General features: G+C 40.6%; 3 long non-coding RNA genes across 3 annotated transcripts; 2 read left to right on the top strand and 1 right to left on the bottom strand.

The window, feature by feature from the left end:
- Window positions 1-28973: 28973 nt before the first annotated feature.
- Window positions 28974-30856, top strand: LOC141548431 (uncharacterized). Its single transcript, XR_012483942.1, has 4 exons — window positions 28974-29213; window positions 29779-29872; window positions 30139-30508; window positions 30767-30856. It is a non-coding gene; the product is annotated as an uncharacterized LOC141548431 (long non-coding RNA).
- Window positions 30857-33950: 3094 nt separating this feature from the next.
- On the bottom strand, window positions 33951-119585 carry LOC141548429 (uncharacterized). The gene is made up of 6 exons (XR_012483940.1): window positions 119407-119585; window positions 90290-90421; window positions 75137-75298; window positions 39536-39734; window positions 37876-37993; window positions 33951-34052 (listed from the first exon to the last, which is right to left on the bottom strand). It is a non-coding gene; the product is annotated as an uncharacterized LOC141548429 (long non-coding RNA).
- LOC141548430 (uncharacterized) lies at window positions 35109-43288 on the top strand. Its single transcript, XR_012483941.1, has 3 exons — window positions 35109-37847; window positions 38082-38139; window positions 41206-43288. It is a non-coding gene; the product is annotated as an uncharacterized LOC141548430 (long non-coding RNA).
- Window positions 119586-144179: the final 24594 nt, after the last annotated feature.

The raw sequence follows: 144179 nt of genomic DNA, 5'->3' as shown, positions 1-144179 counted from the left end.
GCCAGTTTCAAGTCTGGAGTCTAGGACAGGTACCGCCGTTCTTCCTTGGGAAGTCTTGGCTGCTGGCAAGTGACCTGAGGCTCCGCAGCAGCACAGCTAGGGGTACGGACATCACTAGCCACCATCGCTCTGAAGGCAGGATTTCCGGTTCCATTGTTGGATTTAGGCTTTTCCTTCTCCGTTTCCCTTTTTCCTGTTCCATGATCTCCAGGCAGTAGACTGTGTGAAGGTAAGGAACTCTGCCGTGTTCTCTCTCTCGGTATATCTTTATATCTCACAATTGGGTGTGTAGGATCCTGCTGTTCTCCCCTGCATTGGGAGGGAGTGGGATCCCCAGACCTGAGTCCACCTGAAATCCCTGCATGCCTCCAAAATATTCAGGTTCCAGCCAGTGGTTAGTCTCCTGTGACTTAGACCTGTCTGAGTTGGACCTTGAAATGGAAGTGGAGCTTTCCCTTCCAATGAGGTATGTTGCCTTTCTGAGGAGCATTAGAACATGGTTTTTAGATTGTGAAAATGGGCTCGGCGGAAGGCACAGTGCAGCCTCTGAGGACACATAGAAATGGAATATCAGGTTTTGGAGGGCAGGTGCTAAAACATGGGATTTCCGTAACTTAGTGAAGGAACCTTGGTGCTTGATATGCATGGGGGTCATTTTTCAGGAGGACCTTGATGTTGCTTGGTGTTCTCTAGCTAAGAAACCTCTAGACTAGGATGCTCCCGTCACTGATCGGGTACCATGTGAACCAACCTTTCGGGTCCCGTCACTAAACTTGGCTTTCCTTGTCTTCTCCTTTTCTTGCAACTCCAGGTACCCGGTTGTTGAGAGGCAGGAAACGTGCTATATTTCCTCTGGGTAAGTTTCTTGCCTCTTACAATTGAGCACCTGTACCCTGCTCAGGAGAAAGTGAGGACCTTAAGGGTAAGCCTAGCCAAAGTGCACTATCCACCCTCGGCCATACCCACGCGTGTGCATGGACACATGTCAGGAAGTCCTTTAAAATGTCTTAGAATCTTAGTTATGATCGGGCCCTCAAATCCTAGAATGTCATTATCCCAGGCAACAGAACAGCAGGTGAGAGAATGATGAGGGTCCGGAGGTAGAGCTAAGTACATTTCTAAAGGCCCCACAGGCCTTGTTCAGTACAGGCCCTGAATGTCAAGAAATAGCCTGGTTGGTGTGTTAGCTCAATTCTGGAACGGCCACTGCCAGGGAAAAAACGCGATTGCTGGCCACCTCATTAGATTGCACTTTACCCTTTTTTCCTTTCTCTTCTTGTCTTCCAGTTGCCCAACTGTGTGGTGGTAGGGGAGTAGGCCATGTTTTTTCTCCAGGTCAATCCTTGCCTGTCACAGTTGAGCATCTAGGACTCTGCTACTGTCCCCTGTGACAGGGAGTAAGGTCCTCCTATTCCCTATGGGAGATGAGAAGGTTGTTTCTAGTTCAGGGTCCCACGGTGACTGTGTGTCTGTATGAGGCGGGCCTCAAAGCCATGCTTTCCCATTTCTGGAGGTGAGTGGTCTTTCTGAGGATTTAGTGTCTGAGAGGAGCTGCCTCAGACCTTCAAAGAATGTTCCCCCCAAAAGAATGTCATCGTCTGAGAAAACAGAATTATGGAATAGCAGAGCCTGGAGATGAGGGGTCATAGAACGTGGAACCTGCACTGAGCGGTAAGTGCGAATGTCTGAAGGAACTGTGGCGCTATATCTGAGCGATATATCCCCAAGAAGGCCACAGCTGCCTTTGGAAATCCTTGACAAGAGTTAGCGGCCTTAGGCCACAGCCCAGCAGTATTGCAGTCACCCCTGTCACTGGTCACTGGAAGCAGGATTTTGGGGCCCATCGGTGGACTTTGATTTCCTCTTTTTCTTTCTTCCTGTTCTTTGACCTCCAGGTGTCCGACTGTGTAGAGGCATGAAAGGTGCTGTTATCTCTCAGTAAATTTCTTGTCTCTCTCGGTTGAGCATCTAGGACTCTGCTGCCGGCCCCTGCATCAAGAGGGACTAGGGACTGTAGGTGTACACACACACACACACACACACACACACACACACACACACACACCCATATGTGCACATGTGCCCATCCGATCATGCTGCTTGTGACTTTTCTGTTTGAAATTTTGAGGATTGACTGGGCCTTTTGACTAGTTAATTAAGTAGCGATTCTCTATCTGCCCGAGTCAGCACTTGGAGCCAGCATTGCCTGTCCACCGAGGTGGATTGTTTTTCTAAGAAGCAGACTTGGAGAATACCTTAGGATCTAGAAAGATCTGGAATATCAGAATCTGGAAGGAGGAAGGGAGTCTGGGACATAGAACTGGGATTCACAGAAAGTGCATGTCTAATGGTACCCTCAGAGCTAGGTCTGAATGGCGCCTCCCTTGGGAGGTTTTTGCTGCAGGATGTGGCCTCGGGCTGTCAGGGGTCAGCCACGACACTGGCCACTTGCATTCCGGTCTGACTGTTCCCCTTCGTTTCTTCCTGTTCCCACCTTTTGTTTCTCCTGTTCTTTGACTTCCAGGTGTCCGACTGTGTAGAAGCAGGAAAATATGCCGTATTTTTTCTTGGTAAATCCTTGCTTCTCACAGTTGAGCATTTAGGACTCGGCAACAGTCCTGTGTCAGGAGGAAGTGGGATCCCCAGACCTGGAACCCATCCATGCCCTGCAGGGGTACCAAGAAGTAACATTTCTAGTGCAACATTACCCAGTTATTACCCAGCGTCCATCTGGCACAAGGATGTGGAGCCAGAGTTCCCTGTCCACTGAAGCAAGAGCATTAGAACATGGCATGTTAGTCTTGTAGAAGCCAGTGTGTCTGCAAATGGAGGGAACTTAGGGTACACAATAGTAGAGAACAGTAGAGCAGGAAGTTTTTAGAATACCAGTATCTTGAAATGACAAAGTAGTATATTGAATTTGTCCAGAGGGGGACAGGTTTACAGTGTGGGGTTTGGTTTTATAGCCAGTGCGTGACAGAACCATGGAGCTAGATTTGAGGGGGGGAGTGTAATTGAATCAAGCTCGAGGCTCTTCCTTGAATGCCCCTGCTGCTCATTGCTGGGGAGTGCCCCGGTTGTGCAGAACCAGAAGTCGGGTCATCGGGCACCCCGTGTCTGGAGAATTGAGTTTTCCCTGTTCTTCCGTCCACCTCCTCGGGCGCTCTGTCCTCCAGGTGCCTGGCAGTGTAGAGAGGGGTGAGGTTGCTGTGATATATCAGGTAATTCACCCTTCTCTCACTAACCGGCACCTTGGGCTCTTCTTCGACCCCAGCCTGAGGAGGAGCAGGATGCCCTCATCCCCCGGCCACAAGCTTGGGCCTGCGAGACTGTGAGAGCCTGGCAGGCCTCTGATGGGGAAGGGGTTTCCTGCCTCATCCTGGGACTCTGGCTTCCCCAAGATGTCTCTCCCTTTTCCTTCTTAGATTTTCTCCTCTGGGTGTTCAGCAGTGTCACAGTGTTGAGGGAGGATCAGGTACTCACCTCATTAGTGGGTAACATTTCAAATCTCACTTTTGAACATCTAGGCCTCCACTACTAAACAATAAACCCTGAGGAGAGACCCTGAACTTCAGCACGTCTTGACCCCTCACAGTGCCCCCGATGAGCCCTGGCTGGACATTATCTTCTGAGAGTCGCCCGGACCACTGGCACATGTAAATATCATGTCCGTTTTCCCGCCTGCCCCTTTCCTGGTCTGGGGTTCTCTCCCTTCTCCCCTCCTTTCCCCTGTCCTTTAGTTTGTCCTTTCTCTCCCAGGTCCCTAGCAGTGTTGAGAAGGGGAGGTGTCCCCCCTCACTATTTCATCTCTTCCTGTTGAGCATCCAGGGCTCTGCTGCTGGAGCCGCCCAAAGAGGAGGATGGTCCCTGGGCCTGGATCCGTGTGGATGGTGTGCTGTGCCGCCAACTCCGGCTCTCAGGTACGTTCTCCGAGGCGTCTGGTCCCCTCGAGACCTTAAACGACTTCACACGGTCAGGCCTGCAAACAAAGTCCTTCTGGGACCGTGAGGCCGAGTCCACAGCTGTGATGCTGCATTCTGACCCGGAAGGAACGTCAGAACACGGGCTAGTCGGGGGCCGGGAATGTCAGAGCCCCAAGGGCCTGAGGGAGGAGGAGGGGAGAGTTGAGAGGGTCTTAGAGCACAGGATGGCAGGCCTGGAGTCCCTTAGTTCTCTCTCTGGGATGCAGGTGGGAGTTTAGAAAACAGAATGGAAGCTTCCTTCCTGCACGTCCGAGGCTGAAAGGACAAGAGCCAGAGGCCAGCGTCAGACTTCCGTCGGATGCCAGACAGCAGAATCGGGGCACGTTGCGCGTGAGTGTCCGAAGGGACCTGACGCTTGAGCCGAGGGTGAAGTTCAGGTTGGGGGTAGGGGAGCAGGGATCTTCTCGGGGAGATGCTGATCCTCAGCAGCAGCACTAGGTCATCCCCCTCTGGCAACCCTCTGTCCTGCCTTAGGTTCCTCCCCCATTCTCCTACTTCCTTCCCCTCCACATGCTGGACACCTCGTTCTTGGTAGTGGGGGAAGGAGATGGGGTGAATGTTGGAATGGAGGAGCCTGGGGCAGGGGAGGGTGACATGAGATGGTTCCCCATCAGCTAACTGTCCTTTCTCTCCCAGGCAGCTTGGACTTTGTGATTAGAGCCAACAGGAAGAGGGATCGGGGTGCCGGAGCTTCAGCATGCCTGGACACTGGATATCACCCTTGCCATTCTGGGTAAGTTACAGTCTGAGAGAGTTGCCTTTGCCACTGAAAGAATTTACTTTCTCAGAGTCACTCCAGTTCTATGCATCAGTAGTTGAAGGCCACATCTTCGTTCATTATTCTGGGTCACCATGTATAATGAATGTTCAGATATAGATTGGAAGGGCCCTTTGAAACAGAAGAAAGAGTCTTGAAGGCCTCGTGAAAAACTCAGACCTACAAAGGGGCTTAGAACCTAGAATGACTGGTCCTCATCTCTCTAAGTTCTAGACCCAATCTGGGTAACTTGCCTGGCACCTGTTAGCCCTCATCTCTCTTGTAGGGGACCAGGCTGCTTCAGCCGGGTGGCTTGCCTGCTCTGTGTCTGGCAATTGGTGAGGAAGTTGTTCCCCCGAAGACACCGCTGAAGGCTAAGCCTGGGGCAGGAATGGTGCCAAGTTAGCAGCGATGGGTGAGTAGCTGTTACTGGTAACAAGTAAGAAAAGTGGGTCCATGATGAGTTCTTCTTTCAATAATGGCTCTGAGGGCTGGGTTGGAAGCATCTGGTGGTTTGAGAGGTTCTGCTGTACTGGGGAATCTTGGGCCCATGATTTTAGGCTGTCAGCATCAGAACTGAAGGGAATCGGGCAAGGCAGTCAAGGGGCATTTGGTGGTTTGATTTGCCTGCAAATGTGTCACCTCTTATCTTTCCTTTAGTGTGCCTTGTTCCTATTTTGAGACAAGATTTCCCATCCCGCCACCAGACTTCACTTCTCAGCCCACACTCCCTTGGTCCCTGTGGCGAGGTCTCCTCCAGGCGCCCCACTGTGTAGAGGGGAGCGAGGATACTGTGCAATATCGGGTAACCTTTCCTACTCTCACAGCGGAGCATCTCGGACTCTCCTCCCGGACCCAGCCTGAGGAGGGACCCTGGGCCCGGGCACACTCAGCCACCGCAGCACCCTTGTCAAGCTGTGGTAAGTTCTGGCCTTTGACACTTGTTTGGGACTGGCATCTCACGTCGGTGGGACCCCGAGGCCCAGTCTCCGTCTCCCATGCCGTACGGTACCTCAGACGAGGAACTCTAAAATGGAGGCTGTCCAGGGTGGGAAGGGCCTTGGACCACCAAATGTCGGGGCCAGCAGGAGCCCGAACATGTTGAATGTCAGATCTGGGAGGGCCTTGTAGTGAAGAAGGGAGAGTGTGAGAGCCTGTGAGAATACAGAATAGAGAGAAAAGCAGGTTGGTGCTAGAAGGGAGGTGCCTTAGACTGGGAAACAGGAAGAACTGGAAGGAATGGTGGGACATAGAACTTCACAGCTAGGAGTCAGGGATATAGAACCCAGAGGGCTCAAGAGGGAAGGAATCTTTAGAACCAGGGAACTTAGAGGATTTACTGTAAGAAGGACCTTAGAATCTAGAATGCTGAAGGGGGGAAGGACCTTTGAACCAGGGAACCCAGAGTAACGAAGACGTGAGGGACCTTTGAACATTTATTGGAGTGCCTCTTGAGTGTCTGAGCTGGGAGTGAAAGGCATTAGAGAAAAGAGCGCAGTGGGCTTTAGGCCAGAAGACACAGGAAGTGAGTCTGAACTGCGAAGCAAGGGCTTGTCTGGAAGGTGTGGGGGGTTAAGACTAAGTAGGCAGTTGTGGGTCAAGGTCGGAGGATCTTCTGATCTTCTGGAGAGGTTCCTAATTGTTTCTGGTAACCTCGGGCTTGCCCCTAGTCCTGAGGGGCTTATGCCCCTTCTCCCCCCATCCCCTGCATCAGCCATATTCAGTCTGTCCCATCACTGGAGTTGCATTTTCTTCTGTCACCTTTTTCTACCTTCTTGTCTTTGGCTTTCAGGTGCCGTTGAGTGTGAAGGCTGAAAAATTGTTGGAGGGCCCCCTACCCTCAGGTGATGTATCCACTTCTCACGGCTGAATACAAGACCTGCTACTTTCTCACCTCAGGATGGAGTGGGGTCCTCAGGCCTGAGGCAGCTTGCACACGCGTGTGCACGCACATACACCCCCCACACACACACCCTGAGACTTGTTACAAGTTTGAGAGTTGACTGGACCCAAAGCCAGGTCTTCCTGACAACTGTTTGCCAGGCTTTGAAGGATTGTTAGAAAATAGAGTATCTGAGGCAGAAGGGAACTGAGAACACAGAATGTCAGCGCTAGAAGGAACATAGTTCCAGTGACCACAGTTCGTCGGAGTCTAACAGTAACGGTACTGAAACGGGGAACTTGGTGAAGTCGCAAGTAGACAGTGGATCTGAGTGATGTAGCCAAGACAAGGGATGGAGAATTTCAGTGGGAGGCTGTGGCACTAGCCATCGATCCCTGGCCATCCCTCTGTCTGGAGAGAGCCCTCAGTGCGCTCTTACTCCTCGGTTTCCCTGCTCTTCCATTTCCTTCCTCGGGCACTTTGCTTTCCAGATGCCTGGCAGTGCAGAGGGTGGTGAGTATGCTGTGGCCTCTCAAGTATCTCACCTTTCTCTGACTGTCCAGCATCTGGGACTCTGCTTCAACCCAGCCCCAGGAGGCCTTAGCTCGCCCATAGCCACACACCTCCCTCGTCCCCTGGGACTTGGAAGCCACTGACCTGGAAGGACTTTGGACATAGGATACTAGGACACAGAGTCGCAGCTGGAAAAAGATGCACTTGGGACATAGAAGACAAACGACCGGACCTAAAGGAGAGTCACTGGAGTGGAGAATTCCCAGTTTGGGAGCAGGGAGAAGAACAAGTTAGATTGCGCGAAAGCCCTTTTGGGGAAGTCCTCATTTTTAGGACTCTCCTGAATAGGAGAAATGAATGTCCCAGCTGAGGATGTAACAGTGTCAACTACAGGGGGAAGGAAGCTGGGATCCAAAACTCATGGTCTGGCTCTGGAGGGAGACACCCTCCAACACAGAACCGGGGTGGGTTCTGAAAGGCCACCGGAGCAGCTCGCTGCCTACAAGACTCTGGTGCTCTGGAGCAGCAGCATCGGGTCCTCCCACCACGGAGAACCCTCCAAATCAGACAAAATTCCCCATCCTGTCACCAGACTGCACTTCTCATGCCACCTTGTCTTGGTCCCTGCAGTGTCTCCTCCAGGCGCCCCACTGTGGAGAGGGGAGTGAGGGTACCGTGCACTATTGGGTAACCCTTCCTACTCTCACATTGGAGCATCTCGGATTCTTCCCAGACCCCGCCTGAGGGGGAATCCTGGACCTGAGCCCAGGTGGGTGCCCTTGTGCCCTCACCACCTTAAGGTAATTTCCAGTTGGTGAGAACTGTTTGGACCACTGAAAGGCTAAGTGACTTCCTGTGGGCCTACATTGTATATCAAAGGCAGAATGGTAAGCCGTGCCAGCGGGATGGGACCTCATTAAGTTACATTAGAACAGAGGACATCACAACGAGAAGGGTCCTTGGAATATAGCTACTAAGCAAGGAAAGAACCTAAGATTACCCCATGTCTGATCTGAGGTCTTGGAATAGGGAAGGGGAGAATTGGGAATGGATGAGAATATGAACCAGACAGCCAGAGCCGGTCCAGAAACTGGGGCTTGTCAGGGCTGGGGGGACAGGTGCTTTCTACCACAAAGCAAAGAAACTTGGAGCTGAAAAGCACGGGAGGACATCGGCATCACAGCTTCAAGGAAAGAATCTTCAAACTGGGGAACCCAGAGCAATGGAGGTGAGAGGGATTTGAGAACACAACACCACCGCGACTGAGTTGGGAGAGAGGGCCTTAGGACCTAAAACAGTCGGAGAAAGGAGTCCTAGAACATCGAGCGTGGGCTTAGAGCAATTGCATGTGTAAAGGGGCTCCCAGGATGGGCTAGGCAGAAACATTTCTAGGAAGGCTCCCTCTCCTGTGTCTGGATCCTGGGTTCCCACTCCCCTAACTGCAATGGGGTTTCACCCACAGCCTCTCTACTATCTTCCCAGCACGGTCTCGGCCATCGTCCCTGTTCTCTGGGCCCCTGGCACCTAGCGGCGTAGAGGCCGAGAGGATGCCGTATGGATCTCTCGCAGACGATTTCTTGTCTGGCACAGTCGAGTATCTGGGATTGTACGACGGTCCCTAGACCTTAATATGGAGTGCTGTCCTCAGAGTAGTCGAGCCCACCCGCCCCTGCTTCTGAAGAGACCACCGAACTCAATCCATCTGAACCCTGATTGTGGACCCCAGAACCCAGTCTACCTGACCCTTGGCTGTTACAATCGCTGAATTTCCTAGGCTACCGAAAGGTTAAGTGATTCACCTAGAGTCACGCTCTGACTTACCGTGTGTCTGAGAAGCATTGTAAGACAGATTACCTATCTGCTGAAAAAATAATAGCTTTTGGAAAGAGCAATGCAAGATGGAAGCTCGGGCTCCTGGAACTCAGTGTCTGGGACAGGAGCAACCTTACAACATAGTTTTCGAACTGAAAGTACCCTTGACTCAGGGAATGTCAGCTGCTGAAAGAACATTAACAGTATTAGACACAAAGGAGTGGTCTAGAGAGGAACAGATTGGAGAATGTGTAGTTAGGTTCTGTAGAAAGTACTTATTTGAAGGAATGCCGGAGCTAGATCCGAGTGTCCTTTCTGGGTGGAGGTGGCCTCCAGGTATGCAGTCAGGTACAAATGACCCCCTGGCCACCCTCTGTCTGGAGAGAACCCTCAGTGCACTCCTGCTCCTCAGTTTCCCTACTCTTCCGTTTCCTTCCTTGGGCACTTCGTTTTCCAGATGCCTGGCAGTGCAGAGGGTGGTGAGCATGCTGTGGCATCCCAAGTATCTCACCTTTCTCTGACTGTCCAGCGTCTAGGACTCTGCTTCAACCCAGCCCGAGGAGGCGAAGGGAACCTGAGGCCTTTGCTCGCCCATAGCCGCACATCTCCCTCATCCCCTGGCTACAAGCAGCAGTTATGGAGAGTGGCCCGGGTCACTCAGAGGTTTAGTGACTGGCAGTGGTAGGACTTAAGGGAACCCCAAATCTGGGTCTACGTGTACTGGGCAGTGCTGACTCGAGAACATAATTTGGTGAAACAAAAGACGCCTGAAAGAAATGGAACAGAAAAGTCCGAGCTGGAGGGGCATCTGGAACAAGGAGTCGTTGAGTTGGAAGGGTGTTGGACATGGAAGGACACAGAATCACAAGTCAGGAATAAAGGACTTTAGAACATAGTAGGCAAGTGGAAGAGGTGGGAGAAGAGACCTCAGAAGAAAGAAGGAAAAGTGGCAAAAGTGAGTGGTTAAGAACAAAAGAGTGAGAGTCCCGCTGAGGGCCAGAGGAGAAAGCATCTTGGAATTTGCAACCTGGAAGGTCCAAGCTAGGAGGGAGGGAGCTGGGACTGACAGTGAGAAATGAGATCATACGGTAGCCAGTGCCAAAGTCCCAATCTTGGAAGTGTCTGAGGAGGAAGGCGGCGGGGAAGCTTTGAGCGCGGACCACAGCTTGGCGGAGCTAGAACTGCAGAGGCGAATGCCTGCACAACCGTAGGACAGAGGCTGTTGACTGTAGAAGCCAGTATCAGACTCGGAAGTGAGCAATCTTAGAATGTGGAAATTAGGAAAATAAGATAATTATGGAAATATGCCTAGAAATGCACATTTAACATATATTGGATTGCTTGTTGTTTAGGGGAGGGAGTAAGGAGAAGGGAGGGAGAAAAACTAGAACACAAGGCCTTGTAAGGGTGAATGCTGAAAATTATCCATGAGAGGCCCTGATCCTCTCTGGGGCCAGAAGCAGTGTAGCAGCAGCACCGGTCACCTTGTCATATAACTGTTTCGAAGCAGGGGGATGCTTTTCACCAACCAACTTGGGTTTTCCACTTGAATGTTACATTTCTTCATCCTTGACCTTCCTCTTCCAGATGCCCCACTGTTGAAAAGGGTGAGGGTACCGTGCACTATTGGGTAACCCTCCCTTCTTTCACAGTGGAGCACCTAGGACTCTTCTCCCAGACGTAGCCTGAGGAGGGACCCCAGGCCTGAGCTCACTTGAACGCTGCAGTGCCCCCACATTGTCGTGGTAAGTTTCAATCTTTGAGAGCTGCCTGGGCCACCGAGAGGCCTGAGGGACTTTTTGTGGTCACGTAGTATGTGTCAAAGACAAAATCACTATCCGTTGTGTTCTATATGCTCCCTTGTTTGAGGAACTTTTGAAAAGAGAATGGCAGAGGCGGGAGGGCCTTGGCAATCTAGAGCAGTGGTCCTCAAACTTTTAAAATAGGGGGCCAGTTCACTGTCCCTCAGACTGTGGGAGGGCTGGACTAGAGTAAAAACAAAACCTCACACTCTGCCTCGGCCCCTCAGCCCATTTGCCATAACCCAGCAGGCTGCATAAACGTCCTCAGTGGGCCACATCTGGCCCGCGGGCCGTAGTTTGAGAACCCCTGCTCTAGAGGATCAAAGCCAGAAGGTACAGATGAACCCTTAGTGTCTGAGCTGGGAGGGCCTTTGAGCGGAGAGGATCAAAGGCTAATGTGATGTAAGAACAAGACTCCCAAACACCCCAGCCTTAAAACAGAACATGAATCTCTTCCTTAGACTCTGCAACAGAACACTTGACCCCAAAGGGGTGGGAGGCCACAGAATGTCACCGCAGGGAGTGAAAGATCTGAGAATTGGAGAACACGGGGTGGGAGAACCCTTACAACATATCCCAAGGGAGATCACAACCAGAAAATACAACATGGAGGATAACAGTCAGATAGACTGACTTTAGGACATCAACCTCAGAAGGTCAGAGTACAACAGTGAAAGGGATCTTCGGCCACAGAAAGTGGGCAAGGAGCCAGATGTGACTGGGAATACCTGTGAGGGGTTCAGGGGCTTCCTGATCCTCCCCGGTGAACTTGGGCCACGTAGCCGCAGTACTGGGTCATTCACCACTGGCTGGCATGTTTTCCACCTGCTCCTTGATTCTGTTTTCCTTTACTTTTTGTTCTAGATCTTTCAGCATCGTAGAAGGGGATGTTGCTACTTTGAACCGCCCTTACTCTCGCTTCTCTCATAAAGCATCTAGAGCTCTTGGATCCTGGACCTGAGCATACTGGACTGCCCCGCTGCCTTATTTGTGTCCATTTGTATTTTCTGAGAGTTTCCCAGGTCATTGTCGGGTTACATGACCATCTGGTATCAAAGGCAAGTACCATACCATGTCAGTGGGCCTTTAAGGCCAAGGAAGTACAGCATACAGGCCGGCAGAGCTAGTGAGAGACTTGGGAGAGAGAAGCCAAGAGTTTTAGAGGATGCAGGAAGACAGACTATAGAGACTGGGATTAAAGGGATTAGAATGGCCCTTGGAACAGAAAACTGGGGAGGTCAGTGATAAGAGCAGCCCCACCCAGATTAAAATGCAATCGGGAAATATTTAACAAAATCAAAAGACAAGAGGATGTAGAGAATGTTAATAAGTGCTGAGGGGGTCTGTGTATATGGTTTAGTTGCCCCCATTTCTCTTGGAATGGGACACAACTGTCCTAGATTCTGAAGTTGAGCATAAAGCCCAAAGGAATGAGAAAGATAAGAGTGTCACAGCCATGAGCAAGGGACCTTGGAGGACACTGAAGGTGGGGAAGTTTGAGAACATTCAACACAGAGGGCCTGAGCTAAGAAGCCTTCACAAGTTCACACCCAGAGCCAAAAAGACCTTAGGATATGAAGCTCAGGATGCCTGGGTGCAAAAGGAGGAGAGATTAGGTCCTGGAGATTGGGATGGTTGTAACTCCTTGGGGGTCTGAAGGGACCTGGGTTGCCAGGGGGAGGACGGAAAAGGTGTCCTCGGAAAGGATCTCGGCCTGAGCGACAGTGACACTCCTGGATCTGGCCTCTAGGTGCCCAGCAGTGTTGAGGTTGGGAATATGCCATGCTCTCTCTCAGGTAAATTCTCAGCCTCTCACAGTTGAGCACCAAAGATTCTTCTACTGTACCTTGCCACGCAAGGGACCCTATCTGAACTGCATGAGGAACACCAACTGGACTCACTGAAAATTCCAAGATTCGGGAATTGAATGCCCACTGAGAAGAGTCGGCAACCCTCACTCAAACACGATAACTGTCTGAAGCGTATTCAGTTGGGTTTCCAACCACTTGGCTATCCTGGCAGCTCTCTGAAGAATCATGTGAATATAAAACGCTAGGCCCTTTGAAGATCAAGGGTCTGAGATGGGAGGAGTGAAGTGAACGTGAAGCCCTTATGGCTGACATGGTCATTTCATCCTAGAATGTCATTCACCAACGGGCCAAAGTATCATCGTCCAGAAGTATCATCATCTGCTCTCTTTTGTTTCCTCCACTTTGACCTCCAGGCGCCCAATAGTGTAGAGATAGATAAGATGCTGTGTTCTTTCTCAGGTAATTTATCTACCTCTCACAACTGAGTGCCTAGGACTCCTAACAGTGGAGGGGATGAGAAGCACCTGCATCCTGAACACCCATAGCTGAAAGAAGGTTAAAAAGTTAACTGGCCCATCAAGATGTTAAGTGATTGGCCCGTGACCAAGTAAGGAAGAGCCACATGATCAGCTGCCAAGGGGGAAGGGAAGAAGCCATTCTGGAAAATCTATTTTGGGCTCAAAAGATCTCCATAGACAGCGACGGCAGTCATGAAATTAAAGACGGTCGCTCTATGGGAAGGAAAGCTCTGGCAAAACTGGATGGCACGCTAGAAAGCAGAGGTGCCACTTTGCCAACAAAGGTCTGTGTGCCCAAAGCTGGCGGTTTTCCGATGGCGACATCCGGCTATGAGAGTTGGGCTGTGGGGAAAGCGGAGTGCCATGGAATCAACGCTCTCTAATTGTGGTTCTGGGGGAGACTTTTGAGAGTCCCCTGGACTGTAAGGAGATCAGATCAGTTGATACTTAAAGAAAGACAGATACTGGAGCTGGAGCTTAAATACTTTGGCCACATAGTGAGAAGATGGAGTTCACTGGAAAAGCCCCTGATCTTTGGAAAGATGAAAGGCAAAAGAAGATGGAGGATATGGATAGAGAGGGTCACAGAAACAATGACCACGGGCTTGGACAGATTGAGAGACGGTGGAGGATCTGGTCTGTAGGGTCACAACAAGTTGGATGCAACTGAACACCACTGCTGCCACCGCCGCCACATGTGCCAGGTACTATTTTAAGCACTTTACAAAGCTTATCTCATTTGGTCATTTCGACTAAGCATATTATCTTTGAGTCAGGAGGGAACTCTGAAGATAAAATGACAGAGTGGAAGGGTCCTTTATCGGGACACTGAGAGGGGTTAAAAAGATAGAGGAACGTGAGGGGAGGGATGCTGGAATAAGGACATTATTCTAAGGATGTTAGGCTTGTGGTGGTTGCATCTCCAAAGGTTCCCTGAAACTAGATGTGAAGGGGGCATCTGATTCAGAGCCAGATTTTTCCCAGGGAGGTCTGTAGGGCTCCATAGGGCTCTCTGGCTATACAGAAGCAACACTAAAGTTGTTCCATCTCTGGGACTATGGCTGGAGAGTTAAGTTTCCCTGTCTTGGGCATTTGGCTCTCCAGATGCCTGGCAGTGTAGAGGGTGGTGAGCCTGCTGTGGCCTCTTGAGTATCTCATCTTCCTCTGACTGTCCAGTATCTAGGACTGCTTCAACCCAGTCCGAGGAGGCAACGGGTGTGTAGAACACCTTGTCCCCTGGCTATAAGTGACAGCTGTAGAGTTGCCCACATTACTCTTTGCTTAAAAGTGACTTTCCCAGGCACACAGTTACTGAGTGTCAGTGGTAGAACTTGGAGGATGAGAGGACCCGGAGTGAAAGCTCAAAAGAATGGACTTTGGGACATAGACAAGTGACAAAAACTTGGAGGAGGAGGAAGTAGATTTGGAACATGTCAGAGTCCAAATTTCTCAGACTGGCATGAGCCCAGATATCAATCACAGAGGCCAGAGGGTCAGAGCAAGGAGGGGGCGGGATCTTAGAACAAGATACCCCGGAGATCGCGGAACATAGGACATATCACATCAGAGCCTGAGGGAGGGGCCTAGAAGGACAGAGTCTGAGCTGAGAGCCATAAGAATTTAGAGCACATGGCACATGCTGTCAGAGCTGGCAAGAGAGAAGTGAGGGTTACAGCTCAGAACATGTGGAACAAAGAGCGCCAGAGGTGGCGGTGGGCCAGGACTTAGCTCTCAGAATGTCAGAGCCGCGAGGTGATGCTTGGCTACATGGGATGTGGAATGGCAGAGCCAGGAGGAGTGCTAAAAGATGGAGTGGAGGAAGTGGTGGGGAAGTACTTTGGAATGTACAGGTGCACACAAGTCATTGGAACCTAGGGGAAAGCCCAAGCTTGGGCTTTGTGGGGAGTCTGGGTCAGAGGCCAGGGTACTTCCTTTTTGGGACCCTCAAGCTGTGCAGCAGGTCCTCCAACCACTGAGAACCCTGTCTCAGACAAGATTTCCCATCCCGCCACCAGACGTCCCTGTGGCGAGGTCTCCTCCAGGCGCCCCACTGTGTAGAGGGGAGTGAGGGTACCGTGTACTATGGGGGTAACCCTTCCTACTCTCACAGTGGAGCATCTCGGACTCTCCTCCAGGACCCAGCCTGAGGAGGGACCCTGGGCCCGGGCACACCCGGCCACCGCAGCACCCTCGCCAAGCTGTGGTAAGTTCTGGCCTTTGACAATTATATGGGACTGGCATCCCACATCGGTGGGACCCCGAGGCCCAGTCTCCGTCTCCCATGCCGTACGGTACCTCGGACGAGGAACTCTAAAATGGAGGCTGTCCAGGGTGGGAAGGGCCTCGGACCACCAAACGTCGGGGCCAGCAGGAGCCCGAACACGTTGAATGTCAGATCTGGGAGGGCCTTGTAGTGAAGAAGGGAGAGTGTGAGAGCCTGTGAGAATACAGAATAGAGAGAAAAGCAGGTTGGTGCTAGGAGAGAGGTCTTAGACTGGGAAACAGGAAGAACTGGAAGGAATGGTGGGACATAGAACTTCACAGCTGGGAGTCAGGGACCTAGAACCCAGGGTTGGTCCTGGTAGTATTGAAACATTACTGCCAAAATGCAGTCATGAGTGAATTTGTCAGTCTCCTGGTTGAGCATCTAGGAGCCCACTGCCATACCATGCCTCGGTAGAGAATATAGGTGTGCTGTTGCTTTCCAATCGGACAAAGTGCCACTTATGAGGTCAGAGAGTCAAGTGAAGCCTGAGAGTAGCGGTTCCAGCTCGTCATCACAGAATGAGCGTGTGTGTGGCTTCAGACGGGCCTTCCTCTTCCCTGCAGCTGCTGCCTTTCTGAAGGAACACTAGGACACGAGATGCTTGACGCACAGCATCTCTGAGATAGGCGGGAACTCTGAACACAACTTTGCAGCCAATAAGCTTCTTTAGTCATCGTCTGAAGGGACAGGACATAGGCCAGGGAATGTGAAGATCCAGAGGGAGGGATGCTCACACGTGCTAGCAGGCACATGTCTAAGGAACCATGGGACTAGATCTCAGTGGATTGTCTAAGTCGGGGCCAAGGATCTTCCTCAGGAGGCCCTTGATGCTCAGAATCCGAAGTCGGGTTGTGCGGCTCCCGGGTACCCCGCATCTGGAGAACCAGGTTTCCCCTGTCGTTCTGTTCTCCTCCTCGGGCGCTCTGTCCTCCAGGTGCCTGGCAGTGTAGAGAGGGGTGAGGTTGCTGTGATATATCAGGTAATTCACCCTTCTCTCACTAACCGGCACCTCGGGCTCTTCTTCGACCCCAGCCTGAGGAGGAGCAGGACACCTAAGGGTTCCGCACGCCTCCCTCATCCCCCGGCCATAAGTGGTGCTTTTTGAGAATAGCCCGGGCCACTCACTCAGAGGTTTACTGGCTGTCAGTGGTAGGACTTAAAGGAAGGTATAGTCGCCTCCAAGTTTGGGTCTTTGTGTACTAGGCAGCATTAGCTTAAGAAGAGAACATTGGTGGAACAAAAGGTGTCTGAGTGAAACAAGGGCTTAGAACAGAGAAGGTCAGAGCCAGAGGGGAGCCTAGAATGAGGAGTCAGTGAGTTGGAAGGGCTTTGGATGTAACAAGATGGTATAGAATTTGAGAAGAGCCTTAGGACACATAAGTACCAGAGGTTGGAGAGGGAGTGAGTAGAACAAGAAATGAAGGCAGAACATAACGGAGAGTTAACAGAGAACCCAGAAAATCAGGGCAGAAAAGTCATTTGGAATGTAAAGCCTTGGGATTTAGAGGATTAGAAAACATAGATTAAATGATTGAATCCAGCTGGAATTTTTCTGTTAGAGAGCATGGAATGTCAGTGCTGGGAGGGAAGGAAGGCAGAACCGATCATATACTAGAAGGAAAGGTAGAACGAGACTATCACAGCTAACTGGGAGTGGAGAATTTGAGAATCCTAGAACCCAGAATGTTCATTCTCAGAGAGTGGGTGGGCCTTGAAACCATCTGATAGAGTACCCGAGCCAGGACCGAGACTCGTTAGAGATCGTAACCCAGAGGGCTTTGAGCCCTTTGCCACAGAATGCCGGAATCAGAAGGCAAGAAGGGCAGTGAACCTAGATTGTGAATCTTGGGCTAGTCACGTCAATGGCTCAGCGAGCATCTTCCCTGGGAGGCCCTCATGTCTTGGGTATCCTTGGGCTGAGCAGCAGCAGCTGTACTAGGTCACCCCAGCCTTGGTGACCAATTTGGTGACAGGATGCTGCAGCCTATGATGATGCTCAACTTTTCTCTCTCAATTCTCAGGTCCCTGAAACCTGTAATTCTCTCCTCCAGATGCCCCACTGTGTGGAGGGGGGTGAGGGTACCGTGCAATGTCGGGTAACCTTCCCTTCTCTCACAGTGGAGCATTTTGGACCCTTCTTCCAGACCCAGCCTGAAGAGGAACCCTGGGCTGGCCTCACTCGGACTCCTCGCCACGCTACTGCCGTAAGTTATCATCTTTGGGCGCCACCTGAGCCACTGAGAAGTTTAGTGATTGCCCCATGTTAGAAATGTGTCAAAATCCGTATCAAAGTCGGGACTTCAAACGGTGTCCTTCCAAGGTCAAGTCTCTCCTATGCCATTTACTAGCTTAGACCCAAGTCAGAAATGGAAGGGTCCTTGGAACACTGAGTATCAGGAATAGAAGGAGCCCTAAAATACTACATGGCAGAGCTGAGAGAGCCTTGGAATAGAAAATGTGAGAGTCTAAGGACATTTAATAACATGGAATAGAGTACCAGAGTGAGAAGTAACATTAACCCATAGCATGGGGAATGGTAGTGCTTGGAGCAGGTGCCTTAGTAACCAGCAGAGTGTAAGGAGTACAAAGGAATGGTGGAACTTAGAATGGCACAGGGGGCCCACGAGGGCAAGAGCAACACACAGTGTCCGAGCCAGGAATGAGAGGCTTCAGAAAGCATGATGTGTGGATGATCCCAGTCAGAAGGCCTTTGGGAGGGCAAATAGAAGGTCAGAGCTCAGACAAAAAGAGAGGAATTGGAGACTCAGAAAGGAGGCGAGTAGCACGTGCATCTATTGGGAGACCACATTAGGTCCCTCCTACCACTGGCCAGCCTCACTTAGGAAGCAGGATTTCTTAGAAGCTTATTACTAAACAGAGGTTTTCTAATGTTCTCTATTTCTTGTTATAGTTCTGTGACTTCCTGGTATCCAACAGTGTAAAGAAAGGGGGGGATGTGGTTTCTTTAGGGTCATTTTTGCTTTATGGGGTAGAGTACTTAAGCCACTGGTACTCACTCCCACTGAGTATGGACTATGGACCCAAAACTTCGATCTTGCACACCAGACTAGCCCTTGGCAGGAGAGAGTTGGGAGAGTCGATAGCCCCATCCGATCTTGAAGTGACTAATAGATGATCATAGAGTAAGCGTGTTCAAGTGAGCTCATATTGCACAGCAGCAAAGGCAGGTCACCCCACCCTGGGCAGTTCTGTGGGGAGGCTGAATTCCCTGGACCATCAGCACATTTGGATTTTCTACCCAACCTTTGCAAACGCTCTATCCCCCACCCTTCTCCAGATGCCCTGCTGTGTAGAGGGGTGAGGGTACCGTGCATTACCTGGTAACCCTCCCTTCTTTCACAGTGGAGTGTCTAGGAAGCTTCTACCGGATCCAGGCCGAGGAAGAACGCTGGACGTGCTGTGGAGCCTCCTCTACATTGCTGTAAGTTATAGTTTTCCAGAGTTGCCTAGTTCACACTAACCTGAGTCAGAGAGACTTCAAAACATGTCTCTATCACTGGGCAAGGAACCACAGGGGTGAACAGTCTGTGCCAATGGCCAATGGAACAGAGTGTCGCTGCCAGAAATAATCTAAACACACCTCATGTCCGACCTGGGAGGGCCCTGGACCGAACAAAAGGAGAGATGGAGGGATGTGAGGATGCAGAATAGAGAGTGTCGGAGCCAGAAGGGATCTGAGATCGTGGAACAGAGTGAGGCAGTGCCAGGAGGGAGGCACTTTTAGACCAGAGTTGGCATCTGCAAAACTCCCAAATTTAAATATGACTGAGAAATGTTTAAGATAGAAAACCACAAATGACCATCATGGACCTTCTAAGTCATTATGCTGGCTGGAGGAATTGCTGTTTGACTTTTATGCAGCTGCCTTAGATTATGAAGCACAGAGTATTAGAACCTAGAGAAAAGAGTGCTAGAACTTAGACTCTCACAGCTGGGGATGAGAGACTGGAGAACCCAGAGTGACTCAGACTACCTGATCAGGGAATGAGAAGCTTTAGAGAAAGTAGCACAGAGGACCTTAGGACATAAAACTCAGTGTCAGTCTGGAAGGGAGGCCTGGAGGACATGCAACTGGGAATTCTAGCAGGTATATCTTAAGAATCCATGGAGCTAGATCTCGGGGTGGGGGGATGTATTTGAATCGAGTCCAAGGATTTTCCTCAGAGGCCCCTGCTGCTCATTACTGGGGAGGGGCGCTCCAGTTGTGCAGAATCCAAAGTCGGGTCGTGGGGTTCCCGGGCATCCCCCCATGTCTAGAGGATCGGGTTTTCCCTGTTCTTCCGTCCGCCTCCTCGGGCGCTCTGTCCTCCAGGTGCCTGGCAGTGTAGAGAGGGATGAGGTTGCTGTGATATATCAGGTAATTCACCCTTCTCTCACTAACCGGCACCTTGGGCTCTTCTTCGACCCCAGCCTGAGGAGGAGCAGGACGCCTAAGGGTTCCGCACGCCTCCCTCGTCCCCTGGCCATAAGTGGTGCTTTTTGAGAATGGCCCGGGCCACTCACTCAAGTGTTGATGACAGGACTTAAAGCAAAGCCTGGCTGAGCCTGTGTTTGGGTCTCTGTGTACCACATTACTAGGCTGGCTAAAGAAGAGACTTTGGTGGAAACAAAAGTGTCTGAGTGAGATAAGGCCTTAAAACAGAGAAGGCCAGAGCCAGAGGGGAGTCTAGAACGAGGAGTCAGTGAGGTGGAAGGGCTTTGAACACAGAAAAAATGGTAGGTCAGAGGTAGAAACGGGACTTCTGGATGGGCAATCTCCGAATGTGAAGTACATGTTGGCTACGCTTTAAAGGAGGAACATTGTTTCTGAGCGGGGACGGTAAGAAGAGTGGGCAAAATCGATTTCATAGCCAGAATAGGGGAAATGAGTGTCACAGTTAAGAATGCAGCCCTTTAGCGCACAACCCAGAGCTTCTCGGCTTTCCTGTGGCGGGGCCAGAGAACAGAGTACACTGCCTGTCAGAACCACGGGCCTAAGTTTCTGAGGAGGGGGAGTGGAGGCAGGAATCCCCGAATGTCAAAATAATTGATTTCTTAGCAATGGGTTTCAACACAGAGAACACAATGACAGAGCAAAAAAGGAACTTCATCTGCCCATCCAATTAAGCTGGGAGAGTCTCTCTTCCCTTCATCATACCTCCATTTCCTTTCCTCTCGCTCTCTCTTTCTCTGACTTCCTTCTACCCCCTCCCCCAGATGGCAGGCAGTCTCATACATGTTAAACATGTTAAAGTATATGTTAAATACAATATATGTATACACATCCGTACAGTTCTTTTGTTGAACAAAAAACATCAAATTTAGAAAAGTAAAAATAAATTGGAAAGAAAAACAAAAATGCAAGCAGTTCACATTCATTTCCCAGTGTTCTTTTGCTGGGTGTAGCAGGTTCTGTCCATCACTGATCAGCTGGAATTGGATTGGTTCTTCTCTATGCTGAAGATCTCCACTTCCATCAGCATACATCCTCATACAGTATCATTGTTGAAGTGTATAATGATCTCCTGGTTCTGCTCCTTTCACTCAGCATCAGTTCATGTAAGTCTGTCCAAGCCTTTTTCTATTCATCCTGCTGGTCATTTCTTAGAACAATAATTTTTTTCTTTTTTTAAAAAAATTTGTTTACGTAAAACTTGGACACCAAGTACAGAAAGGGGAAAAAACAGGGAAAAAATTTCCATGTACTCAGCAGAACATGAGATGATTCAAAATATGAGATGTGTCTATTTCAAGAAGGCCTATATAATATTTATTACACCTTCTGTTCAGAGCTGGGCATCTTTTCTTTGCTTCCTTGCATATTTTCTTTTGTTCTCTGCTGTTATGCTGGTGACTCTTAGATCTGCTTAACCAGGCCCATTAGCGAATGGCTGCCCGACTCAGAAGCCCCACGAAACAGGCAGCCTAGAAGCTTCGACAGAGTTGCCGATGGGCATCCGAAGAGAGCGCTTCCTTTGCCGCCATTCACAGTGCCCGTGAAATCGCTAGTCTGGACCCAAAGGATAAATGACGGCTTTTGGTTTTTCCTTCTAAAGCAGTTTTACTTTTCTTTATGCTAGAAGGTTCTCTCCTAACCTCCAGCTGTGCAAATCCAGCTGCCTTTTGGACATCTCAAACTGGATGTCCCAAGCTGAACTCATTCTCTTTCTGCCCTGCCCTCTTGTGACCTTATCCATCCTTCCAATCATCCAGACTCACATCCTGTGTGGCATCCTCACCTCCCCCCCCCCCACTCCTCATATTGTCATTTGTCAAGTTCTACCAATTCAAACTTCATATTCACCCAGGTATTGATGCAATTACCATGAAACATTTGTTAGTTATTATTTCACAAAGGAGGAAGTACTGGTCATAATGAAGTAGAGTAGTATCAAAAGAAAATTACTTCTATTATGACCTTATATGCCTTTAGACTCAATTCCTCAGGTTTCCATTAGAATTTGAGGTGTTTCCCCCCTAAACATAGCTATTCATGGCGCTGTGTGTGCTTGCCTGTGTGCTAGAAATCTGCAAAATGTAGAAATTGACATCCATCGAGGTACGTTTTTAGCAACACAGAACTGGGATGATTGACAGAACAAAGCATATGGAAACGAAGAAGAATCTAACCCACATTTAGATCTAAGAAAAAAATATTTGCCCGAAGGGAAAATATTAATTAGTTTGTCTACATGCAAGATAAAAAGTCTGGAAGACATATCCATCAAAAGGCAGCGGAATAAACAGCAAAATGGAAATTATTTGTAAATTGACAGTAAACTTGGCCAACATTGAGGGGGTAAACAAGTTATTTGGCATGCAAAGCACTCCAAAATCACAGCCTCTGTCAGGAGGCATCTGTGCATAGATTCACTTATTTGACAGAAATTAACATTTTGCAGAAATCTTTGTTGCATGCTAAAGATTTCTTCACCCTCCTTAATTATTTTAATTGCTGCTTCAGAATATTCCATGTAAACATGCAAGAGATACTAAAATCTACACAGTCCAGTTCAATATCGTCAATAAAACACCATAATTGCAGATGGGAGTTTCCCGAAATACCTGCCGAGAGGTAAACGATTTCAGTAAATGGGTTGCGTTTGTTTTTCTTGGTGGAAAATGAAGAGCTGCGTGTACTCTCTGGAGAACCTTCTAGCATAAAGAAAAGTAAAACTCCTTTAGAAGGAAAAACCAAAAGCCGTCATTTATCCTTTGGGGCCAGACTAGCGATTTCACGGGCACCGTGAATGGCGGCCGAGGAAGCGCTCTCTTCGGATGCCCATCGGCAACTCTGTCGAAGCTTCTAGGCTGCCTGTTTCGTGGGGCTTCTGAGTCGGGCAGCCATTCGCTAAGCAGGTATGGAGCATTTACTATGTACTGATCATTGGGCTAAGCACTTGGGCTAAAAGGGAAGGAAGGAAGTGCAGAAACATGGGAGTGAAGAAGGAAAGAAGGAAGGAAGGATGGAAGAAGAAAGACAGGCGGGCAGAAAGACTTCCCATTTACTCTCAAGGAGCTCACAGTGGAATGGACACGAACCTGTTCAAGTTACTTGCTGTGAAGAAGATGAAGACGGTAGGTCATGTCAGACAGAATTCACTAGCATTTCCATTTGTGAACGGTGCAGTTTTAGCTATCTGGAAAGAGGTGAAGAGGGAACCCAGCCAGGAAACGGGGATGAAAGGGGAGTGTAGTAATCCAGGCCTGGGCGGTTTACAAGGGTCACGTTCAATGCGGCAAGAAGGCTAGTGTGTTGCATTTTAGGGCAAAGGAAAGGAGGATTGAGTAAGAAGAGGCTTTTTTTTTTAGATGAAACTAAGTAAGTGACATTATTGAACTGTCATTAAATGGATATAGATGGGTAGGAGCCTGATTTTCCCCAAAATGAGACCCTGAAGTCTCCTTAGAACTTTTGAAGGGGGGTAAAGCAATTCAGAAGCCAGGGCTTGGCCTTTGCCTATTCATATGTGGTCATTTTCTCTTTGGGCAGTAAATCCAAATTACCAGCCCTATACAGATCCCTACGTACTCCTCACTTTTTGTACTTCCATCCCATTCATTTGCTGCACAAAGGGGCCAGGGCCTACAGAAGGAGGGGATCGGGGGCACCCAGAGGCATCTCCCAACAATGGCTTTGAGACGGTGGTTTAACTCTTCAGCTGATTAATATTCCACATAGACAGAAGCCAGCCTGACTCAGGGCCTTGGCTTAAAGAGCAGATGGACTGTGGCCACCGCTCCTCCATTGATTCATTATTTAGGCCATTAATTTTCTTCTCACCAAAAACATCTGGCGTCCGATGCTCAGGGATAAACCGATATGAGCCGCGAGCAAGTTTAATAACAGGTTCATCTTCTGTAATTGCAGGTTAAAGTCACAGACAAAAGTTCGAAAAGTATTTTAAGGGAAGAGATGTGGAGGATGCTGCCTGTTTTAGAAACATTTTGAGAGAAGCCAGGAAGCTGGGATGAAAGGGGAGTGTAGTAATCCAGGCCTGGGGGGTTTACAAGGGTCATGTTCAATGTGGCAAGAAGGCTAGTGTGTTGCATTTTAGGGCAAAGGGAAGGAGGATTGAGTAAGAAGAGGCTTTTTTTTTTTTAGATGAAACTAAGTAAGTGACATTATTGAACTGTCATTAAAATGGATATAGATGGGTAGGAGCCTGATTTTCCCCAAAATGAGACCCTTACTTTTATAGGAGAGGAAACTTAGACCTCCTGTGGAGGCAAGGTGAGTTCCCTAGCAACACATACTGGCAGAATGGGGTTCTAAGTCAAGTTCCCTGCTTCTAGCTATCTCTTGATTTTCCCGGAAGGCATGTGCTCCTGTCCACAGCACCTACTGAGCAAATGACTTGCTGAATATGCCCGGGCCTTGTGAATAAGCCAGCAGTCTCTTCTCAATGCTTGTTCTCCTCGAGGTCTCTGAGGCCTTTGACACTGCTGATGCCTCTTGACCCTCTCTTCTCTCTGGGTCTTCTCTCAGTCCTTGTCCAGATCATGCCCCCTTATTGCAGATGACCCATGGCTTCTCTCCTGGCCTTTCTTCTCTTCTCCTTCTACATCACTTTTCTTGGTGTCGTCCTCAGCTCCTGTGGTTCTGATTCTCTTTTGACATGTTTCTCTCTTGCCCTTGGCTCACTGCCAGCTTTCGATTTCATCCAGGATGTCTGATAGGCATTTTAAAATTCAACACATCCAAAACCAAGCCTATCATCACTCTCCATGCACCATGCCCTGTCTCGCCTTCCCTTTTTGCTGTACAGGGCAACACCATCCTCCCTGTCCTGGGCTCTAACGTAGGACTCCTTACTCTCTCACCACTCCCCTTATCCAATCTGTTATAATCTGACAGTTTTATCTCTGTAACATCTCTTGAATATGTTCACCCATGTTCTGCCACTCCCATTACCCCGTGTAGGCCCTCATCACCTCATGCCTTGATTATCTCAATAGCTGCTGACTGGTCACCTGCCCCAAGTCTCTCCCCCCTCCAATCTATCTTCCATTCAGCTACTAAAATGATTTTCTTAAAGCACAGGTCTGATGATGACATGGTACTGCTCAGTAACCTCCAGTGGTCCCCTATTGCCTTCAGGGTCCAACAGAAAATCCTGTTTAGCATTCAGAGCTCTTCATAACCAACCTCCCAGACTCACAAACCCAACTGTTCCAAAGCTCTGCTGTTGCAAAAATAGTGCTATAAAGATTTTGGTAGATATAGGGATTTTCTTCCTTTCAATGGCATCCTTGGAGTCTAAGCCTAGTAATAGAACCTCTGGGTCAAGGGGTATAGTTGATTTGAGTTACTCTATTTGCATAATTCCACCTTGCTTTCTAAAGTGATTGTGCCAGTTGGCAACTCTATCAAGAGTATGCTAGTCTTCCTGTCTTCCTATAACCCCTCCGCTATTCATTATCTCCATCTTTGGCCACATTTTTCTAGTGGGGAGCTAAAATCTCAAGGTTATTTTGATGGCATTATTAGTGATGTATACTGATATGGTTGTGAATAGCTTCTTCTTGTAATTCTTATTTGGAGAATGGTTTGTTCATATCCTTTGAGTATGTATGAATCAGAAAACTAATGACTTCTGGTCGTACACACATATACACGCATGTATATATGCGCATATATGTATGCTCTATGTTGCAAAGCAAATTCATATACTATGATGCTTAATATTAAGGTCATGGATCTATTTAGATGTATTATGGGATATACTGTGAAATGCTGCTCCAAGTGTAATTACTACCAGAGTACTTTAGAGTTTTCTCAGTTGTTTTTAATCATATAGGGAATTTTTGGTTATAGAGTTCCGTTGTTCCTAATTCCCCATTGTCTAGTCTGTTTCATTAATCTGTCCCTTACTAATATTGATCTACAGTTCTTCTGTGCTTTGTCTTTCTGTCTTGTAAAAGAAATCTGCTAAGATGTCTTTTTTCTCAATTTTTGAAGTATTGATAGTAATTGTTTTTTAAATATTTTCCAGAATTCTCTTATGAATCAAACAAGACCAATATTTTTCCCCCTTTGGAACTTCCTTTGGGTTTTTTTTTTAAATTGGGTTATTATTATCTTTATCTGGTGTTCTGTCAGTTTGGATATTTTATATTTTGGATTGTATTCCTCTATTTTTGGCATATTCTCAGTTTTGTTGGCATGTAAATGTAAGATAATTATAATAATTTTAATTTTTTGGCTTTATGATTTCCTATTTTGTATTTGATTTGATTTTCTTCCTTTTTAACCAGATTAGATACAATTTAATCAACTTTTCATCTTTTCAATCAGTAGCTTTTCATTTTGTCAATTCTTTAAGTTTTTGTTGCCAATTTATTTCTCCTCTGATTTCTAAATATCTCCTCTTATAGACATTTTAGGTTTGTTGACTTGTCGGATTTCTAATTTTATTAAAATGAACGTTCAGTGTATTAGTCCTCTGTTTTTGTTTTGTTAGTGTACACTCCTAGGGAAATGATTTTTCTCCTAAGGATTACTTTTTCTGCATCTCTGAAACTACAATATGAGGTTTCCTGTTACATAATTATTGTTTCTATAATTTGTTCTTTAACGATGAAATCCTAAGAGTGGGATAATTTTTCATTTGGACCAGTGCCTTGTGTTTGTGTTTCCAAGATTGACTAACATTTTTATTGTATTATGCTCTATAAAGGGAGTTGATTTTTTTTAAAAAAAGCTATTTCTGCCTTTTTACCTTTGTTTGCAACACCTTTGTGTCCGATTATAGTCAATTTTTGCAATAGCTTCATGTTGGGAAAAGCATATGTTCTTTACTATTCCCCTTCAGATGACTCTATGATTCTTTTGTTTTTCCAATTTTGTTTTGGGGCAGCTAGGTGATATAGTAGATAGAAGGCCAGCCGTAGAGTCAGGAGTATCTGGATTCAAACCTAACCTCAGACACTTGATACTTATTAGCTGTGTGACCCTGGCCAAGTCCTTTAAAACTTAATGCCTTGCCAAATAAATACATTTTGTTTTAGTCAGCTAAGATCTACTTTTAAACCCTTCCTCCCCAATCCACGTCCCTTTGAGAACATAGAAACCAAACCCATTCAAACTTTTATATTAGCCATCTCCTAAAAAGTTGACCCATTCTGAGTCTCCCCCGCCCCTTTATCATGGATAACGTGTCATCTTAAGTCCTCTGGAATCCCAGTTGGTCATAAGACTGAGAAACTTAGCACATTTGTGTTCTATTATAGCTACCACAACTCGTTTCTCCATTCCTCATTTCTGGACACTTCCATAGGTTATCATCCTTTCTCACCTCAAAGTTCTAAATATTTTCATATTTTGTAAGAGTTCTTTTTTTTTTTTAAGAACTAATCTACCCTTCTTTTACTTCTTCCTCCCCCTTCTCCTTGTATTTCTATACTCTGTGTGTGTATATTCTTTCCCCCACCTTTGACTATTTCAAATGCAAGCAAAATTCAATTGTCAGCTACAAGCCCCCCTCCTCTATTACCCTCTACCATATTTGCATAGATAGCTCCCTGAGTGCTGTAAATGTGAGATTATTTTCCTTGACCTTGCTTCCCCCCCCTTTTTTTTTACACAGCTTATTTAACTACTTCCTAACTAATAGGTATCTGCTTTGTTTCTAGGGCTTTGCACTACAAAAAATGCTGATATAACCATTTTTGTCTATGTAAAACATTTGCCCCTATGATTGAACTTTCTGGGACATATGCTCTTTCATTGGTTAGTGAACATCTAAGAAAAGAAGTGATTGCTTTATCAAAAACAGGTCCTGCCAGAATTATTTTATTTCCTTTTTTTTTTTTTTTTGCATGCGTTAATATTATCACGTGGTTTGTTTTGTTTGTTTCTAGGCTTGACTGTGCTCATTGTTTTCCTAATGAACCACCCTGGTACAAATACAGTTCAGAGAATGATTTTTCACAATAATTGCCATAATACTCTGCTTAGATTTTATTTAGGATTTTTGCAACAACATTCATTAGTGAAATGACCAGTCTATAGTTTTTTTCTTTTTTTTATTTTCCCCTAGTTTGGGTTGTCAAAACAATGTTTGTCACAGGAAAAAGAAAAGCTTAGTAGAATGCCATCTTTATCCATGATTAAGAAGAAACCTGTACTGTGACTACTGTTTCTTTAAATATTTCCTTGAATTCATTTAAAAATATTTGTCCGGTGTTTCTCCGCTTTGGTAAATGACTTCTAGTTTGCTGAATCCCTAAGATTCTTTTTTTTATATTTAGCATTTTTTAAAATTTTATTTATTTATAATTTTTGACAGTATATATATATGAGTAATTTTTTTATAACATTATCCCTTGTATTCATTTTTCCAAATTATCCCCCCCTCCCTCCCCCCGATTGGCAGGCAATCCCATACATTTTACATGTGTTACAATAAAACCTAGATACAATATATGTGTGTAAATACCATTTTCTTGTTGCACATTAATTAGCTTCCGAAGGTATAAGTCACCTGGGTAGATAGACAGTAGTGCTAACAGTTTACATTCGCTTCCCAGTGTTCCTTCTCTGGGTGTAGTTGTTTCTGTCCATCATTGATCAGCTGGAAGTGAGTTAGATCTTCTTTATGTTGAAGATTTCCATTTCCATCAGAATATATCTTCATACAGTATTGTTGTTGAAGTGTATAGTGATCTTCTGGTTCTGCTCATTTCACTCAGCATCAGTTGATTTAAGTCTCTCCAAGCCTCTCTATATTCCTCCTGCTGGTCATTTCTTACAGAGCAATAATATTCCATAACCTTCATATACCACAATTTACCCAACCATTCTCCAACGGATGGACATCCATTCATCTTCCAGTTTCTAGCTACAACAAAAAGAGCTGCCACAAACATTTTGGCACATACAGGTCCCTTTCCGCTCCTCAGTATTTCTTTGGGATATAAGCCCAATAGCAGCAATGCTGGGTCAGAGGGTATGCACAGTTTGACAACTTTTTGGGCATAGTTCCAGATTGCTCTCCAGAATGGCTGGTGAATCCCTAAGATTCTTTAACATCTCCATTGCTTATTTTGTCCATTTGGGTATTTTATATTAGTAGTTAATTATCCATATTCCTTCAGCTTATCACTCAGTTGACTTCTGGGTCTATGTTGGTTGGCTGCATTCTCATTTTATTGTATAAATTGCTTTAGAATATGTTTAATATTCCTACCTTTTTATGTCTAAGCACACAACTGGGTTTTGGTGTATGACCCTGAGGGAGAGCCTGTTTACCTCACTTTCCTCATCTGTAATATGAGCTAGAGAAGGACATGGCAAGCCACTCCAGACTCGTTGCCAACAAAACCCCCGGAATTAATCCACTGAAAAACAGCTGAATAACAACAAAGGTACTGTGTGAAATGTTCAAAATGTGTTATTTTCCAATTTTAATACAGAGTCTTGTACTTACTCCCCTCTAGTGCTCATTTGATTGAAGTCTTGTGCCACGTTGCCTTTTACTTTTCTTCTACATTTCTGCCCTATCTCAAATTCTGTGAATTCTCACTAATATTCAACATCTCTATATAATACTTTCTATCTTCTCTCTACCACTATCCTTTTTCCCTCTAACACTCTGTATCTTCTCTTGAACACTCTCCATCTCTCTAACAATCTCTATCTTCTAACACTCCATCTCTTTCTCTCTAATCCTCTTGATCTTCTCTGTAATAGTATGCCTCACACTCTCCATCTCTCTTTCTCTAATACTCTCCATCTCTCTAATAGTCGCTATCTTCTCTGTAACACTCCCTATCTCTTTCTAACGGTCCCTATCTTCTCTCTAACTCACTCCCTCTTCTCTCTCTAACTCTCCATGTCCATCTCTCTAATATCTCTCTCTCTACAACATTCTCCATCTCTCGCTACTTGCTGGAAGATTCAATCCGGCTTTCCTTTCTATTACCTCTGTAGGAGCTGAGGAGAGAAAAACCCTTTCCCTGGCCCGTGAGAGTTTTGCAAACCGAGGCAGCAGTTGCACATCTTCCGGGAGATCCCACTTTGAAAGGTAAGTACACAGTATTGGTCTCTCTCTAACACTCTCCATCTCTCTCTAACACTTTCCAACTCTCTCTCTAATATTCAACATCTCTTTATATATAATATCCTCTATCTGCTCTCTAACACTCTCCATCTTTCTCTCTACCACTCTCTCTCTACAACATTCTCCTTTTCTCGGTCTCTCTAACAGTCTCTATCTTCTCTCTAACTCTCTCCATCTTTTGCTACTTGCTGGAAGACTCAATACGGCTTTCCTTTCTATTACCTCTGTAGGAGCTGACGAGAGAAAAACCCTTTCACTGGCCCATGAGAGTTTTGCAAACTGAGGCAGCAATTGCGTATCTTCTGGGAGATCCCACTTTGAAAGGTAAGTACATAGTATTGGTCTCTATCTTCTCTCAAACACTATCTTCTTTCGAAAACTCTTCATTTCTCTTTCTTTCTAACACTATTTCTCTCTAACTCTCCATGTCTCTCTCTCTAACACTCTCCATCTCTCGCTACTTGCTGGAAGATTCAATACGGCTTTCCTTTCTATTACCTCTGTAGGAGCTGACGAGAGAAAAACCCTTTCCCTGGCCCGTGAGAGTTTTGTAAACCGAGGCAGCAGTTGCGTATCTTCTGGGAGATCCCACTTTGAAAGGTAAGTACATCTCTCTATCTTCTCTCAAACACTATCTTCTTTCTAAAACTCTTCATTTCTCTTTCTTTCTAACACTATTTCTAACACTCTCCAACTGTCTCTAACTCTTTCCATCTCTGTCTCTCTAATACTCTCTATCTTCTGTCTAATAATCAATGTCTCTCTCTCTAACTCTCCATGTCTCTCTCTCTAACATTCTCCATCTCTCGCTACTTGCTGGAAGATTCAATACGGCTTTCCTTTCCATTATATCTGTAGGAGCTGACGAGAGAAAAACCCTTTCACTGGCCCATGAGAGTTTTGCAAACCGAGGCAGCAGTTGCGTATCTTCTGGGAGAATCCACTTTGAAAGGTAAGTACATCTCTCTATCTTCTCTCAAACACTATCTTCTTTCTAAAACTCTTCATTTCTCTTTCTTTCTAACACTATTTCTCTCTAACACTCTCCAACTGTCTCTAATTCTTTCCATCTCTGTCTCTCTAATACTCTCTATCTTCTGTCTAATAATCAATGTCTCTCTCTCTAACAGTCTCTATCTTCTCTCTAACTCTCTCCATCTTTCGCTACTTGCTGGAAGACTCAATACGGCTTTCCTTTCTATTACCTCTGTAGGAGCTGACGAGAGAAAAACCCTTTCACTGGCCCATGAGAGTTTTGCAAACCGAGGCAGCAATTGCGTATCTTCTGGGAGATCCCACTTTGAAAGGTAAGTACATAGTATTGGTCTCTATCTTCTCTCAAACACTATCTTCTTTTGAAAACTCTTCATTTCTCTTTCTTTCTAACACTATTTCTCTCTAACTCTCCATGTCTCTCTCTCTAACACTCTCCATCTCTCGCTACTTGCTGGAAGATTCAATACGGCTTTCCTTTCTATTACCTCTGTAGGAGCTGACGAGAGAAAAACCCTTTCCCTGGCCCGTGAGAGTTTTGTAAACCGAGGCAGCAGTTGCGTATCTTCTGGGAGATCCCACTTTGAAAGGTAAGTACATAGTATTGGTCTGTCTCCATCTCTCTCTCTCTCCCTCACAATCTGTCTTTTCTCTAACACTCTAACTTCTTCTCTCTAATACCCAACATCTCTTTCTCTCTAACCCTCTCCCTCTCTCTCTCTCTCTCTCTCTCTCTCTCTAATACTGAACATCTCTCTATATATAATACTTTCTATCTTATCTCTAACACTATCTCTACACTCTAACACTCTCCATCTCTCTCTAAAACCCTCTGCCCTCTGTCTAACATTCTCCATATCTCTCCCTCTAACACTCCCTATCTTCTCTGTAGCTCTATCCTTCTCCCTATCACTCTAACAGTCTCCATCTCTTTTTCTCTAACACTCTCCATCTCTCTCTCTCTGACACTCTCTATCTTCTAACACTTTCCATCTAACGCTCTCCATCTCTCTTTTTATCTAACATTCTCTATCTTCTCTGTAATACTCTCCATCTCTTTTTCTCTATCACTCTCCATCTCTCTCTCTCTGACACTCTATCTTCTCTCTAACACTTTCCATCTAACACTCTCCATCTCTCTTTATATCTAACATTCTCTATCTTCTCTGTAATACTCTCCATCTCTTTTTCTCTATAACTCTCCATCTCTCTCTTCTCTCTAACACTCTATCTCTCCCTATCCGTCTTTATCTTCTCTCTAAAAGTCTCTATCTTCTAACAGTCTCCATCTCTTTTTTATCTAACACACACACTCTCTCTCTAATAGTATCTTCTCTCTAACATTATCCATCTCTCTAAAACTTTCTAACTTGTAACACTCTCCATCTCTCCGTCTAATACTCTCCTATCTCTCTTTCTCTCTAACACTTTCATTCTCTCGCTTTCTCTAACACGCTCCATCTCTCTAAAACTCTATCCTCTGTCTAAAACTCTCCATATCTCCCTCTGACACTCTCTAACATTATCCCTCTCTATCTCTAATACCCCCTCTCTCTCTCATTCTCTCTTATTTCTAACATTATTTCAGTCTCTAACACTCTATCTTCTCTCTAAAACTCTCCATCTGTCTCTCTCTAACACTCTCCATCTCCCTCTGTCTAAGACACTTCCACTCTAATACTTGACATTTCTCTCTCTATAATACACTTTATCTTATCTCTAACACGATCCCTGTCTCTAACACTCTCTATCTCCTCTCTCTCTAACCCTCTCCATGTCTCTTTGTCTAACACATTCCAACTCTCTCTATGTGATGCTCAATATCTCTCTATATAATACTCTCTTATCTCTAAAACTATCCCTTTCTCTCTAACACTATCCATCTCTCTCTCTCTCAAATTCTCTCTAACACTCTCTATCTTCTCCCTAACACTCTCTAAGCTCTCTCTAACACACACTCTCTCTCACTAATACTCAACATCTCCCTCTCTATAATACTCTCTCTCTTATCTCTAACACGATCCCTGTCTCTAACACTCCTCATCTCCCTTTCTGTCTAACACTGTCCATCACCCTTTCTCTATAACACTGCCCGCCTCTCTCTTTTCCTCTCTCCCTCCCTCTCACATTCTCTTTCTTCTAACACTATCGCTCTCTCTCTCCCCCAATACTGTCTTCTCTCTAATGCTGTGCAGCTCTCTCTCTCTAATACTCTCTTTCTTCTACTAACACTCTCTATCTCTCCCTCTCTAACACTTTCCATCTCTCTTTCTCTCTAAAACTCTCTATCCTCTAACATTCTCCCTATCTCCCACTAATACTCTCTCCCTCTCTCTAATACTCAACATCTCTCTCTCTATAATACTCTCTATCTTATCTCTAACACTCTCCATCTCCCTCTCTCTAACTCTTATCTCTCCCTCCTTGTAACATTCTCCATCTCTCCCTCTCTCTAATACCCTCCTTCTCTCTCTTTCTAACACTCTCTATCTCTCTCTAACACTCTCCAACTCTCTCTATTACTCTCAATCTTCTAACACTCTCCATCTCCCGCTCTCTAACACTCCCCAACTCTCTCTCTCTAATACTCAAGTCTTCTCTCTCTATAATACACTTTATCTTATCTCTAACACGATCCCTGTCTCTAACACTCTCTATCTCCTCTCTCTCTAACCCTCTCCATGTCTCTTTGTCTAACACATTCCAACTCTCTCTATGTGATGCTCAATATCTTTCTATATAATACTCTCTTATCTCTAAAACTATCCCTTTCTCTCTAACACTATCCATCTCTCTCTCTCTCTCTCTCTCTCTCTCTCTCTCTCCTCTCTCTCTCTCTCTCTCTCTGTAATACTCTCCATCTCTCTCTGGCTAACACTCTTCATCTCCCTTTCTCTCTAACACTCTCCAACTCTCTATCTTCTCTCTTAACAGTTTCTCTCCCTCCCTCCCCCCCGGCCTCTCTCTGGCAATATCAACTTCAAGAGAGAAGCAATATTGCAAAGAAGCACAACTTGAATACTTTATTTTATACAAAAACAAAATCATACCTGAGTTTGTATCTGAATAGACTTTTCTGCTTCCAGAGGATACGGAGATGTCCAGACACTGTAAGTCTGACCAAGCCATAGGACCAGCACGAAGATGCTTTCTGGAAATCAATTACCTACCATTTAGTACATGTCTATTAGACTGCCACTATACTAAATCCTGAGAGACAAAGAAAAGCCCCAAATAGTCCCTGCTCCCAAGAAATTCACAATTAACCAGGGGATGTTGGAGGGAGCCAGGAAAGTGTTATTATACAGCTTGAGACTTCACCTGCAACTTAAAGGAAAGGAAGGGTATCATTGAACATATCTGTTCAAAAAAGAAAATCTAGGAACTTCAAAGTATTTTGAAGCACATCTTTTATTACTTTGGTTACCCATCCGTTTTGAGTCTACTGCCGTCTGGTGTAAGTGCTAACCTCATTGCTTCTAGTGTTCCCAAAATTCTTCCCCAGGTAGCTTGGGGCTTATTAAACATTGACTTCGGGTTGTCTAGATTCTTTCGTGTCTAATGTGTTCCCCTGCTCTCAGTTTTCTATTTTTTAACATCAGTCAGACTGGAAAGTAAGTTTCCCAAAAATATCTTCTATTTTTCTAGCTCTGTAAAGCAGTGCTTAGCTAGCTTCATTAGCATTACCCTACCATAAATATCTCTCCGGTTTTTGACATCAGGACCTTTTTTAAAGACATTTTTTATCTTACGAAGCAAGGTATGTGAGTCTTCGAGGTACTGATGTCAGACTCTTGACCTCTGTTGAGTGCGAGCTAATGTGGGAGTGATCTTAGAGGAAAAGCTTCTTCCTGAAGATGAGACTGCCTCTAGGACTTGAGGGAAGCCGGGAGATAGAGAAGAAAGTGTTCTAGGCATGAGGGACCGCTGCCAACGTGTGGAGTCAGGAAGAGGAACAAGGAGGCCAGTGGCACTTGACTGCAGAGTCTGTGAAGAGGAAGAAAATGTAAAGATTCTAGAAAGGGAGGAAGGGGCCATGTGCATTCAATGAAAGGCTTTGACAGCCAGAGCAGTGAACCATGGATTGGAGTGGGGAGAGACTAAGATGGGAGGGTATGCATCTAGGTGACTAAGAAAATAGTGGAATCTTCTCTAGTAACAAGGAAAAGCAGAAGAAAGTAGGGTTTTGAAGGGAAAGAAAAAAAAGTCCGTCGTTGGGACATGTTGAACTGAAGATGTCTAAGAGGCAGAGAGAGTAGGAGGGGCAAGCAAAACTGGCCCAGAGATGATAATTGAAAGCGAGGGAACAGATGAGATCTTGTGGAGAGGAAAAAAAGAAGGAAGTCCCAGACAGAGCCTTGGGGGCCTCCCACAGCGCATGGGCCTGACCTGGATGAAAAGACACTGAGGAAGCAGAAAAGCAGGACCAGAACTTAGGACAGTGTGACATCACAGAAATCTAGGGGAAAATGGCTGGCAAGGGAGATCTAGGAGGATGAGGGTCAAGGAAAAGGATGGGGATCTGTCAAGTAAGAGAGTATCTCTAACTTTAGACTTTGGCAATTGCCCTTCCTTCTAATCACACACTTCAACAAATGCTTTCCTTTTACAAAGCACTTGATTTACATTTCTCTATTATGTCAAAGAGAAAACTGAGGCCAGGAGACTAGACACTGCCTCCAGAAACACACTCTTAGGTGTAGACTCCTAACTCCTACTGGTTACATTAATCAATTTCACTGGAAAACATCCTCAGGGAGGAACAAAATAATGTTTCAGAGAACAAAGCAGCTCAAGATGCAACGGGCTGTGCCGTACTTTGGAAGCTAATCATTAATGGAAAAATGGGGGACACATTGGAAGAATTCTTCTGAAGAGGACACCCAAAATGCCAGAGCCCAAAGAAACCAGCGGGAGATTGCTTTTTAAATGGACACAGAGAAGCGTGAAAACACATGGCAAATCTAAGAGAGGGGGGAGAAACAGGCCTCAAAATCATGGACTAACTTCCACAAAACCCTGTCTAGGAGTGAATTGCCACATTGGTGTGACTAAATGGAAGTGAAGCAGGCTGTGGTCCCTTTAAGAATTTTCGATAGATCGGCCACTAGAGAAGTCAGGCTCTGGTTAAACTGATTTCTATCCACCAATAAACTTTCATTTTGCAACTAATATTTCGGGAATGAGTGAATTCTTTCACTCCTAAGACCTGTGGCCAATTTAAAGAGGATTCTTAACAACTCTCTCATAGCCACTGACCTCTAGAGCACCAGGAATTGAGACCATTCAAACCTCATCAGGAGGATCTGAGGGTACAGGGGGATGGGGGATGTGCCCAAATCAATAACTCAGGAAGAAGAGAACCTCTAGGAGAGGAGAGTTGATGGCACAGTGGAAGAAACAGGGAGCTCTTGTTTCAGTACTAGAAGGGTACCAAGAGTGCTCCCCTGGGAGAAGACAGACACTCTAAAAGGGGATGAGGATCTTACAGTGCTGGGATTTGGTGCTTAGAAACCACACCTCCCACCTCTGCAGAGCTCTTGGGGGCAAGTTACCTTCTGAAGCCGGGAGGGGGGGGATGCCACAGACCCAGGGAAATTCCTACTGTACACCAATAACATAGAAACCTTGGTGCAAGGAACCTAAACTAGGCGCCTTAGAAGTTTTAATGCCCCAAGAGACTAAAAGTCTAAAAAGACAGAAAAGACCAATATTTAATGGGAGAAAGAAAAAGGAACTGATAAATTTAGTTAGGTTTCCTTTTTTTTTTTTTAATTTTATTCTGTAAACAGAACTTGTAACTTTTCATTGTATGGGACGGTTCAATTTAAAGGTGGCAAAGTGAATACGAAAACACTGTCGCCCCCCCCCCCCACTGTTGCCTACAAGAAATACACAGAGTAATAAACCAAGACCTATATAGAATAATGATTATTTCAACAGATGCAGAAAAAACCTTTGATAAAATACAACATCATTTATAGTATAAGAAAAAAAGGTAGGAGAAAGGGATCTTTTTGAATATCACAGAAGCCATCTAACTAAAACCAAAAGCAAGTGTCCTATGAAATGGAGATTATATAAGAACTTTTCCCCCATGATTATTTGATACAGTATAACTAATAAGAAGGAAAAGAAAGGTATAAAGATCTACGGAAAGCGATGAAGGACCTAACCCTATATTCCGAGAAGATAGGTGATTTGATAGGATTTTCTTAGCAAACTAAGATGCTAAACAAGATGATTAATGGCTTCAACAAAATTCCAGGCTACAGAATAAACTCTGAAAAACCAACAAAATACCAGAGTTAATTTACACTTTGAATACTATGCCAATCAAATTGTCAAAGGCACACTTTACCAAACTTGATTAAATAATAAAATTCATGTGGAAAAACAAAAGATGAAGACTATCCAGAGGAATGATGAAGACAGATAGCAATGAAAGGGGAAGAACAGTTATAGACCTCAAACTGTATTATAATTGAGTCACTGAGTACATCTGGTACTGGTTAAAAATTAGAACAGACAAGACAAGGGAGAATCAGAAATAATGGAACTTAATAACCCAATGTTCAATGAACTAGAAAACATGAATTATTTAGGAAAGAACTCCTTATTGAATTGAAAAAAAAAAACCCATCTAGGACAACACTAAAGCAACCTAATCATGATTAGACTAACAACTTACACCATGTTCCCCAAAGACAGCTAATTGAATAGATCTATGACCTTAAAATTAGAGACCATACTATTAAAAAAAATTAAGCAGATCTCATTTCTCACAGATATGTGTAGGTTATATGGGGGGGAATGTTTGTGATCCAAATTTTCTGTTAATTGTTTATATGATTTGTATTTTAGACATTCCCCAATTCATGAGTGCCAAAGGACATGAACAAAGTCTTCTCGAAAGAACGCTCCTATTACTACTAATAATAGAAATGTAAGTCAAGATAATTCAGACATTTTACCTCACATCTGAAAAATTGGCCAATATCATCAAAGATGACAAGTCACTGCTGGTGGGCGTTGTGAGAAGACGCGCACATCGGCGTCTTGCTGGTGAAGCTGGGAGTCTGCACAGTCACTCTGTAAAGCAATTTGGAATTAGAGAAGTAGAATGAATAAAATGCCTATCATCCTCTTTGACCCAAATATTCTTTTACTTGCCTTATAGGTTCAAAGAAGCCCCAGACCAGAAGAGAGTCCCCATCTTCTCTAAAATCTTTTGAACAGTAAGTACTTCTGGTGATAGGTTATTTGCTACTGACTAGGGAATGGCTAAACAAAGTGACTTAACGTAATGGAAGAGAAGCGAGGGAAGATCTACGTGAATTGATATAAAATGAAATAGGCAATGCTAAGAAAACAATGTACATAATGACTACAAGGGATGCAAAACCACAAAAGAAAAGGCAGGAGGTTAACAAGTATTTTCAGACCTTTTTTCCCTCTTATTTTTGTCATTTTCTGTTTTTCAAAATTCTATTTGTTAAAGTAGAATGACATAGAAACCCCCATTCGAATCAATACCATTCCATTTTAAAAGTGGTGAGAGAGATAGCAGGATATAGTTTTTGGAGAATAGATTTCAGAGATAAGTCATGTAAAGTGTTAAAAATAAGCTCTACAATATCAAGCTCTACCTTTGGAGGGCCTGTTAAGGAAGGATTACGGGAACCCTGTGGTCAGAGTTTGGGGAAGAGGAGAGGAGCATTGGGGAGGGCATGTTTCTTAACATTGAACATGTTCTCTCTCTTGCTCTGGAGAAGCCGCGCACTAAGTTAGTGTGATATCAAACAGCTCCTGATTTGAACCTATTTTTCTTGCTATTTAGATGGTAAACTCACTTGTTTCTGTGCTACTGGAACTCGGATACTAAAAATGTAACAATTACATTCCACAACCTGAAAATTTCCATATTCTAGGGCAAACGTCAGGACGCCCCAGAGCCCAGTTATAACTCTGAGGTCCAAAACTGAGGTTTTCTGATTCTGAGAAACAGTTAATCCAGTACGCAAATTTTACTCCTTGGAAGTCTTTTAGACCCCAGTAGAGAAAACCGCATTCTAGTGATGGCTAGCATTACAAGGCTAACCAATCCAGCAATCCTTCCTATCTGCCCTGAATTGGGAACAGCCATTTGTTTTTCTGTCTAATTGCATAATTAATTTTTATGCTGTTATTTGTTTTCTTGATTACAGTCCTTTGGGCTAGAATCAGCTCTGTTTGGCAGAGGATACAGAAAAAAAATGACTGAGGAAATGCAGCTGGCAACAAAACAAGAACCTTTCTATTGTGAAAGGGCAGCTTTGCAGCCAGCAGCCTTCATGCTGAAACCTGTGTCCCCTCCCTCTGCCCCCCACCCCAAGTCAATTTCACTTGCTTCTTCTTGTCCATTGTACAGAGTGATCCATTTGCTCAAACTTTTTCATTTAATTGCCATGGAAATTTGATAATTTCATCTGAAAGGAGAGTTGAAGCAAACTCAGGAAGAGCTCCGATTACTGAAAACTGGAAAAAATTAATCTTGATTAAAGCACTTCCCCCATGAAAATGGGGACCTCCTGAACTCTGTGAGGGTTGATTACGAGGAGGCCATTCTTTGGGGAATGCAATAACTGTACTTACTCAAGGATTTTCCAGGAATATTGGAGCATTGAGTGGAGACATCAAAAAAGCCCTTTAAAGGTGTAATTTTGTGGAATGTTGGCAAAAACTTAGTCCGGATCCTCTTGAAAACGAAGTGCCAAAATATGTGGACCGCTTTCCAAGTCCATGATGTTGGAAGGAATGTCTGTCAGCTGTCATCACCAATAAAGCTTTCAGTCTGGGGAAAAAAAAAAAAAGGATTCTGAGTATCGGAGGAGATTGATTGTTAGTTTTTAGAAATGCATCTCCACCAATTCTTCGTTTTGGAATCCGGTTCAGTTTCTTGCTTGAGTGAGTTATTTCAAAGTGAAGGACTGGAAGGAATTTGCAAAGATTAGATTACTTGGGATTTTTGAGTGTTTTCATGACCATTAACCCGCTGTCACTTTGGACAAGGAACATAAAATCTAAAAGCAAATCTACACATTAGAAGCTGATTAGAAGTCTATATATGATATACACTTAAATGAAGCATTGCTATAAATATCTAGGCTATTATGTAACTGATTTTCTGTGCAGGACAACTGTTATAAAATGAATTCTTAACTTCTCCGCTGCGGTTGCTGTGGAATGAGGGTCAGCAGAAAGGCAGGTACCTCACAACCTGGTCCTCATTCTAACACCATGTAATTTGCTTCTTTGCTAAGCACAAAGCTAAGGCCCCTCTGTTTGTCTTTCATGAAGCCACCAAGGCAGGAGAGGAGGCCAACCACAAGCATAACCTTTAAATGGCAGTTTGTTCTTGATTCAATTCATGACTTAAAGAAAACTCATGTAAGTATACAAGGAAGAAAAATTTAGGAACCTACATATATATATATATATATATATATATATATATATATATATATATATATATATATATATATATATATATTCATTCACACACACAAGAACAAAAGAAGAGATGAGAAGAGAACAGAGGTTTCTGGTTTTGTATCAGTGTGCTTTTTAATACCTTTCTTCCAACTACTTCAACCCACAATACCAGAAGTTGTTCTTTATAGGATGTTTATTAATTATAACTAAAAACATAGTGGAAAAAAGACAAATGTCTATAAGTTAAAATTCTGATGAATGAACACTGGAGAAATATATTCTTTAGAGCACTCAAAGAACATGGTTAAAGAAGCTCAAGCTGTAGCCAAAATGACATCCCTTGCAAATGAGACAAACTACAAACACAAGAGTGATAAACAAGTATACCTATCACAAAAAGAGTAGGTAATAAAACCCATTACCTCATGCTCAGAAGTTACTTTTTAAAAAGATTGATGTGAAATTAAAAACATAACAAAGCGATAGTCAATGAATAAGGTAGGGCAATGGAGAATAAAGATGGAAGCATCACTTCAAGAAACAGGAGGCCTGACAGGGTAGAAGCAGAACTGATATGGCACAGACTTCAAGGGTTGCGGGATAGAATTTCTGAGGATACACAAAATGACTGGGACAGATGAGGTGAGGGAAGGAGCAATAGGTGGTGTGTTCACACCAAGTCCATGGATAAACACTGAAGAATGGAAGGGAGCTACTAGAGAATGGAAGAGGCAATAATAGGCAGAGATTGGATAGAGGGGGAGTGGAGGAGGAGCAATGGCAGCTTTGTAACGAGACTCACTAATTGTTTGTCCTTTATTCTTGAAAAGGAACAACGACAGCAGGAGAGCGACGACTTGACTTGCACGTGAATTGTATTTCAGTGAAGCAAGGCTGTGCAAAGCCATCGGCCCCATTCTGTCCTCCAGAATCACCGGAGTCCAGTGACAAGCCATATAAGTCAAGATGCCCGGCGACAGCCCAGGCAGATGATGTTATAGAACTGATAAATCTAAAAGCTGGCTCTTTATGTTAAAAAAAAAAAAAAGTCAATTAAAGCGTTAGCCAACCTGATTGAAAAGAGGGAGAAAATGGAATTGACAAAGAAAAACCCAGAACCACGATCTCTTATTTACACCAATTGATACCAGCAATTTATTTGTAGAAAATATAGTAACAGCTACTTCTCTAAGTCCTACTCACAACAATGAAGCAGTTTCCCAGAGGGTGGGTATCTAGTTCTCAAGGTAACAGTAAGGGCTATACTTCCCATTAAACAAGTCAGCAAGAAACTTCAATTAGCTGCTAGAAAAGAGCATTGACTAAGATGTATAAAGCAATTGATACAAATTTAAGAAAAGAGTAAGTTTCAGTCTAGGATGTGATGGTAGTGAGGCACACTGCAAAGAACACATGACCAAAGTGTCCACTCACGACTCCCTTCTTGAGTCTATAACTGGCATTATTATCTGTTGCAAAGGGTCACATTGCTTGAAGCTCTATGAATCTACGACTCCTTCTAAGGCTGCTGTCTTCTATTGGTCTGACCTGTCCAGTAACATGGTCAGTGCGGGAGGGGGCCGAAGCAAGTCCTCTTTTGAAATCTTGCAAAGGGATGGTTAGCCAGTCTTGTTCACATAGCTCAACGGCTGGCTAATTCTGTAACGCTAAAAGTTATTTTCACCTGATTAAGGTGTCAGTTGTAGAATTATCTTAGCTGGAGTGCAGGGGTGCATGGAAATCCCCCTATCACAATATAAAATAATTAAATCAAAAGAACAGTTTATTAGAGATCATACCATAAGAAAGTTAGTACATCAAATGCCCTTTGCAGCAAGATGATGAATGACTAAAACAAACAAGGATGAGAAGCAATAACTAAAGACAAAATAGGAAATTCTGATTATATGAATTCAAAATACTTTGTGTAAACAAAATTAACTATAATAACTAGGATAAAAAGCAAAGTAGTTGACTGGGGAAAACTCTTTATCAAATAATTCTGGTAAGGGTCTCGTATCTAAGATTTATAGGAACTAACAAGAACTTAAGACTAAAAATCATTCCCAGTGGCTTAGTGATCCAAAGTTACAAATAGAGAGTTCTCAAAAGAAGAATTACAAACTCTCTAACAACCATATGAAGCACAGGATCATACTGGCACAGATAGAGAACTGAAAGGTACTCGAGTAGTCATTCATGTAACCTCCTCACTTCACACGTGAGGGAAATGAGGTCTAAACAATTCTTCCTGAGTTCACCTTGACTCTTAAAAATGTTGAGTTCCTCAGAGGCAGCAACTGTTTTGTCTCTCTTTGTATCGTCAGCACATCACTTCACAGGTGGTCACTGATTCATAGTTACTGATCTGACTCCAAGTCCAATGTTATTTGCTCAAAATCACAAACAATAAAAGAAATGTACATCAAAACAGTTCTGGTCACTTCATACCTGGACAAATGGCACCGACGCAAAACACGGGAACAGTCAATATTGGAGAAGTTGTGGAGATATTATTGGTGGAGCTGAACATTAGCCTATCCATCCTGCAAGTGATTTGAGGTTATGGGGAATAAAATAACAAGAATGTTCCTACCCTTTGACATAGATATTGTACCTTGAGGGGGACAGTGATGAAAAAAAATCTCCACATACACCAAAACACGGGAAGAGATATGCAATGGTGCCAAGTGGAGCAAGCTGAACTTAGAAAAAGGGAAATAACATACCAGTTACCTCCTCAAAGGAACATCAAAGTCATAATTCCAAACATACAGGCCAAAGGAAAAATTCTGCAAACAGCCAAAAAGAAAGAGTTCAAGTACCAAGGAGCTACAATCAGGATCACACAAGACTTGGAAGTTGACATTATAGAACAGAAAAGTACTTGCAACACAATACTTTCAAAAGCACAATATTATAATGAAGAACACTGTCCAGGGAGGGAAAATGAAATAGAGAATTTCTAAGCATCATAGTTTTAAAGTCCAGATCCAAGTAGACATTTTGAAATGGAAATGTAGGAAACGAGAGAAACATAGGAAAGCATACGCATTTAATCAACTGGAAGGGATTATGTGAGGATGGATATGGAGAAAAGCATAACTTTCCTAAATGCAGCCTCTAATTACTATCATAAAATAAAATTATATTCAATAAAGGCCCCGTGAAGGACAATTAAAAAACCAATTAGATACAATCAAACATGAACCAATAAACCTTTATTAAATGCCTACTATATGATAGATACTGGACTAAATAACTTATTCCTAAATTGCTGGCAGAAACAAAGAGAAAATGTAATAAGGTTTACAGCATCAAACTACTTATCAAAACTTTTAGGACACAGCTCAAGTAGTCCTTAAGGAAAAATCTGGATCTCTACATGTATCCATCAACAAAAGAGAAAAAGAATAATGCCATAAATTGCACATGTAACTAAAAAAACTAAAAAGCCATCATCCCCCACTAACAAAGCATCGATTCTACAAATTAAAAACATGGTTAACAAAATTAAAATTGCTCATATTACAAATGAAAATGGAGAATAGAAGAAGAAAAATATATTAATAAAATGATAATTTTGACAAAATAGATGAATACTTAACAAAAAGTAATTAAGCCAGAAATGAATCTTCAAAGAGAATAAGGCCAGAACCAGACTGTTATGAATTAACTCTATTATAGAACAATTAATTATGCTAATGTGATATAATATATTGGCAAAAATGGAGGGGGGGGGAAGAAATACTTTCATTTTTTTCTATGATACAACTAAAGTCTTGATACTAAATCCTGGGGCATGGAGAGAAGGAAAACTATAGATCCAACTTTCTAATGAATATAGTGGTAATTAGGCTGCAAACAAATTAAAAAGATAATATGTGATGATTAAGGTTGTACCAAGAATGCAAAGCTGGTTGAAATAAGAATCTCCAAATATGTCAAGAGCCCCATCTTGATTTCCTCTCTGAGCTCTTCTCCCAATCTTCTGGGCATGTTCTCACCCTGGAAGTTCGCTCTGCTCCACAGGGTTCCTTTCTTCAATTGATTGGTTCCTGTGAGAGTCTCCATTTGAAGAAAAATGCCTAGGCTACACATGCCTTCATGTCCCTCAGGGCTCAACTCCTGGACTGGCCTTCTCCACTAAGACATAACAGCCTTCTCACCCCGATAGCTCACACTATCCCTGCAGCTCTCTGAACAGCACTACAACAGAGGTGGGGAATATGTGGATGAAGCAGATTAAAATATCATGGGGAAATATTTGGCAAAATAAAATAAACAAAATAAATAAAAATAGGAGAACTTAGATCGTGTTACTGTGTTCTTTCCTCAGTATGCAACCCTTGGAGATTCATTTCTATATGAGTTGGACACTACTGGTTTAGACGTTCACTCTACCCCTAGCTTTTTCACAAGATAAATACTTCACAAATGCTTGGTGACTGACATAACAGACCATATTAATTTTAAAAATAATAAAAGCACATAATTATATCAATAGATGCTCAAAAGTCTTTTGACAAAATGAAGTAAATATTTCTAACAGTAATGTTAGAAGTCACAGGAATAAATGGACTTTGCCTATATCTAAAACCAAATTAATTATATATGTAAGAGCAGGAGTAAAGTAAGGATGCTAATTATTCCCACTACTGCTAAATATGGTACTAGAAAAGTTAACTATAGCAATAAGAGGGAAACACGCAAATGGGCATAGATACAAGATGATATGATGGTCTAGCAAGAAAAACCCAGTCACCTAAATTAACTGAAACGCATTCAACACAGGTGCGGGTTATGAAATAACTACATAAATCTTGACAAATTCCAATGGATAGAGATAAAAATTTCATTCAAAATGGCTTTAGAATGTATAAAATACTTGGGATTCTATCTACCAAGATGCACTCAGAAACCATATGAAAACACATACAAAATGCTCTTCACAAAAATAAAGATAGACCCAAATAACTGGAGAAATATTAATTGGGCGTGAGTAGGATGTGGTGATATAAAAATTACAATACTATCCATATTAATTTATTTCAACACTTGAAAAAAAATGAGGAAATTTATCTGAAGAAAGAAAAGGTCAAGAATCTCAAAGGAAATAATTTCTTCAAAGAGAAGGAAGGGACCTAGCAGTACCAGACCTCAAACCAAACAAAGCAATAAATACTGGTAATCGTTTTTAAAAAGTTTGATCATTATAAGAGATCAGGTACACAACATACAAAAGCAAGCAAACCTAGTATTTGATAAAACCAAAGATCTCGCCTTTTGTTTTCAGTCGTGTCCAGTTCCTAGGGACCAACGTTGGGGTTTTCTTGACAAAAATACTGCAGCGGTTTGCCATGATTTCCTTCTTCAGCTCATTTTACAGATGAGAAACCTGAGGCAAAGTTAAATACTTGCTCACTGTTACACAGGTAGTGTCTTAGGCCAGATCTGAACTTAAGAAGATGTGTCCCCTTGCTTCCAGGCCAAGGGTTCTATCCTTGTTTGTGCCAACTAGCTGCCTCCCCAAAACTGTTTTTAGTGGGAAAGACTACTGAGATAACTGGAAAGCAACCTCATAGAAATTACATACTGGCCAACATTTCATACCATATACCAAGAGAAGTTCTGAATATACACATTAGACTTAAAGGGTGACCTCATAAGCATGTTTGAGGGATCAAAGAAGAAATGACCATTCAAATCTAAATCTAAATCACGACCAAACGATATAAAAAGGATCCCAGAGGGAAAATGTAAAAGATTTTGTACACTGATTTGTACAAAAAAATTAGAAGGTGAAGAGATTAAATGAGAACGGAGTTGTATGTTAAGTTTTTTCTGATCAAGATACCATTTCTAAACCATATAAGACATTAAAATTCAAATGAATAAAACAAAGAGACATGAATGGATACATGCTCAAAGGATATATATGAATAGATAGTCTAGATTTCTTTCTTTGAAAACTATCAACAACCAAGGGAAAAAATGTTCCAAATCACCAATAATTGAAGAAATTCCAATTGAAGCATCTATGAGGCTCCATACCTCACACCCATTAGACTGGCAAAAATAACAAGAAGACAAGATAAATTTTGGAGGAGTTGTGGAAAGACAAGCATGTGTGGTAACTGTTAGTAGAGCTATGAATTGGTGGAGCCCTTCTGGAAAGCAATTTGGAATTACGCGGTCAGAGTCATTAAACCTTGCATCCTTTGGACCCAACAGTACCACTATTAGGCTTATACCCCAAGGAGATAGAAGAAAGACCACGATTTGGACATAATATTTATATCAGTCTTGGGATAGCTTAAAGTTATACTGCTTAAACGACACTAAGATTCTAGGGACACTTTGCATTCAAACATATAAATATGTATATGTATATATGTACACAAATGAAATTTAGTGCAATTTTAAGTTTTAAGAAACATGACTTAACATGGCACTAAGACTTTCAGTATGCTTTGTATTACAATGACCTAGAAATTAATGGGATGCCCATCTGCTGAAGAGTGGCTAAACAGAGTATGACATATGAATAGAATATTCATGTACCTATAAAAATTATGAAAGGGACCACCACCAAATTGCATTCAACCAGCCCTGCCAACAAGTTATCCAGTCAAACCAAAGCAGCAAGTATCCGAAGGAAAGACAGGAGGTAGCATGAAAGCATCACCACAACCATCATCCCATCCCAGGCTCTGGAGGACGCAGGTACCCAGGCCATACCTGCATCCAGGAAGGCCCAGAGAAGAAAGCTTTTGCTGTAAAAGTCCGTGGCACCATCCAATGGCTTAACATCAGACATGAATATCAATCGAAATGACACTCAAGAAGATATTTATAAGCCAGACAGCTGAAATCCATGGAAATATCTAAGTAGTATGGCCAATGGAAAAACCGTAGAGTGGTTGAAGGAGAAATGACAACAATTACATAGTATTTCTTCTGTGCTTGGGCCTGTGCCAAGTGCTTGCCATTCTCTCATCTGATCCTCACAACATCTCTGGAAAATAGGTACTATTTATTATCCCCATTTTACAGATGAAGAGACTGAGGCAAATAGGTCAAGGGACAGTCAAGGTCACACAGCTAATAAATGTCTGAGGCCACAGGTGAATTCAGGTCTTCTTCACTCCAGGCCCAGGACTCTATCCACTGTACCACCTAGAAAGCCAATATGACTGGTCTACATAGATTTCTTTTTTATTATTATTATTATTATAGCTTTATATTTACAAGATATATGCATGGGTAATTTTACAGCACTGACAATTGCCAAGCCTTTTGTTCCAATTTTTCCCCTCGTTCCCCCCACCCCCTCCCCCAGATGGCAGGTTGTCCAATACATGCTAAATTTGTTAAAGTATAAGTTAAATACAATATATGTATACCTGTCCATACAGATATTTTGCTGCACAAGAAAAATCGGACTTTGAAATAGTGTACAATTAGCCTCTACATAGATTTCTAGTGGAAGGTAGCCACTAACATGCAGACTGTTCCATCAGCAAGATGACTATTACAACTGGCATTATGGGCACTCTGCTAGTAGTGACAGGAAGAAACACAACACAAATCAACAGTACATAAGAACCGCAACTGTCATTCACGATACTGAAAGAGGCCTCCTCGAGCACATTCTGGCCCAGCTACTGGAAAAGTAGGAGACAGGAGAGCCAGATGGAACCAATGGTGCACGCCCACCAGCTCCTTACTGTGGTTGCCCGTACCCAAACAAGTCGCTGACCTTGTCCTCCTTAATGCTCCTTCACAAGGTAACGGAGAGGCTAAAAGGGTCAACTGAAAATCTTGTGACAACTACCAAAGTAGTGCTGAGGGATGAGTAGCTTTCCGCATTACAGGTATACTAAAATAAACCAATGAAACGCAGAAAATTTTACTAATTCCAAAGACACTTCCAAGCAATAAGATGGAAAAATAAGCTAATAAAGGTTTTTGGAGTCAGACCATTTTTATTCTTAAATTAAAAACAAGAAGAAAAGATGAAAGGGAAGCTCACTTTGGAACTTTTAAGAAGAGTGTGAGACAGGAGCTTAGCTATTGATGAAACATCATTTAGGACTTAGAGAGATAGAACTGATGTAAAAGTGTCAGATTCTCATCATCCAGTTTGTTCATCTGAAAGGGCTATCCTGCAGTGTAATGAAAGCTAAGTCTCAGATCACTGGACTTGAGTTTGAATCCTACCTTTAGGAGTGTGAACAAGCGATTTCCCCTCTGTGTTATGTAGTACATAGTGGAGTTAGCATAGATGAATTTCAAGGTCCCTTACAGCTCTAAACTGTGTAATAAAAAAGGCTAATTTCCTTGGGTATAACTTGCAATTAGCTACTTCTTTATTGCAGTAGACATTTATTTGAAATGACACCTAATGTCCTTTTTGGTGGAGCTGTATCCGGATCCAACCATTCTGGAGAGCACTTGGGAACTATGCCCAAACGGCTATCAAAGTGTGCATCCCCTTTGATCCAGCAGTTCTTCTGGGGTTATATCCCAAAGAAATCTTAAAGAAGGAAAGGGACCCAAGTGTGCAAAAATGTTTGTGCCCAAATCTTGGTGTAAAATACTACTAAAAATAAAAATAGAGATGATTTTAAAAATTCAAAAGCTAAAGGTAATGCTCAAATTATAAATAGTAAAAAAAACACACAATAAAATCCTTGTGAGAAATGCAATGGATTCAAAGAGCTGTAAGAGAATCTTCCTTATTAATGTGTAGTACAGATCTGGGTGAATGAGTAGTTGACAGTTGAAAGACATCTTAGAGAGTAGCTAATTCAACTTCCTCATTTGAAAGAGGAGGAAAGTGAGGCACCCAGAGAAGTCAGTTACCTAAGATCACACAGCTAGACAATAAGAGAACCAGGATTGGAACCAGATCCTCAGGCTCTAAAATTTTCCATGAGACCAATTTATTATGGCCTGCTTAGATTTAAGCTATTAGCCTTAAGTAAGAATAGTACTTTAGGGGTCTGGTAAAACTAAAAGATTCCCTTCCAAAATAATGGCTTCCAGTGAATACATTAAAACGTACAGGATTACAAAGAACACCAATTATACCAAAATGAAAGATGTAATTGTCTTCCAGTCACAATTCACAGACTCACTGAAATTTATTCATGGCGCTGCAGACACAATATTGCCTACAAGATCTCAGCTGTCACTTCCAGCTACAATGCTCTTTGACTCTATTGCCTGAGGATCAAGGTAAACTGACTTTCATGTTGTAAATTCATGAGCCCAGAATTATTAATAGCAGGAGAATCAAATTTAGGAAATTAACATTTGCAATGAATGCTGTCCCAACTCGCTGTTGCAAAAACCCTAGAAAGAGGTTTGCCTACAGCAACGAAAGCACAGGTCCTAGAAAACAAAGGAACAAATAACTAAAATTCTAATGATGCTATGAATCATGGAATACCATGACCTCCGGTGACCCAAAAAGCCAAGGAGATAGAAGATGCATGGCAAGCTTAAGAAGGTTACCAGGTGGGGTACACACAGGCCATGTTTAAAGACCTCTAGACCACGCAACACAACAAGAGTAAGACTTCACCAATGGACAGCTCAGCTGCCACACTGGTAAATACAAAGTAGCAAAAGAACCAGAGGGCAGTTTCTAGCAATGTTGGATGGATTCTTTGTGAAGGATTGAAACAGAATCACGGACAAGAATCTAGCAGGATGAGGAAGCTTAGATAAGAATTTTTGAAAAAGCCAACTCCCGCTTGGCACTTAAAAGCCCTTCCCAAGGGTGACCATCATCCATCCCCTTCAAGTGCTGTACCATGCGGTTTGCCATGCTTCATATAGGACATTCTGTCTCCCACCTGTTCCCCACCTCTTACACCCTTTAGTATCCTTCAAAGTCAAGCATATAGTACTTAAATTGGATATAGAGTCAAGAAGACCCAGTCAAATCATGCTTGACGCTAGCCATGTCACCTAACATTTCTGGGCTCAGTTTCCTCAAACAAGCCTGCCAGCTCTAAATCTCTATCCTTTCCTGATTGCCACACACCCCCTGGTTCAGGATGCTTCCACCTGAAAATACCCTGTATACTTATTTATTGACTTATCTGTTTGTTTCTCCCACAGATTTTAAGTTCCTCGAGGGTAGGGAATATCACTTAATACTTGCTGATTGTTGTGATCCTCACTGTGAGAAGGAATATCTATATTTATAAGATTATAGGTTGATTGACATATCGAAAAACAAAATCCTCACTCCCCTATGGAAAATAAAGGTCCTCTTAGGGACAGCGCTGAGATCTCTGCAAACGTCCTTATGTTCCCAAGATGTGATCTTAATTGCTGTAGCACACTGAGGACCACAGGACTTTGCCATCAGACCTGTAACTGAAACCTTCTATAGGTGTTGTCTCCCCCAGTGTGAGTGTGAGGTCTGTCTGCCTGTCTCTCTTCTTCCTACCTCTTTTCCCCTCTCTCCCATAATACTTGAGGAGCTATTATTATTTTGTAGGAACAAAAAAGAAAGGCGCTCCTGTGACTCTGATTTGGTCCCATGGAGGGAAAGCCCGTTTACCTACAAGCCCCCTCCAGAGCTTGAATAAGTGGCAACAAAGATGATGGTGGATATGAGGAAAGTTCCTGGGCCAAATCTCTACCAAATAGAAGGAGAAACCCAGGCCATGCCCTTTATTAGTACTGAGGAGTTTTGAGGGTTGTACAAATCCTAGAGCAAAGAAAAAAACCTCTCTAGGGACCCCCAGTGTTTTTTTTTTCTTTATCAGAGGGCTTCAGGCCAAGGTTGCTTGATCATGTAGGGCTCTCAAGTGAGGGAAGAGATGGTTTTACTCTTTATGGGTTTCAGGATGAATTCTTTGCAATTTCTGGCAGTTGAGATAAGACTTGGCCTATAGCCAATGTTTTGTTAGCCTCCATGCTTTCATGGGAGCTCAGGGCCATTTTACCTTCTTTGTTGAGGTCTAGACATGAGCCTAATTGTGATGTTTTTAGAGGAGATTCAAAGTGGAAGAGTATAAAAAAGAAAGAATTGTTTCACATACCCTCAAGATGGAACCTGGTCCACATAGAAATCCAAAGCTTCATTTCTAAGGCCCCGGTTTACCGTTATTATCCTGTGTTTGTCATTGTGAGCTCTGTTTCACAATGAAAGGAAGTAATCTGAAATTATTCTCATTTCACAAGGAGGTAGGCAGAAACACAAGATGTCAAATCATGGGTACCAAGTTCCAAATACATTTGAGTACTTCCTGTCACCTGTTCTGGTCAATGCTGTTTTCAGACACGGACTTGGCAGCTCTTTGCTTGATCTAAAAAATCAGTGAGTTTCTAACACCACTTGGAGACCTTCCTGAGCTGGGAATGAATGACCCTTTTTCTGACTTGGTTTTCCTGTAAATCTGAAATGTTTCTGATTGGATTTATCATAGCACAGAAATATGGGGCCTTCTTGAGTTTAAAGTGTTTACAAGGAGAGCCTCTACCACTGGATTTGATTATCTCATTGACAGGAGTCGATATCTCCCTACATAGGGATGGATTTATTTATAGGCACATACGTAATTCATTTCTAAAATTGAATTATCTGACTAGGGAGATTGTGTGTTTTGATTGTGTAACAGTCCTTCTGAAACTGACTTAAAATTGATAAAAGCCAGATGGAAAGCGGAAACAGTCCATTTCATGACTCTTTAAACGTTTAAGTTTGTTAACCCTTGTACTTCACATTTTTTGAAGTTCAGTGGTAGTGTGGAAACAATTTGTTGGTGACTTTTCAGTATGCAACTTAGCTGGTGAGTTCTTCCACCCTTCTGTAGCTCTCTGTAGCCTCTAGCTACAGACAAACTCTTTCTCGGCAGGAAAGGAACCACTGGCAAATGAACTGCTTTACCTTGGGAGTTTATTTAAGAAGAATCTTGAAGGGACCTCTGCTATGGCATCATCTCTTGCCGGCCATTGGCCTCATATTAGCCGAGTTTATAAAATGCTTGCCACTTTACAAAGCACTTAAACAACCTAATCTCACTCCTCACAACAAGGCCCTGTGGGATAGGGAGAACAAGTGTTATTAGTGCCATGTTAAGGATGAAGAAGCTGAGGCTCCAAGATAGAGATCTAAGCGCAAGGGCTGGGACTCGATCCTGGGTTCTTTGATTCCCAGTCCAGTGGCTTCCCTCATCGTTCCCTCTCCAGAGCCAGGTCTAAGCCTTGACTCTTAGGATCTTAGAATGTCAGAGCTAAAGAAGAAACAAAGTCTTGAGCCCACCCAGCCCTCCCACCTCCACAAAGTGAACTGATTGCCCGAAGTCTCCTGATGCCTAAAGGCACATTTTGTCTAAAAGTACATTTTGAATATGTTTTTCTTGAGAAATAAAAGAAGCTGGCTTAAGATATTCACCAGAGTTCTGGAGGATCTACCAAAAGAAGAGGACATCCTATTGTGGGCAAAGTCCTCTGGATGATATTATGATGATTACATTAAGCCCAGGAACACCTCAGGGCCTCCTTAATGGTCATTCCAAATATACTGGCTTAGCCATTCACAACGAAAAAACCAAATCAATAAGAAGACTGCATAGTGGACAGATTCCCCAAATCTCCTTCACCTTCTAGCTTCCTGAGCCTCCTTCAAGTCCATAACCTACTCCTCCACCCACAGTCCCTTGTCACTCATTAATATTCACAACTATTCCACTTGCCCACTTAGAAACTCTACTCTCACATTTCTAACTGACTGTACCCTCTCTCTCTGTACCACTCCTCCTCTCCCAGGGCTTTAACCCTCCTAAAAACCCGTTTAGTGCCATCCTCAAGACCTCCAAGCCCTCTACCCTATAGTTTTGTTTTGTTTTTTTTTTCTCAGACCATTACTTCTCTGACTACATTTTCTTCCCTCTCCAATCTCAACTCCAATTTCAATATATTCTACTATTCTGCTGGTGGCATTTCCAGACAAACACAAAAGAAAAAAAAAAAAGACCTTTGTGAGGCCATTCACAGTAAACAGGGATCAGCATAAGGGATATCTATGACATATTTCTTTTTTTATTATGAAAGTCAATATGAGATAATAAAAGAGAAAACAAAAGAATCATTAAATTAAGAGGTGAAATTGAGAACTTTTTTTAAAAAACAAAAACTAGCAGGATGGATAAACCATTATTAGCTAATTTGAAAAGGAAAATCAAGGAAGCCAAGTTACCAATATCAAAAATTAAAAAGGAAAATTCACAACAAAGAAAAAATAAAGGAAGTTATTGGAAGTTATATTGCCTAACAATAGGCCAAAAAAACCAACAACCTGAAGAAAACTGATAGGGATTTATGAAATACAGACTGTCCAGTTTAAAAGAACAAGAAATGCAGAGTTTGAATAGTCCAATATATACTAATCAATCCTTAAATGAATTCCCAAAGGAAACACTCCCACCCTCCACCTCCCCCCCCCGACTACATGGATGTGTAGGTGAATTCTTTTAAACATTCACAGAGCAATTAATTCTACTACTGCATAGGCTATTTGCAAACATGAGAAGAAATGGATCTTATAAAATTCTTTAAATGATACAAATATGGTTAGCATCTAAATTAGGAAAAGTCAAAACAGAGAAATAAAACTACAAACCAATTTGTCTAATGAATATCTACCCAAAAATTTTAGACAAAATATTAGCAAAGAAGTTATAGCAACATATCAAAAATATCACACATAGTGACCAGGTCAAACTGATATCAAAAACGTACGGTGGGTTAATATTAGGAAATTTATCAACGTAATAGCCAAATAAAAAAGAACATACAATGTATGATTATATCAAAGACCCCAAAGAAAGCGTTCATTTGCACAAGAGATGGAGGAGACAGAAAATTTCTACAAGAGACTACAGAGTAAAAATCTCCAGAAAGGAAGCTTGCTGTAGAGAATTGTCATCCATATCAACAGTGACACCGTAGAGAAGACAGCCGTTTGGGATCCTTATGTATGCTCCTCTTCTAGTTGAGTTGGACACCACTGCTGTAGAAAACAGACCTATTTCAAGAAAATACTGCGAGAGACAGACAGACAGACAGACTTGAATGTGCAGAAGGCGCACTTATGTCCAAGAGGTCCCATAAGTAACAAGGGCTGTTGTGTGGCTTAAAGGGAGGACAAATATACAACCGTAGTCTCTTCTTCAAGGGAGACTTCCATTCCTGCCAGGCCGGAAGCAGGAGGCTGGAGAACATGGCTACCAGTTACAACTATATATACTTGCTCCCTTAAATATTATTAGTCTAAGGGACTTGATTGGGTTCAAAGTAACTTCCTATCTCTGTATCTTATTATTAGTGGGGGAGAAGGAAGACCCCAATCCTGATCCCTTTCCTCCCTAGTACTAATTCTACAATGAAAAATAACAATGGAAATTCATTTATCCAAGTGAGTAGCAAAACAAAAGTCAGATCTATATATGTAGGAAGAAGTATACGAGATAATACAGAACGAAGGAACTTTCTCATTCGTAATAGGAAAACTTCACTTAACTAATAAAGTCCTGGATCTCACCCAAAGGGAACTTTCCCTAAGTCTCTGGTGTAACAAGCAGGATGGAGATTGTCATCCCCTCTCCTGTCTTCCCAGAGCCTTTGTCTTCAGCAAGGGTTAAAGTGAGATCATCCTCGTCCACCAGCTTCTTCGAAGCCAGAAGCACCAAAAGAAAGAGGACCAGCAAAGGCCGGAGCTCCCCCACTTTCTCTTGCTGATTCTAGCCCACTCCTCACAAAGGAAAGGGCCTTCATCTCAACCCTTAAGGAGAGTGTCTCATGCCAATTAGCTTTGAGATGGAAGTTATCAAGATGAGCAAACTGGTATATGTTCATATGGCCTAATTCCAACTAGCTCATCCTTGCCACTGTTGTTTGGTCATGCAACTGTGCCCAACTCTCTGTGTCCCTATTTGGGGTTTCCTCAGCAAAGACACTGGAGTGATTTGCTATTTCCTTCTTTAGCCCATTTTATAAAAGAAGAAACTGAGGCAAACAGGGTGATGTGACAGTATCTTAGGCCGGATTTGAACTCAAGAAGATGGGTCATCTTGATCCTAGACCCAGTGTTCTCTCCACTGCGCTACTGCTTTGTGTCATCCCTGTTGTTCTAAGAGCCAAATCTGGAATAAGAATTTCTCGGATTTCTGCTTCATGGATCAGCTCTGTGCCCGACTGATTCTTATACTCTGCGATCACTCACCATACATGCTGTTCTCTAGTTTACCATAATTTAGGATTATAGGTAAAGAGCTAGCAGGGATGACAGAGATCATCTACTAAACCCTCTTATTTTAGAGCAGCACACTCAAGTCCCAAAAGCGACTTACCTAAAGCCATGCAGGCAGTCACTGGAAATCTTTCTTTCAGCTCAAATGCTTTGGGGATGAATTATGTTAAAGGAAAGAATGTTGGATTTGAAGCCTAACACTCAAGTTCCTTTGCCTACCCTACCACTCACTAAGCTCTCTGGGCCTCAGTTCCCTCATCCATAAGAAGAGGCTGGGCCAAATGATCCTTAAATAATTCCATCTCTAACATTTTCAAACATCAGGGTGGGTTGACAGTAGTTTTCAAGTCCAACTCTATACTTTACATTTGAGAAATACAAGGCTAAGGGGTTATTTGACCCGAGTCACACACAGCTAAGAGGTGTATAAGATAGGATTTGAACTAAATTCTTCCTGACTCCAAGCCCTATGAACTACTTACTGGCCTAGCCCACATGATCAAGCCTGTGAACCATCGATGCAGATGCCTTTGATTTCTCTTCCAAAACTCCCAACTTTTTCTACTCGGAATTCAATCTCTAGTCTTCACAATTTCAAAACCATCTATATCTCCTTCACAATTCCTTCTTCAGTTCCTATTCAGGGCTATAGTGGACACTGGCTTACTTGGTTACTTATTAAGAACCCCAACTTTATTTGGTAAGCAAAACATGCTCCCTGTTTTCTAATGTATTTATTTTTAATGCACACTGCTTTATGAATCATGCTTGGGGAGAAAAAAAATCAGAGCAAAAGGGAAAAACCATGATCAAAGAGATTTAAAAAATACAGAAAAAAATGAACATAGTATGTATATGTTGATTTACATTAGTCTCCATAGTTCTTTTTCTGGATGCGGATGGCATTTTCTGCCTAAAGTCTTTTGGGATTGCTTTGGATCACTAAACCACTGAGAAGAACCAAGCTTTTCACAATTGATCATAGCATATTCTCGCTGTAATTATGTACAATGTATTCCTGGTTCAGCTTGTTTCATTCCACATTAATTCGTGTAAATCTTTCCAGGCCTTTCTAAAATCAGCTTGTTCATGGTTCTTTCTAGAGCAATAATATTCCATTATCTTCATTTACCACAACTTGTTCTGCCATTCTCCAACTGATGGGCATCTACGCGATTTCCTATTCTTTGCCACCCCGTAAAGAACTGCTATAAACATATTTGCACATGTGGGTTCCTTTCCCTACTTGATGATTTACTTGGAATACAGCCCCAGTAATGGTACTGCTGGATCAAAGGGTATATACAGTCTTATAGACCTTTGGGCATAGTTCCAAATTGCTCTCCAGAATGGTTGGATCAGTTCACAACTCCTCCCACAATGCACTAGTGGCCCCCTGCTTTCTAGAAAAGAAATCTAGCAGCACAAAGAACTGGTTTACCTGCTTAATATCAATCTTGTTAACCACATAAAACAGACAATAGCTTCCTAAAATGTGATTTACAGAACCAAACACAATATTGCAGGTCACAATCCTGAGTTCTCTAGTCGTCTTTTTACAGTTCAAAATCACTCGAATTTTGTTGGCAGCCAAACCCTACTAAAGTTATAGTCCATGAAAATAATTACACAGTCCATGGGAACTTCCCCCCCACGTCCTTTTCAAGTAAAATATCTAGCCACAATGCCTGAATTTGATTGATTACATTTATATCTGTAAGGGTACATTGCAAACCACTCAATCCCATGTTAGCTTTGACATCTTAACTACGTGAATAAATTGATTCTCAACTGATAATATGGGAGGAAAATATCACAGTGGGGGCTCAAGCCAATGGCATTAGAGAATTACCTCTGACTTTTTCTAATGAGTCTTAAAACCCTGAGGAGTGGTACATAAATCTGGGAAATCACTTCACATGTGGGAGTGGGAATTGGTATAAGAAGGTCCTGGGGGCTGTACAGACTACACTTTTTCTTGAGAGACAATTGGCATCCAAGCCCCGCCTCTAACCCACATTAGCCATGTGACCGTGGGCAAATCATTTACCTTCTCAGTGTTCCAAGTGACTCTCAGACTATAAAATGCAGAATACTTATTAATTTGTGTGGACACACATCCAAACAAAAAATAAAAATAAAATTCATTTTACTCAGTTCAGTTTAACATTCTATCTTTGGAGCCTGCCTCTTGTGTTAGCGTTTCCCACTTCAACTTCCAACTCTGTGGGTTTGGGAGGTCATTTTTGATAATTGTGACAATCTAATGCCATCATCCAACCAAAGTCACTGATAAAAAGTCAAACTGATAAAAAGCATCCCTGGGATGCTCTACCGGAGACCTCTTTTCAAACTGACATCAAATCATTAACAACAACTTGAGTGCAGCAAATTCCCTCTCAATTTACTGTCTAGCCTACGTCTCTCCATCTCGCCCCAAAGAATACTATAAAAGACTAACAAATATCTTCCTAAAAATGAATTGCCTTGATTTATCAGTCTTTGCTACTTAGATGGAGCTATGATGTCATTACAATGTGTTTTATCGCTAGTAGAGACTGAAAACTTTTAATCTTGTATAAATAACAAGATGGTTCAGTAGAAAAATTACTAGGTTTAGAGTGAAAACCTCTGAATTCAAATTCCAGTTCTGCCACTTACTACCTGTATGACCTGGGGCAAGCCACTTCATTTTTTTTCTGGGACTCAGTTTCCACACCTGTAACATGTTAGAGTTGGATTAGGTAGCCTTTTCCAAGCTTTGGACATGGCTCCATTTCTCCCCATGGTGGGTGGAAATGGGGATGAGAAGAAGGTAAATATTTTAAAAAATAAAAACATTGTCTTAAAAAAAATCAGAAACCTTAATAGAGGAGGTAGTTTTCCTTAGCCTCTGAAGAAGCACACTACTCTAAATGATAGCCATAAGGAAATCCACAAGTTATTTGTGATGATAGAAAGCTGGTTTTGGAGACAGTAAGACTTGGATTCAAGTCTTGCTTCCAAGACATACTGGCTATATTATCTCAGTCATACAAAAATTATTTAACCTTTCAGTAATCTAGACAACGAGGACAGAAAGTTGCAGGGAATATGCTGTCCTGCATTGGAAGATGGAAGTTCCTTATCCAGGAATTCCTTATATTAATAAAATCACAAATCCAGTCCATATTTTCTAATAACAGCCATGAGTCATCAAGAAAAGATTATATTATGTTCAGCATCTCCTAAAATAAAGTAGTGAATATAATTCTTTCAGAAAAATGAACCGTCAAAAAAAAAAAAAAAGAACAAAAAGAAAGGATAAGTATCTAAAAGGGCATCCGTTTTCTACAATACTAATTCAGAACATCTCTTTCCCTGATGGTGCCAGTAAAATCAACACTCTAGACCCTTTCTTTTGCATTATATGTAAAATGAAGATCTCCTAGTTCCTTCTAGCTCAATGTATGTATGAGTCGCTGAGTTATCAGATTACACAGAACCACAGAATCTTTACATTTATACCTAGTCTCAGGCTGCCATCTACATAACACCAAAAACAAACCACTGGAAAATGAAAAACTCAAACCAAATTCAAGATCTGTTTAAAATGGACTTATTCATGAATCCAGCAATTTAGTTGTGTGTTTTTACAATTCTTTTCTTGGCATGCCAGGGTAGAGAACTAGTCTTGGGTCAGAAAGACCCGAGTTCAAGTCCTCACCTCTGACACATACTTGCTATGTGACTCTGAGAAATTCACATAACCTCTCAGTGACTCAAGCAATTTGCTATGACTATCTCTGCCTCTGAAAGAGTGAGTTTCCATACAGGGAATTCCTTACACCAATGTAACCACAGTTTGAGATACTTGTGTATATGTGTGTATTAACACACACGTAAGGATGTATATGCGTATGAAAACATATCAAACACACACGTTAATGAATGTGCATATAGATACACATTGTTTTTCAGTTGTTCAGTCATGTCTGTTCTTCATGGACCATATCAAGCCAAAAGCGTTCACAGGATTTTCTTGACAACTAGAGTGGTTTGCCATTTCCTTCTCCAGTGGATTCAAGCTTTCTCAGGGTACTAAGTGATTCCAGAATCTCAGGGACACTTACGGCTAGGTACCTGCAAGTTTGCAGTGATCCTGAAGGGTTGTATTCCCAAACAAGCAGCGTACCAACTTCCTGCTCTGAGCTCTGCAAATCTGTGACCCAGATTTGAGTCTAAACAACATGGAATAACCAAAGCAGGAATCTTAGACTAAAAGAGAGCCTAAAGTTCTGTAACTCTGAAAGAGCAGAGCTTCCCCAGCTGGCTGATGGAATATACTGGAATTCCCATTCCTCAGACTGGGCTGGAGGCTAGAAGAGAGTTTTGGCTCTTCTCCTGGATCACAATCATGCTGATGATTTCTTTTGAAATGTATTCTTTGCTTTTTTGTATACCTTGAGGCCCAGTACTGCTCCTTTCTGTCATCTCTAGGCACAGGTTCCTCCCTTGGTGTACCTTGAATCTCTAACCTAGGACAGGTTCATGAGCAACACAGCTGCCAGTTTGCACTTGTTCCCATACTCTACACTAATTGAGGGAACCCCCTGGGACCTCTTACTGCCCTAGTGCTTCCTGACCAAATGCACAGTCTCAATACTGTTTCAATCTCTAGGTGCTAAAATGCCCCATGTGTGTTTCTGGTCAGACTCTGTCCCTAGTATCTAGAAGTCTATCTTCCTATGAGATCTAGGTTAGAATCAGGACTTGGTCTGGTGAATTTTCTTGATCTTTGTGGAAGAGATGTGTCGGGGTAGCCGAACTATGCTTCTTTCCTGCTACCTTCACCACCCTTACAAACACATGTGTGTGCAGATAGACACACACACACATCGTCTTTGTTACTGTTTCTCCTCTCTCTTTCCTTTGCGTGTCTGTCTCTCTCTCTCTCTCTCTCTCTCTCTCTCTCTCTCTCTCTCTCTCTCTCTCTCTCTCTCTCTCTCTCTCTCTCTCCCCCCCCCATCCCTGTGTCTGTCTCTCTCTCTGCCCCTCCTTCCCTCCCCATCTCAAGAAATACAAATTAAACAACTCTGAGGATCAATCCCACATTCCTCATATTGTCAAAGATGAACAAAAAAGAAAATAGTAATTATTGGAGGGGCGTAGAAATTCAGGCTTTAAAGAAAGCAATGCACCATTGACAGAACTGTAAATTGGTCCAGACATTCTGTAAAGCCATATGAACTATGACCGACGATTTACTAAACCACCTACATCCTTCAACAGTGATACCACTAAGTCTATACCTCAAGAGATCAAAGGAAAAATAAAAGGACTTATGTGTGAGAGAGATTTATAGCAGCTCTTTTCTTAGTGGCAAAGCACTAGAAACTAAGGTGGGGTAGGATGTCTATCAATTGGGGAATGGATGAACATTCATGGTTTATGAATGCAACAAAGTATAATCACTCCATTAAAAACCATGAAAAGGAGAATTTCAAAGAAACCTGGAAGATTTATGTAAACTTACACAGAATGAATTTAGCAGAACCAGAAAAACAATTTATATAGTAGCATTATCGAGATAAACATTGAAAGAGTTTAGTATTCAATCAACGTAATGACCATCTTCAATTCCAGAAGACCAGTGTTGGAAGATGCTGTCCACTTTCTGACAGAAATCTGATACAGAATGTGGCATAAGATATTTACATGACAAATATGGAAATTTCTTTTGTTTCACCACTAATGGTTCTTACTAGGATTTGTTTGGCACTTGTTTCCAATGGGGAAGTCCAGTTTCCAAGCAAAAGGTGGGAGCCATGGAGTAGCCTAAGTTGCCTGCTCTACAGTGCCTTTCCCTGCCTCTCTGGGAGTCTGTGTCCTTTGCTTTAAGGTTCCTTTCAGCACTACCATTCTACGAGTCTTTTGTATATGCCACTAAATAAAGGATCATTTTCAGGTTTGATGTGTGCATATTCAATCATCAGTCTTCTCGGATCCACTTATTTATAAAGTTTACATCTTTTCATTTTCTCCAAAAAATACAAGACAAACTTTTAACGACTTTTGCTAAAATTAAAGTAAACTAACACATCCACAGCATTTCTGTGACATTCCAGTTTAGTGGCCCACAGGCAATCAATAAAGTTTGCCTCCCTTTCCCAGAGTCCTACACAATGTCCCTGTGCCCAGACTCCTTGTGTCCCCCTGTGATTCTGGATTCCCCTCCAGAAAAGAGCCCCACTTTGGGGTTGCTAGACAGAAAGTACACTGACATGTGGTGCATACTTAGACAATTCCACAGAGACATCCTTAGGAAACACACTTTGAGGTAGCTGGAAAAGCAATCTCTTCCCCTTGGATGGGCATTGAGTGACTCAAAATAACAGCAGCATGAAAAATCTCCTTCATTTTTTTCCCCCTTGCTTTCCCTCCCACCTTTGGAGCATGGGGGCAAAGTGAAAGAAGCATCGTCAGAACCCTTCTTGTATTTCTGCCCAAGAATAAGAAGCACACTGCTCAGGAAATTCTTCTCTTCACAGTAGACCAGATCTCCACCTCAACCTTGGATTGCTTAAGAGATAAGCCCATGGGTTAATACAGTACAAGAAATTTTCCTTTTCTGGCTAGAAGGCCAGATCCATGAATCATACTACCTAGAAAATTCTTCCTTTTTCTAGGAAGTGGAGAGAGGGGAAGCAAAAAAAACCCATTATCAATAAAGTCCCTTCTTTAAGCCTCTTCTATGAATCTCTCCAAAGTCACTATTAATAAAATCTAACAGGGAAATGGAGATGTGATTACAAAGAGAACGGTCAATAGAGGACATCAGCCAAATGCACAGAACGGACTCTGTGTACTTACTCAGGCTCCAGTCTGTTGAGAGCCAGAGAAGCATCTGGAACTCAGGTTCAGATTGTATCAGGCTTCCTCTCGGCCTAGGCAGTCTAAGATACTTGGCAGCAAAGTATTTTGCCATTTTTAGCTTCTGCTTCTTTTCTAGTCTGCTTAGAAACAAGCTCATGAAGAAAGGATCAAGCCAAGTGCTGGGATGGGACAGGATCCTGCCTCTACAGAGATCGGTGAGCAAGGGAGTGAGCTCAGCACCACTGCTCTATCACCTCTAAGCCAGCACAGGCCCTGAAGCTCTCAAGTCCCTAACATTCTGTCCCCAGATATTAAAGAAGGCCTTGAAGTTTCAGTGCTCTGATGGGGGCAGGAAATAGGGAACAGGTCAGAGAAAAAGCCCAAGGGCCCCAGGATAAGGACAAGTAAGACATAACACCATACTCAAGAACACAGCAGACTGTAGAACCTGGTCCAGGCAAGCAAGTCTTAACCTAGGAACTAGAGAGACAAATAAATCAAGAAAACGCCAACCAGTATCAAAAATTATTTCACATCTATATCCAAAACAACTGCAATCAGAGTCTGAAAGGAAAAGTGGATTTTCTACAAGGACCAAAAAAAAAAAAAAAGGGGGGGGGTGTAAAACATGAAATAAAAGCTATGGGGGAAATTGAAAGAATAGATTTCTTAGAAGAGAAAATGGTAAACCTTATTTAAGAAATGGTCACCCATCCAAGGCAATCCCAATAGACTTTTGATAGAAAATACCATCTACATCCAGAAAAAGAACTATGGAGATTGAATATAAATGAACGCATGTTATTTTCATTTCTCTCCCCCCTCTCATGATTTTTCCCTTTCATTCTGATTTTTCTCTACCAACATAATTCATAAAGCAAGGTGTATCAAAAACAAACAAATAAATAAATAAAAAAGAAATGGTTTTCCTGAAACAGAAAGAGAACAAAAAGAAATCAATGACTTCATAAGAGAAGAAATATTAGAACAAAATCAAAAAATGAAAAAAGAAAATGTCAAGATAGCTTGAATAAAAAACAAATGACCTGCTAAACAGGACAAGGAGAGATCATTTATGAATTATTAGATTTTAGGAAAATTGTGATTTTTTAAAAAAAACTACCTGGAAATGTATAGGTACACATATGTATGTATGTGTATGCACACATACATACATGTACACATACATCAGATGGAATCAGATGAACTTTACTCATAACTAAAACAGACAAACACACAAAGGAAAGAGTTAATTGCTTGATATACACAGTTCGGTATGGAAAGATCAAATTCAACAGTGTAGTAAGTAGGAGTTGGGGTGGGGGGGAATGAGGCTGGTTAAAAGGAAGGATAATCCTGGGGAAAGAACAGTCACAAATAAAAGAAACTTCTGGTTATCAAATTAGGATACTGGTTCTAAGCGATCTCCTTTCTGGCTTTGACACTCTAGTCTATCTTCTAAGATCCCTTCGAACATGGACATGTGATGTTGTACGGTGCCCTCAGGCTCTTATACCCTATCCTTTCTTCTAAGAAGCCTGCAACCTCCGACTCTTCTATTGCTCTAAAGTTTCCCCCAGATCTTTAAGGTCTGGGGGTTGTTATGTGATTGTTTCTCAAAGTCCTTTCATAATTCTCTATAACCTATGGAATCAAATGAAAATTCCTTAGCCTTTCAGTCAGACTTCAAGTTCCTCCACTCAACTTCTGAAGCTCTGTCTCATGCTGATCCCTATTATGATCATAGCAAACTGAACTATGGGAAGTAGCACTATAGCCTATGGCCCCTCAAATGAGACGCCCCCCTCACAGTGAGTAGCGTTCTGGAATGGTTCAAAGGAACTGGGCTCAATCATGGTTCCACCACCAACTGCTTGGGCAAGTCACTCACTTTAATGGCTGTTTCTTTGCTCATAAGATGGGGACCGGAGGAAGTGGTCCAGATGATCTTCGTAGGTCTCTGCTAGCTCTTCTGGGACTACTCTACACTTCCGGAGTTTACTTGCCCTCTCCTTTCTCCACACCATTGCCCTGGGCTGGAAAACCTTCCTGCTAAATGCCTACACATTCTTGAAAGTCCAACTCAAATGCTACTTCCTAGACGAAGCCTTCCACGGTTTCTTTCCCCAATCTGTAATGACTAAAATGTAGTCACATCTTAAAAATAGTAAATTTGAAATCAGAGGGCCTCGGGCTTCACTCTTCTTGGACAAATCCTTTAGCTTCTAAGCAGCTGAATTTCCTCAACTAAAAAATGAGGCTGGGGGAGTCTTACATCACCTCTTTACCTCTACTTCAATCATCTCTGTAGAAACAATGATCATTTCTCTTTCAGAATGCATAAGCTATTTTATGGTCTCCCTACATAGATTACAGGCTCCTTGAAATCAGGAATTGCTCAGAAAATGGAAGGTCAGCATCCAGGATTTCTTTCCATGGTAATAACTGGGGCTCAGAGCAATGATATTAAGGCCTTACAAGATCCCTAAGTGCTTTGTATCAAGCATAAAGAAAATTAAACTTGGGATCATTTATAGTATGACTAACCTTATATTCTAACACTTTGATTGGGAGGAAATCACATACAGTAAAAAGAGGGTAATTACTTCCCAGTTAGCCAGAAGTCCCCAATTTGTACTGGAGCACATTCATTCCCAATAATACTATGTTCAAGTTGAATGTAGGCCTCCGTGGTGTGTTTCTGTCTCCATGGCTTGGGTCTGAGTCTGAAACAATTAATTTCCTTTTTCCTATTTAACTTAATTCTGTTTTGAGATAGCTTAGGGGAAGGGAGAGGAAAATTCAGGGCACGACTCCCTATAACATAACACCCCCTGCTCTTTGTCTCCTGTGGCAATTTCCTAGCTGATCATAGCTGGTGTTTCCTTGAGGTGTAATGCCAGATGCAATATTTGATATTGCTGTCCTCTCCGCCTGTGTTTGGGTTAAAAGCACCATTTGGGTTGATATTTCCTGTACAAACAATACACCAGGTCTCAGCTTGGTCAAGCCTCTAGGGTTCTGTCAAAGGGAATGCTGAGCCAAGCAGTGTTTTCTCTTCAAACAATTCCCTGGTGATGTCTTCAAAGGTCTAAATTGGCTAAGCTTTCCATATCACCACCTTTTCTTTTAAAGCCCTACCCTATCTGGCCGAATGCCAGCCTATCTTTCCAAACTGATTACCCTGGACTCAGTCCCTCTTATGCGCATTAGCTCCATCCCAAATAGACAATCTGTTGTTCCTCAATACACATCAGTCCATCTCTGGCTTCCTTGCCTTTGATGTACAGTCAACAAGCTGTGCCCCATGCCAAGAATGTTCTAGTGTCATCTTCACCTGGGCTCCCTTCAAAACTTAGCTCAAGGGCCACCTCTCTAAAGAAGCCTTTCGGGATGCAATCCTTCAATTGCTCAACATTTACTAAGCACCTACTAAGCACTGTTGGGGATAGATATAAAAAGAGGAAGTATAGTCCCTGCCCTCCAGGAGCTTACAATGGAAGGGGGAGAGACCACATGTCAACAGATATGCACCAGATCATTGGGAAAGAATCAACAGAGGGAAGGCATTGGAATTAGAGGGGAAAGAGAGGACTTCAAGGCCAAGGAGTTCGGTAGTCAGAATAGAGGAAGGAGAGCATTCCAAGCACAGGGGACAAGCCAGAGAGAATGCTGGGAGCTGAGATGTTGTTCAAGGAACAGCCAGTGTCAGGGGATCAAAAGTACATGCTGGGGACTAAGGTGTAAGAAGACCAGAAAGGTAAAAGGAGACTAGATTATGAAGGGATTTTTCACTTTAGAGATGTGGACTCAAGAGTCAGAAAAATCTCAGTGTATGACCTAGAAAGTTATTTTCCATCTCTGGGCCTCAGAGAACCAAGAACTTTTATTTATAAAATAGGGGAATTTAAGTTGTCAACATACCTTAATGTCCCTGTCTAATTTTCACTTGTTCCCCAAATCCAGGTAGGCCTAAAACTAGACTGGCCCATGAGATGGCATTTGTCCCAGGTCTTCCTTAATGACTTTTTCACAATTGGACAAATGCTTGTGATTCAGAATGTTTGCTCGTCTCTAGTCATCTTAGTCACGTCTGACGCTTTGGGATCCCATGTGGGGTTTTCTTAACAAAAATGACAGAGTGGTTTACCCCTTCCTTCTCCAGCCCATTTTACAGGTGAGGCAACTGAGGGAAACAGATCGAAGTGACTTGCTTAGGATCACAAAGCTAGGAAGTGTCTGAGGCCAAGTTTGAACCCAGGGAGATGAGTCTTCCTGCCTCCAGAGCTGGGGCTCTCTGCACTTTGCCATTAGCTGCCATTAATCAGATAATTCAAAATTCTCCCATAGAAGCAGAAAACCCTGCCTTAGGCTGCAACTGTGCTCCAAGATTGGGCCTAGCCTTCCTGGCACCCATACCTACTTCTTTAGACTCTAGAGAACGAGGATTGGGAATCATCACTCATGACCTGACAACAGAAACACCTTGCCTTTCAATTCAACCAGGAAGAGCTGGGACCAGGAGGGTTGATTCCCCAATACTGTGCTCTTCAGAGCCCATCCTCACGCCCCCCAAACATAAGTAGTCAGGGGAGAGACATTTAACACTGCCTTCTACTCCAGCAGTCTCCTTGAGGACAGGGACTATATTTGGTTTATGTCTGGGCACAGCATAGTGCTTTGCACACAGTAGGTGATTTATTAATGTTTCCTCTTGACTTACAGAGATAGAGTGGAGCAACCTAGACATGTGGGACATTCCTGCCACCTGGTGGCTGCTGCCTCTAACTGCATCTGGGGTAACTTGCTACCCTCTCTGTTGGGGGACTATGGCCTCTCTATGTAGAAGGGACGGCGCTGCCAGAGGTCTTTTCTTTTCTCTAGAGACAGAGTGACACAGAAAGAGGGAGCCTAAGCTCTTGATGAAGTGGCTCTGTCATTTTCCCTCTCTAGATCTTTGTCTCCTCTTGTCTGAGAGGAGGGGAACAGACCGGCTACCTCCAGCAATGCTGTCCCAGTGGACGTCTCAACTCTTGCTGAACCACATGGTGAGTCGGCAGCCTTGCTCTGTCTTCCAGAGTCATCCAAGGCCAACGGAGAGACAAAAGTCAGCAAGACTGGCTTGGGCGAGTCCCCAGGGGGCCCAAGATAAGGGCTCTTGCCTTCCAGACTCCTCCTTTCTAAAGCTACTGAGCCTCTCCTTTCAACTGGTTCTCCCCAAGCATCGGAAACATTTGAGCACATTCAGACCTCCTAACGTACCGGAGATGACGCTGGTGCACTGTGGCCCACATTCCCAGTGCCTAGACACCTGGGCAATCCCAGCAAGCCACCTTACAGTGACATTTAGTCAGGCTATTTCTTTGCAGTACAGCTTCTTATGATCCATCAACTGGCTAAAGGACCCTTCCACTCAACCAACTGTGTGTTCTGTGGCTGGAGTCCTAGACACCAATTCAGACCCCACGAGTGCAGGAGCCCTTGAAAACGGGCAGACAGGGCACCGTAGAGGCTCCTCTAGCAATGTCAATGCCCCAGCTGCCTTTTTAAGAGGATCACAGCCCGGCCCCAGCAGAGTCAAGTGTATGCTCTGAGAACCAGGTCAATGGCAAAGTCTCTAAAGTACATCAAGGGTAATCCAGCTGCAGTAATAAAGATGGCTGGGCTCTAGGCTCTCTGTGGCACTCGTTTGGTGCTAAAGTATTAAATGAGTGAGGGGGAGGGAGGGAGATGAAGAGAGAGACACAAAGGGAGAGACAGAGACACAGAGAGACAGACAGAGACAGACAGAGAGAACACAGAGACAGGGAGAAGAACACAGAGACAAACCACCCTGCATTCCTTGTTAGGTCAGGCCCTCCATTTTACTTGACTCAAGCTCATGGAACAACAAGCCTATGAGCTCAGTATCACCACAGCCCCAAACATTCAAGAAAAGCAGGACCGCCACTGAAGTGGCCAAAGGGCATTAACTGAACATCAGACTCTGTGGTAGAAAGAGCAAAGTTCCATCTTCTGTGTTAGAAAACCTCTTGAACCTCCCGGGGTGGGGGGTCCCTGGGATACCAGGCGTTGCAGTGGACAGAGCGCTAGGCCTGGAGCCCAAAGACCTGAGTTCCATCCTGGCCTCAGACACCGACTAGTAGTGTAACCCCAGGCAAGTCCCATCCCCTCTGCCTCAGTTTCTGCATCTATGAAACAGATGATAATATCACCTACCTCCAAAGGATTGTTTGTGAGACTCAAATGAGATCATATTTGTAAAACACCTTACACATTTTAAAGGGGTAAATAGATGCTAGCTATCATTGCCAGCTATAGGAGATTGTTTCAACTAAGGAAGTGAGGGTGCGATGAGGGCAAGTGGCCACCAGATGGCAACTGTATATAACGTATTACCCTGTGGTTCTGAGCATGCTTTTTCCTTTATCAACAGAACCCTTAAGTAAAACAGTTCCACTTAGACATGATTTACTAGGATAATACCACCTTCTGCAAGCTTTTCAAGGGAAAACTGCCTGGTAGCCATCCCATAAAGCCATTATCTAGGTCTCTGATCCTATGCGAACCTGTCAATTTCCATCACAAATCAAAGGCACGGACCCACTTCAGAAAGTAATTCAAGTTAGAGTCCAAAGCTTTTCTCAAGTTGCGAGATCTGTCTGGAGTCTAGACGCCACCCCCACCCCCCCGCAAGTGGCTCTTCCGGCACTGAGGAGAAAGCTACTGATCTCCCCTGCCACGGCCTGCTTGCTTCCATGCTCCACAATTCTTTTCCCCACCACAAAAATGCCAAACCTAGTGTGAGCCACAAGCAAGGGATAGAAAGGGGGGCTTACCATCAAGCTTAGTCATAATAACTACAGACTGCGAAAGCTGAAAGGGTCCTTAAGATTCACCTAGCTCAATACCTTCATTCTGACAGAAGAAGAAACTGAGGCTCAGAGAATCCAAGTGCTTTCCCTAGGGTAAGCAGCAGAGCTCCAACTTGAATTCAGTTGTTTAGTACTCCCCAAACAAAAGCCACCTCATCCCCTTCTCTGATTTATTACCTAATACTTGGGGTTAAGAGGGAATTACTGTTTATGGATTACAGATTTTCAGAAAATTAGATTATTTTAAAAAAACACCATTTCATCATCATTCTCACCTCCTTTTCCTAGACTTCTTACAGGTTCAGATTCAAGTAACCATAGTAGTAAAGGAATTCATTGCATTCCCCAAATATGTGTTTGGGAACTGGGCACTTATCACACACACAGCTAAGAGAGATGGACGAAATTTTAATTAAGCTTTTATACATTAGCTTTTTCCCTCACTAATGCACATTAATAATGCATTTTATTGGTCCTACCTAGAGAATACTCTTCTGACAAACAGAAAAACATAACTAGAGTGAAATATACTTCATCACAATTGGCGTCTTGTTGTTTGTCTCACATCCTCAAAGAGGACTACGGCATCAGGGAGGTGATGCCATGACACACAAGTGAAGCAGGCTGAAGTGGTGGAGGCCCGGGCACAGTCTGGGTCCAGTGGCAAGATATAAATCAGAATAACTGGAGATGGGCCCACAAGCACTGGGAGCCCTTGGCCTTTTAAAGCTAGAGTCACTAAGAGGTCTCACTTTGAGGCAACAAAAAGCATTTACTCTGAGCCAATATGGGCCTAAACAATGATCAAGCAGAGCTTGGCCTAGGACCTCTTATTGGCCAATCAATGAGAGCTAGTGGTCCTTAAGAAAGAAATCTAACCTGTAAACCCCAAGATAGCTTGGGAAGCTTCCAGTTACCAAAATTTACATTTCTTTAGACACAGCACCTGTAGAGGACTGGAACTGTGGAGAAGTATCCTTGAAACAAGAATACTTACAAGGTGTTAACTCGATGGAATTGAGATGATGGTTCCCTAGTATACATATACTTAGTACTTAGCATGATGATGTCATGGTTCTGTAGTTCAATATGCTGTAATGATGTAATTAGAGTATTTAAGGGCTGAGATGTTCCATTTTTAACCATCCTACTGGTGGCTCTCCTGCCTCCTGCATTCCTCTACTAAGATCAAGGCTGGTCCCAAGAACCTCCAGAAAGCTAACCCCAACATTACAAGCACCTGTAGACAAGGGTATGATACCCTAGGTGGACAGAAGGAAGGAAAGAGAGACAGACCCCCCCAAAAAAAAACAAAAGAGAGACAGACACAGAGAATTGTGTTGCCCAAGTGGTCAGTTCTAGTTAGGTTCCCGGCGGGGAAGCTCCTACTCCTAGTCCCGGAGGGTTTTGCTTGTCTTCATTCTTAAAGAGGACCATGACATTAGGGAGATGATGCCATGACATACAAGTGAACTGAATTGAGGAAAGGCCACACAAAGTCACCTGCCTCAAAAAGCATTTCCCCCAAAGCCATTCAGGTCCAGGGGCAAAATGGAGATTGGACAACTGCTGATGGCCCTGGATAAAGGAGGAGACTTTGGCATTTTTCAGGTAAGATGTTTAGCAGGCATCAATCCAGTGATTAAGGATAGGTATGAAACGAGGCAGAGAATAACCTTATTTATTTATTTTAAAAACAATCAGGCCTGGAGGAAAGATCCTCAGGTTCTACATACTCAGTAATGAAAATACTGGATAATAAGGGCCCAATCTTTAGAACATTCTCAGATTGGTCCTTCTTGGTATGTCTCACAGAGCATACTCAGCTATTGTCTGCCAGATTTTTCTCCAACATAGGGGATTTTGGAAGCCAGTTTTCAGCTAAGAATAAATGAGGAGTTTGTATAGTGTAATGATGAAAAGCCTAAATGGCTATGGAGATAGAAGCAACAATGGTGAGCCAGAACTGTTTGCATTCAAAAGGGAATAGATGATCTGTCTTTTTTCTCTCCCAGCACCAAGTGATATAAGAGCATATTTGCCTGTGTCTTTGTTCTTCCCTGATCTTCTTAGGCAACCCCATCTCAAGTTGGAGTTCACCACATCACAAGCTTGTAAATTTCAAAATATTAGAATTCATCAGAAGTCCCATCTGGCAATCCAACATAATAACAGGATCCACAAGCAGGATTAGCCGTTGTTGATAAAACACAAAGTGCCCCCAAACGCAAGTGGACACTTAGTCAAAGGTGGAAGCAACTTCAGACACCACGAGCTCCCATCTGCAGTCCCCTGGTGAGAGAAGGTTTGGCTAGAAACTGTAGAGAGGCACCAATTATTAAAGCCCAGCAGAGACTTACACTTCAGGGGGTCTTAAGTGAGGAGTGCCCAAAAGGACAAAAAGGCTTGCAGGGCTAAAAGTGCCATACTTTGCCCTCTACACATATGCTTCATTATAACTGTGCTTAAAGTTTGAGCCCACTTTCCCTCAGTGTGTAAGGGAAAAATAAGCTCTCAGGTTTTGGAGAAATATTTTATAAATACTTTTTCTTATACCACTTTACACTAATTTAATTAATAGAGTTCTGTTAGATATTTCATCTCAAGAAGCACACATAATAGGGGCTTAGGAATGACAGTGATAGAAACCCTGGCCCCTTAGAATAGCTTCTAGAATGCTGTGGGGAATAGCAGTAAACTGTCTTCTATGGACTGAAGCTTTGCCAATCTGAGTGGGAGTTGGAAAAATGAGTCAGGGGTAAAGGGCATACTTTACTAGGAAAGAAGGTAAGGTCAGTTTCTTCCAGATTTTGCTAAGGACTATGCCAGAAGTACAAGCTCTGACAGATCCTAGCATGTTGGAAAACCATGCAGGAATGGAGGTCTGCTTTCTAAGGACAACCTAAGCACAATGAAGCTCATGATCATTAGGCCGGCTAGTCAATTTGCATAATGAAGTTTTTTCACCATGGAAACCTACAATACAAAAATTACACAATGATCTGTGTGGCCTCCCTGCCCTTCTGTAGTGACTGGGGCAAAGACTCCTGCAACTTCCAGACCATCTATCAACACTGATTTAATTATTGATACGAAAAGTGTGAGATCCTTATCTAATGACCAACAAATGGACATATTACTGGAGGAACCTAATCTTCTTAATGTTGATATTGCAGAAGAAAACTAAACAGAAAGAAATTTTAGTTCAATGGAAGGATGCTAACACTTATTCCTCAGGAATTTGCAGAGTTGGTTTTATCAGATACACCGAGAGAACCGAAAACATTTCGTGGGTCATTTGGATCATCTCATATTAAGCTTTCATGATAAATATTTACAAAAAGACCCTCAAGAAAATTATCATTTATACAGTCAAATGAGACCAAGAACATATACATATCAAAGATATCTATCCCAGAGGTTTACTAAGGAGGGTAAGATACTGCAATCATCAAAAAAAAAAAAAAAATCTCAGACCTTATCAATACTGAAAAAAGCAGCCAGGAAAATATCAAAAAGAACTATCATTTCTAATTTCCTACTCTATGACATTTTATGAGAATAAAGCACATTGAGGGAATCCCTGATAAAGGTATTAGAAGGGAATGGGTGGAGAGAAGAGAGGAACTTTTACAAGTGATGTTTTACAGCAGACCCATACTCTTATCATCACACAACATACAAAAATATAGAGAATTCAAGATCCTCCTATTATTAGTGGACTATAAAAAAGGGATTTGATTCTGTAAAGCAAAACCCTACCTTAAAGACTCTCATCCAACATGGCATTTCCCATGCATATGTCAAAATTATACAATGTTCTTTGAAAAATAACACAATTAACTTTCCTTGATATTGTGCTGATTCATATTACACAAAGCATAAAATCTCAACAGATATGTATGTTCACAAAATCTAAGTTGTAAGTGATCTTAGCAGCCATCTACATACAAAAAAGATGACTTAAAATTCACCTCCTTCCAAGGAGGATAGCTTTAACTATGAGGCAGTTTTCGTTTGTTTTTCCTGCTACCAAACCTCTCTCTGCAATGTCCATTTAGAGCTCTGGGTTGTGCATTTTGAAGCCAAGTAGAAAAAGTCTAGTCCTTCCTTATTAGTACAGTCTGTCAAATACTTAAAGATGGCGCCCATCTCTTCCCTGCCTTATTCTTCTCTGAGTTTAAAATGCCCATTTCCTTCAATTAATCATCATATGCCACAGCCTCAAGGCCCTTTACCATCCTGGCTGCCCTTCTCTAGACACTATCTAACTTAGTAACATTTTTCTTAGACCAGGTGCTCAGAACATATGAGCTCTGCTAAGTGCAGACTACATGGGACTATCACCTTCTTATTCCTGGAAAGCACGCGTGGACTTCTTTGGCTGTCATATGATACTGTCAACTCACATTGAGCCTGCAATACATTCAAACCTACAAATCTTCTTTTAAACTACTGCTACATAACCACACCTCCTCCAGCCTTGAGAAGCTGTTTTTTTCATACCCAGATGTAAAACTGTTTATCCTTCCCTACTGGATTTCATGGTACTACGCAGCAAGCCCAATGCCCTAACCTAGCAAAAATCTTTGGTAATTGAGTAAATTATCACAATTTTTGTGTCACCTGGAAATTTGACGACAATATGGTCTAACAGCTTTGCCCAAGTCACTAGTAAAACTGTGCAGCAGCACAGGGTCAAGCATGAACCACTGGAGACCTCAACTCTGACTCTGATTCTACTATGGAACATTATTGTTCTGTAAGAAATGATCAGCAGGATGATTTCACAAAGGCCTGGAAAGACTTACATGAACTGATGCTGGGTGAAGTGAGCAGGACCAGGAGATCATTATTTACTTCAACAACAATACTATATGATGATCAGTTCTGATGGCTGTGGCCCTCTTCAACAATGAGATGAACCAAATCAGTTCCAATAGAGCAGTAATGAACTGAACCAGCTACACCCAGCGAAAGAACTCTGGGAGACGACTATGAACCACTACATATGAACTGCCTACATTTTTTATTTCCTTCAGAGGCTAATTGTGCACTGTTTCAAAGTCCGATTCTTTCTGTACAGCAAAATAATTGTTTGGACATGTATACATATATTATGTTTAACTTATACTTTAATATATTTAACATGTATTTTTCAACCTGCCATCTGGGGGAAGGGGTAGAGGGGAAGGAAGGGAAAAGTTGAAACAAAAAGGTTTTGCAATTGTCAATGCTGGAAAATTACCTATGCATAAAATCTTTGTAAAAATTAATTTAATTAATTAATTTAAAAAAGAAATTAGCAGCAAAAAAAAAAAAAAAAAAAGTACTCTGATTCTGACCATCCAACCAGTTCTGACTCTAATTGCATTGTTATTTAATCTATATTTTCCAAGAATATAATTACAAATATAATAAAAAAATCTTTCCTAGAATCTAGTCATTTCTTTTTTTATCTTGAGCATCAACTCCTTACTTGCCATTTCTGACACATCATTTCCAGTGTAAAGGTCCTCCTTTGCAGAGGAAACAGAAACAAAATATGAAAGTGCAGAACCAATTTCTCTCTGCTGTCATTTATAAATATCTATTCACATCAAGCAAAATCATCTATCTTTTATTTGATCTTCCTCTGTTGACAGTTTCAGAAACTTTTTTGTTGCCCTCACCTCAACAGCCTTCATTTATTCTGAAGCTGAGCATTCCTGATGCCATTTTTATAGATTGGCATATTCATACTAATTCTGTTACCTGGTGTGGCTTCCATTTTTGGTTTCCTTTTTTAAAATCTCCTGGTCTCTCCAGATGCATCCCATTTTTCTTCTTCGTTGCAATTGCTTCCCTTTTTGTCTTCAGAATTTCATTCTTGAGAATCATTCATCCCTCCAGAGCTGTCTTCTCCCTGGAAGCATTCTGGAACACAGAAACATCTTCATCAGTATATTGCAAACAGACAATATGTTAGTCCCAAATTGAAGAGGAGGAAGAGAATGGGCTGAGAGGACTTTAAGAAAGTGGAAAAATTCTTCTAATGACCTTGAACTTCCACCTGTACCAAAAGCCCCTCTTTTTAACATTATGGATTCTGTTTCTAATTGGAAATTAGATTAGAATTTGAATTCGTATTCATTTTTAATACCTATAACATTCTGAGTTATAGAACTGAGAATCATGGAACATTCTCTGAAGGAATAAAATTGAAGAGTATCCAAAAGTCAGTAGAGAGGTATGTGCTATGTGTGATGGGGGCTTATAAAGAATCAATGCAAAGGATATCATCAAAGAGTCATAGGAGGGGGAAAAAAATCACCGGTGGGCTTGGTGAATATTCTGCTATGGGATGTTTCTCTCTGCCTTTTAATGGGTTGGAGCATGGGACTTCCTACAGAGTCTATGAAAATGGCTGATTTTATGCTATTCCTTTAGGGTTTACTGGTTTGTTTACATAGTGCATCTCCTTCATTAGAATAAAAGCTCCCCAATAGCAGGGAGGACTCTGCTTTCGGCATTATCTCCCCCAACATCTAGCCTAGGTCCTTAGGAAATGTTTTTGATGAACTGAACTGACCTTGTAGAACCATGTGTCACACTTTCTCTCCAACACATGCTCAAGAGGTCTATCGATATGACAAAGTCAGCAAATTAGTGGAAAAACACTGGCTCTGAAGCCAGAAGATTTGAAGTGTAAACTCTCTTCAAACAGCATGCTGCACTCTGTATCGTGTGTTAAGCATTCCTCAGGCTCAGCTGTACAAATTATTTGGTGCTGTGTCCACACTTGGCATAACTCACACTCACCCCAGGGGGAATTTATTTGTTCTGAATGAACATATTATACTTGAAAGGTCCCAATATCAACCTTGCCTCACTGATTCAAATAACCACATATCCAACAAAGCAAATGTAGAAAATTAGCCCTCTGGTAGAAGGAGACTGAGGAAAGGAGAAGAATGTTTCGATCGGTTCCTTTTTTTCCAAAGCATGAGCGTGTAGAATGAATAATAACAGGCCCCTGATGTAGGCATGATGTACCAAATGGAGTCCTGAAACCGGTCAAGATGTGTCAGACAAGAGAGCTATTAGAACTTTGAGAATCCATCTTCTCCTTTGGTTAAGAATGGTACATTTTGCAATATATCTCATACCAGCTCCACTGGATAAAGATTTGCAATTATTTGGAGAGTATTCCATACTATTCAAGTCACGGCCCTAAATAAATTCCTGTGTGGTAAACATGTGTGACCGCTCTGTGTACTGTCATGACACCTGACTTGGGAGCCTGGCTCTGCTGCTACCCAGATCTGAGATTCTGTGGTAGTTACTTGATATTCCTCAATTTCCTCATCCATAAATGGGGATAAAAATATTGGAATTCTTTACCTCACATGATTGTGAAGAAAAACTTATTCTATTCTTAAATAACAACTCATTTTCTTAGGACTTTAAGAAAGCCAGGTATTCCAGGGCAGTCCCAACAGAGATTGAGCTTCTTGGACTTAGAGAAAGAGTTCTTGGACTAAGCAGGACTGATGGCAAAGAAGCTTGAAGTGACAGAGTAGTGATAAGGAGGAGAAAACTTCAAACTTTACCTGACTGAATTTTATGGGATGCACAATTCCAGGAGAATAGGAATCAACTCCCTACTGAACCCAGTTGCTTTCCAGTAGGAGCCTACCCACCAAAAGCACTAGAAGGCCGGAGGATTGCACGGGTCCTTGTGAGAAGAAGGGCTCACAGAAGAGGGAGGGAAAGTTGTTCAGGGGTGTGAATCCATTGCACTTATTGTCAGGTTAACTAAAGCTCATCTTGTATTTGATGTTTTATTAGCCTGAGTTAGCATGGGAGCTGAGGGGCCTTTTGCTTTTGCTGTAGAGATGTATACATGAGCCAAATTATCATGTTCCTAGGAAATGCTGGCTAGAGATAAAATACACCAGGGAAAGCCTGGGAGGAGGCACAAGCTGAAATGAGCATACTTAATGAGAAATGCCAGATTGAACCCAGTTTATGAGAACTCGTAGCCGCCGATTACTCGGGGAAAAGCACCTTCCTTCAAACCCAATTTCTGCTAATTACCACCATGGACAAGCTTCTTCAGCTTCTTGGACCTTCATTTCCTCAGATGGTTACTAAAGCCCCTTCCAGGTCTAGATACTAATGATCTTCATTTAAAAAAAATTCCTAAGATGCCCTTTTTTTGGGTAAAAGTAAGCATAATTTCAATATGAATTTGTGCTGAATTCCTGAATCTTCTATAATGTTTGTGGGGTTTATTTCAAGAAGCAGAAATCTATTCTATTCTCTTTCAGAAATTTTTGACTAAATTTAGGAAAAATTACTCTGGACTTCAGGGGAGAAAGAGATAAAGGTAGATATAAAGAATTAAAAACCCACACATACGCACCAACAGTCTCTCATTTTTCTGTGACCTTCGTTTCCCAAACCTTTTCCTAAGAAGACTCAGAGATCTGAATTGATTTGAGTCATGCTTTGATTCCTGATCTCTCCTGCCTCCCAGTGTGCTGCTCTTTCTGCTATCTCCCAGGGCCTCTTAAAGTTAGATCATCTAAATTTTTAAATGAAAATATTTGCAAATGTAAAAGATGTTAGATTTGTTGTTTCCCTGCTTAACAACCAAGAGAAGGGATTTCATTGCCACTATTTTCATACCCTTGTGCTTAAGTTGTTAAAATCATGTCACGTGTAAAGGTAAGACTGAATCTGTTGTTCAAGATGGTACAGGTTTGTGAACCTGTTTCTTTTAATACTTTGAGAATTCTATTTCAACATATTTGTTTCTCCTTGCAATTTTTACATATTTTATCTTAGGCACTTAAAAACAAGATTCTGAAAAGGGATACAGAGGCTTCACTAGGCTGCCAAAGGGTCAGGGACACATAAAAAACTGATATAGAGTAAACCTGTGGGGTTCTTTGTTTTGGAACTCTCCTGATGAGCCAAATGTCAACTTACAAAGAGAGAAGTTCTAAAAATATATGCAAGAAAATAAAACAGAGAATGAGATTATTTTGGATGGCTATCTGGAGATATAAACTGCCTAAGAGGGAGTTAGTAAAAAAAAAATCAAAAATATTTTCATATACACTTACATAGTATTTCATATACATTTATATGAAAATATTTATGTAAAGACAGATAGAGATACAGAGAGAGAGGAAACACAGAACAGAAGAGAGGAAGAAAAACCATCTGCCATCTCTCCATACTTTACATTGGCTCTGACAATGCATTGAAGCTAAAATGAATCTGACTTAGACATATGACATTGTGCAAACCACTTCCCTTCCCCTCAGTTTCCTTATCTGTAAAAGAGACTCAATACCCAAAGTCTCTTCTAGTTCTATAAATCATGTGAGCTATAAATGAGCATTGACACATTTAGAAATGTCCCAAAAGTTAACAGATGGTACATATCTCTTGACCTGCTAGGCCTATATACCCCAGATCAAAAACAGAAGAATCCATATGTACCAAAGCAGTTATGGCAGTTCTTTCTGTAGCAGTCGAGAATTAAAAACTAAGGGGCCACTCATCAACTGAGGAATGGCTGAACAAGTACAACACATAAAAGTAATGGAATTCTATGGTGCTATAAGAAATTATCAAAGACATAATAGTGAATAACTACGGCAATCTAGTGTTTGACAAACCCAAAGATCCTAACTTTTGGGATAAGAATTCATTATCTGACAAAAACTGCTGGGAAAATTGGAAATTAGTATGGAAGAAATTAGACATGGACCCACACATAACACTATACATCAAGATAAGATCAAAATGGGTTCGTGATTTAGGCATAAAGAACGAGATCATAAATAAATTAGAGGAACATAGGACAGTTTACCTCTCAGACTTGTGGAAGAGGAAGGAATTTGTGACCAAAGGAGAACTAGAGATCATTATTGATCACAAAATAGAAAATTTTGATTATGAAAATTAAAAAGCCTTTGTACAAACAAAACCAATGTAAACAAAATTAGAAGGGAAGCAACAAATTGGGAAAACATTTTTACAGTTAAAGGTTCTGATAAAGGCTTCATTTCCAAAATATATAGAGAATTGACTCTAATTTATAAGAAATCAAGCCATTCTCCAATTGATAAATGGTCAAAGGATATGAACAGACAATTTCCAGATGATGAAACTGAAAGTATTTCCACTCATATGAAAGAGTGTTCCAAATCACTATTGATCAGAGAAATGCAAATTAAGACAACTCTGAGATATCATTACACACCTGTCAGATTGGCTAAGATGACAGGAACAAACGATGAATGTTGGAGGGGCTGTGGGAAAACTGGGACACTGATGCATTGTTGGTGGAGTTGTGAAAGAATCCAACCATTCTGGAGAGCAATCTGGAATTATGCCCCAAAAGTTATCAAAATGTGCATACCCTTTGACGCAGCCATACTACTACTGGGCTTATATCCCAAGGAAATACTAAAGAAGGGAAAGGGACCTGTATGTGCCAAAATGTTTGTGGCAGCCCTTTTTGTAGTGGCTAGAAACTGGGAAGTGAATGGATGCCCATCAATTGGAGAATGGTTGGGTAAATTGTGGTATATGAATGTTATGGAATATTATTGTTCTGTAAGAAATGACCAGCAGCACTAACAAAATCCAACAGTTAAGTTACAAAGAGAAATTCCATTTAAAGTAACTACTGATAGTACAAAATATTTAGGAATCTATCTGCCAAGGGAAAATCAGAAACTATATGAGCAAAACTATAAAACACTTTCCACACAAATTAAGTCTGATCTAACCAATTGGAAAAATATTAAATGCTCTAGGATATGCCAAGCAAATATAATAAAGATGACAATACCACCTAAACTGATCTATTTATTTAGCGCTATACCAATCAGACTCCCAAAAAACTATTTTAATGACCTAGAAAAAATAACAACAAAGTTCATATGGAAAAACAAAAGGTCAAGAATCTCAAGGGAATTAATGAAAAAAATCAAATGAAGGTGGCCTAGCTGTACCAGATCTAAAATTATATTATAAAGCAGCGGTTATCAAAACCATTTGGTATTGGCTAAGAAATAGACTAGTTGATCAGTGGAATAGGTTAGGTCCAAAGGACAAAATAATCAATAACTTTAATAATCTAGTGTTTGACAAACCCAAGGACCCCAGCTTTTGGGATAAGAACTCAATGTTTGACAAAAATTGCTGGGAAAATTGGAAATTAATATGGCAGAAACTAGGCATTGACCCACACTTAACATGATATACCAAAATCAGATCAAAATGGGTTCGGGACTTAGGCATAAAGAATGAGATTATAAATAAATTAGAGGAACATAGGATAGTTTACCTCTCAGACCTGTAGAAAAAGAATGAATTTATGTCCAAAGAAGAACTAGAGATCATTACTGATCACAAAGTAGAAAACTTTGATTATATCAAATTGAAAAGTTTTTGTACAAACAAAACTAATGCAGACAAGATTAGACGGGAAACAATAAACTGGGAAAACATTTTTACAGTCAAAGGTTCTGATAAAGGCCTCGTTTCCAAAATATATAGAGAATTGACTCTAATTTATAAGAAATCAAGCCATTCTCCAATTGATAACTGGTCAAAGCTCATGAACAGACAATTCTCAGATGAAGAAATTGAAACTATTTCTAGCCATTATGAAAAGATGCACCAAGTCATTATTAATCAGAGAAATGCAAGTTAAGATAACTCTGAGTTATAACTACACACCTCTCAGATTGGCTAAGATGAATAATTGTATAAATGTGTGTGTGTGTGTGTGTGTGTGTGTGTGTGTGTGTGTGTGTGTGTAATTTAACATATATTTTACCATATCTAACATATATTGGACTACTCGCCAGCTAGGGAGGGAGTGGAGGGAGGGAAGGGAAAAGTCTGAACAGAAGTGAGTGCAAAGGACAATGTTGTAAAAAATTGCCCAGGAATATGCTCTGTCAATAAAATGTTATAATTTTTAAAAATAAATAAAAAAGAAATGATCAAAGAGACAGCTTCTTTCCCTAACCCCTATTAATTCCAGCATTTTCCCTCTTTTCATTATTTACTGTTTATATTGTGTATATAGTTCACTTTGTATACATCTGTTTATTTGTTGTCTACGAACTCCTTGAGGACAAGTACTGTCCAGTGTCTCTAAATGTATCCCTGTCTTAACACAGTGCCTGATATATAGAAGGCATTTAATAAATGTTTCTTTATTGATAGTTTTTAAAGCAAACTAAGAAGACTTGTAGGAGCCGATGCAGAGCAAACAGAACCGAACAAGAAAAAATTATACCATAATGATATTGTATAATCTAACAATTTTGAAAGAGTTAAAAACTCTGATCAACCCAGTGATCAACCATGATTCCAGCAGACGGATGAGGAAGAATGCTACACATGTACTGACAGAGAGATGATGGATTAAATAGGCAGAATTAAACACACAAACTTGGGATTGATCAATATCAGTTTTGCCTGAATATGGTGTATTTGTTCTAAGTTTTTCTTCTCTCCCAGCCTTACCTCCACTCTTGAGGGTGGGAGTGGGGAAGAGAAAGGTGGAAGGGGAAAAAAGAGTGCTTGTTAACTGAAATAAATAGAATTATAAATTTAAAATGTTGTTTTGACATATTTTTTTCAAACTGCTGAATTGATAACTTTGAGAAAAACAAACACTTTTCATAAATTTATTACTTGGCTATTGTTCATCTTCATGACCCTTTTGGGGTTTTCTTGGCAGAGATACTGGAGTGCTTTGCCATTTCCTTCTCTAGCTCATTTTACAGAGGAGGAAACTGAGGAAAACAGGGCAAGTGATTTGTTCAGGGACCCACAGCCTGTAAATGTCTGAGGCTGGGTTTGAACTCAGGTCTTTCCCGACTCCAGTCCTGGTGTTCCATTCACTACAGTGCCATTGATCTGATAAACCCTACTATATGTAATTGCAGCCAATCATTTAAGCAAGGTGTGTGTGTGTGTGTGTGTGTGTGTGTGTGTGTGTGTGTGTGTGTGTGTGTGTGTGAGATAGAATGGCTTGGCTTGTTTGGTGTAGCAGTTACTAGACTAGCAGCTAAGGACACTATATCTAAATTTCGATTAGTCATTAAACAAAGTGCCCTGCTATCCTACTATATAGAATAATACATTTAGGTGGGTTCACAGTTGGTTCAATGATTCAACTTGAAAGGTACTGATTAATGCATTTACCTTAATATATAAGGAAGTCTTTAGTGAAGTTCCCCAAGGATCTGTTCTTGGTCCTGTACTAGCCATCATTTTTTAAATATATAAAAAGCTTTTTACTTTCAAAACACATGCATAGTTTTCAACATACACCCTTGCAAAACTTTGTATTCCAATTTTTTCTCCCTCCTTTCCCCTAGACAGCAAGTAATCCACTATGTTAAACATGTACAATTCTTCTATACAAATTTCCACAATTATCATGCTGCAAGAGAAAAATCAGATCAAAAAGGGAAAAAATTAGAAAGAAAAAGTGTAAATCACATCAAAAAATGAAAATGTTACATCATTTTATTAGTGCCTTGGATAAAACATAGATAATCTGCTTACTAAATGTGCAACTGCCACCAAGATAGGAGGACTACCTAATACACTGAATGAGAGAACCAGAATTTGAATAGATCTTGACAGGCTAGAATACCTGGCTGACGCTCTGTTCTCTTTTCTTGATATCACAAACCCAACAATCTTAGATTGGAGCTAATCAGATGAAGTTGACTAGAGTCAAAAGAGAAGTCCTGTTTATGAGGTAAAACATTCAAGGACCTAACTACCTAACAGGGAACTGTAGCTAGACAACAGTTCATGTGAAAAAGAGCTGCAATTTTTCGTGGACTGCAGCCTCAACATGAGTGAGCAGGGTGATGGGACAGCTAAAAAAAGTTCTTGAAATCTTACGTCTTCAGTAAGAGAAAAATAATGGTGAAAATACAAGACATGGTAGGACTTTGTCCATAATCTGGCAGCATTTGGAGTACTATATTCTGTTATGGGTACCATGTTTTAGAACGGACAAAGACAATCTGGTGAAGATCCAGAGGAAAGTAGCCAAGATAATGAAAGCCTTGAGGATTATGCCATTAGTTAAAGGAACCAGGCCTGTAGAAGAGAAGATGTGGGGAAAGCATAAGTGTTATCTTCATATGTTTGAAGGACTCTCATATCATAAAGAGATTATTTTGGAGAACTGGGGAGGTTTGTCCTGGAATTAAAAAGACGTGGGTCTAGGGAAAAGGTGGAGGGGGCACCTTAAATATCTGAAGCTGTTATGTACAGGAGGAATTGATTTTTTTTTTTGGCCTTATCTTAGAAGACAATAAGTAGTTGAGGTAGAGAAGGAAGATTTCAACTTGATATGACAAATCTTTTTAACAAATACATCCAGGAGTAAAGTATATCAAGGTAGTGTCAAAATTACCCCACTCCATTTTAACTTTGGTACCTTAGCCAGGTAAGACTTAAGTTATGTATTCTAAAGCCTGTGACTGACAGACTGTCTTCACTTTGCAATAGTATTAAAGTTAAAATTAGGTGGTTTCAATCCCATCCTTACCAAGAAAATACAGTAAATTATATTCCTCAGAGGGTAGTGAATCACCTATTGCTGGACATCTTCAAACAGAGGCTGGATAACTACTTGCTCAGGGTACTGTAAAAGGAAAGTCTGTCTCTGAGGACCCTGCCAACTCTGCTTTTGTGTAGAAGATGATTTACTTTATTCTGCAATAAAATTTTATATTGCTATTTATTCTGCCCCAGAGGACAGAATTAAAAGCAATAGGCTAGAGCAATGGGAAGGCAGATTTCATCTGGACAATGAGGAAAAACTTCTCAAGAGTTCCAGCTGACCACGGGAAGAGTGTAAGAGGATGGCAGTGGTAGGGCTGAGTTTCCCCTTTTACTAGAAGCATTTAAATGGAAACTAAATGATCATTTGTCTGGGACACAGTAAAAGAAAATGCTGTTCAGGATAAGGATCTCTATGAGGTCCCTCAATACTCTGTGACACTTTAATTCTATGAAATTTTATTTGGTCAAAAGGTCTTTTTACAAAGAAAGAGATGATCTTAGAAAATTCAGTAATCCACCTTCATAATTTCTAATTTGTAAGATGGCACTGTGGATAGCAGGCTGGTATTGGAGTCAGGGAGACCTGAGATTAAGTCTTGCCTCTGCCACACAGACTTTTCTGTGTGATAATGACTAAGGCCCTAGAGACTTCTCAGTGGTCCCAGAAGCCCAACACTAAATTACAGAGGGCATGTTGATTTGCATTAGTAGAAGGAGTTTTCAATTGAGAAATTCTCCAAACCAATGAAATGATCCAGAACAAATATATATGTAATATGTATATATAATAAATATGAAATTATATCTATATTAAAATCATTTACTTTTATTGGACAATAAATGGGTGGCCTCAGATATATATATATATATACATATACATATATATGCATGCATATATATATACACCTATATAATAATAAATAGTTCTACTTTTAATAAACATTCATTACTGTCAAACATTTTGATCTTTTAATAAAACTTTAATAAAGTCTCCAGCACACAAAAATGTATGCAGAAAAGAAACCCTTCTGGAGAAAATTAATTTCCTTGACTCTACTCAAGTTTCAGAAGAAATTCCACTCTGGAGAATATTCCACAAAAGAAATCTAACAATCCTTTAAAAAAAGACAAAAAAAAGTTCCACATCAATTCTCCCAAAGCTGTCTTTGTATCGCCTCTAGGGTGAAGAGTTAAGATTGATTGCATATAGTACCAGAGAGATTTCAGAGCAAAATGGAGAATGTTACACCTACAGGCTTGTGATTAATTCTGAGCTGCAGGGCCTGTGTCCTGACACCAGTGAAGATTCTGCCTTTTGTCAGGTAGGACTTAGATTTATAATTGCAGTTGGCAAAGAAAGGGACTTCAATGATCTAATCTACCTGATCATAAGGGAACTAAGGCTCAGATTAAGGGACTTGCACAGAGTCAAACAGAAATTAAGTGAATTTAAACCCAGGCTTTCCAATAGCTTGGAGGCCCACCCTCCCAGCCCATGGAAAATGGACATGCCCATGAGCACCATGCTGAAAGAACAAAGGAGAAAGCACTGTACCAGTAAGTCTAAAGTCATCTCTTTGGTGCACAGTGGATGAGGTCTTTCCCTAATGGGCTTGCATACAAAACTGATGTCAAGAAAGTATCCCTGAAGGTTGCATATTGAATTAGAAAATCGCAAATGAACATCATCTATGTTGTATTGTGTTTTTATTTTGTTCAACATTTCTCAATTATGGTTTGTACTGCACTCAAAAGAAGTATAGGCCACAAGTTTGATAACTGTGGCCCAGGGTCAAATAGTTGGTTTGGACATTTGGGAGGATGGATTCTACTGGGAGAAGTTATCATTTTATGTAGCTTAAAAGGGGAATCTTTCTTCATCTTCCTTTTGCTATCTTCCTTCTAGAAATATTCTGAGATCATAATAAGTGGGAGATCCCAAGTCCCCCACAGTTATAAACTTCAGCTTTGGAGAAAAATAAGGGGCCAGAGGACCTGAATTCAAATCCAGCCTTAGACATTTAACATTTCCTATCTGTATGACCCTGGGCAAGTCATTTAACCCCAACTGCCTTACCAAAAATAATAATAATAAAACAAAAAATAAAGCCAGGAATTCCTTTTAAAAAGAGAGAGAGAAATATGACAAAGATAGGTACTCTTGCTAATATAGACAAGGTCAACTCTAACAATTACGTTCTAGATGGGAGTGGTAGATTTTCTTCCTTAGTTGTTTGAAGAAACTAGACATTAAGTGCTAGGGTCTGACTCCAAAATCTAGTCTTCTGGCCAGATAAGATGGATTTTGGGGGCATCATCAATTTCAGTGATCTGTGAAAGCTTAAATGAGAAGAATGAGAGGAAGATCCCCACCAAGTAGATTCTATATAGAGAAGATTGAAACAATGAGGGGGTGACAAAGGAGGCTTTAATCTGCAGTGGGAGGAGGAATGCCCCCTATGATAGGATCACAAGGCAGTCAAATTTAGCACAGCTCCATATTTATGAGAACCTAATTAAAGAGAGTCATAACAACTCAATTCCTCATAAAGATAGCTCCCTTAATGAAAATGAAAAGTCTAATTTTGGGAGTGGAGACCAGTAAAGATTTTAAACCCCAGGCATTAGGGGTAGAAAAGCAGAATAAAATAATTCCACAAACAATGTGATTATGTGCTCTCAATTGAGCCCTTAACCTCACCTGTTGTGAGAACTATCCAACACCAGAGGGCACTCCGGGGCAATTGCCAAGCTCCCTGGGTATTTCATCTCTCAGTCAGTCAACAAACAACTATTATTCATTCATCATATGCCAACCACTATACTAATATCTAAGATATTTATATGTATAAAAGCAAATTTTATATGTATAAAAGCAAAAACACGATCCTTTCTCTCCAAGAAGTTCATATTCTAATGAGGGAAACAATAGGCAAATGACCAGGTACATGCAAGATGTACACAGAGTAGAGGAAAGGTAACTTGATCATTCCCCCCACCCATCCATCACTGCTTTGTCTTGATGGAGGGGCTTGCATAGCTCAATGACACTATGGAACATGCTATGCAGGGTTACCCAAGATGAACAGGTCATAATGGTCTGACAAAAGGTGACTGATAGGGAAAGGAAATGACAAACCCACCGCATTATCTTTGTATGGAAAACACCATGGACAGTTTTAAAATGCATGATATTGGACGATGAGCCCTTCAGGCTGATGAGCCCTTGTGTGCTATGGTCCACAGAGTTATGAAGAGTTGGATACAAATGAATGAACAACCACCACAAAACTACTCATCAAGCAGTAGCAGAGGATTGGAAGTAGTTGGGAGAGAAGAGATCAGGAGAGCAGGATGTGAGCTAAGCCTTCAAATAAAGCAGGAAATCTCAAGGATAGAAGTAAAGAGTTTTCCTGGCATGGGAGATAGCCAGTGAAAAGCAGGACTTCAGGAAACAAAAAGTTGGGTGAGAGAATCAGCAAGGAGGACAGTGTCACCACATAGCAGAATAAATGGAGGAGAGTGATACAAGGCGACTATAAAGGTAGAAAAGTCCCAAATTGTGAAGAGCTTTAAATGCCAAACATAGGATTTTTTCCATAAGCTTCTGGGGATGATAGGGAGCCCTTAGGCTTTAGAGTGGAGTGGGGCAAGAGTATACAGTTACTTTGACAAAGGTGTTGAAGATGGATTAGAGTTGGGGGTGGGGGGAGAGGTGATGAAGACTTGAGTTAGAGTGGTGACTGGGTAAGTAGGGAAATATTCTAGAGAAACCCTGGTAACAGAGTGTGAGGATTCAAGAATGGCACCAAGGTTGTGAGTGGGTGACCAGAAAGATGAGGGTACGCTCAACAACTATAGGAAAATACAAAAGAGGGGAGGCTTTGGGGGAAAAACCAAGCTATGCTTTAAACATGATGACTCCTCTGGGCTGGATTATCCAGTTCCTGATATCAAAAGGAGAGGTGGGAATATCAAACTGGAGCTCCAGAGAGGAGTGAGGCCTTAGATAGAAAGATTTGAGAATCATTTACACAGGGATTGTAATTGAACCTATGGAAGCTGATAAGAGAGATCACCAAGGGAGGTAAGGATCCAGGAAAAGCCTTGGGTGACACTCTCAAATAGACAAGACCTAAAACCAGAGAAGAAGTGTCAAAGAAGTAGGAGAAGAGAATAACGTCAGGAAAACTCAGAGCACAAATAATATCCAAGAGAAGGTGATCAATAGCATCAAGTACTACAATGTAGACAAGAAGGATGACCATCAGATTTAGCAACTGAGACCAGTTCACTGCCATTCATTCCTTGATTCTGCCCTTTTGTGGGAAGTATTGCTATTAGCAATCAGTTCATAGTTTATGGCCCCAGTGTCTCTACTAGGCTCGTATCCCAAAGAGATCATAGAAGAGGGAAAGGGACCCCCATGTGCAAAAATGTTTGTGGCAACCCTTTTTGTAGTGGCTGGAAACTGGAAAATGAGTGGATGGCTCTCAGTAGCAGAATACTTGAATAAGTTATGGTATATGAGTGTTATGGAATATTATCGTTCTATAAGAAATGAATGCCAGGACGATTACAGAGAGGCCTGGAGAGACTTGCATGAACTGATGTGGAATGAAATAAGTAGAACCAAGAGAACATGGTACACAGCAACGAGATTATGTGATGATCAACATTGACAGACTTAGTTAGCTCTTTTCAACAAAGCGGTGATTCAGCCCAATTCTAATAGACGAGATAGAGAGCCATTTGCACTCAGAGAGAAGGCTGTGGGGGCTGAGTATAAATCACAGCATAGTATTTTCACCTTTTTGTTTTTGTTTCCTTCTTTTTGTTTTCTCTCTTTTTTTCCCTTTTTGATCTTCTTTTTCTTGTGCAGAATGATAAATGAGGAAATGTATTTACAAGATTTGTACATGTTTAATCTGTACTGGATTACTTGTCTAGGGGAGATGGAGGGGGAGAAGGGTGGGAGAAAAATTTTGAACAAGGTTTTGCAAGGGTGAATATTGAAAACTATCTTTGCATGTATTTTGAAAAATAAACTATTATTATAAAAATAGTTTATGTTCCCCATATCTCTTAGGAAAACAAGGCCCTTATTCAGATATTTTTGTCAATTACCTTTTCAATCAGAATGATAGAAATGAATCAGAGCAACATCAATAGACCAGGGGATGTACATTATCCCACCTGGCCTGTGTGATTCTCCTCTTTCCAAGCTCCAGGACCCTCCTTTTCCATCCCGTCAGACCAAAGAGTCTAAGAGGTCATGGCCCCTAAATTTCTCCCAATTTGGAAGCAACAAGGATATATGTCCAAGGCTTATTCACTCACAGCCAACTTTTATTTTGTTTTATTTTTATTTTATTATTATAGCTTCTTATTTACAAAACCTATGCATGGGTAATTTTCCAAAACTGGCCCTTGCAAAACCTTCTGTTCCAACTTTTTCCCTCCTTCCCCCACCTCCTCCCCCAGATGGCAGGTAGTCCAATACATGTTAAAAATGTTAAAGTATATGTTAAATACAATATATGTATACATATTTATACAGTTATCTTGCTCAAAGCCAACTTTCACACTAAATCAGAGTGTAGTCTAGAGACAGGAGACAGGCCTTCCCAAACAATGCCAGAGGAGGCTTCACTAGTAGGGTAGACCTGGCTCCAGGCTGCGCTCCTGGATGTTCCTGGATGTACAGCATTCTCAGGTGCAGGTAATTTAGTTTCTGTATCTGTTCCTCTCTAACTGGGCAGGATCCAAGGCAGTTTCCCCAAAGGATGAAAACTGCCTGATCATCTTGATTAAGCCAAGGCATTAAGGAGAAAGGTCCCTGGCTACCACTAGACAGTTCCTTTTCTGTCTTTCGCAAAATCCCCATGCTTCCCAGATATCTTCCATTTCCTACTTAACTACCCTAATCACTCAGAGACACAAACCCAGCAAGTCAAGTTGAATTCAATATGTGAAAGGTCATTACAAAGAATCCAGCTCATCTTAATTTGAGTTTTTAGAGAATGACACCTGTTCCCAATGGGAGGGGAGGGAGAAAGAAGGTGAGCTATCATAAAAATGGTAGAGCTGCTGGGGCTCTGGAACACCCCGCTTACTTTATGGTGTCAAAAACTGAGGCCCACTGATGATAAAGGATTTTTCTAAGATCAAAGAGCTATTGAATGCCAGTCTAGGTCAGACGACCATCATTCAATCAGCAAGCTTTTATTAAGTGCCTACTATGTTAGGCACTCTCCATGGTGCTGAGGATAGACAAAACTAAAATGATACCTGTTCTCAAGCAGCTTATATTCTTATCCAGTTTCAGGGGCTCCAAATTTCTACTGTATTTTTACTCCTGGACTGCTGGTGGTGTCATGGCCAAGAAGAGAGGCCCCATTTTCTGAGACTTCCTTCTGGAATCTGGGAAAAGAGAACAAAGGTTGTTGTTAACAACACTTCACTTAAGTGGACTGATGCTTTCATTCAAAGCCATACTTTTGATTGTCATCAATTCACAAGTTTTTAAAAATCATTTTTGCTTTAAAAAAAAAAGACAAAGAAAAAAGGACTCCATTTCCTGTGGGGCATTCTTTTGAAAATCTAACAAAAAGAAAGAAGTATGACTCCGCAAACCATGCAAGTAGAATAAAGTATTTGCAATGGACAAGAGGGGAAGGCTCTTAGGGCTGGGACTCATTATTGATGAAAGAGAAGTAATCATTCCAAACAAGTCCAATGCTTTTGCAGCTGGTAAGTTACTGCTGCCTTGGGGCACATAAGCCATGGTGCCTGCCCATCCTAGGCTGTCTCCTGAGGCTGGTCATTTTTCCCATCATGCATTTGGGGGATTCAGTCTAAAAATAAGATCCAGTGGCTTAAATTATGTCTACAATACAAATGATATATGGCATTGTAACACTGAGTTGGTAGCATCAACCCTTAACAAAATTTTCTTTTACCTGTCCCTTCTATCTTTTATAGAGCATCATCTATAGGGTCTTGTACTCCCAAAACTACTCATTGAAGGCACCCAGTCCTTTCAGGCTTGCTCCTTGAGGATCTCACCAAAGCCAGATCTCTGGAAAGGTCTTTCAACTGTGTCACACTCAAATGCTAGGGATGATGGAGTATTTGAATCAATGAATTATATAATTTGGAACTAGAAGGAATCTTGGAAATCATGGAAATAATGGAAACTAATACGAGGGAAAAAAGCCATTCCCAAAAAAATAAATGGTGAAAGGATATGAAGAAATGATTCTCAAAAGTTCAAACTGTTAGCAATAGTACAAAAGAATATGTCAAATAATGAATAAGAGAAATACAAATCAAAACAACCCTGAGGTTACACCTTACATCTAGCAAGCTGGCAAAAAAGACCAAAGACAGAAAGAGTGTTGGAAAGATAGTGGAAAGATAGGTACACTAATGATTTACTGGTGAATTATTACAACCACTCTGGAAAGCAATCTGAAATTATGCGAAGTGACCAAAATGTCCACATCCTTCAACCCAGAAATTCTGCTGTTAGAGAAGGCCTCAGGGAAGTCACTGATGTTTTTTTAAAGGCTCTAAATATAAAAGCATATTCTTTGGTATCAAAGATGTAGAAATAAAGCAGATACCCATTAATTGGGGAACAGCTAAACAAATTGTGACACAGGAAGAATATTACTGTGCTGTAAGATATAACTATAACATAAAGAAAAGCATGGCAATACTTCAATGAGCTAAGCCAAGAAAACCATATAGACGGAGACTATAAAAATGTTAAAGGAAACAACACAAAAGAATAAAAAATGAATATTGCAAAATTATTTTTAAAAAATAAGCCCAAAGAAGATGAGAAGATATTTCTACCCACTCTTTTACAAAGGTAGGAGGTTGACAGATGTACATATAATATCAGGTTCTTTTAGGTTATTCATTAATTTTGCTGATTTTTTTTTCCTCCATTCTCTCTTTTCTATTTTTTCTTTAAAAATTTTTCTTGTTACAAAGAATGTTTTTTGCAGGAGAATGGAGGGTGTGACAGCTAGAAATTTGATAATAAAAAACAAATGATATCAATAAAAATGTACTTGACAAATATAGAAACAAAGTATTCTTCATCCTCTTTTCCCCCCCCAAATCCCCAACATGGGCATAGTCTCCTACAAACATACAGAATCCAGGGTGAGAGAGTTTGCAAGAACTTAGGCCCTCTATACTATAAAAGTCAAGGCCCTGAAGTTCCAAAGCTTCTTTTCCTTGCCCAGAAAGTCCTCGTCAAGTTCACTGTATGCAGCATGGCAGGGTCATAGATGAGCTATCCTTACTACTAGGCTGGACTGGCTCTTCATAAGGCATAGTATCTTAACTAGGCTGAGTTGAGCAAGTTACTCAACTGCTGGTTACAAATTCTAGGTAGTTCACTCTGCTTCAGCCTAACTGGGCCCAAAAGGTCACTCAACTGTTGGGCTCTTCCCCCATTGTGGCAATCTCATAGCCTCCTTGAGTTTGCTTTTCTATGGGCAGGTGCAGCTGCCATCACTTCTGGCCTCTGACTTGGATGGGTGTTCCCTTCATCTCAGATGGACTGCTACTTTCCTTTTTCAGGAACCACAATGACTCATACTCTAGTATGTTGGAAGAAGCCTCTCCTATCTACTCCTCTAGAGTCTCAGTTTTGAGGTTTGTCAATTATAGGTAGGGAGTGGAAAATACTTAGCCTTTTTCAACAATTATTCCAATTCAAAGCATGTCCAATTTTTTTTCTGGAAGCAATTGGGGTTAAGTGACTCCCCCAGGATCACACAGCTATTAAGTGTCTGAACCTGGATTTGAACTCAGGTCCTTCTCCACCTAACTAACCCTCAACAAAAAAAAAAAAATTTAAGCATCTACTTAGTGCCAAGCATGATATAAGGCTATAGGGTTAACAAAAACATAAATGAAAATGCTACTTCTCCTCAGGAGATGACATTGCACTAGGAAAAAAAACTATATGTAAACACATAAATAAATATACAAAGATATATACAAAGTAAACACAAACTATTTTGGAGTGGGCCAAAAGAGCTAACTAATAACTGTACGGATCAGAAAAGGTCCCATGCCTGTATGTGCCAAAATGTTTGTGGCAGGTCTTTTTGTTGTAGCTAGAAACTGGAAGTTGAATGGATGCCCATCAATTGGAGAATGGTTGGGTAAATTATGGTATATGAAGGTTATGGAATATTATTGCTCTGTAAGAAATGACCAGCAGGAGGAATATAGAGAGGGTTGGAGAGACTTAAATCAACTGATGCTGAGTGAAATGAGCAGAACCAGAAGATCGCTGTACACTTCAATGCTGTATGAGGATGTATTCTGATGGAAGTGGAAATCTTCAACATAAAGAAGAGCCAACTCACTTCCAGTTGATCAATGATGGACAGAAATAACTACACCCAGAGAAGGAACACTGGGAAGCGAATGTAAATTGTTAGCACTACTGTCTATCTACTCAGGTTACTTATCCCTTCGGAAGCTAATAATTAACGTGCAACAAGAAAATGGTATTTACACACATATATTATATCTAGATTATATTGTAACACATGTAAAATGTATGGGATTGCCTGTCATCTAGGGGAGGGAGTGGAGGGAGGGAGGGGATAATTTGGAAAAATGAATAAAAAAAAAGAAAAGAAAAGGTCCCATGTAAGAGGCTGCACTTGAGATGAGCCTTGAATATAACTAGGGAATTAAACCACTAAATCCCCTAGAAGTTCCTCTACTTAATACAGCCATTCTCTTGGCTTCTGGAGTTTCTATTACATGAGCCCACCATAGCCTTATAGAAGGTAACCGAAAACAATTCAAGCCCTCTCAATTACTATTGCCTTAGGTCTATACCTCAAGCCCTACAGGCAATAGAATATTATGAAGCACCCTTCACTATCTCAGACGAACCCAAGAGGCTGGTACAGATGAAGAAGAGAGAATTCTGAAAACCTATACATACAAAGGTTCAGAATCAAGAGATGCAATGTTACAAATGATTAAGAGCAGGCAGGCCGATTTGACATGCTAAATATGTTAAATATATCTGGAAAAAATAGAATGGATACAGGTCATGAAGGAGCTTAAATGCCAACATAGGAGTATCCTAGAGGCAAGAGGGAGCTAATGAAGTTTCATGAACAAGAGAGTGATAGAATTGTGCTTTAGAAAAATCAATTTGGCACCACTATGGAAGATGGGTTCAATTAGGAGCTATTGGAACAGTCCAAGGAAGGTCAATGAGAGTCTGAGCTAGGGTGGTTGAGAGAAGATGAGAGAAAGATGTTCTATGGAGGTAAAATTGACAAGACCAGCAAGTGCTTAGATATGGAGAGGGAAAGAGAGGGAAAAGCTGAGATTGGCCTTGAGGCTATCACCTTAGGTGGCAGGAAGGATGACCAGAGAATGTAAGGAAATGGGTGTGTTTAAGAGAAAAAATAACGAGTTCCATTTTGGACATATATTTAGATGGCTATGGGACACATAGATAGAGATGGCAAGCAAGCATTTAGACAGGCAGGGCAGGGGAGAGATGAGAACTCAATATACAGATTTAGGAAGCATCTGAAGGGAGTTCATCACTAAGCCATAGAAGTTAATGAAATCATGAAGAGAATCTACAGAGATACAAAAGCAAAATGAGCAGAACCAATCTCAGCAGGTAGATGTGAGTAGCAAGCACATTCTAGACTTGGGGAAGGAAGTACAAGGAGACAAGAAGGGACAAGATTAAGAAGTAGCTAACAGTCCAGTCTGATTAGAATATCAGGTATGGTGAGAGGAATATGATGAGTCCAATTGTAAAGGGCCTGGGATTATAATCAAAAGAATTCACATTTTATGTTGCAATAGCTTTTGATCAGGAAGTGACATCATTAGACCTGTGCCTTAGAAGAATTATTCTAGTACTTGGATATAAGGATTAGAAAAGAGAATGGCTGAACACAGGCAGACCAGTAGGGAGGCTACCATCCTAAACCAATTAAGGGGAGATGACCTAGGGTGGGGCAGAGGAAATGTGAATCAGATAAATGACATAAAAATATTTACTAATCCACACAAAGCTTTTGGCTTTCTTAAACCCCTCCCTCCTTCAGCATTTGTCTCTTCTAAGCTATTAGCTTACATCTATCCACACAGTCAAAAACATGAAGACTGGACTGTTTCCGGGTTAGTTTGATCTATGTAGATGACCAAGCTTGAAGGACTCTGACAATGCCTTTGAAGCCGACCGGACAGATGAAGGTACCAAAATTACTGCTCAGCTTCCACTCAGTTTGTGGCTGTGTTGAATACCCTATCTCTGCATAGCTAATTGGCTATGCTGCTCAAAATAGATCCTGAAATCCATTCCCCCATGAAGCTTTGGAAGAGACCATGGAAAAGCAGACACTAAAGTGGTGTCTATATGATGGCCCAATATTCAGTGGAAAAATAAAAAGTGCCGTCGATTGTCAATGTTATGTCTAGGCGGTGCCAAACATCTGGGTATTGGTAAACACATCCTGGCTATTAACTGAATTGTTTTTATTCTTCATTTTCTATTGCACTATGCTGCTTTTTAAGAGTATGAGAATAAAATTCATCTCTGCAGATTCCGGCCTCTGCTCTGCCATTCTTTACAGCAAGTCACTTAGATACCCTGTCAAGACCATTTCATTTTCTTTTTCTTTTTCTATCCTCAGCATCTGGCACAAAGAGGTGCTTAACAAATGTTCATATAACTAGACAGAATAAGACAGCACAGAAAGAATTAAAATCCTGGCTCTACTGCTTAGCTAGTCTGGTAACCTCAGACAAATCTCTTCCACTCGGAACCTCAATTTCCTTATGTGTTAAAATGAGAAGGATATTAGCCATGCCACTGACTATAGAGGCTCCAAGGACATAATGGACATAAAGTACTCTATAACCTCTACAAGTTCTACAGAAATGCCAGCTACCATCTGCAAAGTAGTGGGAATCGTGCCTGATGTTCGTACCTCACATCAAATAAGATCAAGGACATTAGGACACTTTGAAAAGGTTAAAGTACAAGAGAAATGCAAAAGGTTACCACTTAGATATCTGGATTTATGGAAATATAAACAGCTAAGAAACAAGAGTCCAGGAATGCACACAAGATAGACATACCATCCCAAGTGAATTTTAAAACACAGCTTTCTTCCTCAAACCCCAGCAACACAGAACCCTTAATGAGACCTTCAAGGCCTTTCACCATTTGGCTCCCAGCTACCTCTCCATTCTTATCCCATAATGAGTCAAAGAGGAAGGCTGCATTGGGAAGTGATAAAATAAGGCAGCAGAGAGGTGCTACAGTCCAGGTCAGAGAGATGCCAACAGTTGTAAACAAATTTAGAGTCCAAATATCAGATCTAGCACTTACTTAGCCAGGGGAGCTTGGGCAGATTTATTCATCTCTGAGTCTCAATTTCCTTATCCATTAAAATGTAGATAATAATACTATCATCACCATTGTTACGGGCTCCAAAGAGAGAATGGGGGTAAAGTAGAAGGCTTCAGTCTTTGCCAAAATCAGCTGCCAGGGACACTCACCCTACAATAAGAAGCAGCAGGAGTAACAAGACAGTCAAGATGAAGAAATGCACCATCTGTTGTAGTTTTTGTCTTCTAAGTCTACTGTCACTTGAGTCTGTGCTCTGCACTAAAGATCTAAAACTTAGGTCAAGAGTTTCTAAGTCTTCACCTAATAACTGACCCTAATGATATACGAATTTAACCTTAGTGAAGTGCCTTTACTCTGGTCCAGATAGTAGGGACAGAGGTGAGGGCTAAAGTAAATTTAACTGTGTATTTCTAAGAACTTCGGTGTTTGGAGCAGGATACATATGGCCTATCTCTAGAGGATATGGATGCAGAGGTGCAGATAATCTTTTTTTTTTATTACATATTGATTTATTGTCTATTAATTCTATGACAAACTGTCTCCAATTATTCAAGCATCTACACTTGTGTGGCCAATTAAGCCAAGATCCTACAACTAATGTTTACTGAAATATACGAAGTCCAAAATAAAAGGAGTTATTGGTTAGACAAAGTGATTCATATTAGGTAAATCCACATGAATCATATCCTCTGATTATCAAATTAGTATAGATATAGAGAGAAGAATGGAGCCTATCTTTATACGTAATTGGAAAAAGTAAAAATATCATTTACTAAAAAATGTATCAATTTGGCAGCTATTCTAGTAGAAGAAGAAAGGAAACTAATTAGGAAGCTATTGAAATAGTCTAGGTTGGGGGCAGCTAGATGATGCAGTGGATAGAATAACAGCCATGAAATCAGGAAGACCCAAGTTCAAAACTGGCTTCAGATACTTTCTAGCTGTGTGACCCTGGGCAAGTCACACACACACAAAAAGTCCAAGTAGAACATTAATGAAGGTTGAGAGGGGAATGAACAACTTGTCTAAGGGAAAGAACGGTTGAGGTCTAAATTCAAATGCAAGTCATCATAAATGCTGAATTGTCCAGGATCCTTGGTTTCTCTAGTGCGTACAATCTGTAAACATTTATGATGTGCCAGACACTGTCGAACTCTGGGACTACAAAAATAGGGAAAAAACCATTCCTGTCCTCAAGATACTTAGTGGAAAAGACAACATGCATATAAAAAGCTTCATGCAAGATACATACAAGGTAGATGGAAAGTAACCTTAGAGAAAACTATGTCAATGAGACTGACTGGATAAAGGAACAGAAATTCAGGCTCAGGATTTCAGGATGCTGTTTATCTAACAACTTCTCTCCCCTTAGTACCATGAATCAAACCCGGTGTCCTAGAGCTCCTGATTCAGCTAGGGGTTGGTCAGCAGGAAAAATGCACCATTGTTATTAATTAGGCTACCTAGATAGTCAAAGAATTGTTTCTATTAAGTAGGATTCATTGGTGCAAAGCAAGGAACTGATTACCAATAGGCTAAGCTAATCCATTCATAAAATAGAAAAAAAAAATCACAGATTTCAAGTTGAGGGAAATGTGAAAGGATCTATTCAACCGACTCATTTCACAAGTTAGGAGATTCAGAGATGAAATGACTTGTCCAAGTGGCAGTCAGGCCACCGTTGCTGAACTTCAATGGCTCTGGAAGAGAAAGTAAGGCTATCAATTTGGGGCAATTCTGCCTTGTTTCAGTCCAATTCACACACAAGTCAAGACACCAGTCCATGATATCCCTGGGCCTCTTCACAAAGGAAGGACAAAAACAGGAAGGAAGCAGCCAGAGGTGAAATTAAAACTGAGATACTTTGCCTCAAAAGACCAAAAGTCATCATTTCAGCCACCACATGGCCCAAAGTAAATTCTCTCAATCCAATTACTGACTTAGCAAATAAACTTGAAAATAACCACTTTTGGAAGTTGCATAGCCCCAACTAGAGATTCACTTAGCTTCTGCAAGCAGCGTACTTATCTGCAAAATGGGGATAATACCTCCAAAAACTGGCATCCTTTTTCAGAGGATCAAATAAAATAATATAGAAAGTGTTTTGCTTTAAAGCATTATATAAATGGCAGGTATTATTAATAATAATAATAATAGTTTTTTTACTTTCAAAGTACATGAAAAGATAGTTTTCAACATTCACCCTTGCAAAATCTTTCGTTCCAAAGTTTTCTCCCTCCCTTCCCCCCCAGATGGCAAGTAATTCAATATAGGTTAAGCATGTATAATTCTTCTAAGCATATTTCCTCATTTATCATGTTGCATAAGAAAAATCAGATCAAAATGTGAAAAATGAGAACAAAAAACCAAACAACAACAAAAAAGGTGAAAATACTTTATTGTGATCTGCATTCAGTCCCCCACAGTCCACTTTCTGAATGCAAATGGCTCTCCATCACAAGTCTATTGAAATTGCCCTGAATCTCCACATTATTTAAAAAAAAAAAAAAGTCAAGTCCATCACAGTTGATCATTGCATAATCTTGTGGTTGCTGCATACAATGCTCTTTTGGTTCCACTCACTTCACTTAGCATCAGTCTATACAAGTCTCTCTAGGCCTTTCTGAAATCAGCCAGCTAATCATTTCTTATAGAATAATAACATTCCATTATATTCATAAACCATTATTTATTCAGTATTCCCCAACTGATGGGCAGCCATTCACTTTCCAGTTCTTTTCAGCTATTATTATTACTGAAGGAATAGATAAGTAAAATTAGTAGAATTGCCAATGATTTATGATAGCTAAATTTTTTTTCATTATCATATGAAATTAATAAATGAACCAAACTAACTCGTAAAAAGTCCTGGTTAGTTATTACAGTTAAGCTGTCAATTTCTTCATCGTAGCATAAAGATGATCAACCAATCAATCAGTAAGCATTTACTAAGCACCTACTATATGTCAGGCAATGGAACTAATAAAAACAAAAATCAGACATTCCCTTCCCTTGAGAAGCTTATATTCTTTTGAGGAAGATAGCCACATAAGGACAACACAAAATAAATGTAAGAAGTGAAAACCTAAAAGTACATGTGTTCCAAAATCTCCCACTACTTCCATCACTTAGCAACCTCTCCCCTCCTTTGAGACTCACATTACTTGGCTCCTTCCCTACTGCTTAAAAACACTCAAATCTGCCACATAATTTAAAACCCTCACTTGATCCAACCATCTATATCATCCTGTATCTCTCCTCTCCTCTGAAAAAAGTCTTGAAAAAGGCATTTCCAACAGGTACCTGTATTTCCTCTCAGCAGTTACTCTTTTAATCCCCCATGTAGTATGGTTTCCAGTCTCATTCTACTGAAACTCTCTTAATTTCCAAAACCAATGGCTCTTTCTTATTCATAATCCTTGATTTCTGTAAAGCACTGCTGACCACCTTCTTTCTCTTCCTTAATATTCTCTCCTTTCTGGATATTCAGAATCCTGCTCTCTCTTGGTTAACCACTTTTGAAGTAAAAATCTTTGCTGATTTTTCATCAATGTCATGCCCACTAAATAATGGGTGTCCCCCAAAGCTCTGCCTGGGTCATCTCCTCTTTCCTCTCTCTCTCTCTCTAGTAATCTCATAATTTCTGTTGAGTACAATTATCTTCTTTATGCAAATAATTCCCAGATCCTGGTATCTGGCCCTAGACTCTCTCCTAAACTCCGTGGTACATCAGCAGCAGCTTCCTAGTGAACTCCTTGAACTCCTTAAATTCAACATGTCCAAAACTGAACTCATCTTTCCTCCCAAATCTTTTCTCCCCCTAATCTCCCTGTTAATGTCTACAGCAAAACATTATCCTAATCACACAGACTGACAACTTCATTCTTCACTCTTACTTATCCCACATCTCCAATTCCTTGCCAAATCTTGTTTTGTTGTCTACTACATTCCTCCACTAACACAGTCATCACTATAGTTTAGATCCTTACACCCTCTTTCCTGAATCATTGTAATAGCTTCCTAATCTCTCCCTTTCTCAAGTTTTTCTCCATTCCATTCTACCTTCATTCAGTGCCAATGTGATTTTCCTAAAACACAGATTTGACTATATCAGTGACAAACTCCAGTGGTTTCTTATCAAATCCAGGATCAAATTAAGGCATTTCAAATCATTACAACTTGGTGAGTCTCCCTCTTTGCGGTCTTTTCCACATCTTTGCCCTGCCTGCCCCCGCCTCTGAAAAAGTTCTTCCCCAAGTTTCTAATGACTTCCCCTCTAAGATCATCTTCTACTCTGTATGCATTTTATAGATTGTCCATTAGAATATAAGCTCTTTGAAATCAGAGGCCATTTTTATTTTCCCTGTATCCTCTTGTTCCCAACACAGTGCCCAATACAAAAAAAAATTCTGGATGTTCTGAGAACCAATATAGAAATTTTGGATTATGAGACAGGCACATAGGATTATAGATTTAAAGCTAGAAAGGACCTTAAACGTTATCTAGTCTAACCCTTTTGTTTCAGATAAGTAAACTGATGCTCTGTGAGGTGAAAAGGTTTGACTAGGACCATATAGAGACATAATTTGAACCCAGATCCCTCAACATCAAATGCAGGCCTCTTTCTGCTATACAGGCCTTATAATATCTGAATATTTCTGCTCACAAGATACAAAGGAGGATATTAATTTGTACCATCCAGGGCTATTTCCTCTCCTTCCCACTCCGCCCCAGCCTCAGTTGAAAACTAAAAAATGTGACTATACTTGGCCTGCTTTCGGCTGCTTTCCTTTGGTCTGATAAGGAATGCAGAGGTTTAAGGGGAAGCTGGAAAAATAACTGTTTTGCACATTCCTTTGTTTCAGAACAGAATATACTAAGGACTCATTCCATCTTTTCAGCTGTGGTCTTGGATAATATTTTTTTTCTGTTTAAAACGCAATGTTTCCTTGGGAACCCAAAAACTACAACCTATGAATTTGAGGTACTTTTAGCAGGACAATGAGGTCTGACTGATCTCTTACTGCCCAAGCCTTGAGGGTTGTCCTCACTCCCTGTAATAACCAGTCCATTTTGGAGGCTTTGGAATTTGATGCAGTTGTCTTAATGGGAAGGATGTGGTGACAGACTCCTCAGCAAAGGGACGGGTCATCCATTATGAAAACTTCAGTTACCTAGTGCCGTGCTACACTGAAGGTCCTCACAGTGAGTGTTATATCATTTGTTATTAATTCCATCACCTGTGCCAAAAAAATGAATCTTATTTCATGCATCCGATTGTTTGGGCACCGAGTGCAACAAAACATATGGGTCTTGTTTGAAACCATTCCAAATCATAGAGGTCCATGTGCAACTGATAAAGACCAATTTACTGAACTGGGGGGAAGGGAAGACCGATCTCAAGTCCAATCCAAGAAGGACGCCCTATATGTTTTGCAAGTGCTAAACTCAAGGGAAATTACTTCATCAAAACCTGATCCAGACCACAGTAATGAAGACTGTGATGTAGCCAATGTTCAACTCTGTTGACTTTACGGTACTGGAATTAATCCATCTGCATTGCAGCTCAATGAAATCATTTCCAGGCTAGAGTGACTCTGAGGCTGACTTCATCTCTTCAGGTCCAGATGCCGAGCTACACAGTCCAGAGAGTTCATGATGTTACTGACGTGACATTAACTTTCAAGCAGTGACAGCTGTCTGTCTCACTCCACAAATGGAAAGCGCAACTCCAAAACCCAAAAGGATTTTTTCAGTGTCATTCTGCAGGCCTGATACTGACCTTTCGATAACACATGTGACAAGAAAAGGGGGTAGGTTGATCATATCAGGAGAGTGAAGATTGAAAGAGCGATGGACGCTATTCAGTTGCTGCTTTGATAATTTGGAAACTGAGATATGATTCCAACCTATCTGTAATACCTTCTCAGTCTGGAAGATTCTTGTTAATGTCCAACCAAAAACCATGCAGGAAGGAACCACCCAACACATGGGATGCCTTCTTCTGGTTCTCTGCTTATTGCATGTATGTGTATCTTAGCCGGGGATGGTGATGATGGGTAACACTGCTCTGAAGGTTAGTAAAACTTGATTTTAAGTGTCATCTTGGCTGTGTGATCCCAGAGAAATTACTTGACCTCACAGCCCCCCAGGCAACTCTCTAAGGCTGTAAGTTATAGAATAGTTGTTAATCTATACTGGTTTAGGGAATCTCCTCATGGGAGTTATCTAAATCAATGAAATCAAAGGTCTAGACAAAAAGAATGCTTAATATGACGGTGTACATATAATGAGCACTTAATAAACACTTGTAGATTGAATGAAAAAATACCTCAAATCATCTGCACTAGTCACCACCAAAAAAAAAAATATAACAAAATAAGGAAGTTGTCTCATATGTAGCATGGGTCCTCCCTAGTGGATTCAGGGATGGCCTTGACCAGGTATCACACTAGTGAGAGGGAAGTAACTGTACCAGAGGTAGGAGGGCCAACACCACTGAAACCTCAAAGAGAGAAGTTCTGAACATTTTTTGAAGGTGTTTTCTTCCATGTCATTTAGGATGAAGCATATCATTCTAGGATTCTGCTAGTGAAGTGGGAGGGATTTTGAACCTTTCATTTTCATATGTCTAAAGGCAACATCCCTTAGAGAGATCTCTAGATTTCTTGCTTTAAATTCCTGCTGGAAAATGTCTGACATTCCTAGGTTGGGGCTATGGCATGGATGGTAGCTACATGATGAAACAAAGTGATACAGTGACTAGAGTGCTGGGACTGGAGTCCCAAAGAAGTGAGTTCAAATCTAGGCAAGTAATTTTAATTTCTTTCTGCCACAGTTTCCTCAGTTGAAAAGGGGAATAATAATAGCACCTACCTCGGAGGTTTAGCTACTTTGCAAGTTTGATCTGAGGATCAAGTGAGATTATATTTATAAAGCACTAAGCACAATAAACTTCACCCACTTAGTGTGTCTTCAAACAGATCACTTCTCTGAGCCTCATTATTCTCATCTGTAAAATGAGAAGACTCATGTTGGCGCTACCTACCACATGAAGTGCTTGGGAGGAAAGTATGTCATAAACCTGATATGCCAGAGAAACATGAAATGCTATTCCTATTACTGAGTGCCCACCCTGAAACAAAACCAAATATTAACGTGGGTTCATCTACCACTATTTGTTGCCAAATGCCACAATGGAACCTTTTACCACACTAAAAGCTCCTTAACAACCTCTACAGGGTAGAGATAAGCTGCTTGAATGAAGTCAGCATTGTTTTGCCAAGTTTCTTCAACTCATTCCTATGAAACAACTTTTAAAAGTTCATCAAACCAAATGTTGAATAGAAAAACCAACAAAAAGCCTTAGTGAGCCATCTTTTCAGCCAAGTACAGCCTGGGGAAATAGTTAAGACAGGTCTGCAAAACCTACAGTGGGGGCTGGTTGGAAGCATGGTGCCACAGAAGTAGCACTGGCGGCTGTGGGATGAGGGGGAGCAATGAGAGACAGCAGCAGGAGGGATGCAATAGGAGAAGGGTGAAATGAGAGAAAGAACAGAGATTATCTCACATAATAGCAGCATACAAGGAGGAGTTTTCATAATGGAGAAGAAAGTGGGAAGTGAAGAACAGCCAATTTTTGAACCTCCCTCTCATCTGAACAGAATAGAAGAATATATACTTACACAGTTGGATACACAAACTCATCTTATCCCACAGGAAAGCAGAAGGGGAATGGAATAAGAGGAAAGGAGGAGAGTAATAAGAAGGACAGTAGATTAAGAGAGGCAGTGGTCAGAATCAGACTTTTAGGGAAAGGATGGGCAACCAAAAAAGAGGATAAAAAGAAAACAATAGCATCAAGGGAAATACATAGTAACTATAACTGTGAAAATGAAAATGGAAGAGACTAGAAGAATAAATGAGAAATCAGAATCCAACAATATGTTATTTACAAGAGACACACTTAAAACAGAAAAACATAAAGAGTTAAAATAAAGAGCTGAAACAGAATCTATTATGCTTAAATTGAAGTAAAAAAAATTAGGAGCAACAATTATGATCTCAAAGTAAAAGTAAAAAATAAGAGAGACAAGCAAGGAAATCACACTTGCTAAAAGGTATCATAGTCAATGATTTAACATCAATATTGAACATATATGAATCAAATAGCATAGCATCCAAAATTATGAAAGAAAAGCTAAATGAATTGCAGGATAAAAGAGATAAAAGAACTATAATATTGGGGAAACTTCAACTTACTCTTCTCAGATCTACATAAATAGAACCAAGAAAGTGAGTTAAGGAGATGAACAGAATTTTAGAAAAATTAGATATAGATCTCTGCAGAATATCAAATGAGCATAGAAAGGGAGTATACCATTTTCTCAGCTGTATATGCACTTTAAAAACCTGACTATGTATAGGGGCATAAAATTCTAAGAAACAAATACAGAAAAACAGAAATATTAAATGCATACTTTGGAATCACAGTGAAATTAAAATTACATTCAATAAAGGATCTTTGAAAAAGAGATTAGCAACTAATTGGAAATTAAATAATCTAATCCTAAATAATGAGTGAGTCAAAAAACAAATTAGAGAAACGATCAATAATTTCTTTAAAGGTAATGACAACAATGACCCTAAACATTTAAAGAATAATTAATTCCAATGCCATAAAAACTTCAGAGGAAAAAAAAAAGAAAGAAGCAGTCCTACCAAATTTCTTATATGACACAAATCTGTTTTATTTATTTGTTTATTTGGGGTGAGTCAATCAGTTTAGGTGACTTGCCCAGGGTCCCACAGCTAGTCCATGCTAAATGTCTGCTTTGGCTGTAGCTCACAAATTTTGGTATATTGTGTCTGGATTTGAATTCTCCTGACTCTGGGGCCACCTAGTTGCCCCATGAATATGGTTTTTATAACTAAAACAGGGAGAGAAAAAACAGAGAAAGAAAACTATGAACCTATTTACCTAATGGATATTGATGTTAAAAAAAACCCCAAATACTAGCAAGAAGACTACAGCAATATTATTACAAAGCTCATATAGTATGACCAGATGAGACTTATATTAAGAATTCAGAGCTTGGCTCAATTACCAAGAAAACTATCAGCATAATTGACCATATCAAAAACTAAACCAATAAAAAAAAAAGCAGTTTACCAAATGAATAGATCATGTACCAAAAGAATAGATTAGATTCAGAAACACATCAACACAGCAGCCTAATGTTTAATACGCCCAAAGATCCCAGCGGTGTGCAAGAACTATAGCACAAAAACTGCTGGGAAAACTGGAGAGTAATGTACAGAAGCTAGGCACAGACCAGCAACTCATGGCATATACCAAGATAGAGCTTAAAATGTGTATGTGATTTAGACATAAAGGGTAAAATCATAAGTAAATTAGGGGAGTATGGAAGAAATTACCTGTCAAATCTATGTAAAGATGAAGGGTTCACAGCCAAACATAATTTTATTACATTAAATTAAAAAGGTTTTGCACAAACAAAACCAATGTAGCCAAAATTAGAAGAAAAGAAGGAAATTGGGGGGGGGAATTTACCATAAATTTCTCTGATAAAGGTCTCATTTTTCAAATATACAGAGTGAGAACTGGGTCATATTCATAAAAATAGGAAGCATTCTCCAAGTCATAAAAGGTCAAAGGATGTGAAAGGGCAGGTTTTAGTAAAGAAAAAAATTAAAATAATCGTCTATAAAAAAAATGTTCTAAATCATTAGAGAAACTAAATTTTATCAAAATTTGAAAAACAACAGCAGTTTTTGTTGTGGCAAAGAATTGGAAATTGAGAGAATGCTCATCAACTAAGGAATGGCTAAATAATTTAAGGTATATGAATGGGATGATAGCACTATTTCACTATAAGAAATGACGAAAGAGATAGTTTCAGAAAAAACCTGGGAAGACTTACATGAGCAAATGCAAAGTGAAGTGAGTAGAACCAAGAGAAAGACCTACAAAATAACAACAATATTATAATCATCTGTAAAAGACTTAGTAACTCTAATAGCTATAAGAATTCAATGTAACTCCAAAAGAACTAATAATATAAAATGAGATATACCTCCAGAGAGAGGATCAATTGAGAGTACATCCTGGAGCATATTTTCTTGGGGTTTTTTATTTGGAACAATGTTAATGAAGAAATATGTTTTACATGACTTCATGTGTATAATGAATATGATATTTCTTGCTTTCTCCTTGAGCAGGGGAACGAGTAGAAAGGAGATAATTTAGAATGGAATTTTTTTAAAATTTTAACAAATAAAAGGTAACATTTAATTAAAAAAAAACAAGCTCTAAGGCCGATTAAAGTTTGTATTGTAGCCACAACATAGTTACATTCAACAACCATAACCTACTTCTTTCCACCACCTTACTTACACACAGAGATGGCCATATCCACGATCTTGCTGTATGCTATAAGCGTTCCACTTTCTTATTTAAGAACTCTGAATTTCCTTTATCTGATCATAATCTTTCTGTCTCTCCCTATACCTCATTTCTCCTAACCCTATTCTTTATCTTAATTGTGGCATTCAATCTGTTTGTGTTACCTCAGACCATTGTCCCTGCTCTAACTATACTCTCCTCTCTACACCATCTTGAACCATTGGAGAACCAACTAGTTTAACTCCAAACAATTACTCTATTTAGAATTTTGTTACCTTATCAATCATATCTTGTCACATCCCAAACCTGGATTATTCCTACCATCTGCCTATATTACTTCAACTCATATTCTGCTGAAGCAAATGGGAAGAAGTCACAAAATTGTGCTATGCCCCTTAAAATTTTATCTTAGTTAACATCAATTGGGCTATCATCACAGCAAAGCAATTCTAATGTTTCCACCTAATTAAAAAATTTCTTCTCTCTTGAAGTTTTCCATGGTCCCCCTTTCCTCCAGTCCTCTCAGCTGAGAACCTTATTTCATGATTCATTTTCAAAAACTGGAGCCAAACACCAGGAAGGTCCTTCTTCCCACATAACTCTTACATCATCTTCCACTATCTTCCCCTTCATTCCAGTATCTGATGACTCGATGTGCCTTCCACTTGACAAGGCCAACCCTTCTATATGTACCCTTGATCTCATTCCTTCCCATCTTCATCAGAGTACCTATCATCCCCATTTAATCTGTCTCTATCTACTGATCTCTTCCCTGCTACCTATACTCTCAAATCCCTCCAGTCTTTAAAAAAAACAAAACAAACAAAAAAAAAACTATCACTAGATCCTGTCATCCTATAGCTCGCACTAAACTCATCAAAAAGTCATCCTGGTACTTCTACTTCCTTTCCACTCACTATTTAAAACCCTTTGCAAACTGGCTTCCACCTTTCATAATTCAAATGCAACTGTCACCTACAAAGAAGCTCAGTTTATGGGAGGAGCAAAAGGAGGAAGACTATAGAAGAAAGAATAGACATGCACAAACCTAGGTATGACATAAATTGGAAAGTGATGAAGAAAAATCCAGACCAAATACTTTGAGAAATTTGAGGAAAGAGATTGCTTGTTGTCAAGGAGTAATTTAAAGTAATTTAAAGACCTGGACAATGAGAATTAGTGTTCAGAATGATGACTTCGCCAAGGCAAAGATCCCCAGCTATCAAAAAATATTCAATTATGTTACATGGATTAAACTCAACAAGATAGTCCAATCTTTTAGAAAGATCCTAAACAACAAAAGCAAAACCAAAATAGATGTTCTTGTTAACCCTAAGTTAACTGAACAGAGAGCTGCGAGCACAGAGAAACCAGTTCAGGGCCTGAGGAACATTAACCCAGCTGGGGGGCTGAGGGCTAGAGATGGGCTCTGGCAGTGTCTGCTCCCACCTGAGTTATAAAATGATGGATATTTAGGCACAGATGGTGCTAAGGAGTAGGGCTGGTATACCCTTCAAACTCATTGGCAGTAGTGATGCACAGTATTTGAAAGAGATTGGAAACAAAGGACAAATGAGATTCAAATAAATGGAATAGCCATATAAGCTAACCCAAATGCTTTGTACTCTTGTGGCTTTATGATGTGTGTGCCTGGATGCTTAACCAGCTGCAACAAGACAACCAGAAGCACATGTGTTAGGTGTCTGTGTCCTGGGGGTCTCTATGAGGGTGTGTTTGTAGGCTTGGGCTGCTGCTTCAGAACCCAGGCAAAATGTTTCCCAGGGAGCTATGCTGGGAGACACGTTCAGATGCATGTAGTCCTAAGCAGTTTGATTGCTATTCACCCAATTCTATCTAGTGAGTGAGCTCCATTGTTCCTGATGAAGGAAGTCTGAGATCTGATACCAGAACACAAACAAGATTCCTTTTGATTTCTTCTATACACCCTGCAAATACCCATAAATGACTATAAAGTTTTTTTGGGAGGGGCAGAAATCAATTCAACTTGAAAGTCCTTTGTTAAAAAAAAAAAAACTTCAGTTATCTCCAAAATATTCATGCCAAGTCTTCTGGTAATATATCTAGTCAAGGTCAAAATTCTATGTTGTGTTACCCCTACCAGCACTCCTACCGTCTTTCTTAAACCTTGTTACATAATTTAATTATGCATGTTTAATTTACTCTTTAAAAAAGTACACGTGGGACTAGTGAACCAAATTAAAACAGAAATACTTAAGCTGTCTGATGCAACTCGTATTTGATTTAGAATACTGGATGATACTTGAGAAGTTCTCTGGCTTTAAAAAAAAAAAAAAAAAAAGAGCAAATAAGTAGAAAAATATTTTTCCATTGGTAGCAAGTGAGATGAGGCAGGTCTTCTCTCTCTGTCCCTTTTTTATTTAAGATATTTTAGAATTGATCACATCCTTGAATTCAGAAGTAGTAAGAATTAAAAGGGTATATCTTGGATTCATAGATTATTTTAGAATAGGAAGGAAGTGTGATTTCATGTAGCCCTGGAGCTCTTAATCATTTTGCATATCCTGGACCTCTTTGGCAGCTAAAAGTAGCTTATTAACCCCTTTTCAGAATGTTCTAAATACATCAAATAAAATACAAAAAAAAAAAAAAAAACCGATTACAATGTAATGGGAAAAAAAAACAAAAAACCAAGGATCCCAGGTTAAGAATCTGTAACTTGGCCATTTCCATAATTACACAAATAAAAAAAAAAAATGAAGCCTAGGGTTAAAGGAACCAAGTTTGCCCAGCTCGTTAGCAGCACAGCTGAACTTGGATTACAAGCCTCCTGACTCAAATTCAGTGTTTCTCCCACTATGCCATGTAATCTCACTTCAGTACTTATGAAAGTCCATATTCTACAATTACAGAGCCTGTCAAAAGTGTATCTCTCTCAGATGTGAATGAGGCAGTTTATTTCAAACATAAGATATTTCAAATGACTGATTGTGAAGAGGACAAAACTGAAAATGGCAAAGTTTCTGGAAGATGAGTTCTTAACCAGTACGCTACTAGGACTTTACCATTCAATAAACCTAGATGTATAGCTGGCCTTTCTACAGGATGTATATCCTCTGTATATAGGCCCCTATAATCAATCCAACATTTTATTCAAGCTTTTTAAAAATTCCATTTGACATGAAAAATCATATTAATATAAGGATGCACTGGGTAACTTTAAAAGATAGTGAGCTCTTCATCATTGGAAGGCTTTCCAAAACAAACAAACAAACAAACAAACAAAAAAACCTGTTGGCTTTGCAGTAAAAGGAAGCCTTGTTCAAGTAGCCAAGTTCATCTTGGACTAGAGGGTCACTAAGGTCCCTTCCAAGTCTGTATATGTGATCTCCCGTTCCCATCTTCTGTTTGCATTCTGCCAAATGAACTCGGGGCACATCCATCCCCAACCCCTAAAGATTTTGCAGGTACCACTTGCTTCTGTGCAGCCCATGGTGTAGCAGAATGTCAGTGTAAAAACAAATGGCCAATGAGCCTATGGCTCATGTACCTCCTCACACCCTACTCCCCTCCCCATGTTCATCTGTTTTTTCTATTCCAAGGAGCAGGCACCTCAAAGTCCCCTTTCCCTTTTATTTGGCTCATCAACCAATGCAACTGAAAACAAAATGCAGCTATTTTTGGTCAACCATCTTCACTCAGACTTCCTTCTGTTACTGAAAGGATACATTTTTGTCTTTGCTTTCCCAGTCAATGAATAAATATTTAGTAAGTGCCTACTATGTATCTGGCCATGTGCTAAACAATGAGGATACAAAAAGAGAAAAAAAAACAATTCCCACCCTCAAGGTGCTCACAATCTAATGAAACAAGAGAACAAATATGTACAAACAAGTTACATACAGAATAAATAAGAAATAATTAAAAGACGAAAGGCACTAGAATTCAAAAGGGTTGGGGAAAGCTTCCTTTAGAAAGCAGGATTTTATTTAGGATTTAAGAAAGGTCAATAGTTGGAGCAAAGGAAAAGGAGGGAAAAGGTTCCAAGCATAGGAGAAAGCCATAGAAAATGCCCAGAGCTGAGAGATGGAATGTCTTGTTTGCGACACCAGTGCTGTTGGATCAAAGAGTACATGTTGGGGAGTAAGGTGTGAGAAGACTGGAAGGGTAGGAGGAGGCAAGACTATGAAGGGCCAAACAGTATTTTGTATTTGACTCTGGAAGTCACAGGGAACCAAGGGAGTAGAGCACTAGATACTGTAGCTGGCACTGAGTAAGCACTTAATAAATGTTTATCAATTGATTAAGATGTGAAAAGGCAATTAAAACTACACAATATTGATTTTTCAGAGCATAATGACTCTATAAAGTGAAACAATTTCCAGGAGGATCTCAGAGGAAACATAAAAATATTCACATTCACTTCTAAATTGACCCCAAATAAGATCAGTTTAGAATGACTGGTATAATAATAATGAATATAATTGTTTACAGTTTCCATACACAGCTGTAGCTGAAGCCTGGCACCTTCACCTCTTCAGGTTCCTGGAGCTGTATTCTCACCCTGTCATCATGGGGAAACATGGATCCACACCTTTTCTCATCCTCCCAGATCTCCTTTTGAGTAAATCCAAATGACAATGAGTCTGTTCCACCCATTAAGAAGAGCCAGACCCCTTTCCCTCACCCTGATGTTTTGAGATAATGATTTCATGCACCTCTTTCCTTCCGGGCTCATTTGTGGTTACATGGCTATGGCGACCTTCTGATGGTAAAAAAAAAATTCAACAAGAATTTCCTCAAAGAAGATTGCTCTGTTCCCAGCATGCTGTTGAGGAGACAGTTCAGCAAGGGGGTCTCGTTTTTCTGGCTGAATTCTCCATTCCTAAGCTGCTACGGCTTTTCCCTTTTAAAATTTTAATTTAATTTTGCTTTTTAATCTCACTTTCAAGTCTCTGTTTTTCAGCTCTCAAAATGGCTTTTGTAGCATTGTGCCTCACTTTATTTTGTCCCTCTTTTCCTCTTAGATTATTCAGTGAGAACCTCTCAGTGCACTCATCTTGCAGAATTTACACCCTGGCCAAACTGTCAGCTGCTAGACCCTGAAGCTCTCCAGTATATTTTCTATAGCACATCAGAACTGCTGATTCAGTGATGGAAGGTCAGATTCAACCTGGAAAATTGCCTCAGTAAGATAAGCTGGGTCCATTCAGTGTAATGGAGAAAGGATGTTTTCATTATTCATTCCCTTGATATAGCATTGAATGGATTCAACTGTATGGTGAGATTTATGTTGATAGGATATAGTCCCATGCAGAATGGAAAGAACACTAGGATTAGAGTTGGAGGACAGACATGAGTTTGAATTCGAGCTCTGTCACTTAATTCCTTTGTGATTTAACTTCCAGTCTTTGGTTTTTCCCTCTATTCAATGAGGGTGCTGGACCCAATGAGCTCCAAAGTCAGCTTCCATATTTAAAACTATGCTCCTATGATACTATGGTAGCAACGAGACAGAAAACATACAGTTGGTGACTATTCGTCAGTTTAAAATAGAAGTCCACTCAACCAATTGTTTGGGAGTGAATTTATATCTGGCTGGTACTTGATAAATGGAGGGTTGAGCACAGACAAGCTTAAGATCTAAAGATTTTTCATCATTATGTGTAAAAAATAAAAATAAAAATAAAATTAATATACCAAGGAGGACAGAGAATTAGGGATGATCTTGGTGGGACATGTTATATATGAAAACAAACAAAAAGCAGGAAAACTGAAAGGAGACCTCCAAATCCAGCTTAATAAGCTTGGAAGAACAATCCCTAGGACTTTGGAACTAGAAGGGTCCTTAGATAGAAGAGTTCAATCTCCTCTGCTTCCAAACCCAGTACTCTTTCCACTGGAGCATGCTGTTAAAAAGAAAAGTATCTATTGTATTACAAAGAGATCATAAAACAGGGAAAAGGACTCACATGTAAAAAATGTTTGTAGCAGTCCTTTTTGTAGTGGCAAGAAATTGGAAAATGAGTGGATGTTCATCAGTTGGGGAATGACTGAATAAGTTATGATATATGAATGCTATGGAATATTATTTTTCTATAAGAAACGATCAGCAGGATAATTTCAGAAAGGCCTGGAGAGACTTATATGAACTAAGGCCAAGTGAAGTGTATAGAACCAAAACACTGTACACAGCAACAAGATGATGTGATAATCAATTTTGATGGATGTGGCTCTTTTCAACAACGAGGTGATTCAGCCCAGTTCCAATAGACTTGTGATGGAAAGAGCTATCTGCATCTAAAGAGAAGACTGTGGGGACTGAATCACAACATAGTTTTTCTTTTTTTTTTCACCTTTTTGTTGCTGTTTGCTTGATTTTTGTTTTTTGTCTCATTTTTTTTTCCTTTTTGATCTGATTGTTCTTGTGCAACATGAAAAATGAGGAAATATGTATAGAAGAATTGCACATGTTTAATATATGCTGAATTACTTGATGTTTGGAGGAGGAAGAAGGGGAAAAGGAAGCAAGAAAAATTTAGAACACAAGGTTTTGCAACGGAAAATGTTGAAAACTATTAGCCTCAGAGAAATTTCTGGTTAGGATCATTTCACTATACTATTTATGAAAACAATTATGTAGGTTTTCCTGGTGGGACAAATGGTATTTTGAATTTAGTGTGACCATCTACAACTGAAAGCTAAATTAAAACACTGATGATGTCATCTAGAAACAAATTAGTAAGCTTTAACTAAAATAAGTCTCTCCGTACTTAGGACCGCATCAAACAATTGTCTTTGCCCTTGGATCTATGAAATCATTTTGGTCAACTTACCAGAGGGTTGTATTCCCTGATTAGTTACTAAAATAATTAGAAGACAGCACCTTCAGGAACCAGGGCTGAAGTGTTTAGAGGAAAACTGGGGTTCAAATTATTCCTGTGACACATACCAGCTGTGTGACTCTAGGAAGTCACAATCTCTTTATCAGTTTCCTCATCTATAAAATGGGCATAATAGCACTTATCTTGCAGGACGGTTATAAAGATCAAGTGAGCTAACAATGTATGTAAAGCACTTTGCAAACTTTTAAGTGCTATGCAGAATGTTACATATTATTACTGTTATCATTAATTATAAATCTTGACCTTTCTCCATTCTTCCATAGCTACTCCCTCCTCAAAAACTTCTAAAATTAAAGAATATATACACACTTACTTGGGTCATCAAAATACATGTTCACACTTATTTAGTATTAAGGTTTGGAAAAAATTTCAAAGATATTATTTCATTTAAAAGTCACACAAGCCTGTGGACATAGATGGTATCATTATCTCCATTACAGATGAGAAAATTGACACATAGAATGGTCAAGTGAGTTTCCCAGGGATTGGAACAGCAAGATTTGAACCCAGATCTTTCTACCTTAAGTATATTGTACTCTCTACCACACTATATGTCTCTCAGGGTCATTCATGTCTCATGGTATCAAGATTATTCGGTTACTCTTCTCCCCAGTCAAGGAATTAATGGGTACTGAAGAGAGGCTGTTGGTACTAGAAGAACACAATACTCTCTAGGTATTTTGTTTTCTATATCTTGGATGATATAGAGAACCCTGTAGCCCTCATGGAAAAGAACCTGACCATCCTATTTTGGCTTGGGAAAGACCTGCTTTCCACCTTTTCCTATGGTGGTAAGAAGTTGCGGGAAATTCATGATATCAAAGACAGGGGGCCTCTAGGCATCTGTCTGTTGTAATTGACAAGTACCTTACACAAAAGCCACTTACGATTTATAACCTGGCAGAATTGTCATAGAAGGACTAAGACTAGAACCTTAGCAATATAAGAGCAAGTAGGTGATCCACATTTAAGAAAACTAGTTAAGAACAAAGTTAAAAATCTCACACTTGTACTTTATTCTCTCTGGGCCAGAGTATCCCACAACTGTGTGCTATTTTGAGTTGTGTGACTCATTTAATTTGCAACTTCTTCAGCAGGTCCCAGAGGTCATGAATTAAATGAAACTAGAAAAGAAACCCAGGCCATGTGGATTAATCACAAGTGCAGAGCTCTTCAGGGGAACTCGAGCAATAACATTAACCTCTACCCTCCAGCCGCATCCCACACAAGCACAACAGTGACTCAACACAGCCACTTAAAAAGGCCTGGGGAAATCCATTCTGTACATGACAACTGTCTTCGGTGGGGAAAAAAAAAAAAAAGGAAAAAATGAAACTCTTCTTACTTTATGAAAACCCTTAGAGCTAGAATTCTCAATAGAAGGAACAATTTAATCGCAATTGCTCTTTGAAGGTGCCAAAGTCTAATCAGAGAAAGAACATTTCAGTTCAACAAATGACATTGTTGTGCTTGTGTTGTCCTGTATCAAATGTTTTATATTCTGATTCAAATACCTTTGCTAACATCATAGGAAATGTTTAACAAAACTTCTTGAAGAAGGATTGGATGGATACAATGATCAGTCCATGGATAATGGAAAGAATGCTGGATCTGCAGACAGGAAGTTCATATCCTGACCCTGACATTCACCAGCTACTAGACGTATGTCTATGTATAAAGATGTTTTAAGTCAGAGCCTTAGAAAGCATGATCTTTTGATTCAGGCCGGTTCCAATGATCTCGTGATGAAGAGAGCCACCCACAACAAGAGAGAACTGGGGGAACTGAGTGTGGATCACAACATAGCATTTTCACTCTTTTTGTGGCTGTTTGCTTGCATTTTCTTTTCTTTCTCATTTTTTTCCTTTTTCATTTGATTTTTCTTGTGCAGCAAGATAATTGCATAAATATGTATGCATATATGGGATTTTACAAATATTTTTACCACATTTAACATATATTGGATTACTTGCCATCTGGGGGGGGGGGGAATTGGAACAGGAGATTTTGCAAGGGTCAATGTTGAAAAATTAACCATGCATGTGTTTCAAAAATAAAAGGCTTGAATAAATTTTTTAAAAGAGTGTGTGATCTGAGAGGGGAAAGGACCTACTTATACATGCAGATTCGAGAGTTATTAAACTTTTTAAAAAGTCATCATCAAATTCTGACATTCAAGCCATTCCCCAATTTGGTTCCCATGTACCTTTACAGCTCTACCTCATGGAACTTCTCTTCACATGCTCGAAATTCCAGCTACATTAAAATATACTACTATCCTTGTCCCATTCTCTTCTATCCCCCATCATCTTCCCACAATACCATCATGTCTCCCTTTTCAAACAGCTAATTATCTATCCTCAAATTCCTACCTACCTTTTTCCTACATCTTTTCTTTATATTAGCCACACTCTTCTGCCTAATAGTTCCCTGAATGAAGATCTTTCCTCTTATTTGATTGTAATTTCCCTGAAAGCAGAGTTTGTGCCATAGCCATACAGGAGACATATGCCTTTGTATCCCTTGCACCAAGAATTAAGCACATCAATGCTTAATAAATGTTTGTTTAATTAAATCACTGGATGACCAGTGACATAAACCTTTGTGAATTTAGCTAGGTTGGTTCTCAAAGGACAGAAATATAGTCTCTCACAGCCTCTGAGAGGGCATAGGGTCACTTTCATACCATGGTAATCTACTGGAGGATGTTGGGAAAGGATATTTAAAGGCATGTTTAAAAAAAAAACTTTATAAATAAATTACAGTATCACTTTGTCACATTGCTTCCTTATCTAGCTAATGTCTTTGATATCTATTAATGTAAATCTTTAACTTTTTTTAAACATCTATAACTTGTGTTCAAAATAGCCAAGATGGTGAAGTAAAGTCAGGAACTCACCTGAATTCTTCCAAATTCACATCCAAACTACTATAAAATAATATCTCAAAATGAGGAAACAATTTTCTAGCCCAAGACAACTTAGAAGGTCTTTCCTACAGACCTGTAGGAAAGATATGTCTCACTCAGATAAAGGGAAAACAAAGGAGCTGTAAGATCCCATGGTCCAGGCACAACACGCCAACTGCAAATGTTCCCACTCAGTGCAGCAAATCAGTTGGAAGGTGCCATGAACTCCAAAGCTCCAGCACAGCAAACAAAATTTTTTTTTAAAAATTTAAAAATGGAGAAAATGTGAACTATCTCACTGGAAAAACAACCTGGAAAACACATCCAGGAGAGGTAATTACTGGATTACCTGAAAGCCATTTTTAAAAATTGGACATCACATTTCAAGAAACTGCCTTGATATTCTAGAGTCAGAGAATAAAATAAAAATTGAAAGAATCTGCCTCTCATCTCCTGAAAAAGATCCCAAAATGAAAACTACCAAGAATATTATAGCCAGATTCCAGAACTCTCAGGTCTAAGAGAAAATACTGCAAGCAACCAGAAGGAGACAAATAAAATAGCATAGAGGCACAGTCAGGATTACAAAGGATCTCTTCTATGAAAGGATTTGAGAGATTAGAACTGAGAGATTAGAAAGGAATTGAGAGATTAGATATTCTGGAAGGTAAAGGAGCAAGGATTATAACCAAGAATCACATACCCAGAGAAACTGAGCATAATCCTTTAGGAGAAAAAAAAAAGAATATTAAATAAAGAACTTTCAAACATTCTTCATGAAAAGGCTAGAGCCGAAGAGAAAATTGGATTTTCAAATCCAGGACTCAAGAGAAGCATAAAAAGATAAACGGGAAAAAGAAAACACAAGGTAATCAATAAGGTCAAACTGTTTATGCAGGAAGGTGATATTTGTAATTCAGGAACTATATCACTATTAGAAGTACATATAGATAAAGGATAGATGTATAAATTGACTTTGATAAAATATCAAAAAACAAACCAAATTAAGTATGAGAAAAGACTACACTGGAAGAAGAGGGTTAGGGTTACATATGAGTAAATTAACTCATATAAAGAGGCACAAAAGACATATTACAGTAGACAGAAAGATGGAAAGGGAGATATTACTTTTATTGAAATTTTTGTAAAGAAGAAATAACCTACATGCTGAATTGAGTATAGGAATCAGAGTTTCACATTAATTATTTTACTGAATCCTCACGATACCCTTATGACACAGGGGCTATTATTATTGCCAGTTTAGAGATGATGACACTAAGGGTAAAAAAGGTCAAACGGCTCGCCCAGAATAACACAGCTAGTAAGTATCTAAGGAAGGATTCAAAATCAGGTCTTTTGGATTCCAAGTGCAACATTCCATCAGATAAACCAAATTTGTAGTGGATCCAGTAAGCCAAGTTTCACGACTTGGTCCATCTCCATTCAGAGCACGAGTTGAAGAGGAGAATGTGGGTTGTAGGGTTAATCCAGGGTTGGGATTCAACAAGATATGATTAGTGGTGGGACAAGGAAACAAAAAGTTGGAGAGGAGAGGAGACTAGAGAGTTAAGTTGAACTTGTTCACCAAGGAAAAAGAAACAATAGCCAGAAGAGGCTTAGGAAAGTACTAAGGGAAAGAGGGATTGAAGGTTCAGGTGAAGCAAAGGGAAAAATGGAAGAATAAAGGATTATGATCAACTAAAAGAAATTCAGGATTCTTGACGAGTAGACCATCTGTATGTAGTGGCAAGGTCAAGGTTAAGGTTAAAACCATCTCTGTGTATATCTAAGATTAGATAGAGGAGGAGGTTAGGAGAATTGGGCTAAGTGAAGAAGTGGGACATTAGTGTATTGATCATGTATCTGCTTACAAATTTTTCTATCTAACCCTAAGTTTTCCTTCTTAGCTATAGCTGCCAAATAACCTCCCACTCTCTTCAATCTGTTTGTGAATTTTTATATTGAGATGATTTGCCAAGGCAATTCTGAAGCATTAGGTACTTGTCAAAGCCTATTTTCTGCCAAGCTACTGTCTAGATTTGCCACCAATTCTCATAGAACAAAGTCTCTGTGTTTAAACACCAGATTGCTGTGCATGTTTGCTTATAGGTCTTGCTTAATCTATTCCACTAATGCTTCAATTTCCATTTTTCATCCAAGATGAGATTTTCATAATTACTCATTTGTAAAACAGTTTAAGACCTACTAATACCAAGTCATCTGCCTTCCTACTGATTTCATCAGCAGCTTTGATAATGTTCCACATGTCAATTTATTTTTTTTTACCCATGTCAATATACTACAGCCCATTAACACCAAAGTCCTCAATTCAAGCCAAGACCAATGAGAACCAACACAGCTGGATCACAATCCAATTCAGTGCTGCTGAAACTGCCTCCCAGCCCAATGTCTTCTCGACTCTATTACTTGCCTAAAGACATGGCTAGCTCAGTTAATGCAAGCCAAGCCTGGACACTGACTAGGCAGGCAACAAGAGGGCTCCATGAGAAGAACACAGAAATTCACAGCCTTAAGTATGAATCCTGAGAAGTCACTTCACCTCCCAAGTAGAATGAGAGGAACAGGATCCACAGCCTCAGAAGTCTCTTTAAGAGACTTTTTGCAATTTTCAAAATCTTTGTTCTCAAAAGAACCTTGGAAGACCAAGAATACAAAAAGGTCTCTCTGAAGTGGCTTCCCCCAGAGTCAGTTCAATCCATGTCAGCCACAGTCCCACTTGGAATGGGAACTCACCTCTAGTACCTTGTGAAGAGAGAAGGGGGAATAGGACCAAGCAAATTCCAAAGACTTCTACGTGCCAGAGTCCACACTGCTTCAGAGAGGCTTCAAGGATGAATGGGAAAGCCTCCTTGTTGTGAGTATAAAAAGACAACCTGGAGTAACTTCACTTCTCACAGTTTCCACTTGTGTCCCCTTCCTCTGTCTCGGGACCTCAGGTTCTTCCTCTGTAAAATGAGAGAGTTGGACTAAAACCACCAAGGTCTCTTTTGGTGCTGAAGTCATCATTCTATTAATTAGCAACCAAGTCTTGGTCATGAAAATCACATTCTAAGCTGAATCCAAGGCCAGTCTTCAGTGGGAGGGAAACAACTTCAGTCTAGGCCTAGACAACTTTCACTTGAGGGCCACCTATAAATTGGCCTCTTTCCTGCCAGTCCCTACAGCAGCAAGAAGGTGGCAGAGAAGCGGAAGGGGTTGTGAAAACTTGAAGCCAAAAAGACCTGGGGGTTCAGTTCTCAATTTGACACTCTACTAGCTCTGTCACAACAGTTAAGCACTTCTCTGAGCCTCCATTTCTTCTGTAAAATTGGGGAAATAACACCTATAGTACTTATCTCACAGGATTGCAAGAAGGTGGAGCTAGGGGTAGAACCCATTGTGATGGAGTTGATAGAGAACTGGATTTAGAGCTCTGAAGCTCCAGGTTCAAATTTCACCTCAGACACTGACTTGCTGTGTAACCCCAGACAGTTGCTTAATCTCTCTATGCCTCAGCTACCTCGTATATAATCATGGCCTGACTTTTGTTCACCTCCTTTCTCTCCCCATCTCCTGCTCCTCAGCCTCTTAAAATCTCTTAAGGTTCAGTCCAGCTCCAAATCTAAGGTCTTAGGATTTTAAGTGGCAGGGGAACAGGAGATGGGGAGAGAAAGGGGGCAAACAAAGTCAGGCCAAGATTTCCCTGGCTCTGGGGCCCTCCAGTTAGGCCCCATGTTGCCAAACACAAACCTAGAGGTGGGGCTCACAGGGAAGTCCCTTTCCCGTTTTACCTTGTTTTTACATTTCTTTCCAGAGAGAGCTGGTTTTTTAGGGTAATCCCTTGTTAATGGGCCTGGGATTTGGATTTATAGCCCCTGAAGGTGTCCAGCCCCCCAAGCCAGATGGTTATTTGCTAATTTTGAACTGTTGCACTGGTTTTTAAATCTGAAGCAAACTATCCTCATCTGTAAGGTGGGAAAAGTCATAAGTTAAACTGGGTTTCTTACTAAATCACTGGCTATTTCTCCTTATCCTTTACCAAACACGATTTGATTTTCTATTTACAGTTTGTAATTCAGTGTAGTCAAAAGGAAACTTTGGAAACTAAGATAATACCACAGAGACAGACTTTCCTGTGTCCCAGGATGAAATCACTCTGAAAAGTTAAATCTTTTACAACCTTAAGATGCAAGTTAATTCTTTTTATTATGACCACAGTCCACAAAACTTCTAGTTTCAGTTGGCCAAGTACCATTTGAAAGTATTTGTATTTCTTGCATGTTGATGAAGATGCTTGTATACCTGAGCTTCTTAAAGTTATTAATATTAGTTTGTCTTATTAGGTGACTATCCAATCACTTACACTTCTTTATTGCTTTAAAATTAAAACTAGAAAATAAAGACATGGCCTCCCTGTGGGGCTAGTTTCAAAAGCATACTTTTCTCCAGTTTTAAATCGGGAGTCCATGAGGTTTTCATTTCATTTAGAAAAAATATATAGTTCTTCTAGGGAGCTGACATCACCTTTTACAGAAAGGGTTTCACATGATTTTCTAAAAAGATATTACTTTACACATCTGTTGACAGTTGTTTGTATTGGCAGTTCTTCTAAAATATTAAAGCTATCTCCTTTTTGCTGAATTTAAAAAGTTACTTTCAAACGAGACACTTAAGCAACAGACAGGAGAGTAATTAGAAAAATATTGTCCTGGGCCAGAGACAAAGTTTCCTTCAAAATTGCCCGAGGCGAGTCACTTAAGCTCTCTGGACCTCAGTTTCCTCACTTTTTAAAAGAAGGGGTTCTACTAGATGACTCCAAAGGTCCCCTGTGGATTAAGTCTATGATCTGATCCTCTTTTGTAGGATTTCATTACAAAACAAAATGCTCTGCTCCCAAAAGCATGTACCCATATCACCAGAACATTTATGTTCTAAGGAACTGTGGATTAGTCAACTCGAACCACAGGTCCCATCAATGAACGGTGTCACGGGGAACGCTAAGGAAACATGACAACTCGCAGGTAGTTCACAATGGCATTTAGGCAGAGGAATTCAGAAAGATTGCCACCACTGTGGGGAGTCAAGGGAGAGAGCTCTGGTTCTTCTTCCAACCCTGGAAGATCCTATCTAGGCATCTGATTCACAATAATGCTGTGAAATGGGCACTACCCAGATTCTTCACCCAATCCTACAGATTAGGAAACCGAGATCCAAATAAATGGAACACCCACAAATATGGAATGGAGAGGGTGATGAGATCGTGCTAGTGGGTTTTAGCCTCAAGTGGCTCCAAGAGACTACAAGAAAGCCAAGCCTGTATTTGGGAGAGAGGAGGGGAAGAGAAGCCAATCCAGCTATCCCTCTGGCCTGAAACACAATCTGCCAGGCCTACAAAGAACCCAGCCCTGGAGACAACACATACCTCGGCTGCTCATTACCTCCTCGGAAGTTCTAAAGCTTAGAGAAAACAGAGGAAGCAAAATGTGGAAGCAGAAATCAATCAGTGGACCCCTAAAGGCAAAAAATCTCTGTAATTTTCTTGTTGGACACTCCTTTAGCTGTTATCACAATCCTAACTAGTGATATTTATTCTATAGGGACAGGGACAGAGACTAGGGATGTGATCTTATTGGCATAAGTAATTCCCATGTGAGGAAACTCCCTCTTTCAAAACAAGTCAGTATCTTCTCTGAAACTTAAAGTATTAGTTACATGGTGGCACTGAGAGGCTAACTGACTTATGAAGAGTCACACAGCCAGGATGGGTCTGAGGCAGGATTTATAACCAGGTCTTCTGGACATTGGGTCTATTTTCATATAAGGGTATATGTATATCTATATACACGCGCACACACACACACACATACACACATATATACACACACAAATATATACCTATATATAGATAGATGCATACAAAGAAATATAATATCTAACAAACATAATTGCTTTAAGACTTGGATACTGCTTTACATACATTATCTCATAACCAATCCAAATAAGTGTGTGTGTGTACATATAATTATACTATATACAAGTCAATGTGTTAGGTACTATGGATGAAAAAGGAACAAAAAACTGGGCCCTGACCTTAGGGAGCCTAAATTCTATGGAATACCCCAACAAGTGCACATAATTCTTTGACAGATAGGACGAGAATATCTTCCATTAACTAAGGGGATGGAGAAAGGCTTCTTCTAGGAGGTAAAACATGAATGAAGTTTTAAGAGGTAGCAGGGAAGAGGAGGGTCATTGCCTGGGCAAGGGCAGAAAAGTAGGGGATGGAGTACCAAGATGAAGGAATAGCAAGGAGGTCAGTTTAGTTGAAATGTAGAGTACATGAGAGGGAATAATGGACAATAAGACTGGAGAGGCAGGTTTTAGCCAGATTGTGAAGGCCTTTCAATACCAAGCAGAAGAGTTTACATATCTTATCCTGGTTAGAATGCTGTTGTATTTTAACCTAGAGGCAACAGGGGTCCAGTAATAGTTCTTGAGTAAGAGGAATCAGACTTGGACCAGGAGAACATTGTAAACTTCAACAACAATACTATATGAGGATGTATTCTGATATCTTCAACAAAGAGAAGATCTAATTCTGTTCCAGTTGATCAATGATGAACAAAATCAGCTACACCCAGAGAAGGAACACTGGGAAATGAGTGTAAACTGTTTGCACTTTTGTTTTTCTTCCCAGGTTATTTTTACCTTCTGAATCCAATTCTTCCTGTGCAACAAGAAATTCGGTTCTGCACACATATACTGTATCTAGGATATACTATAACACATTTAACATGTATGGGACTGCCTGCCATCTAGGGGAGGGGGTGGAGGGAGGAGGGGAAAATTTGGAACAGAAGTGAGTGCAAGGGATAATGTTGTAAAAAATTACCCATGCTTATGTACTGTCAATAAAAAGTTATAATTATAAAATTAATTTAAAAAAAGAGGAATCAGACTTGGGGCTTTTACAACAATCCTGAGATAAGAGATATAGCTGTTACTATCTTCATTTTACAGGTAAGAAAACATGGCTCACTAAAGGGAAAGTGACTTATCTGAGGTGAGACATCTATTAAATTGATGAGGTAAGTCTTGAGCATAGATCCTCCTGGCTCCAAGGCCAGTACTCTATCCACTCTGAAAGGCTGGTTCTAAGTCATTTACTATCTTCTGCTTAAGCCTTATACAAAATAGGTACCTAAAAACTATTTGCTGAACTGGAATGTGAGTATAAAAATGAAGTTGCATCGCAGGAGTATGGACAGGCCAGAATGAGCCTTGTATCTTTCAAGACCTGCTGCCACAAGGTCCCATTCTCAGAGATCCATTGGGTACAAATCCTCCCACAATTTTATAACTGAGCTACAAAGCACTTTAATGGCTTACGTAAGATCTTACAACCTGGATGAGGATCAGAGCCCAGATTCGATACACCTTCCACTGAATTATTTTGGCTCAATGTTCCAACAAACAAATCCCTTAAAAATAATTTCCTTTTCCATTAACCTATTCCTAAAAAACTTTCAGCTCGTAAACTAAAGATGTCTCAAAGTAATTAGATTAATATGCGTTTGTTAAAAAAAAATAATAAGCTTGTGAACAGAAAGGTGTCCTTTTGTACTTAAAAAATTAAAAAAAAGAAGCAGCAGTTGTGCTATATATTTTTTTGCTTTGATAGAACAGTAATAAGTGTATTTAAGTGCTAGAGTCAAATAGTTAAATGAGGCCAGTCTTTCCCAGTCCACCCAGAGGTTAGTGTTCCCTCCCTCCCTCCTCAAAATGTCTCGTATTAACTTCTCGAGTACATGTTGTTTCCCTCAACAGAATGTAAGATCTCTAAGGGTCACTGTATCCTCAGAACAAAGCATAATGCTTGGCACACTAGTAAGTGCTAAATCGTTTGTCAGACTGCCTGGAAATGAACTGAAAGATAAACGTGAGAGCCTCTAATTTTCTTTGGTGTCAGAGAAGCAGAACTGGAAGGAACTTTGAAGATCCTCAAACCCAACTGCCTCATTTTACAGAGGAACTATAAAGAATGAACCATCACACCATAACCACTGAGAAGAAAATATTTACAAGATGATGCATTCATCACAAAGTGAAAGACAAATAATGCTCCAATGCTCCAAAATCTCTAGAATGTTTTGGAAACAGGTACTCAATCAGTTGGTCAACAAGCATTCATTAAGTGTTTAGCATGGATTAGGCACTAAGTTAAACCCCAGAGATTCAAAGAAAAGGCAAAAACAGCTCATTACCTCAAGGAGCTACATTTTAATAGAGGGAGACAACATGCTAATGAATAGGTACATACATACAAGACATACAGAGGAGAAGGCAAGTCACCTTAGAAAGTGTAATTAGCAGGTGGAGGGACCAAAAAAGGCTGCCAGCACAAGGTAGCAATTAAGCTAAGTCTTAAAGGAAGCCAGGGAAACTGTGAGGCAGAAGTGAAGGAAAAAAGCACTTCAGGCCTAGGGGACAGTCAATAAATATGCACAGAAAAGGAAAAGAGTATTATGTACAAGTGACCACGAGTAGACTGCTGCAACTAGGTCAGAGGACAGTAAAGTTCAAGAAAACCAGAAAGGTAGGAAGAGATCAAACTAGGAAGGGCTTTAAGTGCCATGTAAGACTGTATAGTTGATTCTGAAGGTAAAAGTGAGAAACTGTAGTTCACTGAGTAGGAGGATAACAAATTACTTTGTCAACAATACTATATGATGATCAATTCTGATGGACGTGGCCCTCTCCAACAATGATATGAACCAAACCAGTTCCAATAGAGCAGTAATGAACTGAACCAGCTACACCCTGCGCAAGATGATTATGAACCACTACATAGAATTCCCAATCCCTCTGTTTTTGTCCGCCTGCATTTTGGATTTCCTTCACAGGCTAATTGTACACTATTTCAAAGTCCGATTCTTTTTGTACAGCAAAACAACTATTTGATCATGTATACATAAATTGTATTTAATTTATACTTTAACATATGTAACATGTATCGGTCAACCTGCCATTGGGGGGGGGGGAAGGAGGGGAAAAATTAGAACAAAAGGTTTGGCAATTGTCAATGTTGTAAAATTACCCATGCATATAAATAAAATATAAATATGTAAATAAAATGTAAACATGTAAATAAAAACTATTAAAATATAAAAAAGAAAAACAAATTTTAAAAAGAAAAAAAAACCAAATTACTTTGTAGAAGATAAATTGGAGTAGGGAAAGGCTAAAGACAGGAAGACCAATTAGGATGCTATTACAATAGTTAAGGCAAGAAATGATGAGGGTTGGAACTAGGGCAGTGACTATGTAAGTCCACTATATAAGTGGACAGAAGAGGATGCTGTAGAGAAAGAATGAAGAGCTAAGTTCAGTATCAGTGTCACTAGCATGTATAGCTGGGAAATACTCTCTTTTAAAAAAATAAAAATTTTGAGTTCTAAATTTTTGAGTTCTAAAATTTTGAGTTCTAAACCTTCCTCTAGCCCCTTCTTCTACCCACTGAAAAAGTGAGCAATATAATATCAATTATAGACATGAAATTATGCAAAACATTTTCATACTGGCCATGTTATTTTTAAAAAACAAGAAAAATAAAGAAAATGAAAAAACATACTTCAATTTGCCCTCAGAGTCTACCAGTTCTTTCTCTAGAGATGGATAGCATTTTTCATCATCAGTCCTTCAAAACCATATTGATCTTGGATCATTGTATTGCTCAAGATAGCTGCATCTTTCATAGCTGATCATCATCACAATATTGCTGTTACTATGCTCAGGGATCTCCTGCCTACACTCACTTCACTCTGTATCGGTTCATATAGATCCTCCCAGGTTTTTCTGAAAGCATACTGCTTATCATTTCTTATAGCACAAGAGCAGTCCATCACAATCCTATACTATAATTTGTTTAGCCATTTCACAGTGGATGGGCATCTACTCTTTGGTTTCCAAATTTTTGATACCACAAAAAAGAGCTGCTAGAAATGTTTTTGAACATATAGGTTCTTTTTCCTTTTCACTAAACTCTTTGGGGTACAGACTTAGTAGTGGTATTGCTAAATCAAAGGGTATTTCACAGTTTTATAACCCTTTGGGTATAGTGCCAAATTGTTTTCGAAAAGGATTGTTGGTGAGGCAGCTAGATGGTGGTGTGGATAGAGCACCAGCCCTAACATCAGGAGGATCTGAGTTCAAATGTGACCTCAGATACTTCATACTTCCTAGCTGTGCGATCCTGTGCGTGTCACTTAACCCCAATTGCTTTGAAAACAAAATCCAGAATGATTGTTCTTGGAGTTCAACAGAGTACCTATTTTCCACAATCCCTCCAGCATTTCTCATTTTCATTTTTGTCACATGAGACTATCTATCTGACAGTTGTGAGGTAATATTCAGAGTTGTTTTAAATTTACATTTCTCTATAATCAATTATCATTTATGGCATTTCTTCATATGTCTATTGATAGCTTTAGTTTCTTCTAAAAACTATCTGTTCATATCTTTTGAACACTTAGCTGGTAAATGACTTATTTTTATAAATTTCCCTCTATTTCCTATATATTTGAGAAATAATTCCTTTATCATATGGAAGTACTCTTGATAGAAATAGGGAAGTTTGGAAGAAGAATAGATCTGGGAAGAAGGAATGAATTCAGCTTTGGACAAAAATAACTAACAGGTCACTGGTGAGTCATGATGGGATAGCTGTAGAGAAAAGTAGGGCTTGATATATAAATTTGGTAATCATCTGCATAAAAATAATAACTGAATTCCCCCAATAACTTGAGATTCCCCAAGTAAGAGTACAGGGGAAAAAGAGAAGACGGCCTAGAACAGAGCCTTGGAGGACACTCACATTCAATGATAAGGATCTGAGCAAAGCAAAGGACACTGAAAAGTTGTCAGACATGTAGGAATACAAGGAGGGAACAGTGTCATAAAAATGCAAAGAAAAAATAGGATCCAAGAAGGATCCTAGATTTTGAGGTAAAAGAGATCTTATGAGGCCAATCCCCTCTTTTTACAAATAAGAAAACTGAGGTACAGTAAGGTTAAATGACTTACTCATTGTCACCCAGCTAGTAAATATCAGAGCCAGAATCATCCCAACTATAGGAACAGTGAGTGATCTATTTACTATATCATATTGCCAAGGTCATCCACAATGCTTAATGCTGCAAAGAGGTCAAGAAGGGTGGAGTCTGAGATAATGTCATCATATTTAGCAATTAGGTAAGAGAAGTTCAGTATAAATAACAATGGGTCTCTTGGTACCTATCCAATGTGTTAAATGGGTACCTTTCCTTGGTTTTCTTGACATCACAAGGATACAAGTGGAGGGCAGGGACTATGCATTTATTATCTCTCACTCCAACCAGGTGACCAGCCCATCTTCTAGTTCTAATAATTTATATCTTTGATGACATCTTTTGTAATTCCTTTTCTGTAATGTTTTGCAACTTGCTCACACCCACCTTGTGCTTTGCCATTGACCTTTGGGTGATTTTCAACTTCAAATCTTTGGAGACTATAGTATTACACAACATCACTGGAAGAATATTGATAGTAAAAAAAAAAGAGGGGAACTGCTTCAGAGAGAAGCTTGGGGTCATTAAAAATAACACTGATTTCCCCAAAGGCAATCCAGCTCATTCAATTCAAGACCCAACTCACTGTCTATTTGCAGCATCTGTCCAAGATAAGTATTCTGAAGGATAAGCTCTACAAGTTGTCCATGCAACTTCATATCACAGTCTGGACAACAATAGGCATCTTTTATTCACTTGGTTTTTCCTGGATGGATTACACCAAACTTTTTTTTTTTGAGTGTTCATGGATCTCTTCCAGAAGACTCTGCAGTGTTCTAAGGCTTGATGTAATCAGCACAATGTCATCCACAAACAGGAACATCTGGAGCACCTCACCCTCTATAGGGAATCCCTGTTTGGCTTGCAATTCTATGCTGGATCTCCTCCATGACAGTGGAGATCACCTTTGACATGCATTATTTTTATGCCTGGTCTGATATTGAGTCACAGGATCACTAAGAAAGATTATCTTTGTTGTTTCTTCTTTTGAAGAATCAAAACTTTGAATTTTGATATGTGCATAGGAGAAGAGCCATGGTAGAAGATATGGTGTACCATGGAATATCACTTGCAAAAATATTCTTGCCTCCTTCAGATGCCCTCACCTCATACCTGATGCCCGTGAAGTGTAAGTAAATCATCATAACATTTTTATGAAGGTATGGCAGACAGGTAGGTAGAAAGTTGTTGACCTTCCCACATTTGCCTTTTTGAGGCAAGAAGCAGACCCCAGATTTTTTTCAATCACTTAAAATCTCAATGCCTTCACAACTGTTGATTCTAGCAGAGGCTTCCTATCCTGTCTTTATTCTTTTTATAGTGCCATTTCTATCTTCCCTTTATACACAGGTATGTAGTATCAGAACTCAAACAGGACTACTCCACCACCCTAGATGGTGAGAAGCATCAGAGGGATTGTAATTTGTACTGGTAAAGGATGCTCCTACTCCAAGGTAATACCAGATGCATTAGGCTTTGATGTAAATTGGTAAATCTAAACAATATACACTTTGCTTTTACTACTTTATATACCTAAGCTTCTTACATGATCTTTTATCAGGAATATAATCCCATAAGTCCCTTAAGGTTGGGACAGTGCAAAATTGGGAAACAGTGAAGTACAACTTCCAGGCCCTCAGCCTGGTGCGTCTATCTGCAAGACAATATTGAATGAGCTTCACAGAAAACTTTGAAAGAACCTTGAAATAGGTCTTTGTAACAAATGGTGGACACAGAGTACAAGAAGACTAAGAAACCTATAACCATCTCTTCTTGGCTTTTCCCCCCACAGTAAGCAAGAGTTTTTTGCTCTGGAAATACCGGTGCATCATATCATCTTCAAGCTAATCGTCAATGAAGGGCAGTGGAAAACTTCAAAGAGAACAGTACACCAGTTCTTTCCAATTAAAGTAATCTAGTCAAATTGACCCAAACCAGATATTTCCTTTAATTTTAAAAATTATAATGCCTCTTCACTTTAATCTTCTAGCTGTATAATGAAATCAGAGTTACTGCCACTAAGAAGACTGACATTACTGAATCAGCTCCAAAGCAGAGCTTTGACAATACAGTGACAGTTGAGCTGAACGCTTCTCCAGATGTTCCAACCAGGACTAGCATCATCCTCAAAAGTTGAGGAGATTTGCATAGGATGTAAAACATCTGGATCCTTTTGAATAAAGTGCATGGACAACTGCATTTGCATCTGGACTCACCCACACAGAACTCAATGGCAAAGTGCTACCATGTGGAGTCCAGGCCTAGTCCTGTGGTGTGGACAGTCACACCTGAACCTAAATTCCTACACAAGTATAAATACATGTCACCTGGATTTCATCTATACAGGAATGTCAGTGGGGCTCATGGCAAAGTTAGATATTGCCTTGATACTACCTGGAGTCATTTTAACATGTGCCACCCAAGAAACATGGAATGAAAAATCTAGGGATCAAAGGAACTAGACCTAGAAGAGATGACAACAATCACCAGGCCCAATGCCCTCTTTTTCCAATGGAGCAAACTGAAGCCCAGAAGAGGAAAATTACTTATTTGAGGCTAGAAAGTTAGCCATACAGATTCAAACCTCAAAAGTTGTGTTCCTTTCGCTAGATGAAGCTGCCAGCAGGAAGGCTCTTTTCTCTTTCTTTGATAATTGCACTCTGAGATGAAAAATCCTGGTCCATACCCAGAGAAGGAATTGATTGCATCTAAATACAGTTCAAAGGATTCTCATTCACTCATATTTACATGAATTCTCTCATAACCTCTCCCTCTGCCCCCCAATATCCCTCTCTCCCTCATCCTTCCTCTTCCTTGTCCCCCTTCCCCTCTCCCTCTTATTTTTCTTGAGCGTTTATTTTTTAAAATGCTGACTTTTATGGGAATTTTTGCATAACATCACATGTGGTTTCTTAATTGGAGGTGGCAATGAAGGAGAGAACCTAGAACTCAAAAAATGTTTTAAATAAATGTAAAAAATGGTTTTAAACGTAACTGGGGGAAAATTAAATAAATAAAGTGCTAAAAAAAGATAATTAGACTGAATAATTAGAAGGTTTTTTGGTGAGCACAAAATGTGAGATGAGCAAGTTGGATGGCTAAATTAGATTTCAACAATGCTAAAGTAGAAGGCTGAAGAATCTGCTCTAGTTCAAAATCACACAGTGAGCGATACAATCTGAAGCTCTTCACAGTTTAATTCCAGTCTACCTTTCACAACTTATGGGAAATTATTTCTTTTCATATACAGTACTGTCAAACCCAACTGGCCCTTTCACTGGTCCCCAGGCTCCTTCTGAGCCTCCTCCTATGCCTCCTCATCTCCACCTTTTAGAACCTCTAACTCCTTTGAAGACTGAGTTCATGTGCCATCTCTGACAAAAAGCTTTTCCTAATTGATCCCCGTATTAGTCATCATTCCATCCATAAATTCTAAAGTATTCCCCATACCCCTTTAAGTCAGGAACTGTTTACGGTTTTGTCTTTGCATCTGCAGTGCCCAGCATAATGCCTGACATTTTTAAATGGTCTATGGCAGTTTTTCCACTTAGAGAAATAATGTCAAACAAATAGAAACGGGGGTCATTAAACATAAGGATATCATCAAGTTGCATGACGAATTAGAAAATCACATACTTATATTCTCTCTGTTTTACTAAATTTTCATTTATTTTGTAATATTTCCCAAGTAGTGATAAATGGTCAAAGATTATTAACAGACAATTTTCAGATGAAGAAATTAAAGTCATCTATACTCATATGAAAAAATTCTCTAAATTACTATTGATTAGAGAAATGTGAATTAAAATAACTCATACCTCTCAAATTGCCTAATATGACAGGAAAAGATAATGATGAATGTTGGAGCAGATGTGGGAAAACTGGAACATTATTGTATTGTTGATGGAGCAGTAAGATGATCCAACCATTCTGGAGGACAATTTGGAATTATAGGCAAAGGGCTATAAAACTGTGCATACTCTTTGACCCAGCAGTGCCATTACTGGGTCTGTGTCCCAAGGAAATCATAAAGGGAAAGGACCCACATGTGCAAAAATGTTTGTGGCAGCTCTTTATTAGGTGGCAAAGAATTGGAAAATGAGTAGATGCCCATCACCTGGGGGATGGCTGAATAAGTTATGGTATATGAATAAGTATATGGTATATGAAGGTAATGGACATACAAGTCAATTTTAGAAAGGCCTGGAAAGATATCGAGCAAAAGAAGCAGAACCAGGAATACACTATACACAGTAACAGCAAGATTGTGCAATGATCAGCTGTAACAAACTTGGTTCTTCTCAGTGGTTCAGTAATCCAAGGGAATCCCAAGAAACTTTGGATAAAAAACGCCTTCTGCATCCAGAGAGAAAACTATGAAGATTGAATGTAAATCAATACATGCTATCTTTACTTTTTTCCCTCTTTTTCTTACAGAATCTTTCTCTTGTTGCCCTTTTGTTCTGATTTTTCTCTCGCAACATAATTCATAAGGAAATGTTTTTAAAAATTCATGTAGATGTATAACCAGAAAAAATAAAACAAGAAAAAATTTCCCCAATCAGATAAAAATCTGGTGATTCTGATGCACTATGGGATGCTTTATGCATTCATAACTTTGTCACTGAAATCTGGAATAAATACCAACAAATTCTCAGTCTCCCTCTAAGGACCACTAGTTGCTTACCATCATCACTAACACACCATAATGTCCAAAATTGTGCCTATATTTTACTGCCTTGCTTCCTGACCAATCTGAACCTTAGATGGGTGCCACCTACAAACCACAGGTGATGATGAGTTACATCACTAGCTGTTGTGCTGCTTATTAGTTCAAACATTTCTTGATCCATGAGGCAGCATGGGATAGTAGATATGGCACTGGACTCAGAAGAAGGAAAAGCTAAACTCAGATTTTACCTTATACACATAAAAAGTGTGACCTTAGGCAAGTCACAACCATTCTAGGCTTCAGATCCTCATCCATAAAGTGAATAGGTTGGACTCTGGCCTAAAAAATTCCTTCCATCTCCAAAGTATCCAACTTCCTGGATACTCTTTCTTCTCTGGATTTTTGTTGACACTCTTCTCTTCCTACCAGTCTGGCTCCTTCTCGGTTACCTTTGTTAGATTTTCATCTATGTTCTTATGACCCTATCTGAGAGACTGCAACACTTTCTACACGCTGACTTCACTGGACACCACCCCTTCTATAGCCCTGAGCTCAGAACTGTCTTTGGTGAGCAAATGTCTCCCTCCTCATTTCTATAAAAACTCCCAATACTGCAAGGTGACCTGCTGATTGTCACAGAAAAAAAGATATCTGATAAATTTTGAGCTTGGCAATGCCAAAGTAGTGAAAAGAAGGCTAATCTGGCTCTTTGTTGAGTGAACCTGAACAAGTCACCTGATCCCTTTGAGCTTCAACTTCCTCACCTTTCATAAGAGGCTCAAAATACCTGTAATCCTACTAGTATACAAAAAGTCACTGCAAGGTTCAAATGAGATGTTTCAAATGCTCATTCCAAACTTTGAAGTACTACATCAATGGTATCTAGATTTATTACTACACTAAGGTGTTAATGACTAACAATATTGATGTTCCCTGGAGCATCTGCTTTCTAATGCAGGAGACTTGGAGAGTTTATGCCAGAATCTCATAATCTCAAAACTGGAACCTTTTTCTAACATCAGGAACAACTGTTAATCCAGGAGGGAGAAAAGGAGGGCAGCTGAATGACTTAGACCACTGCTCCCAAGGCAGTCCACTCCATTTTAGGACAATGCTGTTAGGAATACGTCCTCACATCAAACTTAAATGTGTCTCTTTTTAATTAATCACCTCCCCCCAAGGCTCCCCATTCTTTCTGCCCTCTGGAACCACATCAAATCTCTCTTCCAATCCATAGACCCTCAGCTAAATGAAGACAACCATCGTAGCCTCCCTGAGCCTTTGATTCTTAAACATCCCTAGTTCCTTCAGATGCTTATCACAGGATTTCTAGGTCCCCTAATCATTGTGATCATGCTCCTACGAGCAGTTTACAGCATCTCAATGGGGAAAGAACACCTAACAAAAAACTAAAGTCTTCGTCTAAGGGAACAGCAAGCCAAGGAATGGGGGCATCTCAAATCCCATCTTGTGACAGTTTGCTCCATCCATCTGTCATGGTCATCATCATCATCATGGGTACCATCATTATCCTCACCAGCCCAGGTGCCTTTCTTTCCTTTTCCTCCTTTAGCAAAATTGACTTGCGCAGAGTGGGCACTTGGCTGGTGTTGGTGACGGACTAGCTGTAACAACACAGCCCATCATGGGCAATGAGTCCTGACTACATCCTGGCTAAAATTAAAAACAAAACAAAAATTGTTTTAACCTCTCCCTCAAGCATATGAAAATGAAAGGCAAAAGACCAGCACTATCTCAAAGCATGCCCCCCTTTTCCATGTTCCTACAATAGCCAACCTGACATGTGCTGTACATCTCCATGTGGATGATATCATACAATTCAATGGTTTCAATGATGAATTAGTATAACTTTTTAATCCAGCCTGTCAAGGTATTGACACAAGCCTTTGCACTAACTTGAATTGCACACTCCAAGTAAAATGAGTTTCTTTATTAAATCAGTTTGGATTTAATTACCGCTGGAGAGAAAGATTTTCAATGCCGAGAAAATAGTCTTTTTTCTATTAAGGAATAAGGCTTCATAACTTTGGAACTCCCCAGGAGCCAAGATAGACTCTAGCCTGAAATGCTTAATATCTAAGGTACCAGAGCTCAGAGCCATCCGTCACTGCCTATCATCTACCAAGATCAGAAAGCTTTAAAGTCACAAATCATTGAAGGGCTGAATTTGTGCATGTTTGAATACATACACGCATACATGTGAAACGTGTTGTATTGAGTTAAATTTCAAACAAAGTAATGTGATCCCATTTCCCCCTCTTCACTGGTAATTAAGTCTTGATGAATGGAAATCCTGCAATTTATTGAAATGAAAATTAGAATTAATGTTTCTTCTGGTCAGACCTGAGAAACCCATGCACAGCAACACTCCAAGGATTTATTATTACGACTGTAGTCCTTTCATTGACATGGCACATAAGCCCTCTATAACAATGGGTGACTTGCTTTTCAAAGTTGCTTGGCTGAACAACCAACCCTGTGGGTGACCTGGACAGAGGCTGGCTGGAGACTGGCTAGAGGCTAGCTAGAGGCTGGGTGGTCTTGGGATAGCAAGCATGCATGTGCACGACACACACACACACACACACACACACACACACACACACACACACTCTCCTTCTCTGACCCATACCCCAAGCTCTTCCATTGTAGTAGGACCTACTAGAGCCTGGGTTCCCCAACATAGTCTCTGAGAGCTCAGGTCATCTAGTAGTCATAATGAGGCATTAGTGAAAAACAGAACAAAGTATGATGCAAGGGTCAAGCCATTATTTGTCCTATTCCCTCTTGAAATGGTACTTTGATGAGAGATGGGGAGCTAAAATCCCTAGTCCCATAGCTCACAATGGACACTTACCTCATGAGCCATCTTCTGTGCCTTGAATACACGTCCTCTTCACCTCCATCTCTTAAGTTCTTCTCCCCTTGAAAAAATGTAGCACAGGTATCATCTTCTGCATATACTCATATGTGTACCTATTGTCTTTCCCATTCTCATAATGGTCAGGGCCTGTTTAATTCATCACATTTATATCCAATTCCCAGCAAGGTTTCTGGAACACAGCAGGCACTTAATAAGCACTGGGTTCTGATAGGTAACTTGAACCTTATCTTGCCCAGAATCACGTCTCCTCCTCATTTCCCAGACACTAGCGCCAAACTATACTCCCTCAGGTAGTACCCCAAAGATTTGCATGTGATGTCTGCTCCCTCATATGTGTTGTCTGCTCTCTTTAGGATGCAAGTTCCCTGAGGGCAGGTACTGGCTTGCTTGTATTGCATCCAAAGCATCATATGTTGTATGGCACACAGTAAGCACATAGTTCTTTATCACTCTATTCCCAGCACCTGGCACAGAACTTGGCAGATAGTGGACACTCAACACACTTGTTGAATAATCACTGATATGAGTTAGCAAAAAGGATAAAATCCACAGTTTTAGATCACATGGAAGCAGAAAATTTTAGAACTAGAAGGGACATTAGAGAAGGGACCTCTCTCGTTTTGCAGATGAGAAAACCAAAGCACACACAGAGAAAGGAACTTACCTGGTCACACAAGTAAATAACAAAACTGGCATTTGGATCTTGGGATTCTAATTCTAGCACTCTATACTTCTAGGATCTTATAGAGACAGCCAGGAGAAATTAAGCAAAAGTTTGATTCCATTAGCTAAATAATTTAAGAGTACAAATTATTTTGCCAGAATAGCCTGGGAAATGACCCATTTTTATGCTTTTCTTTGGCTGCAGTAATGCAATCAATTTAAAATGCTTTCCTGTTTCACCATCTGATTTTCACTGGATGACAGCTGGGTGGGACTATGTGTGTATTGCACATACATGTGCGTTTTAGCAGGCATGAAAGAAAATAAAGTGGGCTATATAACTTTTTTTTCCTTTTCATGGATTGTAATTTCACTCTCAGGTGTTAACATTCCCTTCCTTGTAACCTGTTCCTACCATTCTCGGGCTAACAGAACTGCAAGGAATATGTGAATTGTCATCTAGAGGGGTTTCTCTCAATTTAGTGGCTCTGAAATTTCTCTATTATTACATATTCTTTAATAATTAAGAAGGTACAATCAATGCTTGCTGGAAATGCAGACTCTTCCCCTCAACCTTGGGAAAACTTGCATTTGCTCTAATCTCAACTCTTATTGCAATAGAAAATCATCATAAAACTAAAACCGATGAGTCGATAAAGGATAGTCCGCTGCTAGAAGAAATTAATTAGGAACACATCACAACCTTGTGAGAAACGTGCCAAAATTCCAGCCTGCCCTCACTTTGAGTGAGAATATGATACCCTGGATAGCATTTTCTCCTCCCCAGAGGCCCACGGAATCCAACAGTCTGAGCCCCACGAATGAGAATAGTCTGTGATAAATGAATAAATAAAGACAACTCATTTTTTTAGCACCAATATTCTTCCAGTGATATATGATTATGATTCATGGAATACTACTGTGTGAAAAACTGGGGTTAAGGACCCCACAAAGGGCAATGGAGATGCTCACCGTAGGCAGGAACAGCAGTACCAATGGGCACGAATGGCAACAATTATTACCAAAGAATTCTAAAAGAGAAGCCCCATTTCCTTGATCTTAATCAACTCACTTCCTTTGGGGCTTTCAGTTTCCCTCTTCTGTAAAAGGAGGAGATTGAACTAAATGGACCCTAAGATCCTTTCTAGCCAGAGTAGCATCTACTAGCATCTAGTAATTTGGAGGGCAAAATGGAAAAGTGGCAAGATCACTGGCTCTGGAATTTGAGGAAATAGCTTTAAATCCTACCTCTGAAGTCTACTACCTCATGGGCTACTCACTCAACCCTTCTCACCTTGGCTCAATTGTGAGCACCACTATTTAAGAAGGACATTGATGAGCTGGATAGTTTTCAGAGCAAGGAAACCTGTGTAGTAAAGGGACTTGAGTCCAGGCCATATGAGGATCATTTGAAACTAATCATTTTCAGCCTGGAGAAGAGACGTCTCAAGGGGAACACAAGAACTGTTTTCAAATATTTGACAGACTGTCATGTGGAAGAGAGATTAGATTTGTTCTGGCTGGTCCCAGAAGGTAGAAGCCAGAGTAACAGGTGGAAGTTTCAGAGAAGGAAAATTGGGTTCAGTTCCAGAAAAAGCTTCTGTCCAAAACTGGAATCTGTCATTTCAAGGGGAGGAGGATTCTTCTGTTGTTGAATATACTATAGTGCAGGTTCCTCTCACTTGTGGGTCATACATAGCTTTGGGGATCCTTCCAAATTTGTGATTCTGGCTGTCTTACCCCCAGCCCCTCCTCCAAATTAACCAGAATAATCTGTCTTTCTCTTTCAAAGGTCAGTTCAAATCACCACCTTGGTAAAGTCTTTTCTAAGTTCCTTTTTTAGCCCCACTACAAATCAGTGGGTATACATTTTGCATATAACTTGTAATTATTTATCTGTTTCCATATGGTATCCCTCCAGTAAAAATTAAGTTACAATATGAATAGTCCTCCAAAAATTGCAAAATATTACCAGCCATATGAAAGAAAACTCCAAATCACTAGTAAGAAGAAAAATGTATTACAACAAAACAACCTTGAGGTTTGACAGCATACCCAGAAAACTGGCAAAGATAACAAAAACAGAAATAATCAGTGTTGAAGGAGTTGTGGAAATATGGGCACATTAATGCATTGTTTTTAGAGTTGTAAATTGATGAAACTACTCTGGAAAGCAATTTGGCATTATGCATATCAAGTGACTGAAATGTATATACCTTAGGACCCAGAGAATCCACTGTCAAGGCTCACATTCCAAGGAGGTCATTAATGACCACCCTCCCAAAAAAGACTTCATATACACCAAAACTTATAGTAGCAAAGAACTAGAAACAAAATAAGTGTCCCATCAATTAGGGAATGGATCAACAAATTATGATACATTTATGTAATGAAATATTACTTAGAAACAAAATAAACACAAAAGTACACTAGGACTTATATGAATTGATTCAAAGTAAAATAAGCAAAACCAGGAAAACAATGAACCTAATGACTACAATTATGCACATGGGAAAGAACAATGGCCACAAGACAAATGAAACCAAATGGTCCAAAATTACAAAGAACAAGCTTAGCCTTTAAAAAGAGACATGAAAAAATAACTACCTCTACACTCTTTTGAAAAGGTGAGGGGTAGAGATAGAAAGGGTCCGCGGGTATGAAAAACTGCATACACTGTCAGATTTCTTTCAACATTATCAGAATTGCTGGATTTTTCTTCTATTCTTCTTTGTAAAATATTATCAGGAATGACTCTCTAGGAGGGATAGGGGAAAGGAGAAGGATACAAGGGAGAATCTAAGCACTACTCCAAACAAAAGAAAAACAAAAATAGTCCTAATTAAAACAGATAATCAGGGAAATGATGCTTCGATAAAAGGTACCAGAGACAATTAAGCAATATCAAAAAAATTTTAAGCAAATTTCTCAGATTAAAGGCCTCATTCCTCAAATACATAAGCAACTAAGTCAAATGTATAAAAATACAATCCATTCCCTAGTTGATACATGGTCAAAGGATATGAATAGACAATTTTCAGAAGAAGAGATAAAAGCTATTTTTAGTCATATGAAAAAAATGTTCTAATTCACTAATGATTAGAGAATGAAAATTAAAACAATTCTAACATACCATCTATCAGAAATGACAAATGCTGGAGGGGATGAGAAAAAATAGGTATACCAATGAACTGTTGGTGGAATTCTGAACTGGTCTAACTATCCTGGAGAACAACTTGGAATTAGACACATATGACTATAAAACTGTAACCTATAACTATATAAAACTATATTCCACTACTAGGTCCATTCCTCAAAGAGATCAAAGAAAAAGGAAGAGTGCTCATATATACAAAAATATTTATAGCAGCTTATGTCAAAGAACTGGAAGTCATGGGGATGTCCATCAAATGGGGAATGGCTGAACAAGTGTGGTATATGATTAGGATGAAATACTATTGTGCTATCAGAAATGTCAAAAAGAGTGGTTTCAGAAAAAACATGTCAAGACCTATATGAACTGATGCAAAGTGAAGTGAGAAGAATCAGGAAACCATTGTATGCACTACTGTACAGCACAGTAACAGCAATGTTATAATGATATTCAACTGTAAATGACTGGGCTACTCTGATCAATACAGCGGTCCAAGACTGAAGGATTCATGGTGAGGAAAATGCAATTCATCTCCAGAGAACTGATAACTCTGAGTACAAACTGAAGTATAATTTTCTCACTTGGTTTTTCTTGCTATTTTGTGATATGGATAATAAAGAAACATATTTTTGCATAATTTCACATGTATAATTAATGTCGCATAGCTTGCTTCTCAATGAGTGGAGGGGGTAGAAGGGAGGGAAAGAATTTGGAATGCAATATTTTTAAAAGAATAATAAAAACACATAAATAATAAATCTGGATGGGAGAGGCTCAATGAACTAGATCTTCCTTTCTCAGTTGTTGAGACTTACTACAATAAAGATATTGTATCATAGAGGTATTATAAATACTCAGTGGTAAAACAATGGAAATCCAGACCCTCTACACAGCAAAATTTCTAAGAGACGTGCGGATCGTTAGTCAAACATTCTGAGAGTGATTTCTCATGACAACAGATACCTTTCAGATCATTTTGGTTTGCTCACTATCAAAATGTAAGGTGGGAAAGGTATGCCAGATGTAGGCAGAAGGAAGAAATTACAGAGTGCTGATTTAAAACATTAGGGAACGTTAAGGCTGGAAGGTGAAAGAGCTGTGTTTAGCTGAGTAACCCACCACTGGCCTCTGAATATTAGGTTCCTCTGAAATGTGAGGAAGGGTCCCAGAAGCTATGTAATGAAACCCATACTTTAATCAATCAGTATGCATTTATTAAGCACTTGGTATGTGCCATACCCCAAGCCAAGTGCTCAGGCTACAAACAGAAAACCAAGACAATCCCTGTTTAATGTTTGTTTGAAGATAACCATATCTATAACTACAAACAGAATAAACATAAAGGAAATAAAAACAGAATAAATATAAGGGTTGTCTGGGAGAAAGAGGGATTGGAAATCAGGAACAGCATCCTGCAGTAGGTGGTTTTTGAGTTCTTAAAAAGAAGAATTTCTAGGAGGTAGAAGTGAAAAGGGAAAATGAGAAGTCACAGACACTAGAGATGAACAGCTCTATGTGAGGAACAGAGAGGTTAGTTTGAATGAATCACAGGATATGGGAAAAAGAGTACGATATGAGGCCAGAAAGATAGGGTGATATCAGGTCTTAAAGACCTTTAAAAGCCAACCTAGAGGAGGTTATTTTTGATCCTAGAGGCAATAGGGAGCCATTAACAATTTTTAAGTTGGAGAATGATGCAGTCAGTTCTGTACTTTGTTAGCTCAGCAGAGGATGGATTGGAGAGGTAGGGTGGGAATACCAGAAAGAAAGATTCTGAAACAGCCCATGTGACAGATGATGAGGGCCTGTACTTGGTGGTAGATGAACAGCAGGACAAAAAGGGGACATAAGCAAGAGATGGGAAGGTGGACATGAGATCTGCCAGTGGTTTGGATATGTGGGGTAACGAGGAGTCCAGGATGACAGAGACTGGAAATCTAGATGACTGGAAAAATTGAAGTGCCTTCACTTGAAGAGGCATGCCCCACACACACCATACCCCAAAAGGTTGTTCAAATTGTCTTCACTTGAAAAGTTCTTCACCTGGAAATTATGGTATCCTGAAGCAGGAAAGGAATTAGACATTCTGCTGTCTGTGTTAACACAATGAAAAGCTCTGGGCTGCCCCAATTGCTTCCACTCTTAGATGATTTTCCACATTGTTTCTCTGTCACTGCTTTTCTCTTGGCTCTTGTTTGGGCCAGGAGCTCCTGGGGGGGTGGGGGGGACAAGATTGGTTTTAAGATGTCTTCAGCCACATTACCATTCCTGTTGCTGGTAGCCTGAGAGCCTATAGCTCCTGGTTGGTCTAGGAGTACCTAATAGCTTTGCTGCTACTAACTGTGGGGCCACAGCATCTCTTGGCAGAGCTTCCCCGAAGGTTCTCTTCCAGGGGGCTGAGTCCATCCCTCCTCTTCTCTGCATCTTTTACAGCCCCTTTTAAAATCCAGCTCAGGTTCTGAGTGAAGGCTAGTTGCTCTAAATAAACCTGGTTTATCAAGCTTCCTTGAAGAGGTCTCCATGGGCCAAGTACTACCCAGGTGATGTTTCATCCCTTCTCAAGGGAATATCATCAATTCCAAGACAAAGGTCTCACCCAAGCTAACATCATCAGAGTCGTGTGCATTTGTATGTGTGTGCGTGTGTAAAAGGCTGGAGAGAAAGAAAGTAGAATGGAAGACAGAAAAAGCTGGAGGGAAAGGTACTAACCATACATATGAGCAAGGTCCCTTAGGAAAGCAAGGATACTACAAATTTCCATAGCTCTTTAAGCACGTGATGCTCTTTCTTCACAAACTCACTGCAAGAATAAAAGCTATTCTTACCTTTCTTTTATAGATGAGACAGCTGAGGTTCAGAGAAATGGCTCACCCTGGGTCACAAAGCAAGTAAGTTGCAGAGTTGAGATTCCAATCCAGTTCTCTTTCCACTCCCCAAATAAAACTCAGGATAGTGCAAAGAAGAGGAAGGATGAAAGATCTCACGTGTATCAGGGTCAGGGAAACAACTGGGAATAGAAAAGGAGACTGTGGGGCCTGAGGCAGAATGGGAGGGAAAGAGCAGGACAGCCAAGGAGGAGCAGCAGCCAACCCACAGATTGAGCAAGAGAGCATAACCTCTCAGCAGACTACGGTACTTTCTTCAGCAACACTGCTTCAAGAAACCAAGGGTACACAATGATGGTCACTATTGAGGGAGGGGAGGCAGATCAGCCAAAAGTCAGGAGATCAAAAGAGTCCAAGGGAATAGAGAGATTCCTACTGTGCAATGCTGTATCTATCAAATATTTTAGTAAATGAGATTTAACAAATATTTATCAAGCACATAATATGTACAAAGCACTAGGTTCAGTGCTGGAGAAACAAAGATACAAAGTCAAAGTTGCTGTCCTCAAGTAGCCTGCACACTAATAAGGGGAAACATAGCAGAAGGTCCTCAAGATGTGCATTTGCTTATGGATGGCACTGTGCTAAATATATCAAGAATCTATGGAGGGCAGTTAGGTGGCACAGTAGATAGAGCACCAGCCCTGAAGTGAGGAGGACCTGAGTTCAAATCTGACCTCAGATGCTTAACACTTCTTAGTTGTGTGACCCTGGGCAAGTCACTTAACCCCAACTGCTTCAAAAAAAAAATCAATGGAAAGCCTCCTAAATTAGAATTGCCTGAAAATTTGTGATCTAATTACTCAAATGGGAAAAACCCAATGGATGGAGAATACCTCCTGCTCCACATATGGTAAACTGCTAAAGAGACAACCGTATAGAGCAATTTCATCTCTGTGTGCTTATACATACACATATAAGTATGCATGCATACATGACACCACACATCTAACTTGGACTGCCATTGGACAATGAGCTGGGCCCAGAATTGATCAGAGGAAGAGGAGCCTGGATCACCTTTGGAAAACTGTGAAGTACTATGAATGAATCCAAATTTCTTCCTGAAACAAAAGCTCATCTTTTAAATACCAACATTCTTCCAGTGCTGCTGGATGGCTCCAAATCATGAAACACCATGGTCTCCAAAGAACCAAAGTCAAGAACCAGCCAAAAGTCAATGAAGATACACATGTGGATGTCAGCCAATTACAACGTATTACAAGCAATGAATTTGCAATGTAAAGAAAGTTATCGAAGAAATGTATCAGGCAGACCTGTTACATGGCAAAAGCCAAGGCTAAGTTAAGGACTACTTGAACCCCTCCCATGGCCCACACTGGGGAAGATTCACAGGAAGATGTGGACAAGGATCACACAAGTTGGAGACACAGAGATGGGCCGTGACCTGTACCACTGCAGGGAATACACATATCAGTGAGATCACACGTGCCAAAGCAAATTCCGGCTAACCCAGCACTAGGCTCAGCTGTCTATCCACTACCCAAGAATTGCAAGCCATGTCAGCACCCTCTAAATGTCAGTTCTTTGGGACAAAGTAAGTATTAGTCAACCTGCTCTCGTGACCTATGCCTTGGTGATTTGGGATTACCATTGATTTATTACCTGTAAATATTTGATTTGTAAACCTACTTTATATACCTGGGGCCACATAAAAATTTCTCAGGCAAAAAGGAGTCACAAGTGAAAAAAGTTTAAGCAGCCCAAGCTAGGCAGCTAAGATAATACACTTTCAAAAAGGGGCCAACACAAATTCCTCAAGGAAACATAATATTTTCTACAACATCAGTTAAGTAGACGTGATTTGTCAAGACACAGGAGTCCAATTTGGGACTTCTTCTGACTTATAAATCTCAAAAAGACGTGAAAGGAAAGAACTCATCAGTAACAAATTTTATGTTTTGAAAAAAGAAATGAGATGACAAAGAAGGAAAAGCACTCATAAATGGCCCCACAAAGTACCAGTCTGATGTCAGTATTCATGATGCCAAGGATGCCCAGCACCCTCATGAGTTCAGAAAAAATTGCCTTCCAAGAGCAGGTTTGGGAAATGGGCAATGAGAAGATTGCCTTGATGATGGGACACACCGATAAGGATTAACCTAAACATGAAGGAAAGATGAGA

Source organism: Sminthopsis crassicaudata, chromosome X, assembly GCF_048593235.1.
Source record: "Sminthopsis crassicaudata isolate SCR6 chromosome X, ASM4859323v1, whole genome shotgun sequence".
NCBI lineage: Eukaryota > Metazoa > Chordata > Mammalia > Dasyuromorphia > Dasyuridae > Sminthopsis > Sminthopsis crassicaudata.
Note: the sequence above shows the minus strand (reverse complement) of the source record. Positions and strands in the feature narration are given on the sequence as shown.